This window comes from Elephas maximus, chromosome 7 (genome assembly GCF_024166365.1).
Source record: "Elephas maximus indicus isolate mEleMax1 chromosome 7, mEleMax1 primary haplotype, whole genome shotgun sequence".
Classification (NCBI taxonomy): Eukaryota; Metazoa; Chordata; class Mammalia; order Proboscidea; family Elephantidae; genus Elephas; species Elephas maximus.
The window spans coordinates 59,976,266-60,098,161 of NC_064825.1; the positions used below are offsets into that span (position 1 = coordinate 59,976,266).

Sequence of the window (121,896 nt, forward strand, 5' to 3'; positions counted from 1 at the left end):
ACGGCGTGCACGGGGCCCCCCGCCGGTGCCCCAGACACAGGCCCCAGTTCCAGCGCGCTTTCTCCCATGATCCCCGACGGTCCCTTGCCTGCTCTCTCTGCGGCCGCTGGTTGCGCTCTGGGCTGGGGCTGCCTTTCCCGGGCTCCTCCCCAGCCCCAGCTGTGACTCAGGCAGGCGGAGTTGGCCTTCTCCTGCAGCAGGAGGGAGGGCGGGATGTCAGCGAGGGGGGAGGGGGAGGGTCCTACCGAGGCGCTCCCCCTTCTAGTGCCCCGCCCCGGGGATCCGCGGAGGAAACAGGTTGCCCGGGACCCTGCATTGTGCAAACTCTGGCGTTTTGCGTTTGAGTTAACCCCTCCGCCGTCCCAATTTCATGTTGTGCTTCTTTGTGGAACACCACCGCAAAGAGGGAGCCACGGAAATTTTTATTACATGATTCGAGTGGGCAGGAAAACTGCTGTTTCAGTTAGAGCGGCAAAGGACTAACCAGAGGGGCCGCCGCCCTCCCTGGGCTTCCCAGACCGCCCGCAGGCTGGGCGCGGTGCACGCGCGACTCCGGTGTTCGGCCACAGATTCAGGACTCTATAGGCCCGAAGCGCCGTTTTCTGAGCAATGTGGGCGGGCCAGCAGGGGATCCTCTGATGTTTTCCTAATAGTCGTTGCCGGGTTATTGCCGAAGGCCCTCGACTCCCGCTTCTGTAGTACTTACTGTTGGATAACATTATCCGGTGTTCTTTCTTCTAGTTCTTTTCCCTCCCTTTCTTTGGGCTTCACGAGTAAAGCTCAGAGGCGCCTCCCCCACCCTAAACTTGGAGGGTGGTCAGGGTGCTCCTTCCTTTAAAACCATCAGAAGGCTTAGAGTAGGTGCTGGAATGCCTTTTGTTTTGATGGAGGTTGGTTGTGGCTCCTGCCTGATGCTATCGATTATCTCTGGAATAAGTGAGAATATCTGCGGAAAGTGAAGATTTGCAATTGCTGCTATACAGGAGGAGAGAGTTGGCATGGAGCGTCCAGTTAATGCTGCAGATCATGAATTTGTAATGTCATCAGTTTGAAAAATCCCACGCCTTGTCTTTAGCAATACTCAGCAAGCTGATTGTCTACTCAGACTCCAGCACAATCCATTGAGTCTGATGACCTCCCTTGTCACCCAACCTGTGAGGGCCACTCAGTGACAACTGTGGAAGAAACCGTGTCACTCAGGGGATAGTTCCGTGCCCTGAAAGGGCCTGACGTCTAATTTACGCAGAAGTACAGTAGACTAGCAGTGGTGGTTCAGTAGTAGAATTCTTTCCTTCCATGTGGGAGAGACGGGTTGGATTCCCAGCCTCACTGGAGGCTTGCATGTGGCTATGACGTTAGACAGATTGCAGTGGCATTTCCAGGACTAGGAAGAAAGGCCTTGCAGTCGACTTCTGGAAAATCAGTCACTGAAAACTCTGTGGGTCACAACAGTCTGATCCTGGTGTGCCTGGGTTCACCAAGAGTCAGGGACAACCTGACGGCTACTAACGGCACCAGCAGACTATGAGCATCTGTTGCGAGAAATCCGGTGATGCTAAATTAATGCATGACTTCTACAAATACAAGGTTGTGGGGCTTGGTTCCCTGTTTAAAATAAGAGAAAAAGGCCTTTGGCGCCTGATGGGAGTCACTGACTCTTCTCATGGATCTATATTTGCCCAGAGTGGATGTGCCAATTAAAATGCTTTCAGATTGAAGGGACAGGAAACCCAATTTAAACAGCTCCTAAGCCCAGAAGACTCAGTTCACACATAACTGAAAAGGACCAGTGGGAGAGTGATGATTAAGTGCAGAACAGCCACAGCTCCAAATCTGGTTCTCTGCAGCTCTCTCAATCCTGCCCTCCTGCAGGTGTCAGCTTCATTCTCGGGCTGAAAGCAAGGTAGTTCCAGGCCTCGCGACTCTGCACAAAATCCAGGGGAAAGAGGACATTTATTAAATTTTAGAACATTTATTTCCTAGAAGCCCCCCAGAAAATGTCCACATGCCTCCCACTGGGTTAAATGGCCGTTGCAGAACCCACTAGTGTGGCTGGGAGAGTGTCACGCATTGATGGGCTGAAGCCTGAGTTTCTTAACCAATCGTTGACAAGTGAGCGGAGAACTACCTTTTGACAAATTAGCCCGCTTCCAGAGCAGGGTAGGATCAGCTTCCCCTGGAACGCATGGTGGTATGGGAGGAAAAGTGAATATCTATACAAACATCTGGAGGAGTAGATGCTGGGCAGGCAATAAAAATTGATTCCTGGAAGCCTGTGAAAGAACCACCAGCTTGAGGAATGGCACTAAGGAAATCCAGTGCATTTAGAAGCAAGAACTGCTTAGATAGATATTTTTCAAAATATCTAGAACAAGGAAAACCTTAAAATTTAGCAATAGTCGTTGATGAGTCTACTGATCGCCACAAAATCTCAAGTATAAAAGCCACAGGAACTGGATAATATTGGAAAATGGAAGCCCATGAGGTGGGTGAAAATAACACAGGGCAACCCAGAAAAATGCCCTGAGTCAACAAAGCCCAGATTGGCAAAAACTGTAGTCATGTGCCCTGGATCATGGAGTGTCCAAGAAAAAGTCCTGTGTCAGTTGCCTATAAGGGTGAGAAAAGAAGAAAGAAAACAAGGATGCAGAATGACACCCTCTAAGGCAATGTAACCTGATCCTAGTTTAAAGATTTCTGTTCACTCCATCAGGTGTGGCTGGGTCCCACTCCCTCAAGTCCCTTGGTTTGGGCACGAAAAGTGGAAATACATTGATTAATCATCGTCAATATCACTGTATCCCCTTCCCAGGATGGTGCTTTACCATAAAAGGCCTTCTCATTTAACTCTCTGGAGTATCTGTATGAAAAATTAATAGAACCTGAAGACTCCCAGTACAACAGACAATTAAATTAGTAGTTACCCAGATATGCTGGCTCTTGTAAAATTAGGGGAATGCTATGGTTGCTGAGCTAATAAAGCTTTAAAAAACTAAAAGTATTACCCACCTTGCTTGTCAAGGGTTCCTTTTATACATTGGTCCATCCCCTCCCCAAACCAAAAAAAAAAAAACAAACCCACTGCCTTCAAGTCAATTCTGACTCATAGAGACCCCTATACCCTGGTGGCATAGCGGTTAAGTGCTACATCTGCTAACCAAGAGGTCAGCAGTTCAAATCCACCAGGCACTCCATGGAAACTCTATGGGGCAGTTCTACTCTGTCTTACAGGGTCGCTATGAGTTGAGATGATCCGTTCCCCAGAGCACAATATACTGTGAGAAAGGGTTGACTCTACTAAAACAAAAGAAAGAAAGAAATCCACTACACTTTTCATCAGAGCCCCTTGATGATGCAAATGGTTAATGTGCTCCGTTGCTAACCAAAGGGTTGCAGGTTCAAGTCCACCCAGAGGCACCTCAGAAGAAAGGCTTGACTATCTGCTTCCGAAAGGTCACAACCTTGAAAACTCTATGGAGCACAGTTCTACTATGACACACAGGGGGTTGCCAGGAGTTTGAGTCAACTCATCAGCAACTGTGGGGGGAGTGGAGGGGTGTAATCTGCCTAATATAAAGGGTGGCCCTCTCTCTCTACCTGTACATAAAAGAACAGCTGTGGCTTCTTTTACTTCAAATGAGAGTGAGGATGGAGTAACCTCTGAAAGAGACAGATTAGGTCACAGTTTCTTAGATGGTGTCACTCTGCATCCTTGTTTTCTTTCTTTTCTCCGTGGTCAGGTGCCCCATTGCACGATGTTGCAAAGATCTGCTGAAACGACAGTGGCAGAAGCACTGCTGCTCTTAACATCATACTTGAGGGGATGAGTATGTGCGATCAGGTTCAGGGACCAGCCACTAGGGAGGGATCCAGCCGACAAGAGTTACCTGGGCTAGTAGTAGTTAAACATGGGACAGGTAGTGAAACACATGTAATACCTCCCACCATGACAAAGAACAGCAGCTAATGGGAGTTTTTGAGTTTTGGAGTCAGCATATGCCCCATCTTGGAATTCTTACACACTCCATATTTTGGATCATCCAAAGGCCATATGCTTAGTATAGGGGTGAGAGGAGCCTCCGTGACTGACCCTGGTCAAGTTACAAATCATAGTCTGGTCATCTCTACCCTCTTGGACCCCATGAGTCAGAAAAAAGTTGAGACTCGAGGTGTCTGTTATTTCTTCCTCTCCCACCAAGATGATATCTGGGAAGGGGGAAGGAGATGCAGATCCTAGAAAGTGAAATATATCAGAAATGTTTATAATCTGGACTAAGGCACTGCTTCCAGCAGCTGAGAATTATACTGCTTTTGAAAGATGATTTCTGTTTTACTACTGAATCTAGTGGGAGATTCACCAGAGGCTGTCAGATTGTTTTGTGAATTGGGACACTTTATCGCCCAGAGCAATACAGCTCAATAGTTCTTTATTATTAAATGAAAAAGAAACACCTATGAAAGAATGAGAGGTGGTTATATGAGTTAATTGCACAAGAAACATCCCTGACCCTGAACCTCACTTTCAGCTGCCCAAAGTAGGGAGGGCATTCGCCAGGGACTTGAGCTTTGAGTCAAAAGCATCAGCGTGCAGCACAGGCAGAACCACCCATTTAACAGGGAATGAGCCTCAGTGGACCAGCACTGCCTTCCACCCTTTGTCATAAACATCCTGTCTCCAGAAGGGAAAAGGCTGTTCCTCACAATGATGGAGCTCTGTGCCACTGGCAATTAAAATAGCTATAAATTGGGGGCATCAGGAAGTGAGTATCTGTACTGACTCCAGAAATCAAAACAACCAAATGGAGGAAAGATGCAAGAATGGTGTATTGTGACCATGATGTTTGGGGTGCTTTCTATAGCAAGAATCAAGCATATTATTCACTCAAACCACTATTTTTGTATCATATTGTTATGGATTGAATTGTGTCCTCCAGAAATGTGTGTCAGCTTGCCTAATCCATGATTCCCAGTATTGTGTGGTTGTCCACCATTTACTCATCTGATATGATTTTCTTAAATGTTGTAAATCCTACCTCTATGATGTTGATGAGGTGGGATTAGCAGCAGTTATGTTAATGAGGCAGGACTCAATCTACAAGATTAGGTTGTGTTTTAAGTCTATCTCTTTTGAGATATAAAAGAGAGAAGCAAGCAGAGAGATATGGAGACCTCATACCACCAAGAAAGTAGTGCCATGAGTAGAGCACTTCCTTTGGACCCGGTGTCCCTGTGCTGAGAAGCTCCTAGTTTGGGGGAAGATTGATGACCAGAACCTTCCTCCAGAACCAAGAGAGAGAGAAAGCCTTGCCCTGGAGCTGACGCCCTAAATTTGGACTTCTAGCCTACTAGACTGTGAGAGAATAAACTCCTGTTTGTTGAAGCCATCTGCTTGTGGTATTTCTGTTATAACAGCACTGAATAACTAAAACACGTATAAGCAAACAAACAAACAAAAAAACCTGTTGTCATCAAGTTGCGTCTGGCTGATGGTAACCCCACGTTACAGAGTAGAACTGCTCCATAGGATTTTCTTGGCTGTATTCTTTATGGAAGCAGATCACCAGACCTTTCTTCCATGACACTGCTGGGTGAGTTTAAACCACCAACTTTTAGGTTAGTAGTAGAGAACAAACCATTTATGCCACCCAAGGACCAGATATATCATATAAAACCTGTTGCCATGGAGTCGATTCTGACTCATAGCGACCCTATAGGCAAGAGTAGAACTGTCCCATAGGGTTTCCAAGGAGCAGCTAGTGGATTTGAACTGCTGACCTTTTGGTTAGCACCCAAGCACTTATAGACACTTTTAAAAAGGATTAGGGGAAGAAAGAACAATTTAATAAGCAAGTAAGTCAGTCGGTATGTACTGGCTTGCATGATTTGGCTGAGGCAAACTGGGTGTTTCAGAGCCCCAGGCACCTGAGATGAGAGCCAGGTTGGCAGGAGCCCAGAGCTTTGGAGGATATAATTGCTGCTGGAGTCAATTGTCAGATGTGAGAGTGAAGCTCCTCCTACAAAAATGTTCTGGGACATTCCAAACGGGAAAAAGCGTGGAAGTAGTTACTGAAAAGACTCTACTGAACCTCTTTCTCAAATCTAAGGAATTCACTGGGCTCTGACCGGCGGGGAGGCCTCACCTGGGTTTGGGTTTGCATTCTCAGTAATGAGACAGGGAAGAAATCAGGCTGGCTGAATTAAATAAAGGCTACATTTCAAGGCCCTGTGTACTTGATCAGCTATAATTATATAGTCTCTGAATCTAAACTTAAGTGCAGACCACCATAGAACTTTTGCTGCTGGCACCCGAAAACTACTTGTGATTAACAAACTAGGTGCTTAGATAAGATAAGGGGCTTCATTTCGAAGCCCTGTGCACTTGACCAGCTATAAATTACTGATAATCCTCCTGGGTTGTTTTTCAAGGCCTCATCAGGTGAAGAGCATGCACAGTAAAGATCAACGTGGACTATGAATGACCATCCACATGAGACAAACATGAACAGGGACCCCTCCCTGGGGCTCGAACCAAGATCCGGAGACATCACGCATGCACTGCATCCCAGAATAAGTCCTGTTCGACATCCCAGCAGCCTTTGTGACAGACTCCATCTTGGTTCCAGCAACCTCCGTGAGGAAGTCCATCTTGAATTCTGAGTACGCATTTGATTTTCATAATCCCTCCCCTTCTCCTGGAAATCTCCACCCATCTAATGAATAAAGATGATGCTTCCCTGCCCCCACCTAAAAACTTTTATAAGCCCTAGGGAATCCTTTGTCCAGTGAGAGACTGGAGGCTAGCGTAGGTGGAAACCCCTCTCCCTCTTCCCCTCACAAGCCTTTTACTTTGTCCCTAATAAACTTTTGTTTGTGTGGAAGCTCTGAGCGTCTTCTGGTCATCCTTGGTCAGGAGGAGGTAAGAACTGAAGCAGGGCTTAGTCCAGAGCTGGGAAGGCCTGCCCTGTAACAGTAAGACAAATTACTTATAGTAAGACAAATGGGACCAAAGCACTGCAGCTCTCTACCTTGAGCTAATATGGCATTTCTCAGATATGGCCTCTGATCCTTGGACCTATTTTACTACTCAGGTAGTAAAGGACAGGGCAGATCAGTGAAGGACACTGTGCCCTACCTTTCTCAGGCAGTCTTCTGGCCTGAGAGAGAATGGGGCACTGAAGATGGATATGAACAAGATGCCGTGGAAGCAATCCTGGATAGTTGGTAACTTACCTTATACCAAAAAAAAAAAAGACCCGTTGACGTCGAGTCTGACTCATAGTCATAGAGACCCTACAGGACGGGGTAGAACTACCCCACAGGGTTTCCAAGGAGAGCCTGGTGGATTTGAACTGCCGACCTCTTGGTTAGCAGCCGTAGCACTTAACCACTACACCACCAGGGTTTCCAACTTCTAGAGACCTAGGATTACTTTTTTCTTAGCACAAGCTTCCCCGTGTGTATCTGAGGCTGGCCCCAGGGAAGAAGAAATCATTATGAGCTACCCAGGGTCTACCACAACTGGGAAATAATTTGATTTATAAGATTTAGCATTACATTGGTTGAACAGTGTTTGGTTATGAAGTTTTGTTTGAAAGTTAACTCTCATTTGTTTGGTGTTTAAATAAGAGAAGGCTGCTCATCAATTCAGCTATGAAAGTAGGGGAAGTGAGCCTACTCTGGGTAAAAAATAGCATTGACTTTTCCAACCCCATTCTGTTTTGGGGTAACTGACATGTTTTAGCAATATTGCACAACACAGAATTATCCTACGAAATATTTCTTATCCTATTTGGATTTACTGGATTTTTTTTTTATTAACTTTTATTGAGCTTCAAGCGAACATTTACAAATCAAGTCGGTCTGTCACATATAAGTTTGTATACATCTTACTACTTACTCCCACTTGCTCTCCCCCTAATGAGTCAGCCCTTCCAGTCTCTCCTTTCATGACAATTTTGCCAGCTTCCAACTCTCTCTATCCTCCCATCCCCCCTCCAGACAGGAGATGCCAACACAGTCTCAAGTGTCAACCTGATATAATTAGCTCACTCTTCATCAGCATCTGTCTCCTACCCTCTGTCCAGTCCCCTTCATGTCTGATGAGTTGTCTTCGGGGATGGTTCCTGTCCTGTGCCAACAGAAGGTTTGGGGACCATGACTGCCGGGATTCCTCCGGTCACAGTCAGACCATTAAGTATGGTCTTTTTATGAGAATTTGGGGTCTGCATCCCACTGATCTCCTGCTCCCTCAGGGGCTCTCTATTGTGCTCCCTGTCAGGGCAGTCATCAATTGTGGCCGGGCACCAACTAGTTCTTCTGGTCTCAGGATGATGTAGGTCTCTGGTTCATGTGGCCCTTTCTGTCTCTTGGGCTCTTAGTTGTCGTGTGACCTTGGTGTTCTTCATTCTCCTTTGCTCCAGGTGGACTGAGACCAACTGATGCATCTTAGATGGCAGCTTGTTAGCATTTAAGACCCCAGATGCCACATTTCAAAGTGGGATGCAGAATGTTTTCATAATAGAGTTATTTTGCCGATTGACTTAGAAGTCCCCTTAAACCATGGTTCCCAAACCCACGCCCTTGCTCCGCTGACCTTTGAAGCATTCATTTTATCCCGGAAACTTCTTTGCTTTTGGTCCAGTCCAATTGAGCTGACTTTCCATGTATTGATGTTGTTGTTCCCTTCACCTAAAACAGTTCTTATCTACTAATTAATCAGTAAAAAACCCTCTCCCTCCCTCCCCCCCCCTCGTAACCACAAAAGTATGTGTTCTTCTCAGTTTATACTATTTCTCAAGATCTTATAATAGTGGTCTTATACAATATTTGTCCTTTTGCCTCTGACTCATTTCACTCAGCATAATGCCTTCCAGGTTCCTCCATGTTATGAAATGTTTCACAGATTCGTCACGGTTCTTTATCGATGCGTAGTATTCCATTGTGTGAATATACCACAATTCATTTACCCATTCATCCATTGATGGACACCTTGGTTGCTTCCAGCTTTTTGCTATTGTACACAGAGCTGCAATAAACATGGGTGTGCATATATCTGTTTGTGTCAAGGCTCTTGTTTCTCTAGGGTATATTCCGAGGAGTGGGATTTCTGGGTTGTATGGTAGTTCTATTTCTAACTGTTTAAGGTAGCGCCACATAGATTTCCAAAGTGGTTGTATCATTTGACATTCCCACCAGCAGTGTATAAGAGTTCCAATCTCTCCAACATTTATTATTTTGTGTTTTTTGGATTAATGCCAGCCTTGTTGGAGTGAGATGGAATCTCATTGTAGTTTTAATTTGCATTTCTCTAATGGCTAATAATCGAGAGCATTTTCTCATGTATCTGTTAGCTGCCTGAATATCTTCTTTAGTGAAGTGTGTGTTCATATCCTTTGCCCACTTCTTGATTGGGTTGTTTGTCTTTTTGTGGTTGAGTTTTGACAGAATCATGTAGATTTTAGAGATCAGGCGCTGGTCGGAGATGTCATAGCTGAAAATTCTTTCCCCGTCTGTAGGTGGTCTTTTTACTCTTTTGGTGAAGTCTTTAGATGAGCATAGGTGTCTGATTTTTAGGAGCTCCCAGTTATCTGGTTTCTCTTCGTCATTTTTGGTAATGTTTTGTATTCTGTTTTTGCCTTGTATTAGGGCTCCTAGGGTTGTCCCTATTTTTTCTTCCATGATCTTTATCGTTTTAGTCTTTATGTTTAGGTCTTTGATCCACTTGGAGTTAGTTTTTGTGCTTGGTGTGAGGTATGCGTCCTGTTTCATTTTTTTGCAAATGGATATCCAGTTATGCCAGCACCATTTGTTAAAAAGACTATCTTTTCCCCAATTAACTGACACTGGGCCTTTGTCAAATATCAGCTGCTCATATGTGGATGGATTTATATCTGTGTTCTCAATTCTGTTCCACTGGTCTATGTGCCTGTTGTTGTACCAATACCAGGCTGTTTTGACTACTGTGGCTGTATAATAGGTTCTGAAGTCAGGTAAAGTGAGGCCTCCCACTTTCTTCTTCTTTTTCAGTAATGCTTTGCTTATCCGAGGCTTCTTTCCCTTCCATATGAAGTTGGTGATTTGTTTCTCTATCAACTTAAAAAATGACATTGGAATTTGGATTGGAAGTGCATTGTATGTATAGATGGCTTTTGGTAGAATAGACACTTTTACTATGTTCAGTCTTCCTATCCATGAGCAAGGTATGTTTTTCCACTTAAGTATGTCCTTTTGAATTTCTTGTAGTAGAGCTTTGTAGTTTTCTTTGTATAGGTCTTTTACATCCTTGGTAAGATTTATTCCTAAGTATTTTATCTTCTTGGGGGCTACTGTGAATGGTATTGATTTGGTGATTTCCTCTTCGATGTTCTTTTTGTTGATGTAGAGGAATCCAAGTGATTTTTGTATGTTTATCTTATAACCTGAGACTCTGCCAAAGTCATCTATTAGTTTCAGTAGTTTTCTGGAGGATTCCTTAGGGTTTTCTGTGTATAAGATCATGTCATCTGCAAATAGAGATAGTTTTACTTCCTCCTTGCCAATCCGGATGCCCTTTATTTCTTTGTCTAGCCTAATTGCCCTGGCTAGGACTTCTAGCACGATGTTGAATAAGAGCGGTGATAAAGGGCATCCTTGTCTGGTTCCTCTTCTCAAGGGAAATGCTTTCAGGTTCTCTCCATTTAGAGTGATGTTGGCTGTTGGCTTTGCATAGGTGCCCTTTATTATGTTGAGGAATTTTCCTTCAATTCCTATTTTGGTGAGAGTTTTTATCATAAAAGGGTTTTGGACTTTGTCAAATGCCTTTTCTGCATCAATTGATAAGATCATGTGGTTTTTGTCTTTTGTTTTATTTATGTGGTGGATTACATTAATGGTTTTTCTGATATTAAACCAGCCTTGCATACCTGGTATAAATCCCACCTGATCATGTTGAATTATTTTTTTGATATGTTGTTGAATTCTATCGGCTAGAATTTTGTTGAGGATTTTTGCATCTATGTTCATGAGGGATATAGGTCTGTAATTTTCTTTTTTTGTAATGTCTTTACCTGGTTTTGGTATCAGGGAGATGGTGGCGTCATAGAATGAGTTGGGTAGTATTCCGTCATTTTCTATGCTTTGAAATACCTTCAGTAGTAGTGGTGTTAACTCTTCTCTGAAAGTTTGGTAGAACTCTGCAGTGAAGCTGTCCGGGCCAGGGCTTTTTTTTGTTGGGAGTTTTTTGATTACCGTTTCAATCTCTTTTTTTGTTATGGGTCTATTTAGTTGTTCTACTTCTGAATGTGTTAGTTTAGGTAGGTAGTTTTTTTCCAGGAATTCATCCATTTCTTCTAGGTGGATTTACTGGATTTTTAAAGCAGAAATTTGTACAGAACCAGATCATATGTACAATCCCATATTGTATATATGTACAAGGATGGCAGTGGAGGGGCTTTGAAAGAGTAAAAATGTTTTAATAGGTCTGCAAGTTTTCTTATTTAACCCAACAATGAGAATGATCCCTGAGGTTGGTACCCCAACTATTTGGTATCAGGACCCCATCCAGTTAAATACGATGGTATTACAGTAGTCCACCAAGGCCTATAAAGATAATTAACTGTGCAAATCAATCTACCGCCCACTATATGACCTGCCTATTTGTGGGGTCTGTAGATTAATCATCACTCCTCAATATTGTGGGGAATTGAATGAAGGAAATATTAAGTGACATAGGCGGGGCATACTTTTAAATTACTGAGTTGCATCCAAGGCGCACAGTAGGCTAGAGAGCAATAAGCCAGGCACTCCTGCCCCCATAAGAATGGAGAGGGCCTGGACCAAACCAGAGAGTAGAAAGAGGAACTGGTCTTTGAATCGTGTCCCCAGCAAAGTCGACTCGATCCAAGGTTGAATTGTTCGGGAAGCTAATGTAGAAGGGAAGAATGCTGCCTAAGGGACTGGAGCTATCCTATTGATGTGGGCTAAGAACTTAGCTTAAAAAAACAAAAAAAAATTATGCTTTTTACTTTCACAATTGGAAAATGTATACAAGATATCGAGGAGGCCGCGTACATACAACACTACATGTAGAAAAGGAAAGTTTATGGGGGGCAGGAAAATGTGAGGGTCAGATGCTGCTGCTGTACTTACGAAGTTTGTAAAATTGGAATGTGAATCCTCCAGGGAAGAATGGAAACTGCTCTTTGCTCTTTAATTAGGAGTTTGAGCAGCCTGAGGAAATCTTTGAGGAAATCAGATGAGATTGCCATCTGGTGGAGGCTAGTGGATCTACCAAGAAAAGGAAACGAATGCCAGCAAGGTTGAAAGGAGGAGTTGGGGTTCAGGAGAAAAATTGGACATTTTTGGCTAAGACCACTAGAAAAGGCCCATGGAGTTGCTGTAGGCCAGAAAATACAATGCAAGGGTAGACACACCAAGTGTTACTACTGCCAGGTGCCATAATCACAGATACCATGACAAGGAACAAATAAGGTTCTAGTTCAGCACTGCTCAATATACCTATGACATGAGTCACTTATATAATTTAAAATTTTCTAGTAGCCACCTTAAAGAAAAAGAAACAAGTAAAATTAATTTTTGTACTATATATTATTAGACTCAATATATTAATAATATTTAATATGTAATCATATAAAAATTATTAGATATTTTAATTTTCTTTTTTATATACTAAATCTTTGAAATCCAGCATATATTTTACTTTTACAGGATATCTCACATCAGACTCTAAATTTTCATTGGGAATAATTTATCTGTGTTTAGATTTCATGAAATTTACAGTTGAAAATGTAGCTTCACACACCCAAGTTGTTTCAATATTCACTGAAAACTTTCCAATAACTGAATCACATATCAGTTTTTAAATTTAACTTCAATTAAAATTAAATAAAGAGAGAAGAGGAAGAGGGAAAACAAAAGCCAATCTCTTCAGGGAACTAAGCCTAGGGTTCCTTTACCTCTGTTTTTCTCAGATTTTGGTAAAAATTGATTCCTGCGTAGATAGTAGTGTGACAGAATGAGGATCCTAATTCTAACATAAAAAATGGAATCAATGACTGTCATAGACTGAATTATGTACCCCCAAAAAATGTGTTTATCAATTTGGCTGGGCCATGATTCCCCGTATCGTGTGGTTGTCTTACATTTTGAGATTGTATTTTATGTTAAAGACGATTAGAGTGGGATGGTAATACCCCTACCAGGTCATATCCCCGATCCAATGTAAAGGGAGTTACCCTGGGGTGTGGCCTGAACTGCCTTTTATCTCTCAAGAGATAAAAGGAATGGGAAGTAAGAAAAGAGTTGGGGACCTCATACCACCAAGAAAGCAGCACCTGGAGCAGAGCATGTCCTTTGGACCTGAGGTTCCTGCACTGAGATCCTCCCAGACCAAGTGAAGACTGATGGCAAGGACTTTCTTCCAGAACTGAGAGAGAAAGCATTCTCCAGCACCTTGAATTCAGACTTCTAACCCACTGGACTGTGAGAGAATAAACTTCTCTTTGTTAAAATCACCCACTTGGGGTATTTCTGTTATAGGAGCACTAGATAACTAAGACAATGTCCCATAGCTCATCAAATTTCTTTACAAAAAAGAAATAGCTCTCCATTAACTGAAGCACATTGCTGCTTCAGGCAGTTGGGCACTGAGAATGTGTTCTCTGGTCTAGAGTTCCAGACCTGTATCACAGAGCTTTGGACCAGTAGTAAAGCTTTCTTGAAGGTGGGGGAGGAACAAAAAAAAAGAGGTGAACCCACTTCTCCCCCTCCCATCTGACCAAGCAAACCCAACCATTCCTTCTGGGCCTCTAGATCCCTCCACTCACCTCTGGATCCTCCTATTTGCCAACTTCATCCAAATATTTTTTCTTCAGTGCAATTTTTTATTTATTGCACCTATAATCCAGATATAACATCTCTGGGTAGCATGAATGGTTTACTCTAACTGAAAATTTGTTGATTTGAACCTACCCAGCAGCACCTCTGAAGAAAGGCCTGGCAATCTGCTTCCATAAGGATTAGAGCTGAGAAAATAGTCTTAGTTGTCTAGTGCTGCTGTTATGGATTGAATTATGTCCTTCCAAAATGTGTGTCAACTTGGCTAGGCCATAGTTTCCAGTATTGTGAGATTGTCCAGCATTTTGTGATCTGGTGCCATTTTCCTATGTGTCATAAATCCTACCACTATGATGTTAATGAAGTGGGATTAGAGGCAGTTATGTTAATGATACAGGACTCAATCTATAAATTAGGTTGTGTCTTAAATCAATCTCTTTTAAGATATAAAAGACAGAAGTGAGCAGAGAGACATGGGACCTCATACCACCAAGAAGCAAGAACCAGGAGAATAGCACATCCTTTGGACCTGGGGTCTCTGCACTGAGAAGCTTCTCAGCTGTGGAAGACTGATGACAAGACCTTCTCCCAGAGCCAACAGGGAGAAAAACCTTCCCCTGGAGTTGGCACCTTCAATTCAGGCTTCTATCCTCCTGGACTGTGAGAGAATAAATCTCTGTTAAAACAGCACTAGATGACTAAGACAGCTGCTATAACAGAAATACCACAAGCAGATGGCTTTAACAAATGGAAGTTTATTCTTCCACAGTTAAGGAGGCCAGAAGTCTGAATTTAGGACACCTGATCCAGGGGAAGGCTTTCTTTCTGTGTCAGCTCTAGGGGAAAGTCCTTGTCTCCTTTCAACATCTGTGTGTCCAGCGTTCCTTGAAGATCTCCACATGTCTTGGTATCAGTCTTCCCCTGGGCCTAGGAGGTTCTTAGCACAGGGACCCTAGGTCCAAAGGACATGCTCTGCTCTCAGTTTTTCTTTCTTGGTGGTAGTGAGATCCTTCCCTTCTCTGCTTACTTCTCTCTCCTTTTATTTCTTGTAAGATAAAAGGTGTGACTCAAGCAAGGGTGTGACTTGAGTAAGGGCATGACTTGTGTAAGGTGATGCAGATCATAAAATGGAGGATAATTGTATACTACTGGGAAACATAGACTAGCCAAATTGACACATATTTTTTGGGGGACACAATTCAATCCATGACATCCTACCCTTTGGAACCCAAATATCCACATCCTTGCCAAATGTAAAACACATTCACCCCATCATATCATCCTAAAAGTCTTAAATTGACTCCAAGTCCAAAATCTCATCTTCTGAATCATCTAAATTAAATACAGGTGTATTTAGTCCTAGAGAAAAATTCCTCTTCCTCTGTGAACCTGTGAAACCTAGACTACAAGTTACCTGTTTCCAAAGTACAATGGTGGAACAGACACAAGGTAGACACATCCATTACAAACGGAAGAAACTGGAGGGAAAGAAGGGATAATGGACACCAAGGAAGTCCAAAACCCAGCAGAACAATTTACATTAGCTCTCAAGGCTGGAAATGTCAAAATTTAATCAAAAGAAATCAAATTTAATCAAAGGAAATTTTTATTAAGCCAAGACAAAGACAACCATTGCAAGGAGATATCTGCCAGCATGCACTAGGCACAAAAGACTATCAGAACCCACTGAATCATAATCAGGTAGTCTCTAATATACTGTCACAGAAGGAAGTGAAGTTTTAAAAATTCTGACTGGTTTTTCTTTAAAACATCATTGTGAATGACAGGAAACATAACAAATGGGAATACATAATTGGTTTAAAGAGACTTTGTTAGCTAGATCCATTTAGTTACTATGGGGAAATTTCCTTTGAAATAACAGTTAACATTTGTTCTTGGCTTAGTGACTTGCAATAAGTGCTCAGATCAGTCACAAGGAAATTACAATACACTCCTTTGTGAGAGTGTGACTTCCCTGTAGCATAGCCTCTTTGTTGGTTAAGATAAAGCACCCTTCATGGAAATTCCTCCCCTAGGTAGGGGAAATAATAAAACAATGAGTTTCAGCTTATACTCTCATTTCTTCCTGGAATTTTTTATAATGATTAACTATAACTTTTAACAAATGCTCACACAAAATGGATTCTAGCATTAACTATAACCTTAAACAAATTCTCACATAAAATGGATTCTAGGATCTTAGGATCTAGGATTTTAGGATCTCTATGTCATTCCCTTTTTTTGATCAAGGATTTCAAAGAACACCCTTTGATCACACTTATGGGGTTACTTTTATTTATTTATTTGGCATGGCTTGTTGATATGCTGCTCCTAGGCTCTGTCTCAACATTTATGGTTTTGGCTTGTCTTCATTTTTGGTGTTGAGTCTTTTTTTTTTTTTCCCACAGTCAGAGACCACTTGTACTTTAGTTGTGAGGCAGCTCTGGGTATCTTTACCATGCTATGATTGAGCAGCTGTCTTCAGTGATTGTAATATGAGATGTCCTTATTACAGTCCTTATATCTTATATGGTGGACTGTCCTGCTCTGGGCATTTAAACTCATGACTTAGTTACTTAGTCAGATACCATCTGGTTCTTCATTGTGTGTCTTGTCTTGATGTTGTTATCTAGGAGAGTAATGGCTTGGAGACCTAAGCCAAATTGGAGGAATACCTAAACTTTTCATCGAGGCTGATATAGGGTATGGGATCCATCCACTGTGTTACAAGTAACTGGAGTCAACGTACATAAGTTGTTTCAGTGGTGTTGAACTTCTTAATTTACATATGCACTTTAAAACACATTTAACAACTCTAATAACAATCACAATCAGTATTAGGATAATCGACCCAGTTCATAATAACGTTCTTAACTATGACTCTATTCCTTGTGGTAACTAATTGAATATCAGAAAAATAAGGTACAGTCATAGGAGGAATGGACTTAAGTCAAACCACTTGTTGATGTATTTTACGAATGTCTTCTTTCATTTCTCCAGTGATGCTAACCCAAGGGCAATAGGAGGTGTTTGCTATTGATTGAGCCAATGTGACAAAAGTATTATTTTATTAGGCCTCAGTGGTTATTATGAGGCATAGTAACAAACAACTTAAGAAAAGCTTCGTAATAGAGGCAATTTGTCCAGAAGAAAATAAACAAGAGCAATTAGTTTACAAATGACTGAGAAACTAAAACAGGGCCCCTTAAATAAGGGCATATGTGAGTAAACACCATACTTATTCAATCTGTCTGCTGAGCAAATAATCTGAGAAGCTGGATTATATGAAGAAGAATGTGGCATCAGGATTGGAGGAAGACTCATTAACAACCTGTGATATGCAGGTGACAAAACTTTGTCTGCTGAAAGTGAAGAAGAATTGAAGCACTTACTGATGAAGATCAAAGACTACAGCCTTCAGTATGGATTACATCTCAACATAAAGAAAACCAAAATCCTCACAACTGGGACAATAAGCAACATCATGACAAATGGGGAAAACTTTGAAGCTGTCAAGGATTTCATTTTACTTGGATCCACAATCAATGCCCATGGAAGTAGCAGTTAAGAAACTACATATTGCATTGGGCAAATATGCTGCAAAACACCTCTATCAAGTGTTAAAAAGCAAAGATGTCACTCTGAGGACTAACGTGCTCCTGACCCAAGCCATGGTATTTTCAATCACATCATATGCATGTGAAAGCTAAACAATGAATAAGGAAGACAAAAGAAGAATTGGTGCCTTTGAATTGTGCTATTACTGAAGAATATTGAATATACCATGGATTGCCAGAAGAACAAACAAATCTGTCCTGGAAGAAGTACAGCTACAATGGCCATTAGAAGTGAGGATGGTGAGATCTCACCTCAAGCACTTTGGACATGTTATCAGGAGGGACCGGTCCCTGGAGAAGGACATCACGCTTGGTATAGTAAAGGGTCAGTGTAAAAGAAGACCTTCAATGAGATGGGTTGACACAGTGGCTGCAACAATGGGCTCAAGCATAGCAATGATTGTGAGAATGGCGCACGACTGGGCAGTGTTTTGTTCTGTTGTACATACGGTCACTATGAGCCAGAACTGGCTGGACGGCACCTAACAACAACAACATATGCAAATAAGAACGAGTGTGGCAAATAACTTAATGATTATTAAAATACTAATAAGAAAAATAGAAAAGTTTTTACATTAAAACACATGGAAAGGTTTACCTATATAAATCTGCCTTATCAATTAATAAAATCTAATTGATAGAACAAAACTATTTTTAAAAAAATGAGAGTTAGGCACAAAGCAGTAATTTCAATAACATTCATTCACTAAGGGAAAGTTATTAGACCACAGACCTTGAAGGCATGTAAGACAAAAGGATAGCAAATACTAGAAAAAGAAATATGCAAAGTCTGAGAATTGAATCTCTACTTATGTGGCCCAGTATCTGGGAATAAAGAGCTTACATGCCTGGTCTTGGATCCTCTGATGGACACTATCACTATTCTCTTTCATAGTGAGGGAGCTGGGGAACATGGAGGTTATGTCACTCACCAAAATCATACTGCTGGTAAACAACCAAGCCAGGATCCAATCCAGGCATCTGCTCCAGAGCCACATTCCTAAGACAAATAAACTGTGCTATAAAAAACATCATGGCAGACTGAAAAAAACAGTCTGAATCCAGTAAAATTAGATTTGTTGAGCAGCAATTGAAAATATTCCCCATAACTGTCTCCATGTGGTCAGGATGCCTCACAGCCTTTCACTAAGATAGTGACTTTCTCCTCTAGTCTCAGCTCAATCACAGCACCTTTCTGGAATTTGAGTCACCAGAGGTAAGAGGAAAGTGTAATGCATGAGCTCCCGGCCCAATCACCTACAGCCCCTCAGACAAGCATGTGTATCTTACATAATTATGTGAACAAACACAGTTCAGTCACCTGAGAAAAGCAAAGTGATCCAAAACCCATTTTCCTTAACTTGTCTTATGGCTTGTCTAGCTCTGTGCTGTCCAATATGATAGCCCCTAGTCACATGTGGCTATTTAAATTAAAATTTATTTAAATTAAATTAAAATTTCATCCTCAGGCACACTACCCACATTTCAAGTGTTTTACACCCACGTATTTTTTATGGCTAGTGACTACTGTCCTGGGACCCCACAGTTCTAGTTAATACTTCCCTATGGGATAAGTATGGTGTTCCAAATGTCCAAGCTACCAATAACAACACCATAGATTTCTCTCAGATATGATACAGAGAAATCTTCCATTTAGCCTGAAAGCCTCTTCTTGACAGGAAATGGTGGCTATGAATGAAATTACAGAGCAGTTAATGGAGAGGTGATTTCCTCCCTCAGCATTGGGACCATTTAAAATCAGTAGGAAAGGATATAGGACAGCAGTTTCCAAAAAGGTCCCATGTTTCAGGGCCCACTCATTAAGGAATTGATCAACACCCTCAAAAGTGTATATATTCTAACACGAATTACTTTGACGATGGGAATATTATTGGTTATTGATTTTACCCTCTTTGGGGAAGTATTATAAAAATCATGTTTACTGAAGTAATAAAATTGCTTTCACTCTACATGGCAAAAATGATCAGGACATTTGTTATGAGTATGTTAAAAAAAAAAAAAAACAGTTGCCATTGAGTCAACTCTGATTCATGGCAACCGCACGTGTGTCAGAGTAGAACTGTGCCCCATAGGGTTTTCAATGGCTGATTTTTCAGAAGTAGATTGCCAGGCCTTTCTTCTGAATGCATCTGAGTGGACTCAAAACTCCAACCTTTCAGTTAGCAGCCATGCATATTAACGATTTGCACCACCCAGGGGACACTATAAGACTGTCTCACCCTAGGAAGGAATTATGAGAAAGATGAGAATGTTTAGTTCGGAGCACACAATTTTGAGTAAAAAAAAAAGTAAATATAAACTTGCCCTTGTCTGCAAGTGGCTACCACAAGATATTTTACTTCTTAGTTTTACTAACAGGAGTCTGGCACAGGAGAGCCTAGAATATAAATATGGCCCAATATAAATATGTTTAGTGAAAGATCTTAACGTTTGCTTTGTTAAGGCAAAGCACCAAAAAAAAAAAAAAAATTGGGTCATGCTTGCAATGACAGCCTTAGATGTGAACATGTTAATAAGAGTTAAGCCTCTCTGCTTCTGATGTAGCAACCTTGAGAGAAAGACAAGTGAGAATCAATGTTAGGAGTGGGGGAAACACAGTCAGTATACTGAGCCTGCTCCCAAGCTGGGACAACAGTGTGTGGAGTATTGAACCTTGCTTGTTTAGATCATACTCCATGGTTTTCCCTGAAACCAGAACCCTTGAAAGAACCTGAATAACAACCAGTCTAAGAGAAGTCACCATCATATGTGTTGCCAAACGTACCCCACCTCAAGGGTCTTCAGACCATGGGAGGAAAGTCCTGGCAACAAAGGTTGAGAAATGAGAGGAATGAATGCATTGCTTTGCTCTGTATCTGATTCATCCCCTGTAAATAGCCCTCTACTTCAGGCTCCTCAAAGGCTATAATTTGTTTTTATAGACACGAGTGAATTAGAGAGAGGTAAAAGTAAGATTTTTCTATGATTGAAACGGTTAACCCCATCCATAAGCCCAAGCTAGATCAAGCTACTATCAGATGTCCCAGGAGGACAAGGTCATCGTGTCTTGGGTGAAACAGAAAGCAGTTACCATAGGAGAACCTTACAACTCATCCATGTAGTGCACAAACCTTGCTGGACCTGGATCTTGGGGAGGGAACATGCAGGCAGATCTCCTGACTGTCTCATGTGGTCTGTCCCCTCAGAAAATAGCCTGTGCTGTCTAGTCTGATTGAATCGTGTGTTCTCCAAGCCAGGGACTCCCTCTCTCATTCTTTTAGTCAATTTGGGACCATTAGAATGAAGGAGAAAAAAATAAAAAAGAAGATTTTAAATGTCAAATATTATGAAAAAGAAAGAATGAGGAAGGGAGAGAGAGGAAGATTCAGACTAGAGTTAAAGTCTCGGAAAACAGATTGGGCTAAGTGCATATAAAATTAAAAAACAAAAATAAACTAAATTTAAATTCAAATAAAAATCCAATGCCAATTGGATAAGAATTGACGACTGAGTTTCAGAAGTAAAGCTGGTCTTTGTTTTGTCTGTCCTCTACCACCTGGAGGCTCAGTGGGAAAAAGACCTGGTGATCTTCTCCCATAAAGATTACAGCCTAGAAAACCTGTTCTACTCAGTTCTACTCTGTCACATGGGGTTGCTGTGAGTCGAAGTCAACCTGACAGAACCTAACAACAACTACAAGTTGCCCATGCTTTTGACCAGTATTTAAACTGGTTAGGGAATTCCTGGCTGGTGCAAACAGTTAACACACTCACCGCTAAAAAAAAGTTAGTGGTTCAAGTCCACCCTGAGGCACCTGGGAAGAAAGTCCCAAAAATCAGCAATTGAAACCTTATAGAACACAGTTCTAGTCTGACACACACGAGGCTACCATGAATTACAATCAACCTAATGACAACTGGTTGTTTGGTTTTAGACTGGTTAGGGTTCTTTAACAGGTAGACTGACCGAAACCTTCATACCTGAAGTCTAAACTCTTAGTGAATTAGCCTAGACTTAGGCTAATGTTTTCATTAACCCTTACCACCAGACATGGCAGTGTAAGAAGTCACCCGAGGGGGTCTCTCTCATTCTACGCATATTCCCCCAAACCTGTATTATAGTGGATTCCAGCCACACATTACTCTTTTGGAACAGAAGTCCACTCAAGTTAGCTAGGCCTCACCAGACTACTCTCCCTGGATGAGACTTTTCCCTGGATGAAAGGGTCTTCACTGCTCCATACAACACTACAGTGTTGGGCACAGAATCCACATTATTTTGAAGCTCTATTGCTTACTATTTTTTTATATTTATCGCTTACAAACCGACTTCCCAGGATCCATTTCTCTTCTAGATAGGGATCAGCTGGTTGCAATACACAAACCCTGACTCAGTTAACTTCAGTGAAGACTGGTTTATTGTAGGCATAAAACAACTGGCGGCCACCCCAGCTCCCAACGCACACTGCTGAAACAGAATTTATTGAGTCTGGAGGCTTTCCTGAATTAACATAGGGAGGAGCAATTAAAGGATAATATAGCTTATTTATTATTTCAATAGCTTCTCAGGCAGAGCAGGAAAGAAACCAGACCTCTTTTCTGCACAATAATGGGGCCCACTAACTCTGGGGAAAAGGCGAGATGTGCTTCTAATTGAGGAAATACATCCTTTCTCAATATGGGCTTAGAGTGTACTTGCTAAAAATTAGTGTTTGTTCCTGGGAGCAGTACATGAGCTAATATAACAATTTTATTAATTAAATCAACTGACATCATTCCTGTTCACACATGTAGAACTATTGAAAAGGAAATCCAGGCAGCAAGATTTAAATTCCCCATTAACTACAGACAAGGAGATTCTTCTTCTCCCTCTGCCTGCCCCCGTACACATAATTCTGCAAGACTTGGGTGGCATTAAGCATCATTTTCAACTTGCTGGAGTCCTGGGCGTCCCTGGATGATGCAAACAGTTAGGCACTCAGCTACTATTGAAAGTTTGACAGTTCAAATCCACCCAGAGGCACCTCAAGAGAAAGACCTGGCAAAAACCCTATGAAGCACCTTTTTACTCTGGTACATCCAGAATCAGCACGAGTCAGAATCAACTCAATAGCAACCAGCTTCGTTTTCTGTTAGAGTCCCAGGGACTCTGTCTCAGTCTGACACACTCAGATTTGGGACATTGGGGCCAGGCGAGACTGATGAATTTGGAGAGGAGTCAAGGAATAAGATCTCTTTCTATGGATAGGGATTAATTACTTGAGTTTCAAATGAAGTAAATGAAAAAAAGAGGTCCTTGCAAGAAGGAAAATATATGGATCTGAAAGCCAGAGACCTTGTAAAGGACATAGGTCTGTAAGTACCACCCTTTTGAGAAGTATAGAGAAAGTCTAAGTTAGGGTGCTTTATCTTTCCCTCTTTGACGCAGAATCTCCCTTCTGAAGTTGCCTCAAGCCTCCAGTAAAGAAATCTGCATATAATGCCTTAGGGTGTTGGTAATCTTGGAAATTCTGGAGCTCAGGAGAGAGCTAGAAAGGAAAGAAAGCACTGCTCAAACCAATCTCCTCCTTTGCTTCACTGGAGAGAGACATACCAGCTTCTTAACCATACTATAACGTAGAGCTCCTGGTGGTGACAGGCCACAGTGGGAGCACAAGTAAAATGTCTACAGTTTCAGGATAGTGCTGCACAGATGATAACTTCAAGGGTCAGTAAGACTGAACCTTCTAGATGGATGTGCATCATCAGCCCAGCACATATACAAGTTTATACAGGCATAAAAGTTGGCCCTTCAGGGAGTCACCAGCAGCTCTGTCTGCCGGATCTTTAGAATGGAGTAGGGAAAGGCTGAGGAAAGCCCAAGGACTTTGTATACAGTTGTAAATTATTTAGCCTTTATTTTATCCTGTACACACGTAGCAGTGAGCCAGAGCCACTGGAGGATTTTAAGGAACAGTTTTCCAAAGCTCACTCTGGTGGCAATGTGGACAGCAGCCTGGAGAGGGATGAGACTGAAGTCAGGAAAACCAGATGGGGGACAATTGTAACTGTGTTGCCTTGGGTAGGTAACAAAGCCTCTCTGAGCTCCAATTTCCTTATCTGAAAATGGGGGTAATAATTCCTACTGTATAGAGTTGTCAATGATTGGCGATATAAAGTATTACAAACATTGAATTCTTAGTGAACGGTAATATTCATTATTTTCCTAAATTCCTCACTCTCTCTTACCTTTTACATCTACTTCAGTACAAAATCTTATTCATATTCTTCCTTAAATATCCCTCAAGTCTATTTTCTTTCCCCTATATTCCTACTTTGGAAACCCTGGTGGTATAGTGGTTAAGTGTGATGGCTGCTAACCAGAAGGTCAGAACCAGAAGGTCGGCAGTTCGAATTCACCAGGCTCTCCTTGGAAATTCTATGGGGCAGTTCTTTTCTGTCCTATAGGGTTGCTATATGTCAGAATCAACCAGACTGCAGTGGGTTTGGTTTTTTTGGTTTTTATATTCCTACTTTAAGGAGCCCTAGTGACACAATTGTTAAGCGCCTGACTGCTAACTGAAAGATAGGTGGTTCAAACCCGTCAGTTGCTGCACAGGAGAAAAACCTGGCAATTTGCTCCCATAAAAGATTACAGCCAAGAAAACCCTGTGGGGCAGCTGTACTCTGTCACAGGGGTTCACTATGAGTTGGAATCAGCTCTATGGCACTAACAATAACCATACTCCTACTTTACTTAAATCATAAATTCTGACTTGGTTGCCTATCACGTTCCTGCCTGCATTCTGGCCATCCTGTAATTCACCCCACAACTTGGCTAACAGAAACCTGAGTATTTCATCCACCTACTTGAAAACTCTCCTGATTCTTCATCAGTTAAAGAGCTTGATCCATAATGGAAAAATTTGGAAACAGTTTAGGGTGATGGTTGAACAACATGATGGACATAATGTCACTGAGTTGTACTTGTGAAGATCATTGAAATGGAAAATGATTTCTTAAGTATATATTTACCACAAGGAAAAAAAGAAAAAGAGGACCTTGATCAAACAAACCCCTAAATATAGGTTGTAAGGTTCTTAGTGATTTTTCCCCGTATGTATCTGTCATTTTTACCTCCTCACCATCTCTCCAATCTGTCCCTTCTTCCCTATAACCTAGACATTCTGGACTGTGTGAAGACCCCTCTACACCCTAGGCTTCCACACACCCCACATTCTTACTCATACTGTTGCCCCTGCTCCCAAATACCTACCCTCTTTTGTGCCTCACAAACAAAACCCCTATTCACACTTTAAGACCCTGTTTCAATGATGCCTCTTTCTTCTCTCAAGTTCACAGCCTCCCCAAATTGTATATTCCTTCCTTCCCTGAACTGCTACGGCATTGTGCACGTCCCTGCATTTCAGCCCTTATCACACTTGTTGCGTTTTTTTTTTTTTTAATCTTTTCCCCCCTAAGGTTATGGACTTCTCAGTCACAGTGACCTTGTTTAATCACCCTTTTATCCTCATGCCTATTGTAAATTCTAGCTTGTGTTGAATGTACATTTGCTGAACAAATGAATATATCAGTGAATCAAAAATAAAAAGTTACACTGAATTTAGAACTAGTCGGTTTGATGATAACGGGACCTGGCTTCTTGGTGGCCTGTGCTTAGGGGATCTGCCTTGGGCCATCACAGCTGGGTTCCTCCCTGCCACCAGGGAATCCAGTCAGGAGGCCACCTAATTCCCCCTCCCTTTTCTCACCTGCTTGCACCTGGGCCCTGCCTTGGGACCAAAGCCTGCTGTCCCCTCCTCATGTGAAGCTGCAGTGCCATCTACTGGTGGCTAGGAGACCTACAAGTCAGGCTGAAGAAGGGAGGAACAACAGGCATCAAGGGGCCCTGTGATTTAATCCAGCTGTGGAATTTCAGTTATTGGACCCCACAGTGAAAAATTTCCCCCCACTTATCTGAACTCAAACTTGGTGGAGGGAGCCCCTTATTTAGACTTTCCATTGACCAAAACCTCTCAGTCACATCTCAGGTCCAGAGCCCTTTCTTGAAACCTCTCAGAGCCAGGGACACACTTCCAGCCCCCTCACAAGTTAGTGACCCTAACTTAGTGACCCAAGTTCCTTCTCAGTCCCCTCAGTGATGAGAGCCTCCCACTCAGGACCCACTGACCACAGTGCCTCACTAGAGGGTTTGTGATTAGAGCCCTCCCTCCCCCAACCTTGATGACCGGATACCTCCTAGAGCCCCAGATATGTCCTAGGCAGGGCCTCTAACACAGGCTGCAGTGATCAGGAGCCTTTCCTCACATCGTCAATGACCAGGGCATCTTGTTTAGGCCCCTCACTGGCCAGGGCCCCACCCTCAGCACCATTAGTGACTAAGGACCCTCACTCAAACATCTCAGTGGAATTGTCCCCGTCCCAGCTAGGCCCCCTCAGTAAGCATGGGCCCCTCCTTCAGGCCTTGAGGACCAGAAACACTCCTTCAGGCCCTTCAGTGCCAAGGACCCGCACATAAACCCCTCAGTTATTAGCACCCCTCAAGCCACTCCCTTAATAGCCAGGGCCCCTTGCTCAGATCTCTCCAGTCGTCACTCAGGTCTCAGTGACAGGGCCCCTGACTCAGACCCCTCATCAGGGATGGACTCCTCAGTAGGCCAACAGAGCAGGCAACAGGAAAAAAAAAAAAAAAAAAAGGTTTTTTTAAAAGAATTTAATATTTGCCAAAAAGTGTCAACGTGACCATCATGGGATAAACCTGAACTTATTGAACTTTGCACTTATTTCATGGTTTATACTGTTTTATTTTGAATGGCATATGGAGGTCAAGCATAATCTTTAAAATATCTAGACCTTTAATGGTCTTGTTCTGGCCCATCCCACAGGGACCTGGAGCCCGTCACTCAGGGCTCAGTGATTGAAGGTCCCTAATTAAAAAAAAAAAAAAAAAGAAGGTCTAGCGAGCATAACAAGATCCCTTGGCTGCCTTCTTCCCTTCCGTCCCTAGAGACGCTGCCAGGACCTCTTGCCTCCAGGGCTTCTGCCCCCAGCTTTGTCCCTGGACCCCTTATCCAGGCAGGGGCCACAGCTGTGCCTTGGTCTTGTGAGGGGGTGGGGGATCTGCTGGGCTACTTGATGTAATCCCAGAGGTTGTCCCTCAAAGGGCAGGCTTTGTCCCCCCGGCCTCCGGCCAGCATCAGGAATGATTAACAATGATCCTGTTTGAAGTGTTCCTGTTGCCACTGATCCATGTCACCACTGTAACTGATAAATAAACCAACTTTCCCTTTCACCCCAAATCCTCTAGAAACATAACCCAAACCCACTGCAGTCGAGTCGATTCCAACTCATAGTGACGCTATAGGACAGAGTAGAACTGCCCGATAAGAGTTTCCAAGGAGCGCCTGGAGGATTCGAACTGCTGACCTTTTGGTTAGCAGCTGTAGCACTTAACCAATACGCCACCATGGTTTCCTAGGAACATAAAGCAGGGTCGAAAGTAAACATGATTCATAGGAGCATTTAGTGGGTCAGGTGTAGGAAATTATGACTCACCATCTCCCTCCCACCCCCAGCCCTCCCAGAGCCATTTGTTTTCTCTATTTTGGCCCAAACTGGGCTCACCTGCACTTGGCCAGGCTGCCCAAGGAGTCCTTTTAACCATTAACCACTGCACTTGTCACCAACTTCTCCAAGGCCTGTTTTTCCCTTTAACAAACAAAACCTTCAGCACGAACGCCTCCTTTCAGAGAACCAAAACCATCTCCTGTTTATTGAAGTCATAATCACTCAACCATTCAGTCTATTCATTCATTCATTCATTTCTTCTTATTATTATTCTAATTCTTATTAAGCACCGACTCTGTATTGGGGGAAGTTGTGGTTCCGTGGTAGAAGCCTCTCTTTCGATGCGGGAGACTTGGATTTAATTCCTGGCCAATGCACCTCACGTGCAGCCACAGCCCTTCTGTCACGGGAGGCTTGCCTGTTGCTATGAAGCTGAACAGGTTCAGCAGAGTTTCCAGACTAAGACAGACTAGGAAGAAAGACCTGGCAATCTACTTCTGAAAAATCAGCCAATGAAAACACTGTGGATCACAACAGTTCAATCCTGTTGTGCATGGGGTCGCCATGAGTCGGGAGCTGACTTGACAGCAGCTAACAACAACAACTGTGTATCAAGGCATGTCCTAGGTGTTGAGAATACAGAAGTGAGCAAAATTAAGTCCTTGCAGAACCGAAGGGGAGAGTGTTGACATGTGGTGGGGTTGGCAACCGATGTCACAAAATAATATGTGTATTAATTGTTTAATGAGACACTAGTTAGCTCTGTAAAACTTCGCATAAAATACAATTAAAAAAAAAAAAAGAATTGAAGATGGTGAAGCAACTAGATAGAAGATCGAATCCTTCTTGACGTAGAGCCTCCGTATGGTCCCTGGACTGCTATGTCTACGTGAAAGAGAAGCAAAAGTCTATCTTGTTAAAAAATAAATAAAAATAAAGTCCCTGCCCTAGTGGAACTCTCCTCCAATGGGAGACCCAGATGTAAGTTAGATAAACCACAGGATTATTTAATAAATCGTGTGATAAATGCCACAAAAGAGATGAACCTACCCTGTGCAATGTGCTCTAGGTGATATAAAAGTGAGTAAGCCATAAGTTTACTGTCAAAATTCAGGTGAAGAGTTCTAAGTTGTTAGAACTCCTGCTAGGGAGGTGGGGGAGAGGGGAGAAAGCTGGAGAAATCTCTCAATCTAAATAAAGTTCTTGAGAATATCTCAAAGTTTCCTGATGACTAAAAAAGAAGAAAAGTCCTGGGTATAGAGGTCCAGAAAACAGGGCCAGGTGTCAGGGCTGGATGAGCTCAAACAGGCTAAAGAAGAAAGCAAACTGAGTTTAGAAAATGTAGTAGCAGAGGGCTGTCAGTGACACGGGCCAGGGAAAGAGAAATTGAGAGAAGGTAGAATTTCCTGGAGTCAGAGCAAAGGGCATACCGGCTTCACGGCAAAATGGGTTCCTTCACTCATTTGTTCAACTATTGTCCATTGATTGATGTCAGGCGCTGTGCTGGGCACTAGAAAAACAGTAACAAAAATTTAATTGGGCAAACAGACATATAAACTGATGCTTAAAATAAAATATGAAGGAGCCCTGGTGGAGCAATGGCTAAGTGCTCGGCTACTAACCAAAAGGTTGGTGGTTCGAACCCACCCAGCAGCTCCACAGGAGAAAGAGCCTGGAGATCTGCTCCCATAAAGATTACAGCCTAGAAAACCCTATGGGGTAGTTATACTCTGTCCCATGGGGTCGCTATCAAAGGCACCTAACAACTTCAAAGTCTAAATTGACTCAAAGGCACACAATAACAATAACGCTTATATGTAGGCAACTCCCAAGAAATCAGAAATTTGGACAAAAGAACAAATATATAAAATAAAACATGATAATTGCTATAAAAAGTATATGCCTGGGGCTTAGTGGGGCCCCATTACTAAGGTTATCCCTATAATAATGTCACCCTCGCTAATTTGGGAAAAGAAGGGGTGCCATCACAGCCAGCACTCAGGAATTGCTTCTCCAAAGCCTGTGTTACATGCGTAGCAGCCAGGAGTGGGCAGACTGCTAGTATACTAATGGTCATGCCAACTTCAAATTATCCAATTGCATTGAGATGTAGAGTTATTTTTACAATCAGCTTTGATTTCCTGCAAAAATTCTTCCTGTGTTTAGATAAAATTGGATCTAACCTTTGAGAGTATGTATGAATATGGATGCCATTCACCATGCATGTGGGTGTAGAGAAAAGATTGAGAGCGGCTGCCCAACATGGCTGAGGATGAGTCGATTTCCTTAGAATCAGAAAGGGAGCTGAGTGGGAGGGCCCATGGAGAAGGAACTGCAAATATGAATCGGGGTTTTGTGGCCTGGAGGCAATACTAACGTCCAGAATGCCTTTCCAAAGTAGGAGGAATTAGGATGCCCAGATCTAGTCAGGCCTGGAGGAGAGGAAGCCAGCCCAAGTATATATTGTCAGGGCCAGACCACTTGCCATGGAGTCAATTCCAATGCATGGCGGCCCCATGTGGGTCAGAGTTGAACTGTGCGCCATAGGGTTTTCAACGGCTGATTTTTCAGGAGTAGATCACCAAGCCTTTCTTTCAAGGTGTTTCTGGGTAGACTCGAACCAACAACCATTTACTTAGCAGCTAAGTGTGTTTATACCACCCAGGGACTCCCACTGGAGGGAAAGTGTCTTCTTATCTTGGGATTCAATGCATTGGAAATTTGACTGTTAGTGAATTATTTATGTTTTCTGTTCCTCTCTGCTCTTGAGAAAGACTTCAGAAGATGCCAGCTATATTTTCACCAATGAGTATGTATCGCTTGTTTAATTTTTAAAAGACATTTAAAATAATATAAACAAAAGATCCTAAAATGAAAATACCAGTCTGAGCTGTGTTCAGAGGAATTAAAGAGGATTTTGCCCACATTCCTGTGGGAGTTGTTAAAGAGGAGCAGCCCAACCCTCGTTAGGAGTTGGGGGCAGGAGTGGACATTCAGCCAGGTTTTTAAGTCGGAAAACTCTAAGGCTGCTTTTCATCGGGCAAGAGTCAGGACCCTTGGCACTGGCCCCATCCCCAAAACCAAAAACCAAACCAAACCAGTTGCCATCAAGTCAATACTGACTCATGGTGACCCCCATGTGTTTCAGAGTAGAATTGTGCTCCATAGTATTTTCTTGGCTGTGACCTCTTGGAAGCATATCCCAGGCCTTGTTTCTGAGGCACCTCTCGGTTTGACCCACCATCCTTTAGGTTAGCAGTCATGTGCTTAACCATTTGTGCTACCCAGGGACTCTTTGGCCCCATCCCACAACCAGAGAATTCTCTTTCTATGACACCTTTCTGCTAGACTTCCCCAAAGTTCCATAGTGCTTTTGTCTCCATGAATAGGGTTGTTTCCGTCACAGATGGATAAAGGCTGTCCAGGGAGACACTAAGAAGAAAATCACGCTTTGGGTCTCAAAAGCTTGGCAAAGTCAGAAGGGAGCCAAGAGAGGCCAGTGAGCAGGGAAATGCCCCATAAAGATGGGCCCCACAAGGGCAGGGGTTTGGGGACCATGCTTTCAGGGGACATCTAAGTCAATTGGCATAATAAAATCTATTAAGAAAACATTCTGCATCCCACTTTGGAGAGTGGCTTCTGGGGTCTTAAACCCTAGCAAGTGGCCATCTAAGATGCATCAATGGGTCTCAACCCACCTGGAGCAAAGGAGAATGAAGGACACCAAGGACACAAGGTACTTATGAGCCCAAGAGACAGAAAGGGCCACATAAACCAGAGACTACAGCAGCCTGAGACCAGAAGAACTAGATGGTGCCCAGCTACAACCAACGACTGCCCTGACAGTGAACACAACAGAAAACCCCTGAGGCACCAGGGCGTGCAGACTCCAAATTCTCATAAAAAGACCAGACTTAATGGTCTGACTGAGACTAGAAGGACCCCAGAGGTCATGGTCTCCAGACCTTCTGTTGGCCCAAGACAGGAACCATTCCCAAGCCAACTCTTCAGACAGGGATTGGACTGGACTATGGGATAGAAAATGATACTGGGTAAGAATGAGCTTCTTGGATCAAGTAGACACATGAAACTATGTTGGCATCTCCTGTCTGGAGAGACGAGAGAGCAGAGGGGGTCAGAAGGTGGCCAAATGGACACGAAAATACAGAGTGGAGGGAAGGAGTATGCTGTCTCAGTACGGGGGGAGCAATTAGGAGTGTACAGCAAGGTGTATATAAATTTTTGCATGAGAGGCTGGCTTGATTTGTAAACTTTCACTTAAAACACAGTAAAAAATTTTTTAAATGGTAATAAAGAAAAAGTTGGGGCCCCTCTTTCCTCCATCCCTTCAAAGCCTGTATCTTCGAGAATGAGCCCACATTCCGCCTTGCCTGTGAAATTTTCCCTGACTCTCTTGGCCACCACTGACTTTTTCCTGGAATTTATCTTTGATTATTAAGAGGGATTCTATGTCTTTCCTCTTTTGGAAACCATCTGATCGTATACTCTGCCTGTTTATTTATCAGGGCTTCAGTGTTTCCTTTTCAATCAATTTGTGGAAGTTCTTGCTGCAACTCACTGCAAATATTTCCCTAGTTTGTTTGCCTTTTTGTTTTGGTTACCTTTCACTTTTTGACAAGTAAAAATGTTAAAGACTTCTATGGTCAACTCAGTTAATCTTTTGTTTTGTGATTTCTTCTATTACTTCTAAGATGGAAACATTACTTCCTTCCAGAGATTTGATAAATATTTTAGTGTTTCTAAGGTTTGTTTTTTTTTTTTAAGCTCTTCAGTCCATCTGGAAAATACTTGGTATGCAGTGTGAGGAGAGGATCTAGATTATTTTTTCTTTGATACTAACCAGTTTCCCCAGGGTCATGTATGGAATATACTTCTTCCTTCCCCAATGATTTCTGGTTCCACCTTTATGGTATATTGAACTCATACTGAACAACAATAACAACAACAACAAAAAAACAGTCACTGTTGAGTGGATTGCAACTCATGGCAACCCCATGTGTTTCAGAATAAAACTGTGCTCCAAAGGGTTCTCATGGTTGTGACCTTTCATAAGTAGATCACCAGGCCTTCCTTCCAAGGTCCCTCTGGGTGAATTCGAGCCATCAACCTTTAGGTTAGTAGCCAAGCTCTTAACAGTATGTGCTACTCAGGGACTCCCATATATAACAGGGACAATATTTTTCCAAATATTGTTTTGACACTCAACTTGTACATTGTATTACTCTCTGTTCATTTGGACCCTAAATTATTTGAAGGAAGAAAGCACATATCTTCCCCCCAAGTACTAATTCAACAAATATTTATTAAACGTTGACTATGGGCCATGGGCCAGGCTTGGAGCCTGGTGACAGATTGGTTAAGAGCTCACCTGCTAAGCAAAAGGTCGGCAGTTTGAATCCATCACCTATTCCTTGGAAACCCCACGGGGCAATTCTACCCTGTCCTAGAGAGTCCATATGAGTAGCAGTGGACTTGATGCCAATGATTTTTGGGTTTTGGTTTTTTTTTTTTTTGGTGGACTAGGCACTTGCTGGATGCTGGAAATAGAAAATCAGGCACAGTTCCTGATATTACTGAACTTATAACTAAATAATGATAAAATGTGGAAAGTGTTTAGCAGTAATCTGTACATTTTAGAGGCGATGGGAGGGAAGGCCCCCAGGGGGCTTCCTCCTGACACCTGAAGGGTGAGTAGGCACTAATGCAAGTGACTGATGTAATGAAACCTGAGCCGGGCAACCTGCTAGAACCTTGATTCCAGCTCCGTGGGACTAATGTGGCTCAGAGGAAACAGAGCAGATGAAGGCAGGACCTGAGGACCCCAGCTGGGCTGTCCTGTGCTCCATGCCAGACATCATACCAAAATGTTTGGATGATTCTCATTTCATTCTCAGAATCCTCCTTCAGGTTGCATTATTTACTCCACTGCACAGCTGGGGAGACTAAGGCTCAGAGTGTTTACATCACCTATTTGCTGGGGGCTCCGGTCATCCCATGGGCAAGATGAAGGGAAGCCATGATGAGATAACTTCAGAAACTGACAGTAGGTGCTTAGAAACTTTTAAAGCAATTTGGCAGAATATATTCACATGTATTTGAATCTAATAATTTTAAAAAACACTAAATGCACTGTGGTATTTGGGATTGGATCCTAGGACAGAAAAAGGACATTATGTGAAATCCAAACTAAAAAAATCAAACCAGTTGCTGTCACGTCAGTTCTGACTCACGGTGACCCTGTGTGTGCAGATTAGAACTGCACTCATAGGGTTTTCAAGGACTGTCTCCTGAAGCACCTCTGGAGAGGTTCCAGCTGACAGCCTTTTGGCTAGTAGTCAAGTGCTTAGCCATTTGCGCCACTCAGGGACGCCTTAATAGTACTGGACTAATGTGAATTTGTTGGAGCCCTGGTGGTGCAGTGGTTAAGAGCTAGGCTGCTAACCAAAAAATGTCAGCAGTTTGGATCTACCAGCTGCTCCTTGGAAACCCTATGGGGCAGTTCTACTCTGTCCTATAGGGCCACTATGAGTAGGACTTGATGGCACCTAACAACAATGTTAATTTGTTAGTTTTGACAAATGTGCCATGGTTGTATAAGATGTTAACATGAGGGGAAGCTGGCTGAAGGGTATACAGCAAATCTCTCCACTCTTTTTGCAACTTGTCTCTAAATCGGAAATTAGTCCAAAATAGAAAGATTTTTTCAATGTCTGCTTATAGTTCAATGTCTTTTTTTTCCTAGTAATTTGTTTTAACCACATTTTACAAAAGTATCAGCTTGCAGTGGTTTGGAAAATTTTTTAAAAATCAAAACTGCTCTTTCATCACAGTTAGTTTGAGAAGCCCTTTTTTATACAGTCTGTATCCTCCACAGCACTTGCCACTGTGGCCATTGTGGGTGCTGTCTTGGATTGAACGGTGTCCCCACAAGATGTGTGTCAACTTATCTAAGCCATGATTCCCAGTATTGTGTGATTGTCCACCATTTTGTCCTCTGATGTGATTTTCCTGTATGTTATAAATCCTACCTCTATGATGTTAATGAGGCAGAATTACAGGTAGTTATATTAATGAGGCGGGACTCAATCTACAAGATTAGGCTGTGTTTTAAGTCAATCTCTTTTAAGATACAAAAGAGAGAAGTGAGCAGAGAGACAGGAGGACCTCCTACCACTAAGAAGGCTGAACCAGGAGGGGAGCATGTCCTTTGTACCCAGGGTCCCTGCATTGAGAAGCCCCTAGAACAGATGAAGATTGATGACAAGGACCTTCCCCCAGAGCTGACTGAGAGAAAGTCTTGCCCTGAAGCTGACACTGTGAATTTGGACTTCGAGACTCCTAAACTGAGAGAGAATAAATTTCTTTGTTAAAGCCATCTGCTTGTGGTATTTCTGTTATAGTAGCACTAGATAACTAAGATAAATGCTAATCGTTAGTACTTGTTGATGGTGACCACGCCCACAGGTACAAGTTTTAGGGACCAGTTGCTGCACACTGTTGATAAAGTCACAGTCAGGGCTCTGTCATACCTCAAGTACAGGCACATTTCAGGACTCTGCCACATACCTAAAACTGACACAGCCCAGAGCTTGTCACATACCAGCTGTCAGATATCAGATACTGTCACACTACAGGGACTAGCATGCAGTACAACAGGACCCTGGGAAGTGCCAGTATCTAAAGAATGACAGGATAGGGCCCTGCATTGCCCTGTTTATGAAGGTGACAGGGCCCTGGGTTGTCCTGTATATGAAGATGATAGGGCCCCAGGGTGTCCCATTACTTGAGGAATGACAGAGCCCTACTCTGTGACTGTATCTGGGGTGTGACAAGGTGAGGGAAGGTGGCATGGCTCTGGAATGGGGCTAGGCCCAGGGATGTGAGATGTTAACACATTCTGGACTATAACAAGTGCTGACTGTGACAGAGTCCAGACTCTAGTTGTGTCTGGGCTTCACAGGGCCAGGACACTAAAAACCCTGGGAAACAACAGCTCTAGGGTCCAGGGTAGCTCCTAGTTTGTCTTGGGCCTGTGACAGGTACAGCTGAACCATCTAGAAGTGAAAGCCTTTCTGAGTGTGTTAGGGCAGATTTGGAAGTGTTTGTTCCAAGCCCTAGGGATATTGATCAAGCCTGTCCTGGCTCCTACGGTAGGAAACAGTCCCAGGATTATTCCCAACTCACAGCACAGAATTCCCTGCTTCCAGGGCATCTGGCTTGGCTATCACCCCAGGGAGTATGGTCAGGGGCCACCAATCCCCTTCCTCCACCCTGCAGCTCCCAAAGCTGGTGAAGCCTGCACCTGAGCCTGTCTCAGTTGAACTTTTCCACCCACAATGACTACCTGCCAGCTGCCCCTTCACTAAGCCTGGACCTCCTGTGAGTCCACAGTGCCATCTGCTGGCTGTTGTGGGGCACGCTAGTTGGGCCTGGAGCATACAGAGGCATGATGGATTAATTGGAAGCAATGGGAAGCCTTCCCCATATACTCCCACCAGGGATTAATCGAGGTGGTCTCTTCCTTAGGCCCCCAAGTGACCAGGGCCCCTTACTCAGGGCTCAGTGACCAATGGCTGTCACATAAGTTTTCCAGTGAACAGGGTCCCTCACTGAGGCTTCAGTGATCAGAACCCCCTACACAAATCCTTTAGTGACCAGGCCACTAGGTCATATTATTCAACGAACAGGTCCCTCACTCATCCTTCAAGCTACCCTCCAGTGACCAAGGCCTCTCAGGTTCCTCAGTGACCAGGGCCTCTAGGTCAGATTCCTCAAAGATCAGGGTGCCTCACTTACCACCCCCCACCCCTCCACCCCCAGTGACCAGGGCCTCTCTTACTCAGGCCTAATGGCCAGAGCACTTCACTTGGGTCTCAGTGACTAGGATCCCTCACTCAAGCCCCACAGCAACCAGGCTCTTCCTTCAGGCCCTCATTGACCTGGCTTCACACTCAGGCCACTCAATGACCAGGACCTATAGCTCACATCTCCCAGAGACCAGGTCCCTTTAATCAGGGCCCAGTGACCAGGGACTCTCAGTGACTTGGAGCCACTCACTTAGGACCCTCTGCTCCTCAGAGCCCAGTGGACATAGGGAGAGCTGGGCGAGTCCTGTTTGAGTCTCCATCTGTCTTCCTCCTCCCCCTGGTCTCCTGAGAGGCTGAGACAGAGGCCTCCAGTCACCAGGACTTTTCCATCTTGTTTTGCCTGTGCTCTTGGGTCTTATGAGGAAGATGGGCTTTGCTGGGGTAATTAATCCCATCCCAGGGACTCTGGCCTGAGAAGACCAGATTCTGTAACATGCCAACCCACCCACCGCCTCCTGAGGACAACATCCTTGGACCCTCCAACACCAAGTCACACAGCCTTGTACCATCTCAGCACCTCTCCTTCATAGACAGACCTCCCATCCCATCACAGGTCCCTTGACACAAAGGCCAAATTCATTTCAGATCCAGGATCCCACCAAGACCTGACCTTAGTGCTGATCCCCCAGGCCCTCTCTCTTCCTGTTCTCCCTTTCCCTCAGCCCGCAGCATGATTCAGGCCCGACACACCTCAGGACCCACCCCGCTCAGGCTTATTTACTGATCCCAACAAACATTAAATGAGCATCTACATGTGTTAGGAATCACCTAAATAGGGGGCGGGGATTTGGGGGGACAGTGGCACTCAAGAGGCATTTGGCTGAGATTTGGAGAATGAGTAGGAGTTTGCCAAAAAGTCAAAGGATAGGAAGGTATTTGAAAAAGAAGGAACTGTGTATGCAAAGGCACAGAACCAGGGTATTCAGGAAACTACACAACCCTGTGCCTAGAGCACAAAGTGAAAGGAGGAGAAGAGAGATGAGACTTGGACAGGGAGTCAGGCACCAAAGCACAGAAGGCCTTATAGCCGAGCTAAGGAGTTTGGATGTTTTCTTCCTATCATGGAAAACAAGTGAAGAACTCCGAAGTAGGAAGTAATATGAGAAAATATATATATATTTTTTCCTCATTAGAAAGATCAGGCTAGTGGCATTGACATTAATATCTGAACACTCATTCATTCACTTAATCAACAAATATTTATCTAACACCTGTTATATGCTAACCAGGAAACCCTGGTGGTGTAGTGGTTAAGAGCTACATCTGCTAATCAAAAGGTCAGCAGTTCAAATCCACCAGGCGCTCCTTGGAAACTCCATGGGGCAGTTCTACTCTGTCCTATAGGGTCACTATGAGCCAGAATCAAATTGATGGCAATGGGCAAGATTTTTTTTTTTTTAATATGTGCCAACCAAGGAGCTCTGGTGGCACGGTGGTTAAGTGCTTGGCTGCCAAGTGAAATGTCGGCAGTTGGAACCCACCAGTCGCTTCTTGGGAGAAAGATGTGCCAGTTTGCTTCTGTAAATATTACAGCCTTGGAAACCCTATGGGGCAGTTCTACTCTGTCCTACTTATAGGGTCACTACGAGTTGGAAATGACTGAAGGGCACACAACAACAACATATGCCAACCAGGTCCCTGGGTGGCACACCTTGCGTTTGGCTGCTAACCTAAAGCTTGGCAGCTTGCACCTACCCAGAGGCACTGAGGAAGAAAGGAGTGGTGATCTGCTTCTATAAACATTACAGCCGAGAAAACCCTGTGGGGCTGTTCTACCTTTTAGCACATGGGGTAGCCATGAGTTGGAATTGACTCAACAGCAAGGAGTATGGGTTTGTTTTGTTTTTTTTTTGTTTATATGTCAACACTGTTCTACATACTAGGAATACATCAGTGAACAAAGTCTCTAGCTTCGTGGAGTTCATTCCTAGAGAGACAGACAATAAACAAGTAAAGAATAGGATAGACTAGAATAGAAAGAGTAGAACAGAATAAAACAGCATAGGACAGAACAGAGAGAGGAGAAACAGGGATAAGTGCTCCGTAGAAGAATAGCGCTGAGTTAAGAGAACTAGAGTAAGGGGCGTGGTGGTCCTCAGGCCCATTTTTGGATCCTCCCTGCTCAACTCTGAATTACAGCGGAGCTGATCTCTGTAGGCTGCATTCCCCAGGACCCTCCATTAGCTAGCTTCCAGCTGACTTTGGCCAGTGGGAGGAACTTATGGGAGATTGTGGTCTAGATGAAAGAGACAGGCAGGATCTTTCCCCACCTTCCTCTTTGCCTCTGCTGTGACTGTATCAACTTTCAAGGCTTCATTGCTGAACAGGCCCACAATGGTTCTACCTTCTGAAGACTGACTTTGTCCCTGGGAAAAAACCTCCTTTCTTCATCCCTCAAGCCTAGGGATGGTAGCATCTTCCCCCACTTGCCAATTTTGGGATCACTTCACTCTCCTGGTTGGAATTTCAGTCTCTTCAATCACCCATACAACCAGTTCCCTACATTAAGTGTCATCTTATTAAAATTACATAATGTGGTTCCTGTTTTTCTGGGGGGACCCTAATTGTTATAGGAAAGGTGGGATGCTATTTTCAATTGGTGGTCAGAGAAGACCAACTGGGCAGAGACCTAAAGGACACAAATGGGACAGCCATGGGAAAAAAGATCTGGGGAAAGAACATTCCAGGCAGAGGGAAGCACCAGTGTGAAGGCCCTGGTGAAGTGACCTGACATGCAATTTCAGAAGAGAAGAGTAGGCTATGGAAAATGGACTGTGGAATTGGGGACAAGAAAGGAAGCAGGGAAACCAGTGAAGATAATTCGATGCAAGCTAAGCAAGAGGTGATAGTAGTTTAGGGTAAGACAATAGTTGCAGAAGTGGTTAGCAATAGTAGGATTTAGGAAGGATTTTGGAGGAAGAATAGACATGATTTGATGGTGAAAAAAAAGGAGGGGTAAAGGGTCATGAAGATGACTCTAGGTTTCTGATAACAAAAATTACGTATATTAAGGTACCTTATCCTCAGAGAAGGAAGACTGGAGTAGTTCCAAATTCAGGAAGAAAGATCAAAAGTTCCATTTTGGACATAGTTAAGTTAGAGATGTGTAAGCTCAGAAGAGAGGTGGAGACTAAAGATACAAATCTGGGACTCATCAGCATATAAAAAATGGACTAGCTGAATTCACCGAACACTTACGGGATACAGGGGATGCAGATTCTGGGTCAAGTTAGCCAAAGAAAGGTTCCAAATAGGCAGCAGATCTTCCTTATCACATTGTGGAACTGCCGACCTTTTGGGTAGCAGACGTAGCTATTAACCACTACACCACCAGGGTTTCCTGTGGACAGCTAGATTTCCCTTATTGTAATTTTTTGTTTTTTTTTTGGTCAGGAGTGAATCACTGCATTCCAGTACTACCCTTAGGCTCTGATGCAGGGCCCTGGCCTAACCCATGCCGCAGGGGGCTCAGTTTTGAATGCCTTCCTTGAAATTTTGTAAATTTTCTCTGGCTCCTGAAACCAGCTGGGGCTAGAGGGCTCCTGGGTGAATCATTCCAAGCCTGAACTGGGATCCATGCGAGCCACAGTTATTTCTTTCTTCAGAAGAATAAAGCATAGATTTTTTTTTTTTTTTCTTTATGGTACTTTAGTTGAAGGTTTATGGAACAAACTACTTTTCCTTAAATAGTTAGTACACATATTGTTTTGTAACATTGGTTATCAAGCCCACAGCATGTCAACACTCTCCCCTTCTCAACCTTGAGCTCCCTACTGCCAGCTTTCCTGTCCTCTCCTGCCTTCTCATCATTGCCCCTGGGCTGGTGTGCTCCTTTAGTCCTGTTTTGTTTTATGGGCCTGTCTGATCTTTGGCTGAAGGGTGAACCTCAGGAGTGACATCATTACTGAGCTAAAAGGGTGTCCGGGGGCCATACTTTCAGGGTTTCTCCAGTCTCTGTAAGTCTGGTCTTTTGTGTGTGTGTGTGAGTTAGAATTTTGTTCTACATTTTCCCCCAGCTCTGTCCAGGACCCGCTATTGTGATCCCTGTCAGAGCAGCCAGTGGAGGTAGCTGGGCACCATATAGTTGGACTGGCCTCAGTATTTGCGGTCCGTCAGGTTCAGTCATTTGAGTTAATCTTTCCCTTGTGTTTTTGGTTTTCTTCATTCTCCCTTGCTCCAGATTGGCTGAGACTAGTGGAGTATCTTAGGTGGCCGCTCACAGGATTTTTAAGACCCCAGACACTACTCACCAAAGTAGAAAGTAGAACATTATCTTTATAAAATATTTTATGCCAATTGAGCTAGATGTTCCCCAAGACCATGGTCCCCAAAGCCCTCAGCCAAGCAATTTGTTCCCTCAAGGAGTTTGGAATGTCTATGGAACTTCCGTGAACTTGCTTAGGACAAGTTGTGCTGGCTTCCCCTGTGTTGTGTACTGTCTTACCCTTCACCAAAGCTACCACTTACCAATTGTCTATTTAGTGTTTTTCCATCCCCAGCCCTCCCCTCCTCATAACCATCAAAGATCGTTTCTTTTCATGAGTTTTTATAGTAGTGGTCTCATACAATATTCATCCTTTTGTGATTGACTTATCTCGTTCAGCATAATGCCCTCCAGATTCCTCCATGTTGAGAGATGCTTCACAGATTCGTCATTGTTCTTTACTGTTGCATAGTATTCCATTGTGTGTATGTACCATAGTTTGTTTATCCATTCATCTGTTGATGGGCATCTAGGTTGTTTCCACATTTTTGCTATAGTGAACAATGCTGTAATGAACATGGTGCGCATATGTCTATTCATGTGACGGCTCTTAATTCTCTAGGATATATTCCGAGGAGTGGAATTGCTAGATTATATGGTATTGCTGTTCTAGCTTTCTAAAGAAGTGCCATGTAATTTTCCAAAATTGTTGTATAATTTTGCATTCCCACCAGCAGTGCATAAGAGTTCCAATCTTCCTGCAGCCTCTCCAACATTTATTTACTATTTTTTTGATTCGTGCCGGTAATGCTGGGGTGAGATGATACCTCATTGTGGTTTGGATTTGTATTTCTCTAATAGCTAGTGATCTTGGGCATTTCCTCATATGCCTGTTAGCCCCTTGAATGACTTCTTTGGTGAAGTGTCTGTTCATTTCCTTTGCCCATTTTTTAATTGGATTATTTATCTTCTGTTGTAGAGGTGTTGGATTTTCCTGTAGATTTTAGAGATTAGGGCTTTGTTAGATTTGTCATAGCCAAAAATTTTTCCCTTTACTCTTTTGTTGAAGTCTTTTGATGAGCATGAGTGTTTAATTTTTAGAAGATCCCAGTTATCTAGCTTATCTTCTGGAGGTTATGTATTGTTAGTTATGGTTTGTACCCTGTTAATGCTGTATATTAGGGCCTTTAGTAATGATCCTATTTTTTATTCTGTGATCTTTATAGTTTTGGGTTTTATATTTAGGTCTTTGATCCATTTTGAATTCATTTTTGTGTATGGTGTGAGGTATGGTTCTTGTTTCATTTTTTGCAGATGAACATCCAGTTTTGCCAGCACCATTTGTTAGAAAGACTATCTTTTACCCATTTGATAGACTTTGGGCCCTTGTTGAAGATCAGGTGACCATAGGTGGATAGGTTTACGTCTGGGTTCTCAATTCTGTTCCATTGGTCAACGTATCTGTCATTGTACCAGTACCAGGCTGTTTTGACTACTAAAGGTTTATAGTAGGTTCCGAGGTCAAGTAGTGCGAGTCCCCCTAGTTTATTCTCCTTCTTCAATAGTGTAAAGCATAGATTTATACTACTGTGGAGTATGGAAGAGTTTTCTAGGTATGACACAAAATCTATAACCCATAAAAGAAAAGATCAAAATTTTGATAATGTAAAATAAAATTCTACATGGCAAAACCACCATAAGCAAAGACAAAACACTAAAAAAAAAAAAAAGAAAAGAAAAAATAGAAACATATTAGCAACAAAGGGCTAATTTCTCTAATACAGAAAAAAAAACCTTCTAAAAATTAATAAGAATAATCCCAACAATACAGTATAAAAATGGACAAAGAGTTCAGATAAAGGACTATACCAAGGGAGGGAGGGGGACCAGTTGACATCAAATCACCTCTGCCTCGTGGTGACCCCACGTGTGTCAGAGTAGAATTGTGCTTCATAAAGTTTTCAATGGCTGATTTTTTCTGGAGGAAATCACCGGGACTTTTTTTCCGAAGTGCCACTAGATAAACTTCAACCACCAACCTTTTGTTTAGCAGCTGAGCATGTTAACCATTTGTACCACCCAGGGACTCCAAAGAATATACAGTTGGCTTTAAATATGAAAAAATGTTCATTTTCACTCATAAAAAGAAAATGTACAAATTAAAACAACTCTCACCCTAATGTAAACCTCGGACTTTAGTTAACAATAATAATGTATTTATTATTCATAATGGTTGATCAGTTGTAACAAGTGTACGACACTATTGCAAGATGCTACTTATCGGAAACACAGTTTGCAGGGTAGGGGAACTCTGTACTTTCTACCTCGCTTGCCTCACTTTCACCACAGACTCACATTGGATGGTGACCATAGTCAAAAATAAACCTTTATTGTGTTAAATCACTGATATTTTGGGATTGTTTCTTTACAGCAGCTATGTTGCTTGCTCTGACTAATCGTTGTTGTTGTAGTTATGTCCCTTTGAGTCAATTTCAACTCATATGACCCCATAATGATAGCGTAGGGTTTTCTAGGATATAATCTTTATGGGAGCTAATCACCAGATCTTTCTCCCTCAGAGCTGCTGGGTAGTTTTGAACCACTGACCTTTTGGTAACAGAAGAACACTAATCTGTTGGCAGCATCAGGGTTCCTTTATTCTGACTAATAAAAAAGTACAAAAATAGATTAATAACCATATAAACCAAAAACTTCCTAGCAATATTGTTTCCCTAATCAATTGAGGTTATTTCCCACTATTTTTTATTGTAGTAAAATATGTTGTTGTCATTAGGTGCTGTCAATTCCAACTCAGAGTGACCCCACGTACAACAGTATAAAACACTGCCCAGTCCTGTGCTATCCTCACAATCGTTGCTATGTTTGAGCCCATTGTTGCAGCCACTGTGTCAATCCATCTTGTTGAGGGTCTTCTTCCTTTTCACTGATCCTCTACCAAGCATGAAGTCCTTCTCCAGAGACTGATTCCTCCTGATAACATGCCCAAATTATGTGAGATGAAATCTTGCCATCATCACTTCTAAGAAGTATTCTGGCTACACTTCTTCCAAGACAGATTTGTTCGTTCTTCTGGTAGTCCACAGTATATTCAGTATTCTTCGCCAGCAGCATAATTGAAAGGCATCAATTCTTCTTCGGTCTTCCTTATTCATTGTTCAGCTTTTGCGTACATATGAGATGATTGAAAACACCATGTCTTGGTTCAGGAGCACCTCAGTCCTCAAAGTAACATCTTCGCTTTTGAACACTTTAAAGAGGTCTTTTGTAGCAGATTTGCCAAATGTGACACGTAGTTTGATTTTTTGACTGCTGCTTCCATTGGTGGTGCAGTGGTTAAGTGGTTGGCTCCTAACCAAAAGGTCAACAGTTCGAATCCACCAGCCATTTCTTGGAAACCTTATGGGGCAGTTCTGCTTGTCCTATAGGGTCACTATGAGTAGCAGTTGACTTGATGGCAACAGGTAACTGGCTTCCATTGGGCGTTGATTTTGGATCCAAGTAAAATGAAATCCTTGACTGCAATATTTTCTCAGTTTATCATGATGTTGCTTATTGGTCCAGTTGTGAGCATTTTTGTTTTCTTTGTGTTGAACTGAATACAGATAACCTAAAATCTTCCACTTTACCCATTTTTAATTGTACATTTCAATGGCATTACACTCGGCCCTATGTATCCATGGATTCCGCAACTGTGAATTCAACCAATCCGAAATTGAAAATGCTAGGGGTGGAGAATTGTTACATTGTTGCTGACATGTACTATGTAGTTAGGCCTGTGATGGTTCTTCTGTACTGAACATGTACAGACTTTCTTTTCCTTGTCATTATTCTCTAAACAAATAGCAACTATTTACACAGCATTTACTTTGTATTGAAAAAAGAGCTATTATAAATAACCTAGAGATGATTTAAAGCATAGCGGAGGATGTACACAGGTTATATGCAAATACTATGCCATTTTATGTAAGGGACTTGAGCGTCTTGGATTTTGGTATCTGCGGGTACTGAGGGACAATTTTAATGTCATTCACAATGTTGAGCAACCATCGTCACTATTTATTTCCAAAATTTTTGTCCTCCAAACTCTGTACCCATTAAACAATAACTTCCCTCTTCTACCTGCCTCCAGCCTCTGGGAACTTTATTCCACTTTCTGTCTCTGTGAATTTGTCTATTCTAGATATTGTCACGTAAGTGGAATTGTACAATGTTTGTCCTTTTCTGTTTGGCTTAGTTCACTTAGCGTAGTGTTTTCAAGGTTCATCCATGTATCATTTCTTTTTATGGCTGAATAATATTCCATTGTGTGTATATACGGAGCCCTGATGATGCAGTGGTTACAAGCTCGGCTACTAACCAAAAGCTCAGCAGTTCAAATCCACCAGCTGCTCCTTGAAAACCCTATGGGGCAGTTCTACTCTGTCCCATAAGGTTGCTATGAGTCAGAATTGACTTGATGGCAAAGGGTTTGATTTTGTTTTTGTTTTTGTTTTTTTTGGCATGTATATACCCTGTCTTGGTCATCTAGTGCCTCTGTAACAGAAATACCGCAAGTGGATGGCTTTAACTAAGAAGAGTTTATTCTCTCACTGTCCAGTAGGCTAGACATCAGAATTCAGGGCGCCGGCTCCAGGGAAAGGTTTTTTCTCTCTGTCTGCTCTGGAGGAATGTCTTTGTGATGCATCAGTCTTCCCTTGGTCTGGTAGCATCTCAGCACAGGAACCTCAGGTCAAAAGGAAGTGCTCTGCTCCCGGCCCTGCTTTCTTGGTGGTATGAGGTCCCCATGTCTCTCTGCTCGCTTCTTTTATATTTCAAAAAGAGATTGGCTTAAGACACTATCTAATCTTGTAGACCTCATCAATGTAACAGCCACTAATCCATCTCATTACATCATGGTGATAGGATTTACAACACATAGGGGGCTCACATCAGATGACAAGTTGTGGACAATCACACAATACTGGGAACCATGAGCTAGTCAAGTTGACAGATATTTTGGGGGGACACAATTCAATCCATGACATACCCTAATCAATTGGCTTTTTCACTGTTCCAAGCACTGTTTTATGTCTTTCCTCAAATCCCCAACTTCTCGTTGGCCCCTCTTCACTTATTGTTCTCATACTAAGGTGAGAGAGATCTGTCCATCTAGGGACAGAAAACCAAAACCTCATCACTACTCCTTTAAGCTTAAGAACTGGACAGCATCCTTAGTCATTTTTTATATCTCCAGCTGTAATGAGCCGAGAAGAGATCTTTTTGTTCATATGTTTTTACTCATTGTGCTATTGGTAGACATTGTTGTGCTACGCATTTCTCACCTTTGCAATAATGCCTAATCCCTGAAGCACACTACCTGAGAGGTTTGTATGGCATCTTGATGTGTACAACTATTTCCTAAATTAAAGAAAATACCTTGAGATCTTACAGGCCTTTTGCTGACTGGCAAGATTTTCATAGTGGAATAGAATGACTGAGAACACGGCTGGAGTTTGGACAACCTGGAATCACATTCCAAACCTTGATTCCACCACTTGCTACCTGCATGGCTTTGGCCAAATCATTGAATCTCTCTAAGCCTCAGTCTCCTGAAAACTGGGGGTGATAATAATACCTATCCTGGAAGTTTATTGTGATAATTTGATTCAATTTCCCAGTCCTACCAGGCTTTTTCCCCATACTCTTAACTGAGAAGATATTAGGTCTCAGCTCTAGAAACTATGTGAATTAAATCTCTGACTATAAGAAAATAAGAACTCTACCATTTTGCTGCAAAAGAAATGGTCAGAGGGACAAACTGGATTTCAACAGGAAGGATATGACAGGTCTGGCAAGTTTTGGATGGTCCCCTGCCTTGCCCACGCTGTGCAGCTGTCCAGGACTTGGAAAGTAGCCTGTCCTCATTGAGGCAGGACCTTTAGGCCTTGGCCCCAGCAACTCCCACCCAAGTGGTTCATGTGTTAAAGCTTCTTAAAGGTATGAGATGTTGAAGTCTGCTTTTGGCTGGAGCTCTGAAGCAAGTAAAAAGCCAAGGAAAATTCATTGCTGGCTACTGGTAAAACCACAGACAGTGCCGTAAGTGAGAAATAGATAAAAGGCATCTTTAAAAAGAGAGGAAGAAAAAAGAGTTGCAGAAAGTAATATACTTTCTTCTTGGTTTAGATACAAGATAGGCAAACCAAAGACAAAGGAGGTAAGATTCTGAGGGAGCCCTGGTGGTGCAATAGTTAAACGCTCTGCTGCTAACTGAGAGGTCAGCAGTCGGAATCCACCAATGGCTCCACAGGAGAAAGCAGCAACCGGCTCCTGTAAACATTACAGCCTAGGAAACCCTATGAGGCAGCTCTACTCTGTCCTATAGGGTCACTATGAGTCAGAATAGACTCTCTGGCACATAACAAGTTTCTGAGCCAGGCAGGTAGAAAGCCTGGTTATGGGATACTTCCTTATTTTAGTCAGCTTCATAATACTTTCCAGTAAAAAAAAAAAAAAATTTTTTTTTTTTTTTAACGGACGCTGAAATCAGCAGCCCTGGATAGAAGGCAATCTCCCGTGCCCCCAACACCCCAGGCAAATGTATTACAAGTTGGTTATGTCAGAGTTGGGTGGTATAAAGGAGAAATAGCATAAAACCAGGAAGTCCAGTCTAAAGGAGAGCAAGACTGGTGATTGTCAGAAGTGAGATCCAGAGCTTCTGGCGCTATTTGAAGCTGAGAGCCGAACCACAGTTTTACTTTTCAGTCCAGATTTCATTCCTTACACCCTGAACGCTCTGGTGATGCTAGACTGGGGTTAGCAAACAGCTTGTAAAAATACCAGTGTCCTTCTACCCAGGAAGTAAGACTCTCGGGTGAAATAAACAATGCAGTGAAGAACACTTTGCGTCTGCCGCACCTGCAGCTCAGTGTGGCTTCCTTCAGAGCAGGGACAGGAAGTCAGTTGTGAAGATCTGGCAAGCCTGAGGGCACAGAGATGTGGGGCCTCTCTGGGTCACACCAGTTCTTAAGGAAAGACGAGGCAGGAAACTAAGCAAGAGTTTGCATCAACACTGGGTACCCTGTTAACTTCCCAAATCCACCATTCTCAGTTTCTGACCTTCAAGAATCTAGATCAGAGACTTCCAATGTTTTTTGACTTAGACTCACAGGAAGGAAAACACAGTCAGACACACACTTAATTGAAATAAAATTTTCTTGCCTTCGCTACATGTGATGCACTCTGCCATTTTCTAATCTATTCTGTCCACTGTTAAAAATTGTGGTTATGACCTACTAAAATGATTTCACAAACCACCAATGAGTCTTAAAGTTCTGAGCTGGACCCCTCATGGAACACCAGCATGTTCTGCTTTGAACTATGGCTATTTGTGCCCATTTGGTTTTCTCTACTAGATTGTAAGCTTCCCTGGAGGGTAGGAGCCCTGCCTTAGATGTATGTAGAATCCCCACAGTACTTACCATAGTCTCTTTCATATGGAAAGTGTTCAAAAATATACACTGCTAGAATATCAGAAAGCACATCGGCCCAGCCTCCTTATTTTTCAGAAGAGGAAGTGGAGGGCCCAAGAGCTGACTGTTACCTCCACTCTACCCTATATCGACTTCATTTATTCATTCAATAAGTATTTATCTGTTGTGTAGGATTTTATCTTAGAGAATTAATAAAGAGATACCCAGGTTTATCATGCATAAACTCATTTATTGCACGGTAGTCATGGCAAGGCATGCACGTAAAACCTCACAACATTCATTTGAACCAGAGAATCAGAATTAACATTTACAACAATTGCAATGCTAGCTCAATGGTTAGAGGTCAAAACTTTAGACTTCAGGCTTTTACCTTTAAGGAGAGGTCTCAGAAAGAAGGCTTAACCACGGCTCAAACTCGTCAGAGGTTCCTCATCGCTAGGATCCAAGGTCAGCAGCGGCAGACAGAATCTCAGTACCACCTCTGCCTTCTCTCAGGGAGTGAGCAGAGTTTTAGGGTTTAAATGTGAATTTGTTACCTTGGCTCCACATGACCAGGGCCACTGTGACATCAAAGACTAGTATGTTATATCTTTTCTCCAGGTTAGAGACCAGCCAAATAACACATCTTTTCTTCAAGGTTAGAGATTAGGGAGGTTGTTTAGAGATTAACTGTGTTATGTTCTCTTGGGTCACAGCATGCCTGGTCAAAGTGAACTTTAAGGTTGTTTACATTCTTTATATACTTCACATGCTTCTATGTCTAAGTTCAAAAAATTTTTAAGTAACTTTCTTATGACTTACAGGTTTCTAATGACTTATAGCTAGTGTTAGAAGATTCTCACAAAGGTTGACATATTTCTAAGTTCATATTATGAGTGCTTATATATATATATATGTAGTTTAAAAGCATGACAGTGACTTATATCTTATGGGATTTGAGATCACTTCAGAAACATACAGAATATTATCATATGCCTACTAAGTACCAGGAGCTGTCCTAGGCATTTAATGGTGATCAAACCTGCCATGATTCCTGTCCTAGGGAATTTAAAGTAAGGTTGGAAGAGAGACATTAAACAAATAACCACTCAAATAATCATCAAATCACAAAACATGTTAAATGCTATGAGACAGTATAAGGGGGAACCTAACTTAGATATGAGGATCAGAAAAGGCCTCCTGAGGAAGTGGCATTTAAGCTGAAACCATGAGTAGGCGTTATCCAGGCAAGGAGTGAGGAAGAGGAATGTTCCAGGCTTCGGAGTAATGTGTACACAGGACTGGGCTCAGAAGGCAAGCCAGGGCTAGAGACATAATAAGTAGTGTGCCATAGACATAGAGGTGGACTTTTAAGTCATAGGAATAGATGACACAGTTATATTCTGACACACATGGGGTCACCATGAGTTGGAATTGGCTCAGTTATTTTTACTGGTAAAATGGGGGTAAAGTAGATGTGCACAGTACTCCCCCCTCAAAAAAAAAAACCCAAGCCCACTGCTGTTGAGTCTGTTCTGACTCATAGCGACCTTTTAGGACAGAGTAGAACTGCTCCATAGAGCTTCTAAGGAGCGGCTGGTGGATTCAAACTACCGACATTTTTGGCAGCCATAGCTCTTACCCACTGCACCACCAGGGCTCTACGCACAGTACAGTGCCATTTAAATATCTGCAACTGCTGTTAGGATACCCCAGAAGGGAAAAGCGAAAGAGAAAATGTTACCGACACAAGAAGGTTTTTAAATTTGTTATACAAAAGGCAACAGAGTTTCTGCCCGGTGGCTCCTAAACTATCTGTGAAATAGAAGGCAAAGTCATTAAATGAGAGTGAGTGTGCAGACAGAGAAATCAGAAATACAAGAAGATTTTCGAGTTATGGAGCAGTTGTAGAAAAGGAAAGAGAAAGCTGATTAGAGAAATATGGAAAGATTGCCAGGCAGCGCTGATACACATGTGAGGCTGGAGATTATGAATTTATCATGATGTCCATTTTCCCAGCTGTAGAATTTTCTCTAACAATTTCAGTTACCTGAGTTCAGGGATAGAAAATGGGAGTGATTGTCACTTTGATGTCTAAGGTGTGCTTGGCCCAAGCCTTGGTATTTTCAATTGCCTCATACACATGAGAAAGCTAGTTAATGAATAAGGAAGGCTGAAGAAGAATTGATGCTTTGGATTATGGTGCTGACAAAGAATATTGAATATACCATGGACTGCTAGAAGAACAAACAAATCTGTCTTGGAAGAAGTACAGCCAGAATGCTCCTTAGAAGCAAGGATGGTGAGCCTTCATCTCGTGTACCTTGGATGTGACATCAGAAGGGACTAGTCCCTGAAGAAGGACACCATGCTTGGTAAGGTAGAGGGTCAGTGAAAAAGAGAAAGACCCTCAATGAGGTAGACTGACATTGTGGCTCAAACATAGCAATGCTAGTGAGGATGGCGCAGAACTGGGCAGTGTTTTGTTCTGTTATACATAAGGTCACTATGAGGTGGAAATGATTCAACAGCACCTAACAACAATAACATAGAATATGATTTAGAAAGGATGTGAAATTGGGGGGTGGGGGGCATTGGATAAAGAGAGAGAAAAGGGAGGGACAACAGTTCAAAGGTACTGATGAGGTCAGAAAGCTATCACAACAGAGGGGATATTATGGGGGTACACGCATGCACGCATACCACCCACACATGCATGTGAACACAAATGTCCACACACACATGCACTTATTGGCTTTCTAGTTGAATTCCTGTTTTCCAGCTCAAAAGTGCCTCTAAGGCTTAGCTTCTTCAGAGAATAGAAATGGTAGGAAATGAGAATTCCAGAGATTGCTGTACTGGACTTCACCCTTGTTCAGCCCCAGCTGAGCACAGGGCTCAGGGGTTCCTTCCACATTGCACTCCCTGCTGGGTTTCAAAGGCCTGGCCATCTGCATCAATCCTGGGTTTTCAAAAATCCACGTGGGTTGGGGCACAGCAGTGTCTCAGGACACAGGCACCCTTCATCACAGGAAGGATGTAGGCAGGTGATGATGAAGAGCCTCCTCTCAATGATGACTGGAAGGTCAGCTGTTAACGCTGGGCAGTGCCCGTTTAACTGTTGACAGGAGGTATGCAGGGGACAGCTTCTGCGTGCTTCCAGATGCTGGCTAATGGGGGTGAGGCAGGATGCTCAGCCATCTTGACATTGTTCTGTATAAATGCTAAAACCAGAAAGTTTCCTACTGGGGCCATGAATTTCTTATGGCCACTGCATCTTTTCAGGTATTCTGCTTGTCCAGGATCCTACAAATAGGACATAGAAGAGTCCATCCTGATTTGATCTCACACCATCCCCAACTCACCTCACCACCACCAACTCCCTGTGGTCAGAAGACCTGGGTGACCCTTATCTAGTTTCTCCAGGGTCAGCAAACTTTTCCTGTAAAGAGCAAATACTTTAGGCTTTGAGGGTCATATGGTCTTTATTGCAACCACTCAACTCTGCCTTTCTGTGAGAAAGTAGCCACAAATAATATATAAATATAGGCAATTGTGCTCCAATAAATGTTTATTTATGGACACTGAAAGCTGAATCTCATATAATTTTCATGTGCCATGATATATTAATCTTTTTTTTAACCATTTGGAAATATAAAAAGCTGTTCTTAGCTTGAAGGCTGTACGAAAACAAAATGGTGGTATACCAGATTTGGCTCATAGGCAGTAGTTTGCTGACCCCTAGTCTTTTTTTTTAGTCTAGATGGAGGGCACTCTGGTGGTGCAATGGTTAAATGCTAAACTGCTAACCAAAATGTCAGTGGTTCAAACCCACCAGCAGCTCTGCAGGAGAAAAGACCTTGAGGTCTGCTCTCATAGAAGTTACAGCCCAGGAAACGTTATGGCACATTCTACTCTGTCCTACAGGGTCACTATGAGTCAGAATTGACTCAATGGCACACAACAAGAAGTCTAGAGGAGGAACATGCAGGAAAGAAAAAACACAAATATAAACATTCCAAGATACCTCATGATGATTTATAGTGGAATACTTACACAGCTTTTAGATCTTAAAGCATGTTGGAGGAGCTGTCCATTACTGTTTTCATGGAAGGGAAAAACTTTTACTCCGTCCTCCAAGAGAAAACTCTGCTGGGAGAATACTTCTGGTCCCTTTCTCCTCTCTCAATTGCTGAGATGGGCAAAGTGGCTGCCAAAGCCATGTCCCAGCTCTTTAGGTCTCTCCTGGGCTTGCATGCCCACATGGAGCCTATGCTTTCTCCACTCCTCTTCCAAAGTGGTAAATACCCCTTGCCAAAGGAAATTTCATACTGTGGATGAATGATCAAAAATAATTTATTCATAGGGATACGCAAGTAAAAGTTTAAAGATTATTATTCTAGGGACAGTCTGGAAAGCGTGTTACTCTCTTCCAGTAGGTGGGTGTGTGGCAGGATGTGATCCTCTCTGCCACCAGCTGGGGGAGGGCCTATTCTATGGCCCCCGTTCTCCCCACTGGTGAGTCTGGAAGTCTAAGTCAGGCTGAGGAACAGATGGGGGAGAAGATTCATGGGAAATCTCACTTTGGCCTCAGCCCCCAGCATTCTCTTCCAGTAAAGTCCCAGGTTGAAGCAGAGGGTGCTTTTTCATCCTCAACTGCGTTTGCACATGCCTTTATCCTCAATTCAGAATCCAGTCAGAAGGAGAGGTGTGCTATAACAGATTGAATTGCATCCCCCCAAAATATGTGTTAGAATCCTAACCCCATACCTGTGGATATAATGTAATGTAATCACTTTTCCATAACGCAATCTAATGTTCTGTTAATGAGGCCGTACCAGGGAAGGGTATGCCCTAAACCTAATCACTTCTGAGTTCTAAAAGGAGTGGATTAGACACAGAGGCAAGCACATACAGAAGAAGACAGACCACAGGAGACAGATGCATCTACAAGCCCAGAAACTCCAAGGACCGCTGGCAGCTACTACCCAAAAAAAAAAAAAAAAAAAAAACCCAGTGCCTGGGAGCTGAAATAAACAAGGAAGGGCTTCCCCCCTAAAGCCTCACCCTGAGTTTGGATTTCTAGCCTCCAGAACTGTGAGAAAATAAATTTCTGTTCTTTAAAGCCACCTACTTGTGGTATTTGTATTACAGCCACACTAGAAAACTAAACTATGTGATTAACTGGTTTCCAGGAAGTGGCTCTCTGCATGTTGCTATGAAAAGACACTTTGTTAAGTGAAAGAAACATGCCATTTTTAAATTTTGTATTGTTACATATAAATATACATGTAACAACTTTATTGAATAAACTGAACTGAGCTGAGGACAAACAGGCCTGGGTTGTATTTTTTCTAACCACAGCCTTCACACATGCTAAATAAAATGCCTGTTTCACATCACTCCTCCCATAATATATCAAGCAGGCGCCGTCATTTCTGGTCACTTTCAGATGGAAGCATAGTCTCATTTCGACGTTGAAAACTCACTTTTTTTTTTTTTTAATAATTTTTATTGTGCTTTAAGTGAAAGTTTACAAATCAAGTCAGTCTCTCATACAAAAACCCATATACACCTTGCTTCACACTCCCAATTACTCCCCCTAATGAGACAGCCTGCTCTCTCCCTCCACTCTCTCTTTTCGTGTCCTTTTCCCCAGCTTCTAACCCCTCCACCCTCTCATCTCCTCTCCAGGCAGGAGATGCCAACATAGTCTCAAGTGTCTACCTGACCCAAGAAGCTCACTCCTCACAAGCAACCCTCTCCAACCCATTGTCCAGTCCAATCCATGTCTGAGAGTTGGCTTCAGGAATGGTTCCTGTCCTGGGGCAATAGAAGGTCTGGGGGCCATGACCAGTGGGGTCCTTCCAGTCTCAGTCAGACCATTAAGTCTGGTCTTATGAGAATTTAGGGTCTGCATCCCACTGCTCTCCTGTTCCCTCAGGGGTTCTCTGTTGTGTTCCCTATCAGGACAGTCATCGGTTGTAGCCAGGCATCACCTAGTTCTTCTGGTCTCAGGATGAAAACTCACTTTTATGTATTTAAAAGATTCAGTCCTGTCTTAATCAAAATGTAAAACTCATTTCCAATTTAAACTCCTCCCTACCAACCCTGTACCTCCAGTTTCGGCCTGGTCTGTGGCTCTGGGATCTGTAAAAGGAGGTGTGAACTACTCTATTTTCCATCCACCTCCTCAACCTCCTGCATGCAACTGGCTTCCTCAGAGTACCCACAGATGTTTGGGTGTGAGTTTGTGTGTGTGGTACTAGCCTGTTGTAAGTGAGCTCTTGATACCCTCTGTATCATTCAGGGTCCTCTGGAGGAACAGAATCAGTAAGAGGTTACGCATATTTTGAGAACTTGGCTCATGCAATTTTAGCAGCTGGCAAGTCTGAAATCTGTACAGCAGGAAGCAGGCTGGAAGCTGAAGCAAGAGTTGATGGGTTTATAGGGCAGGATGGCAAACTGAAAACTCAGGCAGGATTTCTATGATAAAACCTTGAAGCTGAATTTCTTCTTCTCTGAGAAGCCTCAGTTTTTGCCCTTAAGGGCTTCACCTGATTGGATGACACCCACCCACATTATCCAGGGATAATCTCCTTTACTTAATGTCGTTAATTTGCGAATGTTAATCACATCTACAAAATACCTTTACAGAAACATCTCAACTAGTGTTTGATTAAACAAGTGGACACCATATCCTAGCCAAATTGGCACATAAAACTGTGACACCCTCTATGTGGCAGATTTCTGAGTTTGGCTCTCTCCAAAGTCATCTGTGGATTTCAGAGGCTAATAGATTTCTCTATACTGCACAGTTCCCTAATGGGGCTGGGAGGGGGGCTAGCAAGGGAAGGCAGGAAGAAGGATGCACCCTCCAGCTGATCTTCTGAGCCCCCCATCTCCTTGTGATAGCTTGATACATGAACATAAAGACTTCTGCCTACTTTTCACCTAGAGAATTTTAAAGGGGGCAGGCTGGCTGGAGCAGCCCTCAGAATTTGAGCAAGGAAAGAAAGCAGAGGTGGGGTAGCCTGCATGCTCGTAACTTGGAGTGGCAAAGCCAAATGGATGCCACAGGAAAAGAGCTAAACTGGAAGGAACTTTGTCGAAGGGGATGCCTGCTATGGAATGTACTTCAGAGGAGAGGAGGTGAAGAAGTGGGTGATAGGGTAATGAACAAAGGACCTGTCTGACCAAATTTTATTTAATCCTTTGGGTATGTATGCCTTGGGCTTTTGTCAAAATATCAAAACATAAGAAGCCCCATTCAACATTCTGTCATACACACACACACACACACACACACAGTAGAAACATCCCAGAAGAATACACAAGAAACTGCTAGTCATCATTATCTGCAGGAAAAGGAGCTTGGGGTAGGAAGAAAACATTCATTATGTTTAAAATGTAATAACCCTTTAAGTTACCTGAAAATTTTTTAACATGTGTATGTATTACTTTTTTGATTTGAAGAAAACTGGTTTTAAAAAAATGACAGCTTTTCTATTTGCTATTCTTTCTCTCTGAAACACTTCAGTGGGGTGTGGTCCCTATACTTGTTAAAGCAAGAAAAATGTTTGGTTAAAGGTTAGTAGACTCATCATGTGAATAATGGTCAGATGAGAAGGTTAATGTCTAACTTCCCAAAGGGGTTGTTAGATGGAACAACAAAATTATTTTTCATTCCCTCTGTTCTGGATTGAATTGTGTCCCCCAAAAATGTATGTCAACTTGGCTTGGCCATGATTCCCGGTATTGTGTGGTTGCCCACCATTTTGTCATCTGATGTAATTGACTTTGTGTTATAAATCCTAAACTCTAGGAAGTTAATGAAACACGATCAGAGACAGTTTTGTTAACGAGACACGACTCAATCTGTAGGATTAGGTTGTATCTTTAGTCAATCTCTTTTGAGATACAAAAGAGAAGAGCCAGCATAGAAAAGAGGGACCTCATACCACCAAGAGTGAATAGCTGGGAGCAGAGTGTGTCCTTTGGCTCTGACGTCTCTGCTCTGAGAAGCTCCTAGACCAGGGGATTGATGATAAGGACTTCCCCCTAGAATCAACAGAGAGAGAAAGCATTACCTGGGAGCTGGTGCCCTGAATTTGGACTTCCAGCCTCCTAAACTGTGAGAGAATAAATTTGTTTGTTAAAGCCATCCACTTGTGGTATTTTTGTTATAACAGCACTAGGAAACTAAGACACCATCCATTAGGATTGTTCTATGTTATTACCAATGTAATAATATGTGATTTCACCATTTTTGGGTGTGAGATACTTTTTTCCCTCAGTTTCTAACCTCAACTAGGTTCTCAGTCTTACTTGGTAATAACTTTGGTGATTTCTGCTTAAATTCTTTCCAATTTTCCTTATCTCTAGACTCAACATTCTTCTACAGCCTGTACCTACCTCAGCCCCACAAATAAACATTGAGCCTTTGCTCTGGCCCCCAGGCCCTGTGGGGATAAAGTGGTGAAACTGAAGGTCTCGGCAGTTCTGTTACTCAAGTAGTAGTGGGGAAGGCAGACAAACGAACGGGTAAGGTGTACTTATGCCACCAAATGTTGGTGATTGATGGGTATGTTGTGGGTGGGAGCACTGACTGGGGAGGGCCCCTTGTGTGTGTTGAAGTGGCTAAACTAGACAAAGGGAAGTCAGTCAGGAGGGCGTGGAGGCAGCATAGAACAAGGCCTGACCTAAATCTTACCTGATTAAAAACCTTCAGTGATTCTCAGTTGACTAGATTGTAACTGAACCCTCCAAGATCTGGTCCCTGCCTACCTCTCCAGCATCTCCTTTTGCCACTACTCTTCTTCTGGACTTTTGAAAGTCTCCCATTGTTGCACAGCATTTCACGCCTCTGGGCATTTGCTTGTATTCTTCTAAGTCATTCAAACAACAATGTTTACTGAGACATTGCACCAGACATTGTGGTAGGTGCTGGGGATATGATGGGGAGCAAAGCCAGACATGGTCCTTGTGATGAAGGTTACAGGCTGCTGGAGAAGGCAGACATTAATCAAATAGCACATAAATGTAAAAATGAGGCACTGTGATGAAGAATGCAGTAAGTCAGTTTCTTAGTCAGAGAGGTCAGGGAAAGCATCCCTGGGAAAATCACCATTGAGCTGAAGAACGAGTAGAAGTTAATTAAGTGCGAAGACTGGGAAGATGTTTTTAGGCAGAAGGAACAGCAGGTGCAAAGGCCCTAAGGGAGCCGGGAGCATGTTAGGTAGCTGGTTCTAAAAGGTTAGGGCATCTCAAGGATCAAAAAGGGGCAAGCTCTTCCCAATCTTGTCCTCTTGGCAAATACTAACTCATTTTTTCAAGATTAGTACCCTCCAGGAAATTTTTCACTCTCACCAACACTTGCTCCCCAATCAGCTGGAATCAGCTGCTTCTTCCTTTGAGTGCTACAGTAAGCACTTTGTCAAAAGACCTTTAGTACCGGTACGTGCTTTCATGTCCGTTTCTTCCCATTGGTCTGTGAGCTGTCAGAGGGAAGTGACGGTGTCTTAGTCTTTAAGGAAGCAGACTGCCATATCTTTCTCCCGAGAAGGAACTGGTGAGTTCGAACTACTGACTTTTTGGTTATCAATCAAGTTCTTAACCCTGTGCCACCAGGGCTTGTAAAGATTACAGCCTAGGAAACCCTATCGGGTAGCTCTACTCTGTCCTATAGGGTCGTTATTAGTCAGGATCGATTCCACAGCACATAGCAACAACTACTGTGCTAAGCATTTTGCCCCCTTCATCGCATTGTATCCTCACAACTGCCTTGTACTCTCGTGATCTCCATGTCGCACAGGAAGAAACTGAAGATCAGAAAGTGACGTACTCGGTCCAGGGTCACACAACTAGTGAGTGGCAGAAGCAGGATTCTAACCCAGGCAGCTTGAAACTAAATCCTAGTCCCTTAACCACTGTCCCTAATATTGGAAGTTCTATACATAAATGTGTTGTAATTGCTCATCAGAATAGGCAATGTCTTCTGGTTCTGTGCCCTTAAAACTTATAGATGCCTCGTTCTCTGGTACTCCTCAAAAGTTCCACAAGAGGGGGAGCTTTCTCCAACATTTCTAGACTGCTGACTTTGGGATTATGGATTTAATTCTCGGTTTTTTTTTCACAGGCAACTCAAGAGTTGGCTGGTTACCCGTATAGAGTTTACACATGTTTCCTGAAACAGTGGAGCATGGCTACCCTAAGTGGGAATGATCAAATTAGCTCAGTAGGTTTTTAACTAGGAAATTCTCCATTCCAGTCAGGCAGCCCTGTCTTAGTTATCTAGTGTTACCATAACAGAAATACCACGAATGGATGGCCTTAACAAAGAGAAATTTATTTTCTCACAGTCTAGTACGTTCCAAGTCCAAATTCAGGGCATCGGCTCTAGGGGAGGGCTTTCTCTCTCTGTTGGCTCTGGAGGAAAGTCCTTGTCCTCAATCTTCCTATAGCTGAGGAGCTTCTCAGGGGCTCCAGTGTCCAAAGGACACGCTCCGCTCCTGGTGCTGCTTTCTTGGTGGTATGAGGTCCCCAACTGTCTGTTTACTTCCCTTTCCTTTTATCTCTTGAGAGATAAAAGGCGGTGCAGGCCACACCCCAGGGAAAATCCTTTTATGTTGGATCAGGAATATGGCCTGAACAAGAGTGTTACATCCCACCCTAATCCTCTTTAACCACAGCCAGATATTATGATTTACAATACATAGGAAAATCACAAAATGGAGGACAAGCACACATGGCCTAACCAAGTTGACACATATTTTGTGTCGGAGGAGGGGGGACACAATTCAGTTCATGACACTCTCCAAGCCTAGCACCAATTTGATCATGGTGGCAGGGGTTTTTGGAAGCCTTAGATCTTTAACCAGCCTCACCTCCTCTTCCCTAAGTTCTACTCATTGTTGAGTAGACAGGAAGTCTCCAAACTAGGTTTCAGAGGTTATAAAACTCAGAGTAAATAAAAAATAAAGTTGTCCTCACCACTCTATCAATCCTCTCAGAGTCCTCCTCATCATGACTCATAGGTCACAGGACACAAGTTTTATTTTGTCCTTTCCTATGACAGATACTGGGAATAAGAGTGTGGTAGACACTGTGATATGTCACTCAGATTCCCCTTTAGGCATGAAGGACTTAGCCCCCACCTGCTGGAAGGACAGCCCTCAACTTTCAGCCACTGCAGGAATTGCCTCCACCAAGGACAGCCCCTCCCCCAAGGTCTGGCACCCTTTGTGGGGCAGCCCAGTCCAATGACTGGTCAACTTAGGAGGTCAGGGCCAGCCCCCTTGCCTCAGCTTGGAGCAATTTTCAAGGGTCCTCCCAACTTCAGAACTCCCTATAGAGTCAGCCTCTGTAGAGAATCCGTTGCAGCTCATTCTCTCCCTCTGCTCAATCCTACTTTTTCCTTTCCTTCACAGGGGGTGATCCTAAGAGCAAACAAAAACAAAAAAACCACACCCGTTGCTGTGGAGTCAATTCTAATTAATAGTGGCCCTGTAGGACAGAGTAGAACTGCCCCATAGGGTTTCCAAGGCTGTAAATAGTTATGGAAGCAGACTGCTACATCTTTCTCCCACAGAGCAGCTGGTGGGTTCAAACCACCAACCTTTCGGTTAGCAGCTGAGCACTTAGCCACTGCACCACCAGGGCTCCTTTTATTGAGAGCACTGCCTAATTAAGCTTTTGCAAGTTCACCTCCACCTTAAGGTCTGCTTTCCGGGTAATTGTCTTAATTTCCTAGTGCAGCTGTAACTCAAATACTACAAATGAGTGGCTTTAAAGAACAGAAATTTATTTTCTCAGTTCTGGAGACTAATGTCTGACACGGTCTTGGCTGTGTTAATTCCTTCCTTGTCAGTAGCCCTAGGTGTTCCTTGGCGATTCTCACATGGCATCTGCCTTTCCCAGTTTATTCTTGCATCTGTGTCTAATCTGCTCTTTTTATAACCCAGAAGTGATTAGGTTTAGAACACACCCTACACTGATGTGGCCTCATTAACATAGCAGGGAAAATCCTATTTCCAAGCAGGATTACATCCACAGGTATAACCCAGACCCAGTGCTGCTGAGTCAATTCCGACTCATAGCGACCCTATAGGACAGAGTAGAACTGCCCCATAGAGTTTCCAAGGAGCATCTCGTGGGGATTTGAACTGCCGACCTTTTGGTTAACAGCCGTAGCACTTTACAACTACGCCACCAGGGTTTCCTCCACAGGTAGAGAGGTTAAGATTCCAGCACATATTTTAGGGGTACACAATTCAGTTCATAACAGTAACCCAACCTGCAACAGTTGGTGCCAAGAGTGCTCTGAGAAAGCAAAGACTAGGATGGGACTTGGTAGCTGAATCACTCACCACTCAGCTGACGATAAGAAGAGCCCCTCGGTTAGGTGGTGCTCAGATAGCCCCTGGTGAACCGGAATGGTATACCTGTGAAAAGGAATGCATTAGCTGGTTCGATGCATTGGGCTTCTGAGAATTACAGGGGAAAGAGTAACTCTAAAATCAAAGGACTATGGCCTTCAGTATGGATTACACCTTAACAAAAAGAAAACAAAAATCCTCACAACTGGACCAATAAATAACATCATGATAAATATAGAAAATATTGAAGTTGTCAAGGATTTCATTTTGCTTGGATCCACAATTGGCACCCATGGAAGCAGAAGTCAAGAAATAAAATGATGTATTACATTGGGTAACTCTGCACAAAAGACTTCTTTAAAGTGTTGAAAAGCAAAGGTGTTACTCTGAAAACTATCTTAGCTCAGTTCTCTAGAGAAGCAAAACCAGTGAAGCATCTATAGATACAGAGAGGCAGAGAGAGAGATCAAGGAAATGGATCACATGGTTGTACAGGCTGGAAAGTCTCAAATCCGTGGATCAGGCTCGAAGTTTCTCCCTAAGCATGTAGCTGCAGGGGCTGGTGAACCCAAGATTCAGACCGCAGGTTAGCTGCTAGCTCAAGTCCCAAGAACTAGAGGTCAGATGAATGGGAGCCAGCTGCAGGATCCAGAGCAAGTAAAAGCCAGTGAGCCTTGCCAGAAAGTGCACCTATATTGGATGTAGGCTTGACCCCCAGGGAAACTCCCTTTCTCTGATTCTCTGATTCGCTGCTCACAGCAGATTCCATCATGGAGGTGATCCTATTATATCAGATCTCATCACGGGAGTGATCACATCATTATACAACTGCCAGACTACATCAAAACTGTCAAGCCACTGAGAATCATGGCCCAGCCAAGTTGACACACAACCTTAACCATCACAAAGACTAAGATGCACCTGACCCAACCCATGGTATTTTCTATCACCTCATATGCATGTGAAAGCTGGACAATGAATAAGGAAGACCAGAGAAGAATTGATGCATTTGAATTACATTGTTGGTGAAGAATACTGCATATACCATGGACTGCCAGAAGAACAATCAAATCTGTCTTGGAAAAAGTACAGCCAGGATGCTCCTTAGAAGCGAGGAGGGTGAGGCTTCATCTTTTTTACTTTGGGCATGTTATCAGGAGGGCTGAGTCCCTGAAAATAGACAACCTGGTCAAGTAAAAGAGTAGTAGAGGGTCAGTGAAAAAAAGGAAGACCGTCAACAAGATGGTTTGACACAGTGGCTGCAACAATGGGCTCAAACAATTGTGAAGATGGTGCAGAACCGGGCAACATTTTGTTCTGTTATACACAGGGTCACTATGAGTTGCACTGAGTTAATGGCACCTAACAACAAGGGACAAAGGAATTGGGTGTCTTAGTTATGTAGTGGTGCTATAACAAAAATACCACAAATGGATGGCTTAACAAACAGAAATTTATTCTCTCATAGTCTGAGAGGCCAGAAGTCCAAATTCAGGACGCCAGCTATAACGGAAGGGTTTCTCTTTCTGTTGGTTCTGGGGGAAGGTATTGTCATCAATCTTCCCCTGGTCTAGGAGCTTCTCTGTGCAGGAACCCTGGGTCCAAAGACTTGCTCTGCTCCCAGCACTGCTTTCTTGGTTGTATGAGGTCCCCCTGTCTCTCAGCTCCCTTCTCTCTTTTATATCTCAAAAGAGATTTACTTAAAACACAACCTAATCCTGTAGATTGAGTCCTGCCTCATTAACATAACTGCCTCTAATCCTGCCTCATTAACATTGTAGAGGTAGGACTTACAACACATAGAAAAATCACATCAGATGACAAAATGGTGGACAATCACACAATACTGGGAATTGTGGCCTGGCCAAGTTGACACATATTTTGGGGGGACACACTTCAATCCATGACAGGTGGTATTGCTAAGCTCAATCAACACTCTGGAAAAAATAGTGAAAAGTTGGAAGTAATAAATCAGCAATTTTAAAAGCATGGAAAAAGTGATGGCCCAAACTGCGTAAAAAAAAAAAAAAAAAGGTGAGTAGACACGCCATAATTGGCGGAAAAGATTAAAAGGCTCAGAGAAGTGGGTATTGGGAGTAGATATACTATATAAGGCCAGAAAACCCACTAAATAGCTATGTTCCATAGGAAGGCCTGAAAGACACAGCGTTTACCAACGCAATAAGGAATGTGTGACGCGAGGAGCACTGGTGTCACTAAGAAGTACCAGGGCATTTCTCCTTTGTAGGTTAAGGCTGGTGTCAGGAAATGCCACTGCTGACCTATATATATATATATAGCCCAGGGGGCAGCACATAACCATCAGAAACCCAAAAGCATAAGCCCAAAGACATGGACTCCCACTTACCAAGGCTGATCTAGCTACTGCTTCTGCCAAATATCCAAACTTTCAGCAGCAAAAACAATAGCCAAGTTCCCCCAACATGGTACTATACCTTGAGTAGACCAACCAGCCTCCTGGTGGCATTGATTACATGGGACTTCTTCCACCTTAGAAGGTGAAGCAATTTGTTGTGGCCAAAATAGACATCTATTTCAAGTGTGAGTCTGCCTTTCTTGCCCACTAGGCCTCAACCATCACCACTATTAGAGGGCTCACAGAGTGTTTGAACAACAGGCATGGGATCCCAAGACATTGCACCAGAAAATTTGGTGCAGGGGTGGTCACATGATTATGGAACTCACTGGTCATATTACATATCCTACTACCCAGAAACTGCCAGTCTGATACAGTGATGGCACAGCTGGAAGACAAGCTTGGAAGTGATACCTAGAGAGGATGCGGTGCCATCCTCTGGGAAGCAGTATATACTTTAAACCTATAACCTTTATATGGTGTTGTGTCCTCAATGGATAGATAGAGCACCTGAGTCCAGAACCAAGGAGTGGAAGCAGGAATGGCCCTGCTTACCAGTGACCTACTTGGGGGAATTGTGCTTCTTGCTCCACAACTCCAGGCTCTGTGGGTTTAGAAGTCCTGTTTCCAATAGGGAAAATGTGTTCAACAAGGGAAACAGCATGAGTCCCAGCTGCTGCCTGGGAACTTTGGGACCCTTGTGTAAAGGGACCAGCAGGCAAGAAGAGGTCTTATCATCTTGGCTACGAATCCGATCCTCATTATCAGGAGGAATAAGGGCAGCTGTTACACAATGGAGACACAGAAGAGTATGTCTAGCATCCAGCTGGTCCACTTGGGTACTTCTTTGAACTCCCCTGCCCTATTTAGATAGTAAAAGGGGAAGTGCAGCATCTTGAGGAAGACATGAATACCAGGGCTCAGAGCCCTCAGGGATAAAGCCACCAGGCAAGTCCCTGAGATCATCAGAGCTATGAACTGAGGGCGAAGGAATGGATAGTAGAGGAGCAAAATGATGAGAATCAGTTGCTGTCCTGAGCTCAGCTGCAGTGAGTCGTAATTCTTCCCATGATCTATCCTCTTCTAAGTTTCCACCATGAAGAGAGATTCACTAGAATTCTGGAGGAGCTGCTCCCAGAACTTATACAGAGTGGACTCGAGCACCACAAGGGGTAGACTGTGGTGGATGCTGCGATGTGCTACCTGGATCCCCCTCCAGGAATAAAGGACTTATTATTCCCCCAGCTGCTAGGAGTGTTCTTGGCAGAAAGTCCTCAGCTCTCGGCTCCCTACAGGAATTGCCCCAGCTGAAGCAAGTCCCCTTACCCAGTTTCAGGACAACTCTGAAGTATCAGCCCAGTTTCCATCTGCTGAGGCCTCTATTGAGACAGCATCACAGATCAGCTTGTCCTTCTGCCCAATCCTGCTTTCTTCCCTTCCCTTCCGTAAGTGTTGGTTCCAAGAGCCCTTTTAATAAATCTCTGACACACCATCTCTGTCTCAGAATTTGATTCCTGGAGAACCATGTGACAATATCATCCATGTCAGGGGAAGAGGAGCTTTTGACCACCTATCCAGAAGGATAAGAGTGTGTGCTATGCGGCAAGTGATGGTTTGATCAACAACAATCTATATGAAAACACTGTGAGGACTGGACAAAAAAAGGAGGGAGTAATCTATAAAAAAATGTTATTAAGGAGATGGGATATGAACTAGTCTTGGAGAACAGAAAGGATATATGCCCTGAGGGTCATCACTGTCCTCCTACATAAGGAAGGACACTCAGAGCAGTAACAGTTGAGGAGAAATAGGACTGCTTGAAATCCCTACTAGGAGTAGGAGAAATGGAGTAAGAGGGTATTATGCCTCATAGCAAACGCACCAGGTCCTTTCATGCCTCTGTACTTTGTCCATGCTTGTCCCTATGTTCAGACATACCTTCCCCTTCTTTTCCTTCCAGCAAAATCCTCACCCTTGAAGACCCAGACATTATAGATACAAGCATAAAGTGATGACGAAGGAGCGCCAAAGCATAAAGCCAGAAGGCTGATTCAAACCCCGGTTCTAGCATTTACTAGCAGGCTGTGTGATCTTGAGCCAGTTTCTTAATCCTTACTTTCCTTCTCTGTAGGATGCGGAAAACATCTACCTCCTAAATCTGTCGTGAGGATTGAGTTAATACAGGGAGAGCCTTTGGAAAATACCTTGCACATAATCTGAAAAAGTGCGTGTTAATTATTATCTTTATTACTCTGTCTGAGATGGTGCCCATGGAACTGAGGAAAAAGACGCCGTTGTAACAAAGTCAACGGAAAGCTAACAGGACTTGGAAACTCAGTGAATCTTAGAGGAGCACTCTAGGAGACACACAGCTTAGGTATTAATTGCTGTTCAAACACTTAACTGCCCTGTGCCTCAATTTCCAGATCTGTAAAATGGGGTAATAATAGTAGTATACTCACTTCTAAGGGCCGTTGTGAGAATTGAAGATTAGTGATCACGAAGTGCCTGGATCAATGCCCCCACACATAATATAAAACCCATTGCGATCTAGTCAATTCTGACTATAGTGACCCTATGCGGAAGAGTAGAACTGCCCCACAGGGTTTCCAAGGAGCGCCTGGTGGATTCAAACTGCTGACCTTTTGGTTAGCAGCCTGAGCTCTTAACCACTGCTCCAGCAGGGCTCTGCATGTAGTACGTAGTACAGAGCCCAATAAATGCTAGCTTTTACCATTCCGGATACACAGAGGTGGGAGACCCAAGTTCTAGTCCATGTTCCTGGGCCCTCATGGCTGTATAATCTTTACCTCTTCTTAGTCACTTCGCCATCTCTGCCCCTCAGTTTCCTTATCAATAAAGAGAAGGTTTTTTTTTTTTTTTTTACTGGTGTCCCCACATGTGCCCAGGGTCCCTTCCAACCTCAGAATTCTGAATCCAAGGTGACTCAGAGGCTCTCAGTCAGGGTGACTGAAGAGTGCTGGTACCATTGGCAGCGTGTGGGAAATCCAGGTAGGCGCCCCCTTAACGGTGGTAATACATCCAGTAAGAGAATTTCTGCCCAGCCCTGCTCTCCTTCAGCCTCCATTCCCCAGTTAAACGCAGGCTCGGTCTGGCAGCTATTCCAGGAATTTGAGTGCAGGTGTGGAGAGAGGAGGAGGCTAGGAGTCGCCGATGAATCTTCCACCAGCAGCATTTCATCTTCCCCAAAGCAAGTCCTAGTGAGGTGGCTGGAGCGGCCTCCTGCGCTCAGGCCGCCAGGCGGTGCCAGAGGTAACCACAAGCAGAGTCCGTCCACCCCGCGGCCCGCGCGGTCTCGTGCAGGGCGGGGTGGGGGGTAGGGGGTAAAGGGGAGGAACCAGGGCTGGATCCTGGGCGGGTCACGGCGCGCCCCGCCCGTTTCGCTCCTGGGTCGCTGGGGCTCCCTGCCTCAGCCTCAGCCTCAGCCACAGCGATCAGCAGCTGGGCAGCCGAGGAAGAGGAAAGGGCGGAGCTGCTTGCGGCTCCCAGAGGAGGAATCAGCCGACAGCAGCGAAGGGTGGACCTGCTTCCCCGGCGGCGCCCGGGGCCCGGAGGGCCGGTAGGGCCGAGGCCAGCAGAGTCCGGACGGGCCGAAGGGCGAACTAGCCCTGTCCAAGAGGCCTGACAATGCCCCGCCGCGGACTGTCTCTTGGTCAGGGCCATCCCAGGTCCGACCCGGAGCAGGGTCCGGATAGGTCCTCGGAGGCCTCCAGACTGGGACTCCTCTGGATGGCCCTGGGCTTGGCGCTGGCGCTGGTGCTTGCCCTGCCCGACTCCCTGGTTCTCTGGGTCCCGGCGGAGGCCCATCCTCTGCCGGCCCAAGGCCATCCTGCCAGGCTCAATCGCATGGCGCCCCAGCTCCGGGCCACATTTGGGTGGTGGAACCTCACCTGCCCGGTCTGCAAAGTCCTGTTCACGGTCATTGACATCGGACTGAAGGTGAGCGCCAAAGGGGCTGCGGTGGAGCGGGCCACAGGGAAGCGCTGTGGGTGGAGGTGAGGGCTAATGCTGGAGCGGGGGCGCCCCCAGAGCAGTCCCAACTGGAGAGAGTGTTGTCTACAAGCCTTCACTGAGTTTGCTTTCTCTTAGGGACACGGTGGCTATACACCGCCACTCCACTGTGACCCTTGTAAATGACAAAGTGTGCAAATTATACGCTGGGCACTGTGCTAGCCATTTCATACAAATTAAATCAAGCCAGTGAAGCTTTAGAGCACAGCTGTGATCTCCATTTTATAAATGAGTACAGAGTCCCAGAGAAGTCACTTGCCCAAGGGCACATAGCTGGTGGGATGGGTGCTGGAACACCCATCCTGGTGTGCCTGACTCCTGATCCACTGTGCTTTACATTCCTTGGCATCTCCAGCCCTGAGCATCATGCCTGATACTGGATACTCAAAAAGGACTTGGATTAGGAACGATCCTGAGGCGAGGACTAGATGGGGCTGCTGTGACCCTAGTGGAGATATATGAGTGCTAGTTGGCCAGTGAGCTCTGCAGGGTTCCCCGGGGTAACAAGGTCAAGGTTGTGTATGTCCCCAAACCCTGGACAGCCTGTCACTCTACCCAACCCGAGGCTCAGGGCCACCTGCAGACAATAACTAAGAAAGTTTTAAGAGTCACCATTGTGTGATTTAAGATGACAGTCCCATGAGAAGCCAGCTGGTCAAACAGAAATTTGAAATGCCATTGACCCCTGAGCCAGAGAGGAAGTACTGACCATGTACTGCCTGAGTCACAGGACAGTATCTGTGGAAGGCAGTGGGTTCACTGAGGTCACTTCACCATGGGGCACTGAGACCAGCCAAGTTTTGACATGGTGGTCCAAGGAGTGGTGGTCAGGGGTTGGTCTGGTTCCCCTACATTGTATCTGACCTGTTGTCACTTGCTCCCATCACAGCAAGAGCCCAATGTGGCCCGGGTGGGCTCCATGGCCATCAAGCTGTGCAATATGCTGAAGATAGCACCACCTGCAGTGTGTCAGTCAGCTGTCCAGCTCTTTCAGGGTGACATGGTGGAGGTGTGGACGCGCTCAGTGCTGAGCCCATCTGAGGCCTGTGGCCTGCTCCTGGGCTCCACCTGTGGGCACTGGGATGTTTTCTCATCTTGGAATATCTCTTTGCCAGCGGTACCCAAGCCGCCCCCCCGGCCTCCCAGCCCCCCAGCCCCAGGTGCCCCTGTCAGCCGCATCCTCTTCCTCACTGATCTGCACTGGGATCATGACTATTTGGAGGGCACAGATCCTGACTGTGTGAACCCGCTGTGTTGCCGCCAGGGCTCTGGCTTTCCGCCCACCTCCCGGCCAGGTGCTGGATACTGGGGCGAGTACAGCAAATGTGACCTGCCCTTGCGGACCTTGGAGAGCCTGTTGAGTGAGCTGGGCCCAGCTGGCCCTTTTGACATGGTGTACTGGACAGGAGACATCCCTGCCCATGATGTCTGGCAACAGTCTCGCCAGGACCAGCTGCGGGCCCTGACCACCATCACAGCTCTTGTGAGGAAGTTTTTGGGGCCAGTGCCAGTATACCCTGCCGTGGGCAACCACGAGAGCACACCCGTCAACGGCTTCCCTCCCCCCTTCATTGAGGGCAACCACTCCTCCCGCTGGCTCTATGAGGCCATGGCCAAGGTGTGGGAGCCCTGGCTGACTACAGAAGCCCTTCACACTCTCAGGTACTTGAGGCCCATGAAAACCCAGGAAGGGAGCAGGGAACCTGGGCATTATCTCTGTCTGCTCTTGCATGAGTCCTCAGCACTCCACACTGGCCCTCCCTAACCTGGCCCTGCCTTCCCTTTACACCCTATCTCCAGCTACCCTCCTTCAAAGGGCTAACAGCACTCTCTCTCCATGTACCTATCTGGCTCTTTGCTCATGCTGACCCTCTCTAAAATGCCTTGCCCTCTTTAATGTCACCAACTGTCCCCAATCAACCAAGGCCCAGCTCATCTTCCCCCTGAATGATCCTTGCTTCCCATGCTTGCGCACTTTGATCTCTCCCTGAACTCCCAGAACCCTAGCCCTCTAAACCATTTTCAGTCACACAGGCCCTATAATTATTACCATTTGGTCTTCAGCTAGAACATAAGCTCCTTCAAGGTAGGGACGATGTCATGTAAGCATCTGCCCTCCACCCAAATGCCTAGTACAGGGCTGGGCCTGCAGGGCCAGGATTATGAATGAACGCGGACGCCTCATGTTCACTTTGTTTCAGAATCGGTGGGTTCTATGCCCTGTCCCCACGCCCTGGCCTCCGCCTCATCTCTCTCAATATGAATTTTTGTTCCCGGGAGAACTTCTGGCTCTTGATCAACTCCACAGATCCTGCTGGGCAGCTCCAGTGGCTGATCGGGGAGCTCCAGGCTGCTGAGGACCAAGGAGACAAAGTGAGGGAGGGTGCTGGGGGCAAGGTGGAGTAGCCGCCGATGGGGGCGGGACAAGAAGCAGGCCCTTCACCAGCAGGTGCTTGTCTGAAGGTGGAACACCTGCGAGCAAAAAGCTGGATTTTCCAGCACTCCCAGCAACAGTGTTTCCTGGGAGTTGAACTCAGGCTCTTCTTTGAAAGCCCTTCCATTACTCCTCCTCCCTCTGGCCAGGAATGCCAGCCACTGAGATGAGTACCAACTACCCTGGCAGGCTGCCTGGACCCCTTGGTGCCCTGCTAATCAGGCTTCACCTTTCCCCCAGGTGCATATAATTGGCCACATTCCCCCAGGACACTGCCTGAAAAGCTGGAGCTGGAATTATTACCGAATTGTAGCCAGGTAGGAGGCAGGTGGGTTGGGATTGGGTGGTGTGCGGGGGCGGGGTGGGATGAAGAGTAGTCTACTGTTAGAAATTGCCCTGAGCATATCACCATCGCTGCTGCCCCCTTGGGGTGGGGAAGCTACTTACTTGAACAGAACGGAGAAAGATCCCCTAAATCTCCTCCTTCCCCTCCCTAGAATCTTCTGAATAAAATCGGTGTCTTCTGACCAGGTATGAGAACACCCTGGCTGGTCAATTCTTTGGCCACACCCATGTGGATGAATTTGAGGTCTTCTATGACGAGGAGACCCTGAGCCGGCCGCTTGCTGTGGCCTTCCTGGCCCCCAGTGCCACCACCTACATTGGTCTTAATCCTGGTGAGTGGTGGGATGGGGAAGTGGTAATCCTGAAGTTAATGGCAGGGAGGAAAGAGGGACAGAGTCAGGGCCACAGCTAAAACCTGCAACGGGTGGGTGGAGCATGTGGCCCCTCCCTGGGGCGGTGGCTTCACGCCTTCCCTCTCCAGCCAGCCCTCCCTCCTCCCCTCCCTCCTCATAGGTTACCGCGTCTACCAAATAGACGGCGACTACCCCGGAAGCTCTCACGTGGTCCTGGACCACGAGACCTTCATCCTAAACCTGACACAGGCAAACGCGCCTGGGGCCACACCACACTGGCAGCGCCTCTACAGGGCTCGAGAAACCTACGGGCTGCCCAACGCGCTGCCTGCGGCCTGGCACGACCTGGTATACCGCATGCGGAGCGACACGCAACTATTCCAGACCTTCTGGTTCCTCTATCATAAGGGCCACCCGCCCTCGGAGCCCTGCGGCCCGTCCTGCCGCCTCACTACTCTGTGCGCTCAGCTGTCTGCCCGTGCTGACAGCCCTGCTCTGTGCCGCCACCTGGTGCCGGAGGAGAGCCTCCTGGACATCCACAGCCTGCAGCCAAAGCCGCTGTTCTGCTAGCGCCCCTAGGGCCCAGCGTTGGTAAAGTTCCGATCTTGGGGAGTGAGCAAAAGGCCCAGGACGCTAAGGACTGCTGTGGTTCAACTTAGGAAGAATATCTGGTGGAAGTGCCCACCCTGAGGCCCCAAGTAAGCAAAGGAAACAGGTCCTTCTCCTTTCCTGGAGCTGGTTTAGCAGAATATGAGTGGGGTTTGGGCTGCCCTGGGGCTGCTGTCCTTTCATGGCTATAGAGCTGAGGCCTAAGGTGACACTGCCCTGGGCTGACTAGACAGGAGCTGTCGCTGAGGGCCCGGTGCTGCCCAGCCAGGAACTCTGTGCTGCTGTTACCAGGCTGTTACAATAAAGAGACTTGGACTCTAGCCCTCTGTGGCTGTCTTAATTTCTTCTTTCCAGACAAGCAGGGCAAGGGGGCGTTGGGAGCAAGGCCATACCTGAGGATCAGGGTGATGATGTGGTGCAAGCACAGGAATGCACACAGCTCAGCAGGGCAGACAGACTTTATTAGTGATACCAGTACAGGGGAGGTGCCCACAGGGCAGGGGGGAGGAGACCCATGCTGGTCCAGTCCCCTCCTCCTCCTGCCCCTGCTAGACCCTATGAAGATGGGGCATGGCCTGGACCAGTCCCTCCTGCTCCACCTGAAGCACGTGGAGATGGAGAGCCTGGGGCTGGCCTTGCTTCCTGCTTCTCTTGTCAATCCAGTGTTGCCAGTTCCTCACAGGCATTAGATCACTCCCTCCCCAGCTCCTAGGCAGGGAACCCCAGCTACTGAGGAGGGGCAGCTTTGGAGGCCCTGAAACCTGGGAATGGCCTCTAGAGCCCCTCCCTGCCCCATACCTTGAGTTCCCTGGAGCCCGACGCAAGCAGGTAGGAGGACAAGGGGGTTTCTTCAGGGGGTATGGGCCCCCAGCCGTTTGGGCTTGAGGGAGCCCCAGAGCGACTGAACGCCCCTGCGGACAGTCCACCCTACACGCCTGGCAACAGACTCAGCTGGGGGTGCTGGGAGGCAGGAGGTGGAGGCCTGGGAGCGGGCATCCAGACACTTCTGGTAGCGGAGCTGCAGAGAGGCAGGTGGGGCAGTCACTCTCTGGCCTGCCCCACGTGGGATGGGTGCCACCCCACCACCCTACTCACTTACCATGCATGCAGCCTGCACCGCCTCTGAGAGACTGGCAGCATTGGGCTCGCACCAGAACATGTGGCAGCAGAAGGAGGCTGGGCCAGCAGCCATGATGAATGCAAATGTGTGGACATCTCTGCCCACAGCCAGGAAGGAGAGGAAACGCACACGACACTCCCCCAGCACTGCCTCCGTCTGGAGAGAGGGAGCGCAGTTAGAATGGGGTGCCCCAACCCTCTGTGTTCTACTGGGGCATGCCCATCTTACCTGAAGCTCCTCCCCATCCCTTGTCACCCCTCCACAGCAGGGCATAGTCATGTCTTCTACCCCAGCTCTTTACCTGCTGGTGCAAGATGGTGAGGGTAGCAGGGGCCACACTGACATGACTTGGTGTCCACTGCTCACGGCTACTGGAAGACAGAACTGACTCCAGGGCCCCATTAATCACGTCTACCCCTAGAAGATATGTACAACAAACATGGTACCACTGGGGGTAGGGAGAGGACACCCCAGCTCTATCCTAGACCTTCTAGCTTTGCTCAGTCAAGCCCAAGGCCTTACACCATCTCCACTTTACCAGCCTATGGCCCTGAGGATGATACCGTCTCCGTGTCCCTTCCTTGGAGCTCTCCTTGGCTTCAGTGACTTGGAACTCTCCTGGTTTCTTCCATCTTGAATCCTATGTTTGGTTTTCTTCGCTGGCTCTGCCTCTTCCTCCTAAACTGACTGACTCCCAAAGCTCTGACCTCCCCATGTCTGCTCTCTCAGCAGTTATCCACATTCAGACATTTTACTGCTTCGCCTCCACAGCACTGACTCCCAGGTCAGCCTTCACAGGCCAGTCCTCTCCCAAGACCCAGTCTTTTTTTTTTTTAAGATACATTTAATAAGTATTTGTTCTATGTCACAATGTACTGTCATTTAAATGTATTATATCATTCACACCTCACAACAATTTCACAATAGATTCTTTCATAACCATTTTACAGATAAAGAAACTAGGTCACACCAAGGAATGGGGATCTGAACTCAGGCAGTCTGATCCCAGAGTCTGTGTTCTTAGTTCTGCCTTCTCTATATTCCTAGTTTGCAGAATTGAATTGTGTCCCCCTCCAAAATATGTGTCACTTTGACTAGGCCATGAATCCCAGAATTGTGTGACTGTCCAACATTTTGTCATCTGATGTGATCCTACCTCTTTTTACGATGTTAATGAGGCAAGATCAGAAGCAGTTATGTTAATAAGGCAGGACTTAATCTAAAGGATTAAACTGAGTCTCAAAACCAATCCCTTTTGAGATATAAAAGGAGCAGAGAGACATGGGGACCTCATACCACCAAGAAAGTAGTGCCAGGAGCAGACCACATCCTTTGGACAGGGTACCTGCACTGAGAAGCTCCTACACCAGGGGAAGATTGATGACAAGGAAGTTCCCTCAGAACCAAAAGAAAGAGAGAGCCTTCCCCTGGAGCTAGCACCCTGAATTTGGACTTCTAGCCTCCTAGACTGTGAGAGAATAAATTTCTCTTTGTTAAAGCCATCCACTTGTGGTATTTCTGTTATAGCAGCACTAGATGACTAAGACACAAAACTAAAAGTACTGTCAAAATCGTAGTTCCACTCAAGAATTTCAAAGGCTAAAGAACCCAAGTTTCGTAACTTGTAGGTCAACCAACTTTCTCTTATCACACAAAGCCCCCTCTACCTCAAACTGTTGTTAAACATTTGCACTTGTATATCCCAGTTTCATTCTATATGCAGCAGAGAACAAAGGCACAGGTGGCAGAGGCCTGGATTCTAGTCCCTGCTCTACTCATGAGCTGGCTGTGTGATCTACGGCTTCTTCCACTTTGAGACAAAGGGGTTAGAGTGAACAATGCCAGTGCGAAAAGCGCACATCTCTCTGGGCCACTCCCAGGCTCTCTGCCCCTTTGAGTGCCTTTGAGCTCCACTAGGAGCAGACCAGGGTGGACCCTCCATGGGCAAGAGACAAAGCAGAGGACCAACGTCTTCCTCGAAAGTCCTACTCTGTCTTGGCCTTGCTCATCTTATCTCTGGCTGGATCAAGGCCAAACTCCTCTCCTAAGCATGCAAGTCCTCCAAAAGGTGGCCTCATCTGAGCTGTCAGGCCTCATATTTTACTGCTCCATGTGCTTCAGATGATTTATGTAGCATTGATTAGCATTTAATCTTGGCAAATACTCTGTGAGGCAGATGGGGAATACAAAGCAACAGAAGAGATGCCCTCAGGGGACAGACTGTAACTGAGGGGAAAGCCTATGTCTGGGGTGCCCTTTCCCTTTTGACTGCCTGAGAAACTCCCCATTCTTAGCCTTCAGGACTCCATCTAAGCCCCACCTGGGAGGCTTTCCCTGCTGCAGAGTAAGGGAGGACAACAACCTCTGGGACAACTTTCATTGCAACAACTTGTCACTGCTGGAAAATCTTCTGCCACAGCGGGCTATGGCAATCTCAATGACAGTATTATGAATGCAAATGTGTCCCCTCAAAATATGGGTTGAAATCCTAACCCCTATACCTGTGGATGTAATCCCATTTGGGAACAGAGTTTCTTTGTTATGTCAGTATAAAGGCCATGTCAGTACAGGGTTTGTCTTAAACCTAATGACTTTTGAGATATAAAAAGAACAGATTAGACACAGAGAAGGAAGCACAGATGGGAGAAAGATAGATGCCACGTGGAGATCACCAAGGAACTGAGGGATGTTGGGGCTAAGAAGCTGAAACAAGGATTTTCCCCGGGAGTGGAAAGAGTGAGCCTTCCACTACAGCCAATGCTCTGAATGCAGGCTTCTAGCCACCTAAACTGTGAGAAAATAAATTTCTGTTCTTAACAGCAACCACTTGTGGTATTTCTGTTACAGCAGCACTAGGAAACTCAGACAGACAGAGGGCAAGTTGAATTCTTCTCTTTCCTCTATCCTAGCACAGGGTTTACCTGCTGAAGGAATTCCATAGGCATAAGCAAATCACCCTCAAGGCAGCATGGGCAGATGCACCCAAACTGGTAGAACCAAGTAACACATAAGTCCCCAGAAGGGTGATGATGCAGACAGAAGTGGGTGGGACAGGTCAGACTGCACAGGGCCACAAAAGCCAGGTGGACAGGTGTGAGATTTAGGGCATTTAGGCCAGGGCAATGGGGAATCTCAAAGTTCATGAGTATGGGAGGGACATCAAAGTCAAACTGCGTAATCACAGAGAGGGATATGGGCCTGGAGCCTGGCCTTGGAGTCTTGGAGGATCTGCTTGGGGGAGAGGGGGTGGGGAAGAGGAGAGAAGCAATGCACACATCTGACTCTGGAAGAAAGCAGCCGGCGGCGGGGGGGGGGGGGGGGGCAGGGGGGGCGGAGGTTATCAGATTTGGTAACAACTCAGGATGCAACCTAATCCCTGACCCTCAGCTCCACACTCCCTTTATCCTACTGTGCATTTGTCATGGATTGAATTATGTCCCCCCAAAAATGCGTATCAATTTGACTAGGCTATGATTCCCCATAGTATTGTGTGGTTGTCCTCCATTTTATGATTGTAATTTTATGTTAAAGAGGATTAGGGTGGGATTGTAACACCCTTACCCAGTCACATTCCTGAACCAACAGTAAAGGGAGTTTCCCTGGGGTGGGGCCTGTACCACCTTTTATCTCTCAAGAGATAAAAAGGAAAGGGAAGCAAGCAGAGAGCTGGGGACCTCACACCACCAAGAAAGCAGCACCTAGAGCAGAGTGTGTCCTTTGGACCCAGGGCCCCTGTGCCCGAGAAGTTCCTCGACCAGGGAAGAGTGAGGACAAGGACCTTCCTCCAGAGTCCACAGAGAGAGAAAGACTTCCCCTGGAGCTGACACCCTGAATTTGGACTTTTAGCCTACTTTACTGTGAGGAAATAAATTTCTCTTTGTTAAAGGCAACCACTTGTGGTATTTCTGTTATAGCAGCACAAGATAACTAAGACAACATAGTTTTTTCATAGCACTTGTTGCCTTCAAGCAGTCCTTGGTTTGTGCAAACTGTTAATGTGCTCAGCCACTAACTGAAAGGTACCTCAGAAGAAAGGCTTGGTGATCTATTTCTGAAAAATCAATCATTTAAAACCCTATGGATCACTTTTATGAACTTACATGAATAGGTAAATATACAGAAACTAATATTCATTAGCAGTTACCAGGGGTAGGGTAAGGCAGAGGGGAGGGAGAAGTACTTCCAAGGTAGTAGTTACTTTTTGTTCATAGAAATGGGAAGATGGCACTGAATATGGGTGAAGTTTACACAGCATAACTGATGTAAATGATGTCAATAAGCTGTACACAGGGAAAAAGGATGAACAGGTAAATGCTAGGTTGTGTATAGTTTTGCAACAATAACAACAACCAAAAAAAGAGGGGGGCACAAATTCTGATACTAATTAGACATCACCAATCACCTCATGGGATTAGTGCTCTTGGTTTGAGGTTTAGACCATGGTCTCATGGGACAATCCAGTCAGCTGTCATAATATAGTTTTTAAAGTTTATGTTCTACCTCCCAGTATGGTGAGTTGTGTCTGAGGTCTTAAAAGCTTATGAGTGGCCACCTAAGATACAATTATTTGTCTTCAATCATCTGGAACAAAAGAGAAAGAAGGAAACCCAAGAATCAGAGAAAGAACTGGACTACAAAACAAATTATCTACATGAACCACTGCCTCCTCCACCTTGAGATCAGAAGAACTAGATGGTGCCTGGCTAACACTATAGAACGTTCTGATCGGGAACACAGTAGATGAATCCTGATAAAAAGGGAGAAAAATGTAGAAGAGAACTTCAAATTCTTAAAGAATCCAGATTTACCGTACCTATTGAGGCTGGAGGAGTACCCGAGACTATGGCCCTGAGTTCTCTTCAAACCTTGAACTGGAACTATGCCCTGAAGTCACCTTTAAACTAAGTAACATTTTAGCCAAAGAGTAAAGATTGTCACTGTTGAGTCCTGTGTTTAAAAAAAAAAAAGTTATCTCTATAAGACCAGGAAACCCTGGTGGCATAGTAGTTAACAGCTACAGCTGCTAATCAAAAGGTCGGCAGTTCGAATCCACCAGGCACTCCTTGGAAACTCTATAGGCCAGTTCTACTCTGTCCTATAAGGTCACTATGAGTCGGAATCAACTCGACGGCAATGGGTTTAGTTTTTCTTGTTTTATTTTACTATGTAAGATCAAAACGTCAACAACTATTTTAAAGCATAGATGAGAAGGCTGAGGGGCAGGGAGAATAAGTAAATGGAAGTGAAACAACTAGAACAGAAATAACAAGAATGATGACATGATGTAAAGGCTGTAACCAATATACTGATCATTATGTCTAGAAACTTTGGAATAAGAGTTGGTATTGGTTTGGTTGTGTATATTTTCACCAAAAATAAAATTAAATAAATTTAAAAAAGAAAACCCTATGGAGTGCAGTTCTACTCTGGCATATATGTGGTAGCCATGAGTCGGAACCAACTTGACAGCAACTGGTTGTTGCCTTCAAACATACTGTGCAGCTTGTTTATTTTATTGGTAGAGTGTAAGCTCCTTGAAGGCAGGGGGTCTTTGTCAGTTTTGTTCATTAATGTATCCCAAGAACCTAGGACAGTGCCTGGCACAAATCAGGCACCTAACCATCATTTATTCATTTAATCATGGATATTGTTTTTTGACAGCAGCTTCAGGAGGGGCCGATGTTAAACTCCTGGAGGTAAAAGAGGGAGCATAAGAGAAAACAAAAAGCGAGTTTAGAGGCCACTAGTCTGAAAGCTCTGCCTTAAACAAAGCAGACCCAGAGAGCTGATGGGCAGCAGAGGGCAACCGAAGGTCACAGACAGTTGATTAAGCACAGTAAGGACCTGTGTAAGGTGGCAGATGAAAAGGAGCAGATATGAGAGTGGGGGTTAGGAGTTGAGGGTAGGAAAGAGGAGGAAACAGGGAGCAAAGATGAGGGGTCAGCTAAATCTCCTGAGCATGCTCTTCTCATCTCCAGCTCCAAGTCTTTGGCAACGACATTGAATCTAACCGGAATACCCACTCCTCTGCAAATCTAAGTCTTCCTTCAAAATTCCAGTTCAATCCCTACCTTTCCTAAAAAGGGTTCCCTCAATGAATGTGTTGGTCATTAAAGACAGCAGGGTTTGAGGCAAGTCTGTGTAATTTGAGGCAAGTCTCATTCGTTCATTTGCTTGTCATTCACCAAACATTTACTGAGGTCTTCCTAAGTGTCTTTTGACATGATGCCGGGCCACTTCTTGAAGCACTCTTTCCTTCCTCTGACCTCTTTGCAGCTGTTCCCACTATTCTTTGTGGTTTTATCCTCTTTCACTCATCCATTAAATGTTGGAGAGCCTCAAGGCTAGGCTTAGCCTTATTTCCCATCTCGCTTCGGGCTGCACACTTTTCCAGGTCAATCTACTCCACGCTCCTCGCTTTGATTACCTCTATAATCCACTGATGTCCACATTTGTATCTCCAGCTCAGACCTCTCCTCTCAGCTTCAGACCTGTGAATACAGCTACCAACTTGACTTCATCACTCAGTGATCCCAAAGGCACCTCAAACTCAGCATGTCCAAAATTGAGCTCCTAAACTCCACACCAAAACTGGCTTCTTCCAGTGTTTGCTACCTTTAGAGAACAGCACCACTAACAGCGACTAATAGTTACTGACAAACAGTCACTTTGTTAGTGACTAATAGTTTTTTTGTTTGTTTGTTTGTTTTTTAATAGTTACTAAACAGTAAGTTCCGAAAGCTAGGAACCGAGAAATCATCCTTAAGGACTCTGTCCTGCAACCCACGCTCAATCACTGAGGCCTGTTCACTTTAATCACCTAAACATCTCCTGAATCCACACTCCTCTTCAGCTCCACTGCAGTCCAAGATATTCTCATTATTGGCCATGACTACTGCAAGACTCTCCTAACAGAGCTCCTCATATCCGCCTCTGCCCGCGTAACATCTTTCTCCACACTATAGTCAGAATGTGCTTTACAAAACACAAATCTGACTGTGTCAAGCCCACTGCTCAAAACCCTTAGATAACCCCTCGCTTCTCTCAGAATGAAGACCAAATTCATTAACGTGGCCTACGAGGTCCTGCATGGTCTGCCCAGCTCTCAGCCTCACCTTGCACCCCTGGCTTTGTCTCAATGCCTCCAAAGTACCAAAGTACCTCCCAAAGTGAGTTTAGAGGCCACTAGTCTGAAAGCTCTGCCTTAAACAAAGCAGACCCAGAGAGCTGCTGGGCAGCAGAGGGGCAACCGAAGGTCACAGTTGATTTAGCCTGTGTAAGGTGGCAGATGAAAAGGAGCAGATATGAGAGTTGGGGGTTAGGAGTTGAGGGTAGGAAAGAGGAGGAAACAGGAGTAAAGATGAGGGGTCAGCTAAATCTCCTGAGCATGCTGTTCTCATCTCCAGCTCCAAGTCTCCCACTACAGGCTCTCACACATACTATTCGCTCTGCCTGGAACGCTTTTTCCCTCCCCTCCCCCTACCTCCATCCCACTTTGCTGCATTAGCTCCTACTTGTTGACTGAGCTTAGTTCAATGTCACTTTCTCAGGGAAGCCTTTTCAGATCGCCATTCTAGATGAAGCTTATCTGTTACAGAGTTTCATAGCATCTTGCTACTTTCTTTCGATGAATAATTCAATTTATAATCACACTTATTTCTGTGATTATTTAATTAATGCCTGTTTTTTCTACTAGCCTATAACTTCGGTGAAAGCAAGACTGTGGCCATTGTTCTCCCAGTGCCTAGTACAGAGCCTGACACATTCAGAGACATTTGTTAAGTGAATGAACAAATAAACAACAGGTACTTTACTACGATAGCACTGGAAATGTAAAAGTGAACAAGATAGTCTCTGCCCTTACTTCATTATCTATAAAACAGGTATTATCATAAGCCCACACTCATAGGATCATCAAGAAATTAAATTATATATAAGTCAGTACTTTACAAACAATAAAGTACATGGCAATTACTTTCATTGCTTCTCTCTCTAGATGCTCAAAGCCCACAGTTGGTGCTGTAATACAGAACCCAGCTCCAAGCAGCTCTGGTGTTTCCAATTATCTAAGACCTGCCTTCCAACCTGCCCAAAGCTTTACTGGTGGATGCAAGAGTGGGGTCTCCCCATGTGCCCAGTTCAGCACCAGCCACATGGTAAACACTCTGTGAAGGCTCCCTGGCTCCCTCCCGCCCCCACCCGCCCATGCTATAGGTAGGACATAGAGTGCAGCTGGGGCAGAGGTCCAGAGTGGGGGAATGTACTTTTACTTTGAAGTGCCTGGAGACACCAAGCATGAGGAAAGTCTGCTAGGAGAGGCACTGGAGGGCAGAGGGTAAGGATAGAGCTTTGGAAGCAAGGTGACAGACACACATACCAACAGGTTTAGCAACTGGCACATTTCCCAGGTAATAGACTTGGAACTTTTGTACCAGCTCATTCTTAGGTGCTGGGAATTCCACTGTGGGAAAGAAGAGAAGGGTCAATTGTGGTGGCAGAGCTTGCTCACTTCTAGTCCCCACCACCAGGGCATGAGCCCGTAAGCCAGACATTCTCCCAGCCAAAGCCCTACCTCCATCCCTCCACCCTGCCTCCCTTTAACTGAAGTCCCTCCACTTATTTGATAGAGTATTCTCTCTCCATATGTTTATTTTTCTATCATGTCTGTCCAGTAGCTCCTGCTTCCTCTTGCCCCCTCCCCCACCTTTGCCACCTGAACTGGACCTGGTGGGGCTGACACACTAACCTTGGAAAGGGACGTCCACCAGTTTAGAATGATCCAGGGAGAGTCCATTGACCAAGCAGCGGGCATTGCGCCGTTCAGCCATAATCTGAGGAAGGAAGGTATGAAGGGAAGGAGCAAGGGAGGGTCTGTTAGAGCTTCATAGCCTTGGTGGCCCCCATTCCCCCTCAGTGACTCCACCCACACCCTTGTAGAGCATAGGGGGCAGAGATTCCAGGGAGAGGAGGGGGCCGTGCCTTAGAGCAGATTTCATGCAGGCTGGTGGCGATGTTCTTGGCAGGGGCCTCACAGCGAAACACGTGGCACTTGAGCATCTGGGTCAGCTTATCCCGAGCTACGTAGGCAAAGTCCCTGTTGAGGGGAAGGTAGCCTCAGTGTCTCCCAGCACCATTCGGTGCTGAGTCCTGTCCCAAGCTGCCTGCATCCTCCCTGTCCATCACAGCTCCTCCAGGGCTCCCGCCCTTGGGGGTGCTCTGTGGGTGCTGGCTTCTTGCTGGAGGGTAGACAGGCAAGTATGCAAGGGAGAGGGGAATGGGCGAGCACAGCGGGCAGAAAGGGGCAGAACAGGGGAACTTGGGGGGTTGGCGGCTTCTTGTCCAGGTGTGGGAGGAGGCAAGGTCAAAGCAAATAGGCATAGTACCTCTCTCTGGGTCCGGCAGCACAAGAGAGGCAGAGAACAGAGTTAGAAAGGAGGCCCCGCTCTGACTGCTAGCTGAGCCCCCACCCTCAGCTCCCAGGCCCAGCTCCCACCTTCCGCTGTCCCGCCCGACGCCCCACACGCGGATGCTGACGATGGGCTGGGCGTGCAGCAGTGCCTGGCTCTGTGGCTCCACCAGCTTTAGCGTCTCATCCTCCAGCTGCAGTAGGAGATCCTTTCCCTACAGGCCCAGGAAGCAGGCACTCAGTGGTGCCCTAGCTGTGAAGGTGGCTGCTTCCTGCCACCTCCAGCTCAGGGTCAGTTAGCCATAGCTCTGGAGCCCTTGGTTTGGTGGCAGACCACCCACCCTTCAGGCCTTGCTCTGGATGAAGTCACACCTGCCATTTTTCAAATGGCTCCTTTCAACATCCCTATTGCCGTTAGGCAACCATCTCCAGGACCCCCACTGGGAGACACACACCATTTCACAGGGCTGTCACTTGGGATGGGTCAGACCCCCCTCCCCACCCCCAGTTCTCACTCCTGGGCAGGTCAGATCAGATCTCCCACCTCTCACATTCCCTTCACTTCTCTCACTGCACCCCCACCCCCCACTGGCCTCAGGTTCTCACCTCCCCCCAGCCCCCAGACATGGGGTCGTGCAGATTGTTTTTGTGGTAGGAGAGCTGACGGATACAATTGTTGACTGCCACACTGCTGCGTCCAGGGGCCAGCTCCTCCTCGGTCATCTCCACCCAGCCCAGGGAGCGCACAGCAAAACACTGCCAAACACAGAAGAGGGGGCTGAGGTCAAGGGGCTAAGCTAAGACTGCAGGAGCCTTGAGCAGAGGCCTCTGGTTTGTGCTGAGAGCAGAGGAGTTCTGACTCAGAATGTGGTGGGGGGTGGGAGTCTGAGCTAAGACTGAAGAGCTCCAAAGCAGGACATAGTTGCTGGGGTTGGGGAGGAGGGTAGGGTGGTCTGAAAGGAAACCCCTACTAGTTCAAAGGGCGATCTGAGGCAAGCCTGGAAGGCCACTGGGCTGGTGTCTCCAGCTGGGACACAGGAGTCTGTTCTGAGACTGGAAGAGCCCTTAACTCAGGAGCTAGGAGCTGTACTGAGACCAGAAATGCCCCCAGAACACAATACGACATGAGGGGCTTTCCTCCACATGAAGAAGCCAGCCCCAGCCTGGGAAATGGGGGCTAATCTTGAACAAACCTTGATCCCTGGGTTGGCATTCCGTGGGAGCAGCTTCTCCTCTTCTTGGGGCAACGGCTCTGGGCTGCAGGCAGATGGTAACACTTGGCACAGGGTCCTCAAACATGGAGCTGTCCCACAGGGTCCCTTCTGGATAGATCTTTTCCACTGCCAGCCCACTGCATCCGGTGCCTTTCCACTCACCTGAGGCTCTGAGCCGGGAAGGCCAATGTCCCCTCCTCAGGGTCCTTCAGTCCTAACTCCATAGGGGCCTCTTCACTGGGTTCATCCTTGGGAAGGGGAGTGAGGAATCAGGACCAAACTGATGCCCTCTCTCCAGCTCCCCCCATCATGAAGCAGGACCCTCACCCACCTTCCAAAACTCTCCATCCTCAAACCCTTCTCCATGGGCAAAGCCTGTCCAGGTGAGCTAGGAGGAGAAAAGGGAGCAGTCAGCGGGTGGCTCATCCTGCTCCAGCAGCACGCATCCCCTCTCTGCCCTGGTCCAAAGCCAACACGCCCATGAGCCTCACCTGGGACTCCTCTCGGGGGCTGCTCCCCTGTGATGGGGAGGCCCGGCCTGGGGGCTCCCACTGGGTGGTCCCTGTTGGGATGTGCCAGTAGTAGGTCCCTGAGGTGTCCTGGACCCTCATCCATCCAGCTGGCAGGTCGGAATCCGTCTCGAAGGCGTTGGGGTTCCAGAAGGAATCTGCCAGGTGGAGGGCTTGGTGAGGGTCTGCCTACCCAACAAGCAGAGGCAGTGCGGCACTTATACACAGTCCCTCCCTTGAAACCCACGGCTGAGAAGAAGGGGTGGCAGAAGGGCTACCGCGCAATACGGTTCCTGCTTTCTCCTAGAGCCTACATTCTGAAGTCACAACATAGGGGGCTACCAGCAGAGGACATGGCTCCAGTCTCCTCCTGGGCCCTGCCCCTGGCTAGTACAGCCATATGGAGGGAAGGAAGTAAAGTTTGAAGGGAGAGGGGGAAGCTGGATAACCCCAATTAACCTCCTCTCATACATATCCATATTCCAGGGTACATGAAGGGGCACACACTCATCAGCTCCTGCACACATACATGTGCACACAGACATACAATGTATACAAGGCACTGCCACACACCTGTGCAAACACCACACAGACAATGCCAGCACAGATGACAGATACCACATACAGGTGCACACCTGTGTACATAGACACATAAACATCAACTCAAGTCACATATTAATGCAAACCTTGTACTCAGAGGTGTGCACACACACAGCTATATACTACAACCCTGCCACACTTGTGTGTAGGTGCCACACCCCCAATGACCCCCAACACATGTGTGGATACATGTGACACACATTCTGACACACAATATACACCAATCCCTGCCCCACGTGTGCAGACACCATAGATACTTCAAAACCTTGCCACACACAGATGCAGGCAAACATTTCATGTGCATACATGCGTACCACACACCTGTAGCATATGCCCCTCCTCCTCGGCAGAGCCACACCATTCCATCCCTCAGTGGATGCCTCCTCCCACCTCCTTGCTCTCCCAGTCAGCCCCGCCCCACATGCCCAGCCCCATGCTGCCCCTCACCTGGGCTGCTGTCCTGAAGGATGATAGCCAGGAAAAAGTCCTGGGAGAACATGGTGCTCATTCCCGGCCCCTCCTGCCTCTACCTTCCCTCCTCAGAGCCCCTCCAGCCCAGCCAGCTGGGCTCACAGCCTGGTGCTGGGCTGCAGGGAAAAGCTCATCCCACCCCCTTCTCACCAGGGCAGAGCGTCTGCCAGGCAAGATCCTCCCCCGCCTAGAGCTCATAGGGAGGGGCCAGGACCACCGTGCTAGGGGGCCTCCATGGGGTCAGGATGGTGGGGAGAAGGGGGCTCATGAGGCCCTGGCCCTTTCTGCTCACATCCCTTCTTCCTAACCCTGCCCCCCCATCCTGAATCCCCATCCCACCCCCCAGTGGTCACCTCAGTGCCTTAGTCAAGCCCAGTCTCACAGATACCTGGAGGCTCAGTCCCTTAGGAACACCCCAGCCACATGGGGCCCTGCAGAGCTTATAGCTCTCAGCATAAACAGGGTGTGGCTTCAAATCCCCTAGGGATGCCTCTCCTGCCCAGAACCTGCCCAGCAGTTGGAGCCTAAGGGTGGCCTTGAGGGCCTGGGACCCAGGAAGCCTGAGGCTGGGCTTGGGGTTCCACCCCACCAGCCCCCCTCACCTGCCAGGCCCAGCTAGGCTGCAGCGTCTCCTCGGCAACCGCAGCACCAGGACTGGCTGGGAGCGCCCAGACTGCTGACGTGCTTCCCGTTACCAGGGAAACCAGGAATCCTGACTGGTCCAAGAGGCAGCACTGAGGGACAGGCAGTCCCAAGATCCAAGCTGCCGGGCAACCAGGCACAGCAGGGGAAGGCTAGGGCGTGGTTACACTGAGGTGACTGCACACCAGGTGTGAGAGTTATTCCGGCAAGGTGCCTCACTATGCTCAGCTTCGAAGTGAGGGTGGGCCCACAGTCAGTGACGGAGGGGCTCTTCTTGCACATCTGGCCTCCTAGACAGCCATCCTCACCTCTCTCCCACCCCTAACCTCAGGCCCTAGGGAATAGGGTGCCCGGTGGGCACCTGACACTTGATGGAGCCTCAGAGAATACCTGCTGTCTCCAGAGACCCTTTATCTCCTTCAGGGCTTTCCTTCTAAAACCTTCCAGGAACACCGCCAGCCAGGGCCTCCATGTCCTCCACAGCCACACCCGTCCTCTTGAGCGGATGTATACTTCAGCAATCCCTGAGTTCCCATTTCTGGAATCTGGGGACCAACTCACCGTCTCTGAACTGAGTCACACACACCAATCCCATCTGCCATCCCTGCCAGCCTGTACCTTCCTGTTTCAAAGAGCTTCATCCTTCTGATCTGTCCTGGAGGGGCAGCTTCTCCCCCTTGACCATATGGGAGGCCCTTCTGGAGCCTGGCACATCTCCCTCCAAGCATGGCCCCAGGGGCCTTTGCTTCCACATATATGCATTTATTCAGGAATGCACAAATTCACTCTTGCATGGATTCATTTGGGCACTCACGTATGAATTCAAACCTTCATTTATCATTCATTCATTCACCCATCCACCCAAGCATGCCTTAATAGCTAGGCCAGGTGGACTCATGTGCTCAGGAATCAGTGATTCACTTAACGCTCTCCCCTTCTCTCCACCCCCATGTCATCCAGGCTACTATTATTTTTTACCTGGATCACTCAAACAGCCTCCTAACTGATCTCCTTGCTTCCTGTCTAGTGTCTTCCAATCTGGGCTGCATACTGCAGCCTGAATGATTCTTCCAAAATGCTGAGCTGACCAAGTTACTCTCCAGTTTAATACTCTTAATTGTTTTCTCATTGTCGTTAGGATAAAGTCCAAATTGCTCCACAGGGTTTATGTGCTGTTAGGGGCCCCTAACTATCAGCCTGACAGCCTTTATTTCTGACCACTCCACTCCCTTTCTCTCTCCCTCTCTCTCTGCCTGGGATATGCACCTCCTCCTCTCTCAGTCCAGCCTCCTTCTCTCCGTCTTTGCCAGCTATTTCCCATGCCTTCTTCAGGCATCAGTGGAAAGATCACTTCTCCAAACTCCTCCCCTCTCCGCACACACAGGCAGGGTTAGGTGTCCCTCTGATGCCTCCCATACTCAGGTGCTCATCATACTGATTATAACCATCTGCTTATTTCCGCCTCCCCGTTAGACTGTGAGCGCCATGAGTAGGAGCACATGTCTCCTGCAGAATGTATCCTCAGCATCTAGGACAAGGCTTGGCACTGAGTATGTACCCAACAGAGATAGTAAAATTTATTCATTCAATCATTTATTCATTCATCATTCATTCATGTGTTCATGCATTTACATATTCAATCAATAACACTGTAGAGATCCCAGGGTGGGGAAGAGAAAATAATTTTTTGCTCATTTCTAGCCCCATTCCTACAGAAGCCCAGGCATGCTCTGTGGCTTTCATGGACATAGAAACACAATCGCAAAAGAATAAGCAGTGACCCAACCTCTTCCCTGGGCCGGCCCCACGACTCTATCCTGTTTTCATCACGTCCGCTAGAGCATGAACCTCGACCATCCTCTTGCCTTTGCTGAGGCCACTGCCCATGCCTAGCACACCTTTCTGGTTCTTCACAGTTTTATCCTTCAACTCCAGAAGGCTCATGGGTGCGGCCACTACAGTGACTGGCCCAGGAGCCACTGAGGCTCTCTGTATTTTGGCCTCTGGGTCACATCCCTTAGCACAGAGGTTGCAAACTGGCAACATGCAGACTGATGCAAGCCTCAGACAGATTTTGTATGGCCTGCACAGTGCTAAAAAAAAAAAAAAAAAAAGTGAATTGCCAACATTTAAAAATTGGGATATTTTACATCAATATCTAGTTTTCAGTTTTCTTTGACAAGTTGTATGAATTGGCTCCACTGAGACTACATTTGCCCCAACCCTATAAACAACCAGAGGCAGTGGAGTAGGGACTGTGCCCTTTACAAGGGGTCAAGGCAATGCCCACCAAAGGCTGCTAACATCACAAAAAGAGAGGCAATCAGACACTATGAAGTGTTCTTGTAAAAACAAAACAAAAGGAAACAAAACCTCAAATATGAATTTGATCAAATCTCTAGAACTAGCCACCAATTTATAGGAAATCCAGGGGAAGAGGAACATGTTAAACATCACCACAGGGAGAGTCTGCAAAAGCCAGACTAGGAAACACTCAGGACAAACAACACGGTTTCTTCAGTTAAAACACACACACGCACACACACAAAAACTGCAAGCAAAAACATAGAGATGGAGGGAGAACTGACAGATCAAAAGAAACTTTAAAAGACTTAACCATGGGGAATGTCTGGACCTATTTATGGGTTAGGACTTATTTGTATCCCGATTCAAACAATCCAAACTCTTTTTAAAGAGGGGAAAAGAAACCTTTTAGAAATGCATGTGTAAGTATTTACAGATGAACGTTATTTGCTTCTAAATAACCTCATTTGGGGCCCAAGGAATGGGTGAGGGTATAGATGCCGCAAGATTAACCGTGTATTGATAATTGTTGAAACTGAGTGATGGGTAAATCAGGTTCATTATTCTATTCTCTCCACTTTTGTTGATGTGTGACAATTTCTGAGTTTTTCTAAAGGGAATGGTGTGCTACCCTAGGCTCATCTGAACTGCATGCTCCTTACAAAGGTTCCAGTTTGGGGTCTGGGTATGGCACCTGCTGCCCAGTGCCAATAAAATTCTTTCCCTAATCTTTACTTACACTCCCATTCCACAAAACTCCAGCGTTGTGGCTACAGCCCATTATCTCTTCCGTTAGCTCTGTCTGCATCTCTAGGTGATATCAGCAAATGTGGAGAACCGATTTATTTAAATGGGGTAAGTTTAATGATCAAACCTTGGATCTTAATACCTTTTTTTTTAATCCCAAAGAAGCATATGTTTATTCTTCCCTTGTTTCCTAACTTTTAGTTATTCCTGACAAAACAGTATCCTTGCAATGCCCAGCACAATGCTCTGTCCTGGGTATGCAGATCATATGTGGTCCTTGGGTCCCACAGCCGTGGTACAACAACCCCGGTCTTTCTAAACAGGGCTCACAGTGGGGAGACGCCGGCTGCTCCCTGCAGACCTGGCCTGTTAGAACAGGACAGAGATTGCCCCAAGTGCATCTCAGTTCATCATGCTGTATGCACTGGTGGCAGCGAAATGTGGGCTCAAGAGCTCAGGCTCTGGACTCGGATCTGGTTTAGATCTCAGTTCTACTGTTTACTGACTGTAAGTGACCTTGGGAAAGCTACTAAATCTCTCTGGGTCTCTTTCTTCATCTGTAATGTGGGCATAATAATAGTATTCAACCTCACAGCATTATTGTAAAGATAAATATGATAATCCTGAGCACAGGGCCAGTTACCTGGTAAGTGCCCCATAAACAGAACTACTCCACCATCCATCTGGGTGTTCATTATGGATGGATCTATCAGCTTGTTCAAGCACTCCCTGAATGTGGAACTGTCAGGAAAACCTGGGCCTACCCTGCTGTGGACTGAGGACACAGGCTCAGTGACTCATGGCCAGGCTGGTCGTGGCCTCTGTCTAGAGAGGCCTGACCTTGCCTTCAAGCCCTCCCACATTGCCCCGTCAAGGTCCACAAGGTACCTGTGTCCTCCGGGGAGCCATAGGAGGGGCTGCCCTGGGATAAGGTAGCCCAGCTTGAGTCCTCGTCACTGGCTGCACTATTCCGCATGCCAAACAGGAGGCTGGCACTCTTGCTGTGCTCCCGGGGGCCGTCTGCAAGGGCCTGGGGCCCAGGGGGAACCTCCACACTCTGCAGGGGCTCAGGCAGCCCTGGGGGAGAAGACAAGTCCTCCTCCTCATCATCATCCTCTTCCTCATCATCCTCCTCAGCCTCCCCTGCTGCCTTCTCCTCTCCCTCATCTGGCCCATGCTCTTGGGTGCTGATGATCAGGCCAGGTCCTCGGAGCCCTCTGTTGGCTGCGTTGTGGGCTGAGAGCTCCAGCTCAGAATACAGGTGCATTAGACCTTTGGGGCCCAAGGGTGCTGTCTCAGGCTCCTGGCTGGGCTCTTCCGCCAGGGTCAAGGTCACGTTACGATTCTGGTCGCGGTGGGCTGTGGCAGCCCGCCGGAGCTGGTTCTGGCCCTCCTTTAGCCACTTGGCATTGGCAGGGCCTGGCTCAGGCCCACTACCCTCCCCCATGGTGCTGCGCAGGTCCTTGGGTCCCACAGCTGTGGCATGCAGCTTGGCGTTGAGCAGCTGGTTGTGGGCAGCATGCAGTGGCAGGGGTAGGCTCAGTGCAGGGCCTCCATGGCTGTTGGCGTTAATGGCCGACTGGCTCAGTGACGATGGAACAGACATGGCCTTGGAAGATCCTGTAGGGTGGGGAGGGGAGACCACGTTGAGCCTCTAGGTCAGAACAGCAGCACCCTTGCTTCTGTCCCAGGTCTCCGTCCTGTACCTTCTCATATTGCCACACTCAGCAGGCCAGCAGACACTGCTCTTATCCCACCAGCTAATCTCTCATAAGAATGACTGAGCTCAACTTCTGTCCTAGCACCAGCACCCCATCACAGGCCAGCCCCAGGTCCACAGCCCACCCCATCCTCATTCCTGGTCCTGACCCTGGTGGTATAGTGGTTAAGTGCTGTGGCTGCTAACCAAAAGGCTGGCAGTTCAAATTCACCAGGTGCTCCCTGGAAACCCTATGGGGCAGTTCTACTCTGTCCTATACGGTCACTATGAGTTGGAATCGACTCAACAGCAATGGGTTTGGTTTTTTGATTTGGAGCATCCCGGGGTAGCACAGCCTGTCCGTGCTCTGCCCTCACTCCCACCAGCAGAGCCTCCACACAATGGCTCTCTGTGCACCCCACCCCCAGCTCATCTGGCCCGAGCCTACTGTGCCAGGGACACAGCTGCCGTGGGACTGGCTGATGGGTTCAGGACACTGGACACTGACTGCCCCCTTCCTCTTGCCACACTGCTATCCCGAGCCCTACCACTATGAGTGCCCCAGGCTGTGTTCCAGTCATCATAATTGCTATGTTCCACCAGCCCCCTAGCCCACTGCATACTAGGGACTGTAAGGACAGAGAAGAATGAGCTGCAGACCTAGCCCTCAAGGGCATGGCATTGGGAAGGCAGGTCACAGATGAGAGCCTCCAGCTCCAATCCATGGCTCCTTTGGCCAGTGGAAGCTATGCTTTGGTGGCTGCTTCTATGAAGTATCTCACCTTGGGATCAATTCCTCTCCCAGCCCCTTCAACATCCCCCACCTAGGTCACTGCCAGAGCCTTTGATCTGGACTCTCCAGTCTTTCAGGCCTTTGTCCAAATGTCACTTTCTCAGTAAGGGCTTCCCTGAATACCCTTTTAAAAATTGCAGGCCACCATACTCCATTCTCAGCAATCCCCAACCCTTCAACATCTCCTTATCATAATCTGACAAGCTAATTTATTATTTGCTTTGCTTAATGATTGTCTCCTCACTATAATTTAAGTTCCACGGTGGTGAAGATTTTGTCTTTTGCCCCAGCTCAGTGCAGTATATCCAGTGCCTAGCACCATCCTGACACAAAGCAGGGACTCAATAAACATTTGTTGAATTAATGTGTGAACTGACCCTCTCATCTTCTCCAGGCCCCCTTTCAGCATCTCCTCTGCAAGCTTCAGAAATCACACTTCGGTCATGTTACTGTATCTCAACCACTGGTCATGGTGCTCCAACCAAACTCCACCTGTCCGTCAGGTGAGGGGTCTCCTGCTCTACAACTGCACCCCACCTCTTCTATCCCCCAGGACTCCCTCATTACAAGGCCTTCACTGAGTGCCTTCTTCACAATGATTTGAATCCTACCTCTTCTTCTAGTCCCACTGCTCCAGGGGTCCCCCTCCCAAGACCTCATTCCATACTGTCTACCCTCTCTGAGCTTCCACTGCTCTGCTCAATGTCCTTTCCTGATCCCCACTGGCCCCATCATACAGTTATTTCTCCCTGACCAACCACTACCCGATTCTCTCTCATCCTGACCCCTCTCTGCAGATCCCTTCTTCAGGCCAACCAAAAAAACCAAACAGTTGCCATCAACTCAGTCCCAACTCATGGCAACCCTGTGTGTTGCACAGTAGAACTGCACTCCCTAGTGTTTTCAACGTTGTGACCTTTCAGAAGCAGATCACCAGGCCTTTCTTCCAAAGTGCCTCTGGATGGGTTCAAACCACTAACCTTTTGGTTAGTAGATGAGCACTTAACCATCTGAGTCACCCAGAGGCTCCTCTCCTTCAGATAACCCCTACCATATTATTCCCTCCTTCTCTGATACTCCACTCCAGTTCTCTTCCTACTTGACCCCCCCTCCACACATATACACATACAATCTTCCTTCATTTTTTTTTTCTTTCTGACTACCACTGTATAGTTCTTTCTCCTCAATTTCTTCTCTCAGAATTCCCTAGCTCCCTGTCCCTCCACTTTCTTTCCGTGACTCCCCCCTGCCCCAGTTCTCTCTGCTTCCTCAGTGTAGCTCCTGTACCAAGCACAGGCTGCCAGCAAGGTGTTTTAGGCTGCCCTAAGCACAACTTTGTCAACTTTTCAGTGTATGATCCCAAAACAGAAGCCACAGCTTGCCTTTCTGTTGTTTCTAGCTCCTCAGACCCTACCACAGTGTTAGGCATGCATCTGTGGAATAAATGAAAAAAAAAGTTTCTGTCCATGCGTCTACCCTATGTTTAACTGTTATTCTGCTCAGTGTGGCTCCACCTGGGCAGTGAGAAAATTCGTGGTCACTGGAATAAATAAAGAAAAAAAAGATGACTCTGCCTCTAACAGAACCACAGTAATCCTCCAAAAATAGAAACCAGATTGTATCACTCTCTGGTTCAAAAATTAGATGGCTCACCACCGCCTTTAGGATACGTCTAAGCTCATTAGCAGGACAACCAAGAGTCTCCTTGAGCCATCCCCTATGACTGCTCAAACCTCCTCCCACTCCCTACCTCCTTCACACCTTATACTCCAGCCACAGGAAGTGTGGCGGATTCTGGAACATGTCACACTCTCACAGCTCTGGATCTTTGTTTACACTGCTCCCTCAGCCTGAAATCCTGTCTCTTCTTGTGAAAACTTCTGCTCATGTTTCAGAACTCAGCTCAACAATCACAGCTCCTCAGCAGTAAGTCTTTCCTGCCCAGTCTTCTCTCCCTACCCTCAATGGACTATGCCCTCCTTTGCGTCTCACAATACCCAGTACTGAATGCTATCAAAACATGTGGAACCATGGCTTATTCAACTTTGCATCCCCAGTACTAAGGTAAGTGTGTTGTGTATTTGCCACGTAGTTGATCCTTGGTGTTGAAGGGAGGAAGAGACGACAGGGACAGAGGAAGGGGTAGGAGGAAGCAGGAATTAGGAGGCTTGGAAGTGGCCTGGAATAGACACTAAGAAAGGCTTGTGTGGCCCCATGGGCTGGGGATGGGTACTGAGAATGTTAGGGAGGATGTTGGAGAATGACAAAGGGTCTTGAGAGGGAAGTAAGACAGGACAGGCATTTGGACAGGTGAGGACTGAGATCCTGGATGAGAAGAAGGAGTGCCTTAGCTTAAACTGACATTCTGGCTCAAAGTATGTTCAGCAGTGCTATCTCCACGAGTTGGAGGACACAGAGGACCCCGTGACTCTGCCAGGCTCAGGGAATCATAGGGATGATGAGCCCATCTCTGAAGCAGTGGTGCATGGAGCCAAGTTTCTCAGAAGTCAGACTGGGTCCAACCTTCTTGAGCTACGACCTCAAAAGGGAACATGCACTGTGTGACTGGGACCATGGAGGGCCAGGTAGACTTTAGGGCAGCCTTGCCTACCTGGTTCAAGGCAAGAAAGTATTAGGGGAGGAATGGGGAAATTCAGCTGTGGTAAGTGTAGAAGACTGAGCAGCTAGCCCAAAGCTGAGTGGTCAATATTCGCTCACTTTCTGAGGTCGAAAACATGACCAGATACCCAACTTCTTCAAGAAAGGGCATAACTCAAAGTTTCTCCTCTCACTGTAAGTATCCATACCTGGAGTATTTCAAAGGAATGGAAAAAGCCAAAGGGTTCTGGCTCAAGACAGGGAGCTGGGCAGGGCTACCCCTAGGGCCAGGGCTACAAGGAGTGGTAACAAAGCATGAAGGAGCTGAGAGCAAACACAGGGCTAAGGGGCGAGTCCTGCTCAAAGTCAGGGAGACAGTGAGGGGCTTCTATTCCGACTGTTCATGCTATGCCAGGCACGGTGCTGTGCATGGGGGAGAGTGATGAATGACAAAGAAATGGCTCCTCCCCTGCTGGAACTCCCAATATAGTGGGGAAACCATCACTGATCAAGCCATTACAGTGCAGCGTCATGAGCCTGGCACCTAGTAAATGCTCCTTATTGGTTTAATAAATGATTGGATATTGTAATGGGGAACAACAGGCTCTACAGACACCTGAGACTTAGCCAAGTCCTGCCTGAGGAAGCAAGGTTTAAGCTGAAACTAGAACACAACTCTCCATGGACAGCTCTTTCACCTCCTCCCTCTCAGACAGGACAACCTCCCCTCCTAATTCACAGAGGAAATGGAAACCATCAGTAGGAAACATCCTCAGACAAACAAACTACTTCAGAACCTGTCCTTTTCTTCCCTACTTCCTAAAACCAACCACTTCACCTACAATTTGAATCCTTCCTTTCCTGCTTTTCCAGGAATTTTATATCATTATTTATTTGGAATCCCTGGATGGTCCAAATGGTTGATGCGCTTCACTGCTAACCCAAAGATTGGGGGTTCAAGTCCACCCAGAGGCACCTTGGAAGAAATGCGTGGTGATCCACTTCTAAAAAATCAGCACTGAAAGCCCTAGGGAGCACAGTTCTACTCTGATACACATGAGGTTGCCATGAGTTGGAATTGACCCGACAGCAACTGGTTGTTTGTTTTTCTTTTTGTTGTTGTTTATTTATTGATTTTCTCTTTTATATAATCAACTTCTCAATGGGATTCACTATCTCCCAGTTTAAAAACAAAATCTTTCTTCACCCCACAGCCCTCCAGAGCTACTCTCTGCTTTCTTTTCTCTACACAGGCAAACTTCTTGAAAGAGTTGTCCCTACTCACTGTTCTCATTTCCGCACCTCCCACTGACTCCTCAACCCTTTCCAATCCAGCTTCCACTCCCAACACTGCTCTGTAACAGCCACTACTAAGGTTGACATGGCCCCTGTGTCATGTAATCCAATGGACACTTGAAGTCCTTACACTGGTTGTACTATCTGCAGCATTTGATGCTGTAGACCATTCCCATCACTCCCCCATGGCTTCTACACACTACATCTCCTGGTTTTCTTTCCATATTTCTGGTTAGACTCCTTTGCCTGCTCATCTTCCTCTATGAGCCATTGCATGCTGTAGTCTGTCATGGTGTGTTCTTATGCCCTTTTCTTTTCCTTATCCTATATTTAATAGGTATTCATTCATGCCCACAACTTCAGTTACCATCTATACACTGATGATTTGCAAATTCATGCCTCTATTTTAACCCCTCATCTGGCTCCAGACACGTATATTCAATTTTCTACTCAGCATCTCCACGTGGAGGTCTCAAAGACCCCTTGAGCCACTATACTCAAAGCCACACTCATGTTTCTCATTCCCACCCCCAACTGGTTCTCTTCCATGACCTTCATGAAATGTTATGACCACATATCATGTTGTGCAAATCAGAAGTAGAGGTACCACCCTTGACACTTCCCTTTCCCTCATTCCCCATATTCAATCCATCCCCAAGCACTGGCAATTTTCTGAGAAAAATTTCTGGACTTCATCTATGCTTCACATCTACTACCATCAACATTCTACACCAAGGACAAATACCTTAAGACACAAATCCTTAACATGCCTAAGTCGTCCTGCTAGTCTGGCCCTTGCGTTCCTCTACACTTTGGTCACTCTGCTCTCCAGTCTCACTGCCCTTCTTTCAATTCCTCGAAGCCATCATGCTCTTTCCTTCTACAGGGTGTTTGCACATGATTTTCCTTCTGAGACCTTCTTCCCCTACCCTCTAAGGCTATTTAACTTCTACTCATCCTTTACATCTTAGTTCAAATGTCATGTTCTCAGAGAAGCCTTCCTGCACCCTCTTCCCCTAACCCCAGACCAATTTAGATTCTCCTCTTGTGTATTCTCAAAGAGCCATACACCTTTCCTTCATGGCATTTACTACATTGGTACTTGTACTACGTTCTTATTTGATTACCATCACCGCCACCCCCAGACTGTCAATTCCATAGGGATACAGACCTGGTCTATTTTGCTCATAATTGTATCTTCAGTGTCTAGCACATTGCTTGGCACATATTAGGTCCTCAAAGCATATTTGTTGAATGAATAAATGCTCAGATGCATTTTCTTAAAGGATCACTCTGGGTCCTGTGTTGAGAATAGTTAGGGGACAGTAGGCAAGAGGGTATACTTAGAGCAGTAAAGGAAAAAAAGGATGGTGGCCCAGAATAAGTTTGGTAGCAGTGCGAATGAGGTGAAATAAATGGATTTGAGAAATATTTAGGTAGTGAACACAACAGAACTTGGGGACATCAGATGTGGAGAGTGAGGAAGAGAGGTTAATCTAGAATGTTGCCCCAGGATGCCAGCCTGGGCAACTGATTGGAAAGTGTCCATTTCTGAGATCTGAAGGAAAAGCCAATACAAAAGTAGGGTAGAGATGGAATAGGAAAGATAATTGATTCAGTTTGGGATCTGTAGGTTTGGAATTCCTGTTGGACTTCCAAGGGGATACCAAGAGGACAGTTAGAGATATATGAGCATGGCATTCAGGAAAGAGGGCTGTGTCAGATATATAAAGCTGGGAATCATCAACATATATATGGAATTTGAAGCCTTGGGGATGAATAAAATACCCTGGAAAGTGCATAATGAGAGAAGACAGCTCACCAAGAGCCTCACCAGCATCTAAAGGGAGAAAGGAGGTATCAAATGAGATGGAGAAGGAGCAGACAATGCGGTAGGAGAGAAACCAGGAAAATGATTCAAGAAGAGTGGGTTAGCAGACACCGCTGAATACCACTAAAAGGTAAAACGGGATGATAAGAAAGTATCCATTGGATTTAGCCACACTGAGGTCTCCTGTGACCTTGGTATGTGCAGTTTCAGTGGGTGTCAGGGACAGAAGACTGAGTAGAGTGGTTTTAAGAATGAATGAGAAGTGAGGAAATAAAGGTAGCAAGTGTAGACAGGGTTTTGGCTTTGAAGGGTGGCGTGAGCTAGGACTATAGCCTGAGGGGTTTGGAATACAAGAGACACACAGGCATATTCAAAAATAGGTTTGGAATAGCCTCCGTATTGGCGAGGGGAAAACCCGCTCCTCAAGAGCGCTCCCGTCAGTGCTAGGCCTCCGGCTGAGCTGAGACACAGCCGGCCCCCCAGGGCCCACCCCTCGGTCGCTGAGGGCGACAAAATGCGGCTTGACAGCTCCCGGGCCTGGGACTCTAGCTGGAATTCGTGCGGCCTCCTCCCCACCTCACTCCACATCCCCTTCCCAGCCCTTGACCTCCCCTCCCCCACCCACCGCCCCTCCCTTCGCGTCCCCTATTCGCGTCCCCTATTCTCGCCCCCTATTCATCCCAGAGGGGCAAAAGATAAAGGTCAGGGGAGGGGGCGGTGTGAGGACCAAGGTGGCGTCTGCGAGGGGGGACAGGAGGGCGGTCTGCAGGCACGCGGTGGGAGGGCCGCCTGCGGGTATGGGGCCTGGCCACGGAGCCCGGGCCGCCACGGGGAAGGAGTTGCGGGGCCTGCCTGCTGCTGGGGATCGGGATCTGGCCGCCGGGGCTGGGACCGGGCAGGGGCAGCTCCTACCTGCGCAGCGAGGCCCCAGGCCCAGGTGGCAGAGGCGGCTCAGGCTGCGGGGCTCCGGCTCCGCCGCGGTTTCTCCATCACAACATCCCCCGCCCAGGAGCGCGCGGGCCGCGGGGCCGCGCCCCGAGCGGCGGAGGCGCGCGCGGGGGGAGGGGCGCCATCTTGGGCCGGGCGCGGGAGCACCAGCGCAAACCCTGCCCGGGCGGCTCTTGCTGCAGCTTGCGGGAGGGCGGATGCGCCCCGCTTCGCCCCTTTTAGGGCCCTCGACTCCCAGTGGTCCCCTTAGGCCCAGCCCCCCTCGCCAGCCGACATCCTTCCAACCCGCTCCCCGGGGCCCAGAGCTCTGCCTAGCATTCCCGACCCCTGCCCAGCCTGGCACCGCCTTTCGCGACGATGCCACAGACTCACCGCGCGCGCCCCGCAGGGCCCGGCCCCACGGAGCCACGGACCGGCAAGGCTGCAGCGGGAGCTGCGGTGGTCGAGCCGGGGCCGGGGCCGAGCCAGGAGGGTCTCGGAGGAGGCAGCCTGCTCTGCTCTTGCAGAAACACACCTTGACGTCCTGGTGCGGAGGCAATGAGGACACAGTGTTAGTGATAATAATAAAAAAAAAAAATTAAAAAAAAATTTTTTGTTATGTTATTTTTGTTTTATAGCTCATATTTATTGACCACTTCACTCTGCCAGTCTTTGTGTTAAACCCTTTACATGCATTAATCCTCACAGCAACCCTATGAAGTCGTTGCTATTATTATCCTCATTTTTTCAGAGGCAGATGCTGAGCTTCAGAAAGGTAAAGGTACTTGCCCGCAGTCACAATAATCGGTGAGATCAGACTGGAACCCAGCTGTTTCTTAACTATCCTTGCTCTTGCTCACATAAGACTGTGGTACCCAGGCCTCACAAATGTCAAGAATAAATTGCTCTCTGGTAGAAATCCACAAGAGGGAAGAAAGCCAAAGAGAGAGAGAGGGTAAAAGGCATGAAGGAAGAACGGTCTGGCACAATATATGTTGCAGACCTCTGGATGATGGAATAGATAGATCCCAGAGGCCATCAAGAATAATGAGGGAAAGTGTTACCATCCAGACACCCTTTAAAGACTCATTGCTCTAAGGCAGGATTTTTTGGGGGTTATTTTCTTAAATTTTATTTATTTTGTTCGTGTTGCGAATATACACAGCAAAACATATACCAATTCAAGTTTCCACATTTACAATTTGGTGACATTAATTATATTCCTTGAGTTGTGCAACCATTCTCACCCTCCTTTTCTGAGTTGATCCTTCCTCATTAACATAAATTCCCTGGCCCCTAACTGCTGTTGTCAGTTTGATCCCGTATGGATAATTCTTAAAAAAGCATAACGCCCAAGGAAGACATTTTTTACTAGTTAAGCTAAACTATTATTTGGTTTTAAGAACTCTTCAAGGAATATTTTTGGTTTAAGGTTTAAAGATAATCTCAGGGCAATAGTTGCAGGGGTTCATCCACTTCCCATGGCTCCGGAAAGTCTGGAGTCTATGAGAATTTTATATTCTGTTCTGCATTTTCCCCCTTTTGATCAGGATTCTTCTATGTAATCTTTGATCAAAATATTCAGTAATGGTAGCCAGGCACCATCCAGTTCTGGTCTCATGGCAAAGGAAGCAGTTATTTATGGAGGCAACTAGCCACACATTCCATACCCTCCTCCTATTCCTGACTCTCCTTTCTCTGTTGCTCCAGGTGAATAGAGATCAACTGTTGTGTCTAAAATAATAATAATAATAATAAAAAACCTGTTGCTGTCAAGTTGATTCCAACTCGTAGTGATCCTAAGGCAGGTTTTAATTTATTGGACCTGCTAACATATCAAGCAACTGACTAGAGATGTCCTCAGGGCATCTAAAACTAAAGGTATCCAAATCCGAATCCATTATTTCATCTTCCTTTATTGGTCTTCTAAGGACAGCCCTCCCCAACATGCATACACTCCAGACTGGATGCGGCTGCAGTTACTTCATCCATCCCAGCGAATGGCACCACCATCTACCACTTGTCCAAGCCAGAAACCTCAAGATCATCTTTGACTATACTTCCACTTGACTTAAGATGATTATTAATGTTCTAACTTTTTAGCATGGAAAATTTCAAATACATACAAAAGTAGACAGAACAGTATAATGAACTCACGTATGCCAGTCACTCAGTTTCAACAATTGTCCACTCATGGCAAAGAGTTTATTGTAATTTCATAAACATCTATGATGTATAAACCATGTACTACATCCCAAGCTAGGGCCCAGGAATCCAAAAATGAACCAGGTCTGCTTGTTACCCAGTCTGGAGGAGATAGTATCTGATCTGGGTCCTGAAGAAGTTACCCAGTGGGAGTTACTCAGAAGAAAAAAGGTGGCCCTATTCCTTCATTCATTGGCTCTCTTGCAACAAATAATTATTAATGTGTGAGGCACTGTCCTTGGTGCTAGGAACACATCAGGAAACAAGATAGTGTTCCTGCCCTCACGAAGCTTGAGATTCAACAGGGGAAAGAGAAGTTAAACATGTAATTAGAAATGTGATGAGTATCTTGAAGGAGATGTACAGGGCACTATGTGAGTGGGCTTAATTTGGCCTGGGGATATCTGGGTAGGCTTTCACTAGGAAGTGATACTTAAGGGGAGGGGGGTGAAAGATGGTAGAGGTCAGCCAGGAGAAGAGAAAATTATTCCAGGGGTAAAGAATAGTACGAGAAGATCAGTGTGGGTGTAATGGTGAAAAAGAATGATACAAGATGAGCTGGTAAGGTGGGTAAGTGCAAATCCAGGAGGGCCTTGTCTTTCAGGCTAAGGTTTTTTTTTTTTTTTTTTTTTTTTTAAATAAAGGGACTTTTGTTTTAAGGCCAATGGAAAACCACTGAAGGCTTTTAAGCAGAGTAGTGGCATGTTTGCTCTTGCATTTAACAGGATCACCTTTGGCTACTGAGTGGGGAATAGATAGGAAGAAAGCAAAATTGGAAGTATGGAGGCCAGTTACAGAGTAGTTGAGGTATTCTAGGTGGTAGATAGCTATGGCTTGGACTAGAGTGGTAGGAGTGGGATGGAGAGAAGTGTGCTTAGTTTTAATAAATATTTAGGAGGTGATAATTTACAGAAATTAGTGATCAATTGAGTGATTGGCCATGGAAGCGAAAGAAAAGGATAACCTTCAGGTTTCTGCTTGAGCAAATGAAAAAAATACCCAGAAATACCACCCATTTACTATAGCCCAACTGAATGCTTGTCTTCTCAACCCCACTGAGCAAAAAGGCTACAATGTCTGGTAAAATCTCTTTGGGTAGCCAGAGACAGGCAGTAAGACATGGGGGCATGGAGGTCTAATTAGCTAGGATGCAAAAAGGAAGATCTGCAGTTCACTTGTACACTTACCTCTGGATGTATTTGATACACATACAGTCTTCTTGAATTCCTGATCTCCTCTTGGGTCTGCAAAGCCTCCTGACCAATAGGAACTCACACCTGTGCCTTCACCCATCCTTTTTCTACTGTTATTTCTCTCCCCCTCCCCCATACTCTCCACGGTGTAGGAGCAACCAGTAATCTATGAGCTGTCTTGGACTCTGTGGTTCTGACAAATTGTGGGCCCCTCTGAGGGAGCAGCCTTTTTAAAACTACTACCTCGTAGACCTGTTTAAAAAAAAAAAAAAAAAACTGGAAACGCTCATCCAGAGTCACTGTTACTAAGAGTAATGGCTTTATGCTGTATGGTTTGGTAGACTAGCCAACTAGGGTAGCATTACTAGGTAGCTGAGACTCAAGTCTCCTATATGGAAAGATGGATCTTTCATCTATATTAACAGCAAAGACACTTTTGAAGCAAAGTCAGCCTTAACCACTGCCATAACCACTGCCACACGTAAGTATTGCTTTGATACTGTAATTTTTCTTGTAGTTGATCCAATAAACCCCCTTTCTTCTGGGTGGTTGTTTTCATTTGGAAAATCTATGAGAAGTAAATTTCCCCACATATTATACGCAATGAAATTCATAAGTCAGATGCTGGGCCTAGCAAAGGCTTCCTCGATGCCCTCCTTCAACAGGGCTGTTCTAAAACATACTCAGAGCACCAGGGTGAGAAGAGGGCTGAGGACTGAATTTTGGAAATGCCAGCATTTGGGGAACCAGCAGAGGAAGGGAAGGTCAAGAAGAAAGTTGAGAAGGAAAATAAGGGTAAGAGAAGAATCAAGAGAAAGTAATGTCATGGAAGGAATCCAAAGGAAGAAAGACTTTCAAGGAGGAGAAGTGATCAACAGCATCAAATGTAGTGAAGATTTCCAATAAGGTCAGTGCTGAAAAGGGTATGTTGAATTTGGCAACATGGATGTCCTGAATCCCCAAGATACAATCTGTATAAGCAGAAAATGGAGGCAGAGGCCACAATGCAATGAAACAAATAAATGGAAAATGATGAAGTAGAATAAATAAGTGCAGAACCTCTTTTGAGAAAATTGGAAAACAGAATAGGTAGTAGCTGGAGAGTTAACGGCAGTCCCTGGGTGGGGACTACCAACTAAAAGAAGGCAAAGCTGAGGGATGGAGAGAGACAAATTCCTGATAACATCTATTTAACAACTATATTAAGCTCTGCCTGAAGTCAAAATCCACCCCCAAAATTTTTATTTATACAAATCAATAAATTCCTTTTTTGCTTATGCCAGTTTGAGTTGGGTTTTATCACTCGCAACCAAGAGTTATGAATATGTGTGGCAGATATTGCCTGCTGGTACTCATCCCCATATCCATTCTTGTATAATCTCCCCTGTACAACCAGGGCTTGAAGGATACTTGAAAACCACATTTCTCAGACTCCCTTGTCAGCTTGGTTCTAGTTAGGTTTTGCCACTGGGAACTCTCACGTGAAGTTTGAAGATGGGAGGAAGGGAGAAGCCCTTCTCCTTCTGGCAGTGCCTCTGACAACATCAGTGGTAGTGGTTCCTGCCTAGTGAAAGTGGAGGCTGTTCCAGCAGCATCAGCAATAAAAGCCCCAACAGCATCAACAGTGAGTGCAAATTTGGGGGCTTCAGCTCCTTGATCCTTGGGTAATATCTTTTCTCCTTTCTACTCCTCTAAACCAACATTATAGTAGCTTCCTGATTTCTGCATAAACCAACTTTTGCTCTTGTGCTTCTCCAGGCCTCCCCACAGCTCTGTAATGAATTCCTTGCATTAAATTCTTCTCTACTTGGAATACATATATAATGATTTCTGTTTCCTTATTGAACACTGCTTGATACAATATACAACCAGTTTTTTGTGCGTACACACCACACACACACACAAATGAGGTTCAGAGAGGTTGAGTAAGTTTCTCAAAGCCACAGTTAGTGGCCTAACTGGGATTGGAATTTAAACATGTCTGACTCTAAAGTTCTTATTCTTTCCCTGATCTACAGATGGTTTTTGTTGTTGGTGTTTTGTATTGTTTTTTCCATAGCTAAATGAAATAGAAGTATTCTTAAGAGAGTTGCTCGGGTGACCAAACTTGACGTTCTCTTTGGGTAGGGAAAAACCAAAAATGGCCATTATGGAGCAGATGGCTGGGATAGTAATCAAAGGAACAAACCTCTCTATAAAATCAAAGAGCAGGAGGGTGGGAATGAAGTTGTGAGGGAGGTGGAAAGATAAGGATAAGAGATTGTGGTCACGGAGTAGGATGCTGGAATTTAAGGAATTCCTATACAGATGGAGCAATTCTGAGTGATGACCAGGTTCAGGGTTTGGTCATAGTGATTTGGTGACTGAAGTGGGGATTTCAATCAGCAACGTCTTCAACAATTGCAAGGGTATATTCAAGAAGTTGTAGATGATGGCAACGAGAATGGTAGAGAGAATGCTATGGCTGACTGGCATGATGCCAAAGGAGGAGAAACTTAACCTGCATAGAAAGAGGAAGAGAAATGGTACATATATTTGTCGGAGTCATGCCAATGCTGGCCTGCTTCCCATCTATTAGGAAAGCTACAGGACCCTATGTACAACAGAACAAAACACAGCCTGGTCCTGCGCCATCCTCACAATCATTGCTATGCTTGAGCCCATTGTTGCAACCATTGTTTCAATCCATTTTGTTGAGGGTCTTCTTCTTTTTCACTGACCACCTACTTTACCAAGCATGATGTTCTTCTCTAGGGACTGGTCTCTCTGATAACATGTCCAAAGTACATGAGATGAAGTCTTGCCATCCTCACTTCTAAGGGGTACTCTGGCTGTACTTCTCCCAAGACAGATTTTTTTTTGTAGTTCATGGTATATTCAATGTTCTTCACCAACACCATAATTCAAAGGTGTCAATTCTTCGGTCTTCCTTACTCATTGTCCAGCTTTTGCATGCATATGAGGCGATTAAAAATATCATGCTTGGGTCAGGAGCACCTTAGTCCTCGAGAAGACATCTTTGCCTTTTAATGCTTTACAGAGCTCTTTTGCAGCAGCTTTGCCCAATGCAATATGTGATTTGATTTCTTGACTGCTGCTTGCATGGATGTTGATTGCAGATCCAAGTACAATGAAATCCTTGACAATGTCAATATTTTCTCTGTTTATCATGATGTTTCTTATTGGTCCAATTGTAAGGATTTTTGTTTTCTTTATGTTGAAGTGTAATCCACACTGAAGGCTGTAACCTTTGATCTTCATCAGTAAGTGCTTCAGGTCCTCTTCATTTTCAGCAAGCAAAGTTGTGTCATCCGCATATTGCAGGTTGTTAATGAGTCTTCCTCCAATCCTGATGCCCTGTTCTTCTTCATATACTCCAGCTTCTTTGATTATTTGTTCAGCATAGAAATTGAGTAAGTATAGGTAAAGGATACAACCCTGACATACACTGTCCCTGATTTTAAACCATGCAGTATCCCCTTGTTCTGTTCAAATGACCACCCATTGGTCTAAGTACAGGTTCCCTAAGAGCATAATTAAATGTTCTGGAATTCTCATTCTTCTCAATGATATCCATAATTTGTTATGATCCAAACAGTTGAACGCCTTTGCATAGTCAATAAAACATAGGTAAAAATCTTTCTGGTATCCTCTGCCTTCAGCCACAATCCACTAACATCAGCAATGACATCCTTCATTCCACATCCTCTTCTGAATCCATCTTGAATTTGTGGAAGTCCCCTGTCAACATACTGCTGCAACCATTTTTAAATTATCTTCAGCAAACTCTTACTTGCGTGTGACAATTATGATAAATTTCCGCATTTGGTTGGATCACCTTTCTTTGGAACGGGCATAAATACGGATCTCTTCCAGTCACTTGGCCAGGTAGCTGTCTTCCAAATTTCTTGGCATAGAAGAATGAGCACTTCCAGCATTGCATTTGTTTGTTGGAACATCTCAATTGGTATTCCATCAATTCCTGGAGCCTTGGTTTTCGCCAATGCCTTCAGTGTAGCTTGGATTTCTTCCTTCAATACCATCGGTTCTTGACCATGTGCTACCTTCTGAAATGATTGAACATAGGCCAACTCTTTTTGGTATAGTGACTCTGTGTATTCCTTCCAACTACTTTGGATGCTTCCTGCATTGTTCAGTACTTTACCCATAGAATCTTTCAATATTGCAACTCAAGGCTTGAATTTTTTCTTCAGTTCTTTCAGCTTGAGAAATGCTGAGTGTTCTTTCCACTGGTTTTCTAGCTCCAGGTCTTTGCACATTTCATTATAATACTTTACTTTGTCTTCTCAAGCTGCCCTTTGAAATCTTCTGTTTGCTCCTTGCTTCATTTCTTCCATTCACCTTAGCTACTCTACATTCAAGAGCAATTTTCAGAGTCTCTTCTGACAACCATTTTGGTCTTTTCTTTCTTTCCTGTCTTTTTAATGACCTTTAGCTTTTTTCATGTCTGATGTCCTTGATGTCATCCCAGAATTCACATGGTCTTTGGTCATTGGTGTTCAATGGGTCAAATTTATTCCTGAGATAGTCTCTAAATTCTGGTAGGACATATTCAAGGTCATATTTTGGCTTTCGTGGAATTGTTTTAATTTTCTTCAGCTTCAGTTTGCACTTGCATATGAGCAATTGATGGCTTAGTCCACAGCTGGCCCCTGGCCGTATTCTGACTGATAATATTGAACTTTTCCATCGTCTCTTTCCACAGATATAGTCTATTTGATTCCTGTGTATTCCATCTGGTGAGGTCCATGTGAGTAGTCACCATTTGTGTTGTTGAAAAAAGATATTTGCAATAAATAAGTTGTTGATCTTGCAAAATTCTGTCATAGGATATCCAGCATCATTTTTATCACCAAGGCCATGTTTTCCAACTATTTATCCTTCTTCTTCTTTGTTTCCAACTTTCACATTCCAATCTCCAGCAATTATCAATACAGCCTGATTGCACGTTCGATCAATTTCAGACTGCAGAAGTTGGTAAAAATCTTCGACTTCTTCATCTTTGGCTTTGGTGGTTGGTGCATAAAGTTGAATAACGGTCATGTTAACTGATCTTCCTTGTAGATGTAAGGATGTTATCCTATCACTGACAGTCTTGTACTTCAGAATAAATCTTGAAATATTCTTTTTGTGTGTGTGTGTGTGTGTGTGTGTGTGTGTGCTTTAAGTGAAAGTTTACAAATCAAGTCAGTCTCTCATACAAAAATTTATATACACCTTGCTATATACTCCTAGTTGCTCTGCCCCTATGAGAGAGCACACTCCTTCTCTCCATCCTCTATTTCCACATCCATTCAGCCAGCTTCTGTCCCCTTCTGCCTTCTCATCTCCCCTCCAGACAGGAACTGCCCACATAGTCTCATGTGTCTGCTTGATCCAAGAAGCCCACTCTTCACCAATATCATTTTCTATCTTATAGTCCAATCCAATCCCTGTCTGAAGAGTTGGCTTTGGGAATGGTTCCTGTCTTGCACTAACAGAAGGTCTGGGGACCATGACCTCTGGGGTCCTTTTAGTCTCAGTGAGACTATTAAGTCTGGTCTTTTTACGAGAATTTGAGGTCTGCAGCCCACTGCTCTCCTGTTCCTTCTGGGTTTCTCTGTTGTATTCCCTGTCAGGGCAGTCATCAGTTGGAGCTGGGCACCATCTAGTTCTTCTGGTCTCAGGCTGATATAGTCTCTGATTCACGTGGCCTTTTCTGTCTCTTGGGCTCATAATTACCTTGTGTCCTTGGTGTTCTTCATTCTCCTTTGCTCCAGGTGGGTTGAGACCAATTGATGCATCTTAGATGGCCACGAAATGTTCTTTTTGATTATGAATGTAACGCCATTCCTCTTCAATTTGTCATTCCCAGCATAGTAGACTGTGTGATTGTTTGATTCAAAATGGCCAATACCAGTCCATTTCAGCTCACTAATTCCAAGGATATCAGTCTTTATCCATTTTGTTTCATTTTTGTTGACTTCCAATTTTCTAGATGCACACTTCGTACCTTCCACGTTCCAATTATTAATGGATATTTGCAGCTGTTTCTTCTCATTTTGAGTCATGCCACATCAGCAAATGAAGGCCCTGGAAGCTTTACTCCATTCACATCATTAAGGACGACTCTACTTTGAGCTGGCAGCTCTTCCCCAGTTGTGTTTTGAGTGTCTTCTAACCTGAGGAGCTCATCTTCTGGCACTATATCAGACAGTGTTACGATGCTATTCATAAGGTTTTCACTGGTCAATATTTTTTTAGAAGTAGATTGCCAGGTCCTTCTTCCTATTCTGTCTTAGTCTGGAAACTCCACTGAAACCTGTCCACCACGGGTGACCCTGCTCACATTTGAAATACTAGTGGCATAGCTTTCAGCATCATAACTACACACGAGTCACCACAGTACAACAAACAGACAGACAAGTTGTGGAATGTAGAGAAGCATATTAACCATGGCGTGTGAGCTCAAGAGGGTACCATGGAATGCTTGAGATGGAGAGGTACAAGGAGGGGCATTAGAGCAGTTTGGAGGTGAGATTCTTCACTCTCCCTCACCCCACCTCCACTCTATTAGCAAGCCCTATAGACTATACCTTCTGAATATCTTTTAATCTGCACACATTCTCCATCCAGTCCAGGCCTCCAGGATCTACCACCTGGACCATAGCAACAACCTCCTCAATGGTCTCCCCACGTCCATTGTACCCTCCTTTCACCCACTGTCCACCCCGTAACAGCCAGAGTAGTCTGCCTAAAAGAGAAATCTCATCATGTCACTTCCTTGTCTAAAATCCCTGACCAGGTCTCTATTGCCCAAAGGATAGACAAAACTAATGCTTCCTAGTCTGACAGGGATGCACCCAACTCCCATGGACTTAGAAGCCCCAGTCTCCTTCTCCAGCCTCGTCTTTCACCAGCCCCCTACTCATTCCCTGTACTCAGCCTTGCTGAGCTGGTTGCAGTTCCCACTTCTGGCTGTGTCTTCTCCACTTGCTTTTCTCTGCTCACATTGTCTCTTCTGCCTGTAATCCTTCCTGACATGGTCGTACACCCAACCAAACCAAATCCGTTGCCATCAAGTCAATTCCGACTCATAGCGACCTTATAGGACACAGTAGAACTGCCCCAAAGGGTTTCCAATGCTGTAATATTTACAGAAGCAGATTGCCACATCTTTCTCCCATGGTGCAGCTGATAGGTTCGAACCACTGACCTTTCAGTTAGCAGCCAAATGCTTAGCCACTGTGCCACGAGGGCTCCTTATGGTAGCACACAGTAGGCAGTTAATATAAATTTGCCAAAGGAATTGTGTAAGTTCTACTCATCTTTAGAAATCAGTTCAAGTACTATATTATAGGTGAAGCCTTTTCTGATCCCTAGTCAAATAGTTGTCAGGCAGTTTGGAGCCTAAAAACTTGGTCAGTTTGTGACCAGGAAAGAACCAAGCGCTGTAGCCTTGACCAAGGTGACACTTGCTGCCCTAGATGCTATGGACACCAGGGGACTGGGCAGGAGGTGTCAGATTCTCTCTGCCAGCACGGCTCCTAAGGCTCCAGCTGGACCCCCTAGGGGCTGTATTCTGTAAATATGTTCCATGGTGCCAGGTCCCTCTGTCCTCTTTCCTCTTTCCAACTTGCCTCTGATACCCAGCGGGCATCGCTCAGCTTCCCTACCCTCAATCTCATTCCATTTGTTATGCCAAGTTCATGGGAATCAAAGCCTTGTCTTCTGGTATGGTGCTGCCTGAACCACCTGAAGTCTCAATTTGAGGGCTGGCAAAGAGAAGTCCCTCAGATGGCAATCCTGACCCAGTCAACTTTGCACAGGCATAGATGCCCCAGGCCCGATTGTTCCTCACACCTTGGGGCCAAGCTGTACTCAGTTATTTGTGAGTTCAGTCAAAGTCCTAGCTCTGCCTCTTACTTGCTGTGTAAACTCAGCATTCCTCTTCCTACTCTGGTCCTCTGTTTCACACTGTGTGTAGGTAGTCTGGAAGAATTCAGTTTATGATCTGGATTTAGGAATCATCTGTGCAGAAATGAAGCTTGTCCTCAGCCTTCCCTTCCCTTGATTCCCACAGCCTCATCTGAGCTTTAGAACCTCAAAAGAGAAATTGCTAAGATCCCAATTCAGGGAAAGAAGTAAGATTGGTCCACAACCACAGACGCAAGTGAAGAAGCATTCTGGCTTTATTGTAAAGAAACTGGGGATATAGGTGGGGCCAGATTTGCTTCAGGGGGCCCCTGAGTGACTGCAGCCTAGGAGGTCGGCCACTTTCTGGGGCTGGGGGAGGGCCTTGGCTGCATTTAGTTTGTCCACGTCACTGTAGCAGTAAACACTGGGGCCATGGATGAGGTACAGGCTGGGACCATCGGCAGAACATGAGTTGGGGCCAAGGGACTTTTCCACACACAGGGCCGCATCAACCTTATTGTGGGGCCAAGGGAGTGCAGTCCATACGGCTTGAGCGCCTAACTGCAGGTCCAGCCACCACAGCCGCTGTCCTGGGAAGAAAGCACCAAACATAATACGGCTTCCATGTCAGCGGGATCCTGACCCAGCCCTTTGCATGCCCTAGCAGGGATTTGTGCCATGTCAGCAGAATATGACACCCCCTAGCACCCAGAAGCCGCTTACCTGCCATGATGTGGAGCCGAGAAGACCCAGGGCAAGTAAAGGCTGCATCCACAGCATCAAGGCTCATCCCATGAGGACTCCCAAGTTCCTTCTCTAGCCGCTTTGGATAACCACTTACTAGGTTATAGCCTGCCTTTGTCAAGAAGATATACACCTGGGTGCCCTGAAGAACAAAGGACATTAATCAACATAGAGTTGAATATTCTTGCCTCAGTCTCTACCTCAGGCCTTTCCTTGGGCTAGCACACACCTGGATCAGATAGAGCTTGTCATCCCAGGAGAAGGCAGCATCCACCGCGGAAGGGCCCTGTGGCCACTGGTGAGCAACAGGCCAGCTATGCCACCCATCCCGGCTCGTGTCCAGACGCCAGTAGTGGGACCCTGTGGGGCAACAGAGTTGCTCTAGTGCTGTCGATAAACGGCCAAGCAAGGAAGAGGCTAGTGACAGATGCAGGGGTGAATTCTGAGAGGGAGGAAAGAATGCATCCAGAGGCCAAGAGAGAGGAGACCAGTGTGTGAGGGAGGAGTAGATCAGGACTTGGGCAGTAATGTTGGGCGTTGTGACTCGTTTCGAACTGGAGTCAGTAGGGGCTGACAGAAAGACAGGCACGGAAAACAGTTGTCAAGTTGCCAGACAAGGCCAATATCACTGGGTTTGGTGAGGGGCTCCCTATGCCTTGCAGGTGTCTATGTGCAATGATGTGGTCACAGACAAAGAGGTATAATGGCCAGAAGTTAGAAGGAAGCACCATAAGAAGTTTCTACTGAGTCTTCTTACTCTGGGCAGGAAAGTGAGGGAGTAGCTAGGTTAGCATCCCGTTTTCCTTCTTCCCTTCACATAGCAACTTATCAAAGGAATTGTCTAGGCTGCCTTTTAACCTTTCTTACTCAATCCACTCCAATTATACTTTTGTTTTCCTTTTCCACTGAAATTGATCTTATCAAGCCACCAGTATCTTCCATTTTGCCAAATCCAATGGTCTATTCTGTCTTCATCTTAGTCTAACTCTCAGCAGCATTTAACCACTCACTGCTTCTTCTTTAAGTATTTTTTATTGATCTTGAATTCTGTGATACCAGCCTGATATCTAAATATCGGAATCCCCTAGGGCTTAGTTTGGGCCTCTTCTCTTTTCTGTCTCTACCCACACCCTTGGTGATTTAATGACTCTCAATCTGTTCTCTTCAGCTCTGACCATTCCCTTGAGCTGCAGGCTCAAACTCAATTGCCTACCTGATATACTCATTTGGCTGTCTCATTAGGCACCTCAAACCTAACATGTCCAGACTGATTACTGCCTCCTCTAAGTACACAGAAATACACACACACACATACACACACACATACTCCTCTAGTCCTCCCCCAGTCTTTCTCAATTTAAGAAAATAAAACCACCATCTACCCAGTCCCAAAAAGTTGAGTTATTCTTTAAAACCCTCTTTTCCCTTCTTCACTGCAAACAATATCCAATCTATCATTGATCTGTCAAATTCACCTACAAAATATATCATGAATACACTGCACCACCCTCACTGCTGTCATCCTATCCAAGCCATTCACACCTTTTATTTGGTCTACTATAGAAACTACCAGCTAGATTCCCTGCTTACATAATTGAACCTCTATAACTTACTCTCCACAAAAAGCCAGGATGATCTTTCCGAAATAAATCAGAACGTATCATGTCTCTGCTCAAGACCTTCTCATGGTTTCCTTTCACAGTTGAAAATCCGTAGCAGTTGTGTGTAATCTGGACTCTGCCTCCCTCTCTAACCTCTTTCAAGCTACCTTCTTGCTCCTTCACTCTTTTCCAGCCACACTGGTTTTCTTTCCTGATTCCTCAAAGTATTTGCTGTTAATCCTACCTAAAATACATTTTCTCCTGTCAATTCTGACTCATGGTGACCCTATGTGCTAACAGAGCTCTATAGGGTTTTCTTGGCTGTAATCATAATGGAAGCAGATCACTAGGCCTTTTCTTCCTTTTCTTTCTCATTACTGCTGGGTGGGTTCAAACTGCCATCCTTTAGGTTAGCAGTCAAGTGCAAACCATTTGTACCACCTAGGGACCTTCCTCCTGTGCTTTGCACGGCTAATTCATTTTCATCACTGAAATCTCAGCTCAAATATCATCTCCTCAGAGAAAGGACCCGCTCATTCCGCTCAGCTCTATCCCATTATCCTGTCTTATTTCTGTCACACCTCTTAATACTCTCTAAAGGTATTCTTTCCTTCTTTCTCTTCATTATGCCCTCTCTCCATCTAGCAGGCTCTATGAGAATAGGCACCTTGTCTGTTATCTTGACTACTGTAACAGAGTACCTAGAAGAATGTCCAGAACTGATCAGGTGCTTAATAAATACTTGCTGAATTAAAGGGGTGGTGTTCTCGCCACAGTCACAAATTCTCTTTATAGATGTGTACTGGGCATGTCATGGTGACTGACATACACATCTTCTCCTTCTGCTGAAACTACCCTGCTCATTGTCCTCTACTTTGAGAACCAGTGCTGTGCTGCTCTTTGTGCAGAGGGATTAACTAATGAGCTCCTAATCTCTCAGTAGCCAAGACATAGGCTGGCCATCAGCCACTTTAATATAATCTGGTATGAAAATATGGCCTGGGACGATTAGATTCTCCCTCTGGAATTCTGACTAGAGAAAGCAGAGCAACTGAGGCAGTTATTATTTGGAGCTGAAGCTGAAAGTTCATGAAACAAAGAGAAGTGAAGAGGACAGGATGGCACATGTGCAAGTAAAAGTTGTGAAGAAGCAGAAAGAAAAAATAAGAAACTATGAGACAGAGAAAAGAGAAAGACCAGAGAGAGGAGAGGACCAGCCCCACCCTGAGTAGCTGGGTCACATTTGTGCTTTCACCAAGATAGTATGTCCTCACCTCAGCTGGGTGTTTTTAAACATAATGGTGTTCTCTCCATGCCTACATGCTCTCTCAGCAGCTATGGAACATAGCTAATACTTCTGATTTGGGAATAAAGAAGCAATCATTAGCTTCAGCTGGATTTTCATCGTGGCCACATGGTCTTCCTACAGCTCTGTGATCTTCCCATGGCTAGGTGTTCCCTCTACATCTCTGAGTGGTCACTGGAGGCCTGTTTTCTCAACCTACCTCTGGATCTGATTTTGCCTATGTGCTCTCATCATAGATGTATAGTCTCCCGGTACTCTCATGTTCTTACTAGGGCATTTGTTCTCAGTATAGTTCCGTATTTGCACCACAGGTATATGTTTTCATTGCCGCTTTATGTTCTCATTACGGTGTGCATTCCTGATGTGGGGATATGATCTCTTTGTGGCTGAGTATTTTTCATTAAACTGGGCAGTCATAGCTGTCCAGGCTCATGCAGGGTGATGGAGCAAAAAAATGTATTTTCACTAGTCTATATTCTCACCACTACCTTGTATTTGTATCTGATTATATATACATCATATGGTGGGTATAACAAGGTTATTCACTCCACCTCTTGGAGCTGTTCTCAAGTTTGGAGAAGACTCATAACTACCTGCCTGCTTAATCCCAGAATATCTCTAGGTATTATTAGATGGCATGTACCAGTTGATATCACAAATCTGGAGACAAGCGTCTCCACTGGCCACTTAGAGGGGAAACCTAAGGCTAGAAAGCCAAATATTGAATATACTATGTACTGCCAAAACAACAAACAAATCTGTCTTGGAAGAAGTACAACAAGAATGCTCCTTAGAAGTAAGGATGGTGAAACTATATCTTACATACTTTGGACATGTCATCAGGAGGGATCAGTCCCTGGAGAAGGACGTCATGGTTGGTAAAGCAGAGGGTCAGTGAAAAAGGAGACCCTCAATGAGATGAATTGACACAGTGGCTGCAACAATGGGCTCAAGCATAACAACGATTGTAAGGTTGGTGCAGGATCGGGCAGTGTTTCGTTTTGTGGTACATAGGATCGCTGTGAGTCAGATCTGACTCGACAGCACCTAACAACAACCACAAAGGTCCTAGGGTACTCAACACTTCTGGGTGGATTCTCAGCAATGGGAATACCTCATCCCCAGGGAATGCTGTACCAAGGCACGTGGGAAAAGTCAAAGCCTCTGAGTACCACTTGAAGGGGAGCCAGAAGACCTGGAGCACGGGGGATATGAGAAAAGAACCATAGATGGTACTGAGAGGTAGACAGATGGATGAAGTTAGACTTGGACAATGAGAAAAAATATTGAAAAATATGCAGCAGAAGAGACGAGAGACATGAAAGTGTGTGTTAAGGATGAGGGACAGATGGGGCAAGATAGGGACACAGTGATGAGAATGGCAGAAATAGGTCAGGAATGGAAGACCCAGTGGAAGAGATGCGAGGTATGGAGACAGAAAATAGAGAATAGAGAACTGGGGGGATCTGTTACCAGCGAAGGCATAGGTGGCACCGTGGATGTCAGACAGCAGTGCAGACAAGACGAGATCTGGGCTACAGCGCCCAGGTCTGTTCCCCATGCCAGGGTAGGTACCACTCTCATGGTCAGTCCGATTACTATGTCCAGGGCCATGGCCTGCGGGGGTGAAGAAATAGGTGAGCGGAACACAGAGGGAGGCCAGAGGTCAGAACGAGATATGAGGTAGAAGAGAAGCCTGGGATTAGTGGGAGTAGAGCTTCATATGAGGACAAAAGGGAAGGGGCAGGATGAAAATGGCGCTGGGGGGAAGGGCCAAGGTGTTGTAATATAGAGTTAAGATGGGAGCTGGGGTACGTGGGTTCACAAGGTTAGGTAGGGGAGCTGGACAAATTCCAGTGGGCCCCAGGGGCAAGGGCTTTCTCACCTCTGCCAGGGCAGGACATGAAGTAGTCTCGGGCATCCCGAGGGTACTTGGGAGGCACCTCTCCCGTGATAGGATTGAAACGCAGGAATTTGTTACCCTGGAAGCAGTAGTAGCGGCCGATCCATCGCAAGGCAGAGGAGCAGTTCCCCACAGCTGTCCAGGAACGCTCCTTTTTGGCTCCCGTAGCAAAGTCCCAGAACCACTTGTGGTTACCTTTGTCCAATCAAGCAACAAGCATTCAGTGAGGTCAGGTTATGCTCAGCCTGTGCTTGCACTGGGCCCCAAGACACACCCAATATGGTCCTGGCCACATGGAGCTCACCAACCAGCAGGGAGACAATTGAGGAGAGTGAAAATCCCATAAAATGGGGCAGCAAAACTGCACATCATCACCTCAACAAGGGCAGGGGTAAGAGTCAGGGAAAACTTCCAGAGAAAGTGAAACAAACAAAACTAAAGAGGGGGAAGATAGAACTCCAGAGAGAAGAAAGATCCCAAAGCATGAAGCAAATTGTGTGAACAGAGAACAGCACAGAGTTTCTAGAGCTTAGTATTCAAGGTAAGGGCACAATAAGAGAAGAGGCTGGAGGGTCAATAGGGGCTTGGTCATGGGGAGATTTGTATACCAGACTAAGGAACGTAGATGTGTCCCGAGGGTCATAGGGAACAATGAGAAACTTTTAGCAAAATCATACCCAGTTTAAAAAAAAAGTTGTCATAGTGTTGATTCCAACTCATGGTGACCCAACGTGTTGCAGAGTAGAACTGCACTCCATAGGATTTTCAAGGCTGTTGATCTTTCAAAAGCAGATTGTCAGGCCCTTCTTCCAAAGTACCTCTAGATGGATTTGAACCACCAATCTCTCAGTTAGTAGTCAAGCACTTAACTGTTTGTGCCACTCAGTTACCTTGCCCAACATGTCTTCCAGTCATCCTCTCCGCCCAGTACTTGACCTGTAGACTGTAACTGGTTTCTCTAGTTCTTCTCTTCCTTAGAAAGCCATTTAGTTGTTCCACCAGCACCATCATCACTACAACTATCACCATTATTATTGACACCACTACCACCAGCATCCCCAACCAGCCCAGCATCTTGGATTTCAGTCTGAACTGACCTTGGAAGAAGAGGACACCTTCTTGTTGGCATTCTCCACGGGGACATTCCACAGCTGCATCCAGTGGGGATGGGATTCCAGGAAATTCATCTTGGAGCAACTTTGGATACCCTTTCTCCTTCTTCCCAGGAGGATACACCCAGACTTTGTCTCCCTGCAAACAAAAGCACTCTCTTTTTAACTCTGCACTCCCAGATACTGCTACTCTGCATTCACAATGAATACTTACACAATATCCTTCTACTGCCCTACACATTCTCAGTCCATCTGTGGACAGCAACATGTTGTCTCCTTGCATAAATACATACATTCAGTTTGTGAAAACCCAGGCACTATTACCATAACGCACGCACACATCTGATTGTGCACAATCAGGCACTCTGGAGTCACGCTCATCTGTAACACCATCAGTCTTGGCAAACAACATCCACAAATATTCATCCCCAAATCATCCATCCATTCATACATTCATTTGTCTTGTTATTCATTCAAGACACAGTCGCTGAATGCATGCTATATGCCAGGTGCTGTGCTAGGCACTGGATAAAGGGATGACAAGACCCTGTCTCTGCCTTCGAGGAATTCACCATACAAAAGCAAGAAGAATCCATACAATCCCAGCAGTGGAACTCTAAGGTGGTGAGCATGCAAACTGCATTGGGAGTATGGGGGAGTGCCTAAATCTGCCTAGAGAAGTCCTGCAAGGCTTTACAGAGGAGGAAGCATTTTGGCCAAGAGTTGAAACAAACAACAACAAAAAAAACCAATCTGTTGCCATCTGGTCAATTCCGACTCATAGTAACCCTATAGGAGAGAGTAGAAGTGCCCCAGTAGGGTTTCCAAGGAGCAGCTGGTGGATTGAACCTACTGACCTTTTGGTTAGCAGCTTGTTATGGATTGAATTGTGTCCCCCCAAAATGTGCGTCAATTTGGCTAAGCCATGATCCCCAGTATTGTGTGATTGCCCACCATTTTGTCATCTGCTGTGATTTTCCTATGCATTATAAATCCTACCTCTATCATATTAATGAGGCAGGATTATTGGCAGTAATGTTATCGAGGCAGGACTCAATCTACAAGATTAGATTGTATTGTAAACCAATCTCTTTTGGGATATAAAAGAAGTAAGCAGAGACACATGGGGACCTTATACCACCAAGAAAGCAGCACCAGGAGCAGAGAGTGTCCTTTGAACCTGGAGTCCCTGTGCTCAGAAGCTCCTAGACAAGGGGAAGACTGATGACAAGGATCTTCCTACAGAGGTGACAGAGAGAGAAAGCCTTCCCCTGGAACTGATGCCCTGAATTTGGACTTCTAGCCTACTACCCCCATGCGTCTGTCAGTTTTTCATACTGTGGGGGCTTGCGTGTTGCTGTGATGCTAGAAGCTATGCCACCGGTATTCAAACACCAGCAGGGTCACCCACGGCAGATAGGTTTCAGCTGAGCTTTCAGGCTAAGACACACTAGGAAGAAGGACTCGGTGGACTACTTCTGAAAAGAATTAGCCAGTGAAAGCCTTATGAATAGCAGCAGAACATTGTCTATATAGTGCTAGAAGATGAACTCCTCAGGTTGGAAGGCACTCAAAAGACGACTGGGAAAGAGTTGCCTCCTCAAAGTTGAGTCGTTCTTAATGATGTGAATGGAGTCAAGCTTTCAGGACCTTCATTTGCTGATGTGGCATGACTCAAAATGAGAAGAAGAAACAGCCGCAAACATCCGTTAATAATCGGAATGTGGAATGTACAAAGTACGAATCTAGGAAAATTGGGAATAGTCAAAAATGAAATGGAACTTATAAACATTGATGTCCTAGGTATTAGTGAGCTGAAATGGACTGGTATTGGCCATTTTGAATCGGATAATAATATGGTCTACCACGACGGGAATGACAACTTGAAGAGGAATGAAATTGCATTCATCGTCAAAAAGAACATTTCAAGATCTATCCTGAAGTACAACGCTGTCAGTGATAGAAATATATCCATAAGCCTACAAGGAAGACGAGTTAATACGACTATTATTCAAATTTATGGACCAACCACTAAGGCCAAAGTTGAAGAGATTGATGATTTTTTTTACCAGCTTTTTCAGTCTGAAATGACTGAACATGCAATCAGGATGCATTGATAATTACTGGGGATTGGAATGTAAAAGTTGGAAACAAAGAAGAAATGGTAGTTAGAAAATATGACCGTGGTGATAGAGATGATGCCAGGGATCATATGATAGAATTTTGCAAGACCAACAACTTCTTCATTGCAAATACCTTTTTTCACCAACGTAAACTAGTGACTATACATATGGACCTTGCCAGGTGGAACACACAGGAATCAAATAGACTACATCTGTGGAAAGAGACAATGGAAAGCTCAATATCATCAGTCAGAGCAAGGCCAGGGCCAAATGCTGAACATCAATTGTTCATATGCAAGTTCATGTTGAAACAGAAGAAAATTAGAATAAGTCCACAAGAGCCAAAATACGACCTTGAGTATATCCCACCTGAATTTAGAGACTATCTCAAGAATAGATTTGATGGGTTGAACACTAATGACCAAAGACCAGACGGGTTGTAGAATGACATCAAGGACATCATATATGAAGAAAGCGAAAGTCATTAAAAAGACAGGAAAGGAAGAAAAGACCAAAATAGCTGTCAGAAGAGACTCTGAAACTTGCTCTTGAATGTCTGGCAGCTAAAGCAAAAGAAAGAAATGATGAAGTAAAAGAACTGAACAGAAGATTTCAAAGGGTGGCTAGAGAAGACAAAGTGAAGTATTATAATGACATGTGCAAAGAGCTGGAGATGGAAAACCAAAAGGGAAGAACATGCTTGGCATTTCTCAAGCTGAAAGAACTGAAGAAAAAATGCAAGCCTCGAGTTGCAATAGTGCAGGATTCTATGGGGGAAAATATTAAGCAATGCAGGAAGCATCAAAAGGTGGAAGGTATACACAGAGTCACTATACCAAAAAGAGTTGGTCAAAGTTCAATCATTTCAAGAGGAAGCATATGATCCGGAACCGATGGTACTGAAGGAAGAAGTCCAAGCTGCAATGAAGGCAAGGGTGAAAAACAGGCCTCCAGGAATTGATGGAATATCAATTGAGATGTTTCGACAAACAGATGTAGCGTTGGAAGTGCTTACTTGTCTATGCCAAGAAATTTGGAAGACAGCTCCTGGCCAACTGACTGAAAGAGATCCTTATTTATGCCTATTCCCAAGAAAGGTGATACGACCGAATGTGGAAATTATCAAACAATATCATTAATATTACAAGCAAGTAACATTTTGCTGAAGATCGTTCAAAAGCGGCTGCAGCAGTATATCAACAGGAGCTGAAATTGCTAGAAGTTCAGGCCAAATTCAAAGGAGAGAACGTGGAACCAGGGATATCACTGCTGATGTCTGATGGATCCTGAGTGAAAGCAGAGAATACCAGACAGATGTTTACCTGTGTTTTATTGACTATTCAAAGGCATCCAACTGTGTGGATCATAACAAATTATGGGTAACATTGAGAAGAATGGGAATTCCAGAACACTTAATTGCACTCATGAGGAACTTGTACTTAGATAAAGAGGCAGTTTGAAGTTAGGAAAGGTGTGTGTCAGGGTTGTATCCTCTCACCATACTTATTCAGTCTGTATGGTGAGCAAATAATCTGAGAAGATGGACTATATGAAGAAGAACAGGGCATCAGGACTGGAGCAAGACTCTTGAACGACCTGTGTTATGCAGATGACACAACCTTGCTTGCTGAAAGTGAAAAGGACTTGAAGCACTTATTGATGAAGATCAAAGACCACAGCCTGCAGTATGGATTACACCTCAACATAAAGAAAACAAAAATCCCCACAACTGGACCAATAAGCAACATCATGATGAATGGAGGAAAGATTGAAGTTGTCAAGGGTTTCATTTTACTTGCATCCATGGAAGCAGCAGTCAAGAAATCAAAAGACGCGTTGCACTGGGCAAATCAGCTGCAAAAGACCTCTTTAGAGTGTTCGAAAGCAAAGACATCGCCTTGAAGACTAAGGTGCTCCTGACCAAAGCAATGGTGTTTTCAATCGCCTCATAGGCATGCGAAAGGTGGGCAATGAATAAGGAAGATGGAAAAATTGATGGCTTTGAATTGTGGCGCTGGTGAAGAATATTGAATATGCCATGGCCTGCCAAAAGAAGGAACAAGACTATCTTGGAAGAAGCACAATCAGAATGTTCCTTAGAAGCAAGGATGGAGAGACTCAGTCTCACATACTTTGGACTTGTTACCAGGAGGGATCAGTCCCTGGAGAAGAACATCATGCTTGGTAAACAAGAGGGTCAGTGAAAAAGAGGAAGACCCTCAATGAGATGAATTGACACAGTGGCTGCAACAATGGACTCAAGCACAAAAACAGTTGTGAGGATGGTGTGGGGCCTGGCAGTGTTTCATTCTGTTGTGCATAGGGTTGCTGCGGGTCAGAACCAACTCAACGGCATCTAACAATAACAGCAACAGCCTACTAGACTGGGAGAGAATAAACTTGTTTATTGCTTGTTGAAGCCATCCACCTGTGGTACTTGTGTCATAGCAGCACTAGGTAACTAAGACACAGCAGCAGTTCTTAAGCGCTGCACCACCAGGGCTCCATGAGTTAAGTGAGCAACAATTTTCCAGATGGACAAGTGAGGAAAGGGTGTTACCAGCAGGGGGAGCAGTGTAAAAGGGAGCCCAGACACAAGGAATCACAGCGTGCTCAGAGAGTTTATATAATCTCATGTGGCTGGCACACAGTTAATCTGGCCGGGGAGGAGATAAAACTGAAAAGATAACCAATGGCCAGATCATGAGACCTCATGCATACCTGGCTTGGAGTGGCCAGGTTTATGGAGCAGTTTTACTGTGTAACACATGGGGTTGCCGCGAGTCAGAATCAATTCGATGGCAATGAGTTTGGTTTTGTTTTTTTGGAACATCTAAGTTAGAGATGTCTGCTAGGAAATTGGAAAGAGACGTCTGGAGCTCAGGAGAGAGATCTAGATCTGGTACTTACAGCATAGAGTCCTCATAGCCATGGCAATGATTGAGATCACCCTATGAGGGTATTGAGAGGCTAGGACAGATCCCGGAGGAAGATTCGGGGATTGGCAGAGGATAAGAAGCCTGAGAAGAGCAGGGAGAGAGGCAGGAGGGAAAGCAGAGTTTGTAGTCAGGGCTGCCCCAAACCATAAGCACACTTGTACAAGTGAGAAGAAGGCACCCCTTCCTCTGAGCGCTGGGTCAGGGCTCATGGCTTGGTGCACAGAGTGGGCTGGGCTTTATCCTCCACTTGTCCCTTGGCCAGGTGCCATTGTGGTGTGAACAACCCGACCAGCCATATGAAGAGGACCTGAATGCAGAGGCATGAAACCAAGGAAAGAAATTGTCAAGAAGGAAAGAATGGCCAACAGCGTGAGGTATAGCAGAGAGGTCAAGAACTAAGATTAGGAATGAAGAACAGCCACTAGATGTGTGGTACCTGCCCTGCACACACACAGGCACACTCCCTTTGCCAGATCATCTGCGGGAAAGGAAGGCACAGACAGAGGAAACTTGGTACCTATTGGTCTGGGCTCAGTGTTAGGACCACTTGGGGGAAGGCCTCTTGGGTAGATGCCAGCCCTTCCTGGTTCAACCCTGACCTTGGCCCAGCAGTACCTTGATCAGGAAGACGCTGTCATGACCACGGCGGAATGCAGCATCCACATGGCCAGTGAAATTCTTCCAGTGTTCTGAGATTGACTCTCGGGCCCATTTGTGACCCTTCCACACGAAGTCCCCTGAAAAACCCACGGTCGTTCAGGGACCCAGAACAAACATTTGGCCTAAGAGATAGTTACAGAGAAGCTGCGAGTGATGCCCTCAGTTAATTCCTAAGACTGCACACGGATGGAGAGCCCCTCTGTGAAGGGGACCAAGTCTGGGGCCTCCAAGTGCCCCAAGACAGCCCCTCCTACCTTTAAAAAACAGCATGGTCCCACTGTCATCCAGGGTGGCAGCATCAAAGCCCCAGCCATCCGAGCATCGTTCTGAGGGTGGGAAGGGGCATGGCAAAGTAAAAAACCAGTGATAAAAGACAGAGACACAGCCAGACAGAAAGACAGACTCAGGGAGTCTGGGCCTTACCTAGGATGTCTGGGTCTGGCTTGGTCCCGTTCCCACCTTCAGCTCCATTCACAGGGGCACTAGTCCTGGAGATAAAACAGATGCCTGGGTCTACTGTGACCAATGCTTCTCCCTAAGCTCTTGACTCCAAACCTAAAACAGACCAGTTGCCATCAAGTGGATTCCAACTCATGGCAACTCCATGTGTGTCAGAATAGAACTGTGCTTCACTGGGTTTTCAGTGGCTGATTTTTCAGAAGCACGTCATCAAGCCTGTCTTTCCAGGCATGTCTAGGTGGACTTGAACTTCCAACTTTTTGGTTAGCAGCTAGCACGTTGACTGTTTGTACCACCCAGGGACTCCTACCCCAAATTTACCCCAGGTCTAAAAAAACTGACCTCATCCCACCTTAGCCCAGACCCCAGTCCTCCAGCCCTAGTCCCAACTTTACTCACGAAGCAAGAGGGTAGGCGATGGCCAGGGACCAGCACAGGCCCAACAACCCCAGCACAACAGGTGCTCCCGTTCCCCCAGCCATACTGAGTCTGAGAGGTCACAGGACAGCTCTAGGCCCCTGGTTGAACCCCCTATATAGTGATGGCAGCAGCGCCACCCCCACCTCCAGCCCTAGTGGAAATGAGCTGCCTCCCAGGACTATGCCAATATTGGCTGATTACATCATTGCAAATAAGGTCAGAGTCTGGACAAAAGCCTGAGTCCAGGACTCCCTCTTCCCGGCATAGGTTCCCCATCCCCCTTTTTCAACTTTCAAGCAGTGACTAGCCCATAACATTGATGTGCAGCTGTGATTCCCATCATCTTGGAGATGGGTCTGGTGCCTATAAAGACAGAGAAGGGGGTAGATTGATTGAGGTTCACCTTTCTGTGGTTTAATTTACCTCTACAATTTTTTTCTACAATGCAGAAAGGGAGAAAAGGAGGAAACTAGCTTTTTTAAAAAACAAACAAAACTTTATTTCTAGTTTTAATTTTTTCTTTTTTATTGTGATAATACATACATATATAATAAAACATTTGCCGTTTCAACTTTTTTTACATGTCCAATTCACTGACTTTACATTCACTATGTTGTGCAACTGTAATTGCTCTGTTCCCAAATGTTCTCATCATCCTTAACAGAAACTCAGTGCCCTTTAAGCAGTAACTCGCCTTTTCCACCTCCTATCTGCTCCCTGTTAAACAATGATAAAATGTGGTCTTTATACACTTGCCTGTCCTAAGTATTTCATACAATATTTGTCCTTTCGTGTCTGACTTACTTTACTCAACATGTTTTCAAGGTTCATCCATGTTGTATGTATCAGAACTTCCTTTCTCTTTGCTGTCGTCGTTGTTTTTAGGTGCCGTCGAGTTGGTTCCAACTTTTAGCGACCCTATGCACTCTTTACATGCACTCTTTATAGCTGAGTAATATTCCATTGTATTATATAAATACATTTTGTTTATTCATTCATCTGTTGATGGACACTTGCGTTGTTTCCACCTTTTTGGCTATCATGAATAGCGCT

At 45.4% G+C, this 121,896-nt stretch overlaps 4 protein-coding genes across 4 annotated transcripts in view; 1 reads left to right on the top strand and 3 right to left on the bottom strand.

Moving 5' to 3' along the window:
• The window catches only part of CAVIN3 (caveolae associated protein 3), a 1,752-nt gene extending 1,559 nt beyond the window's left edge, over nucleotides 1–193 (bottom strand). Inside the window, exon 1 of the mRNA XM_049889630.1 lies at nucleotides 1–193. This exon is cut by the window's left edge and continues 316 nt beyond it. Within this exon, the coding sequence (XP_049745587.1) occupies nucleotides 1–68 (68 nt within the window). The 5' untranslated portion in view covers nucleotides 69–193.
• Nucleotides 194–65,739: 65,546 nt separating this feature from the next.
• Nucleotides 65,740–70,408, top strand: SMPD1 (sphingomyelin phosphodiesterase 1). Its single transcript, XM_049890218.1, has 6 exons — nucleotides 65,740–66,291; nucleotides 67,253–68,025; nucleotides 68,565–68,736; nucleotides 69,038–69,114; nucleotides 69,329–69,474; nucleotides 69,656–70,408. The coding sequence occupies exons 1-6, from the start codon at nucleotides 65,980–65,982 to the stop codon at nucleotides 70,063–70,065; spliced, it is 1,890 nt and encodes a 629-aa protein (XP_049746175.1). The 5' UTR covers nucleotides 65,740–65,979; the 3' UTR covers nucleotides 70,066–70,408.
• Nucleotide 70,409: 1 nt separating this feature from the next.
• APBB1 (amyloid beta precursor protein binding family B member 1) lies at nucleotides 70,410–96,366 on the bottom strand. Its single transcript, XM_049890217.1, has 14 exons — nucleotides 96,247–96,366; nucleotides 88,006–88,737; nucleotides 82,336–82,511; nucleotides 82,176–82,232; nucleotides 82,007–82,092; nucleotides 81,824–81,887; nucleotides 81,237–81,386; nucleotides 80,718–80,845; nucleotides 80,204–80,318; nucleotides 79,971–80,055; nucleotides 79,602–79,685; nucleotides 71,526–71,641; nucleotides 71,204–71,380; nucleotides 70,410–71,122 (listed from the first exon to the last, which is right to left on the bottom strand). Exons 2-14 carry the CDS (start codon nucleotides 88,721–88,723, stop codon nucleotides 70,955–70,957), a joined length of 2,124 nt encoding a protein of 707 aa, XP_049746174.1. The 5' UTR covers nucleotides 88,724–88,737; nucleotides 96,247–96,366; the 3' UTR covers nucleotides 70,410–70,954.
• Nucleotides 96,367–107,894: 11,528 nt separating this feature from the next.
• On the bottom strand, nucleotides 107,895–120,905 carry HPX (hemopexin). The gene is made up of 10 exons (XM_049891386.1): nucleotides 120,823–120,905; nucleotides 120,388–120,452; nucleotides 120,219–120,290; nucleotides 119,920–120,041; nucleotides 114,228–114,381; nucleotides 113,113–113,325; nucleotides 112,701–112,844; nucleotides 108,550–108,680; nucleotides 108,300–108,462; nucleotides 107,895–108,166 (listed from the first exon to the last, which is right to left on the bottom strand). Exons 1-10 carry the CDS (start codon nucleotides 120,903–120,905, stop codon nucleotides 107,895–107,897), a joined length of 1,419 nt encoding a protein of 472 aa, XP_049747343.1.
• Nucleotides 120,906–121,896: the final 991 nt, after the last annotated feature.

Excerpts from the sequence above, each read along its gene's own strand:
- HPX (XM_049891386.1), bottom strand. The coding sequence starts at position 120,905 with ATGGCTGGGGGAACGGGAGCACCTGTTGTGCTGGGGTTGTTGGGCCTG. Across the intron at positions 112,845-113,112 it reads CATGTCCTGCCCTGGCAGAG|GCCATGGCCCTGGACATAGT; the intron begins GTGAGAAAGCCC and ends TCACCCCCGCAG. Across the intron at positions 108,681-112,700 it reads TGCCACCTATGCCTTCGCTG|GGTCCCACTACTGGCGTCTG; the intron begins GTAACAGATCCC and ends GTTGCCCCACAG.
- SMPD1 (XM_049890218.1), top strand. The coding sequence starts at position 65,980 with ATGCCCCGCCGCGGACTGTCTCTTGGTCAGGGCCATCCCAGGTCCGAC. Across the intron at positions 68,737-69,037 it reads CTGAGGACCAAGGAGACAAA|GTGCATATAATTGGCCACAT; the intron begins GTGAGGGAGGGT and ends CCTTTCCCCCAG. Across the intron at positions 69,115-69,328 it reads TATTACCGAATTGTAGCCAG|GTATGAGAACACCCTGGCTG; the intron begins GTAGGAGGCAGG and ends TCTTCTGACCAG.
- APBB1 (XM_049890217.1), bottom strand. The coding sequence starts at position 88,723 with ATGTCTGTTCCATCGTCACTGAGCCAGTCGGCCATTAACGCCAACAGC. Across the intron at positions 82,512-88,005 it reads TGGCTCCCCGGAGGACACAG|ATTCCTTCTGGAACCCCAAC; the intron begins GTACCTTGTGGA and ends TCCACCTGGCAG. Across the intron at positions 79,686-79,970 it reads GGTGGACGTCCCTTTCCAAG|TGGAATTCCCAGCACCTAAG; the intron begins GTTAGTGTGTCA and ends TCTTTCCCACAG.